This window comes from Sinohyriopsis cumingii, unplaced genomic scaffold (genome assembly GCF_028554795.1).
Source record: "Sinohyriopsis cumingii isolate HCF-2022 unplaced genomic scaffold, ASM2855479v2 utg000913l, whole genome shotgun sequence".
Lineage (NCBI taxonomy): Eukaryota > Metazoa > Mollusca > Bivalvia > Unionida > Unionidae > Sinohyriopsis > Sinohyriopsis cumingii.
The window spans coordinates 4,210,164-4,332,059 of record NW_028315943.1 but is presented as its reverse complement, the minus strand read 5'-3'; the positions used below and the strand labels follow the sequence as shown (position 1 = coordinate 4,332,059).

The following is a 121,896-nucleotide window of genomic DNA, read 5'->3' as shown; positions in this document are numbered from 1 at the left end:
ACTTTAATATTCCCCTGTGTTTTCGAATGTTTTCATGTATATATGATCCGAACAAGCTCATTAAACTAAAATAGTTGTCTTGAAATATAAATAATTTTATCGCTATTATTTGGTGAAGAGAACCAAACAAATTTAGAAGTAAATATATGAAAGTTTGAGTGAAACAGTGAATCAGCTCCATTAGGTGTTTATGTTTTGTGTCCCCATGGTTACGCTTTGTACATGATGACAGTGTACCCTTTCAAAATTGTATAGTGATGTCTAGCACTGGAGCATTGTGCGCAGACATTTAGCATGGTATCCCACCCATACTAACATATATACTGTATCACTTGTTTTTCTGCGCACTCAGAAAGGTTGTTTTCATCCAGTATACTGTATAAATTAATACTGATAAAACTTATTTGAATAAACATAATTACCCTATTTTATATTATTTTGAAACCTTTTCTGCATTCTATCTTTTTTCATACTTATAAGTAAAAATAATAATTCACATTCAATGTAATATCCAAATCTGCATTAATTAGTGCACACTCTTTTGGGTCGTAGTTTTATTGGACAACATCATACTAGCAGGAACAGAACCTCAAGAGAGGGAGTTAATAATAATAACAACAAAGAGAACTGACACCTCTAGTATGTGCATAGATGTGTTAATAACATATCTGCCATAACGTGTCACACCACACTAAAAACATGAATATTTACTTCCAAACCAACCGCTCAGGTGACCTAGTGGTTAGAGCGTCCTCCTTGGATGCATGAGATCGCGGGTTCGAACCAAGGCCGAGTCATACCAAAAAATCATAAAAATGGCGCTAGCAGCTACCTTGCTTGGCGCGCAGCATTAAGAGATTAGTGTTAGGACTGGTCGGCCTGGTGTCATGATAATGTGACTGGATGGGACGTGATGCTACATGTCTGCGGCATGATGCCCCAGTGCTAGACATCAGTATAAACTTGCCACACTGAAGACATCGTAGCGATATGACTGGAAAATTGTTAAAGCTACATTAAAAATCCAAATCACACACACACACACACACACCGTATTTTAAAAATAAAAGGATTTTCAGTAATCGTCAGGAAAAAAACCCACAATATATGCCTATAACATGTAGCATGTAGTCATGTAAAACTATCTCTGGTGTATTTTATACAGCTGGTTATTACATAGGTAATTAAAAGGGAAGGTGGTCAGGTACATGAATAAACAACAACCATTTAACATCTTACTTAATTGGCTATCAGTAGCTAGGGTGATGTGTTATATCATTTGAAGACTGTTGTAAGGGAGTTCATTATGTTAATTTGCACAGGTAAAGTTCAGCAAGTGGAACAACCCAATTCGTTTTAGGTTATAGGTAAATCAAAGATGTGTGTTGAGGAATAAAAGTCAGTACGCATCAATGCTATGAATGAGAATGTGCAAGCATTTTGTAATTTATTGGTTACTGCATTTGTATGGGAAAAAATGAACGAGTTTTTTGGATGGAATACTGCACGACCTTGGGAGTGCAGTGTATCCATCCAACAAAACGAGTTCTTATTTTCCCATACAAATGCAGTAACCTTTTTATGATATGCTCATTTTTTTAATTCTACCTAAGGCTTAATTATATAAACAATATACACTACAAGAAACAACGTAAATTAATGTATGCCGTATACCAAACTAAATACACAAGCGCAGTTTCGTCATTACACAACAACAACATTATTACTGCGCACATAACTACGCCCACATAAATTTGAACTTAGTCGCGCGCTCGACACAGCTTTCAAAAGAAAATGGCGTGTTTTGTTAAAATTGAAATTTGGAGTCATATTGTGAATAAATGTTCATTGCAACAACTTTTCCATTTGATCTGGAATGAATAGATTCTGGTATTTTTTCGATTCTACGAAATTTCGTGATTATGGAATGGATTTGTATGTGACAATTCCACATGAAATGCATGGGATTGAAGAAGCTAGGGAGAAGCGTGTTGACATCTGCAAATGTGTTTCTGTTTCTGACATTGAATGTTTGAAATCATAATGTGGGAACAATATGAAGTCTTTCAATTGCAATTATCAAAAAGACGCTATGGAATTTAATGCTTATTTCATTTTGAGTGCAGTAAGGAGGATGTAATTGCACTTATTATCGAAATTACAGTACAATTTCGAAATGTGTAATCAAGATTGAGAACTTATGACATGGCTCATGTAATTCGGATTTGCAGAACTAAGAAAGTATATTTTGAGGAAATTCGGGATGTAAAACCGTAAGTATATTTTTTTTCGCCATTCTTATCACCAGCTAAAGAAGAGAGTATATGGCTTGTCACTTGTATGTTATTCGTAAGGACCTGTTCTTGCGTCTGTTGTTTACTGTAGCTAGCCTAAATCCGAAACATTGTATCAACGCGGAATGTGCCAAAGCAGCTGGTATGTGGCAGTCCACGAAACATCTGTTTTAGTTCATTCAGAAACAAATTTAAACAACCACAACGTAAAACGCCTCTTACGCAAGTGTACATGATTTGTATACAAATCAAAAGTGCTGGCGTCTGCGTCCATTGTTTACCACAGAAAGTAGTTCCTTTATACACGTGAATGCTATATGTGTATTGACACGCGGGTTCAGTATAGGGTAATACTGCATGATTCTGACAATGTAAAGTTAACAGGGGAAAAATGAGCATATAATAATAAAGAATGTTGTGAACAGTGGCGTCATTTCTTTGAAGTCCGATTTTATTCCATATACAAAATGCAAAATATTTTTCTGCAATCACCTGAATAGCGTTTAAGTGTGATTAATTTTGAAGACAAAGTGTCCAAAGTCATTTCCATTGATACAGGAAGAAACAAGCTAACCGTGAAGTAAGAAATGCCCAGCAAATCAATATTTCAAAACCCCAGTTTGATCGAGTTTGACTTTGCGAAGCACAGCAGCAAGGGGAGTGTTTCATATTTTGCACATATTGCAAAATAACATATCAACCCAAGAGATTCTGGAATGTATGACGTCTGTTGAAATAGCAGCACCACCTGCATGTAACATGCGGATAAACCAGAACATATCGAAACACTGAACATTCAGACAAGTTCTCTTTATTATTATTTATGATCTTACTCTGTTTAAAATACCAACATTATTTGACCCATGTCTCTTTATGCTGCATAAAGACAGAGTTGACTGTATTCAACTGTAAATGTAATGATGCTATATTGACTGTATTCAACTCAACTGTAAATGTAATGATTCTAAATTGACTGTATTCAACTGTTGTTGTTGTTGTTGTGGGGTTTAACGCCATTTTTCAGCACGATAGGCTATACATGGCGGCCAGTATTAATGGTGGAGGATGAACCCGGAAAACCCTGGAAAGAACCACCGACCCACGAGAAGCTACTGACAAGCTTTCTCACATGCCCACATTGGCTGAATCTTAGACTCGAACCGCCGCAGACAGAGGTGAGATGGCAGTGATCCGTAACGAAGAGCGCTTTAGACCACTCGGCCACTCGGGGCCCCCAACTGTAATTGTAATGATGCTAAATTGACCGTATTCAACTGTAAAAAATGTAATGGTGTTAAATTGACTGCATTCAACTGCTGTTGTTGTTGTAGGGTTTAACATCATTTTTCAGCACAAGATAGGCTATACATGGCGGCAAGTATAACTGGTGGAGGAAGAACCCTGGACAACCCCAGGAAGAACCACTGACCCACGAGAAACTACTGGCAAGCTTTCTCAAGTACCAACGTTTGCTGAGCCTAAGACTCGAACCCAAGATGACAGCAGTGAGATGGCAGTGATCCGGAACGGTGATCACTTTAGACCACTCAGGGCCCCATATTCAACTGTAAATGTAATGATGCTATATTGACCGTATTCAACTATAAATGTAATGATGCTATATGCTAAACTGACCGTATTCAACTCTAAATGTAATGATGCTATATTGACTGTATTCAACTCTAAATGTAATGATGCTATATTGACTGCATTCAACTGTAAATGTAATGATGCTAAACTGACCGTATTCAACTATAAATGTAATGATGCTATATTGGCTGTATTCAACTAAATCAACTATAAATGTAATGATGCTATATTGACTGTATTCAACTCTAAATGTAATGATGCTATATTGACTGTATTCAACTGTAAATATAATGATGCTAAACTCTGATTCACACGACACAGTAAATTACCAAACAAGTGAATATTATGCATTCATTAAATAATTATTTATATAAACAAAATCATAAAGAAAAAGAAGTCAGTGTAACAATAAAAAACTTTATTTACATCACATTTCTTCTCAGTTATTTAGCAGACTTACAATGAAAGAAAATGAACACAAACTTGTATTGCACCTTGTCTACATTGAATACAACAAATGAATAACATTTTTATTATGTGTAAAATATGCATACAACTGTGAACAGCAGAGACCCATATCTGTCATTGTATCTAGTCTACCCAAATGAACAGTACAGACCCATGTATGTCATTGTATCTGGTCTACCCAAATGAACAGTACAGACCCATGTATGTCATTGTATCTGGTCTACCCAAATGAACAGTACAGACCCATGTATGTCATTGTATCTGTCTACCCAAATGAACAGTACAGACCTAGATCTGTCATTGTATCTAGTCTACCCAAATGAACAGTACAGACCTTGATCTGTCATTGTATCTGGTCTACCCAAATGAACAGTACAGACCTAGATCTGTCATTGTATCTGGTCTATCTAAGTGAACAGTATAGACCTTGATCTGTCATTGTATCTGGTCTACCCAAATGAACAGTACAGACCTAGATCTGTCATTGTATCTGGTCTAAGTGAACAGTATAGACCTAGATCTGTCATTGTATCTGGCCTACCCAAATGAACAGTACAGATCTTGATCTGCCATCACATCCTGTATCAGTAGATAAGGGTCTGTCCAAGTGAACAGCACAGACCTCAATATACCAAATTACATATCAGCCAGTGGACAAGTGTCTACCAAAGAGAACAGCATAGAACATAATCAGTCATCACACACTGTACCAGCAGATCATGATCTACCCAAGTGGACACCATAAACCTTGGTCTACCACTGCATACTGTGCTATAGGAGTAGTGTCTAACAAAGTGAATAACACAGACCTTGTTTGACCACTGTAACCTGTGCCACTGGATTAATATTCACCTAAATGAAAATCACAGATCTTGATCTGCCATTATATAATAAACCAGTGAATCACCTTCTATTCAAGTAAACAGCACTGACCTTGGTCTGCCAATGCATACTGTTCCAGTGAATTGGAGTATATGCAAGTGAAAAGCACACACATTCATCTGGCATTGTATACTAAACCAGTGGATCAGTGTCTAAACCTTGATCTGTGATCACACACTGTGCGAGTGGATCAGTTTCTACCCTGATCACTCTCAAAGATTTCTAGTGAACAGCACAGATCTTTGTTCTACTGCCACGTCTAAGTCTATACTGTTTAGCAAATTATATTGAAAGTAAATACAGTATTATTCCTGAAGGAGACATTAATTATAACTCTGTAAATAACACAGATGCCCACTACCAACAGGTCTAATAGGGGCCACAACTCAATTCAAACTTAATTGGGAAACCATCAAAACTGAACCCTTCCTTATGTAAAGCCTCATGTCAAATTTGGGTTCAATCAATCAAGTCCTTCAAAAGTTATTAACTAGAAATGAAAACTGCAACAGATAAGATGGAGGGAGATTAGTAATGCAAACCCTCCCCTCCATCCATGGCTAGGGCATAACAGTAATTGCAACAAATTGGATATCTTATTTTCAAAAAGTCCCCTGTAACAGGTTTGCTTTTATAATCATTCTATAACTGACAATGTAACATCTTTGAGTTCTGATCAAAATAAATATAGAAAAAAACTTGCTTGATCATAAAATGTTGCAGACAAGCTTAATAACCATATTTCAAATGAAAGTTTGACAATTATTAGATTGACAAGATCTAGGCCAAGTCTGATTTTCTTCTTTTTCATCCAAATCTTACCAAGCTGTAGCCTCTCTTTGACTCAAGTGTTTGTAAATACAAATTCATTTTCTGCTCAATTACTTTTGAAGAATGATATAAAATTCAACTACATTTGATAATCAGGTGCATATGCATTACCTGGACACATTACTAGCATTTCTTTGCAAACAAAGGCTGAAAAAATTGGGTAATAATAGTTTAAAGGAACACATCTATGCTCATATATAATTTGGATCAAACTGCAAACTGTATAGACCCAGATCTGCCATCAGATAATGCATAGACCCAGATCTGCCATCAGATAATGCATAGACAGATCTGGTTCTGGGGCTATTCAGTTAGTTGGGCCTAATCAGTAGAATCAACAAACCTTGACCTGCCATTGCACACTATGCATGCATATAATGGTGTATGTTGTTAGCAGTTAGACCGGACTTATATGCACGTTTAAATGGCTGATTCAAGGGCTAGACAACAAGCTTTCCTACTATAATACAGTATTATGCAAAATCGATGCTGTACACTAATAACAGCTGAATAATTTTGGAGGAAGAATTATTTACTCTTAATCAAGATACAATCTTGGTATGTCTATTTGGACATGTCTTTTTCAGATCTGTTCTTTAAAAGCATGCACCATAACCAGATAAAATTAAACATGTTGCATGCTTCTTTTCTTTTTAATGTACCAAAAGACTAATGATACATGTATTTTGTAATTGCTATCAAATCATATATTTCAAGCACCAATGATAGTGTTCTGCATCCAAGGACAAATTGAAAAAAGCTCTACTCATAAAAAAAAAATAATTGACAGTATTTCTCTAAGCCTCTATCTTCATACTTTAAAACATGACTGTCATGATTATAAACCATGTCTATTTTCTTACATATTCTGCCAAGTAAAAAAAACAAATGATACAAAAATGTACAACTACTATATATGCTCATGTACAAATAGAGTCCAACTGCAAACTACACAGACCCTGATCTGACCTTGCTTGATGCACTGGTAGATCTGATTGATGCAGTCTGTGTTAAGAAAATTCAGTGAACCAAAGAAAGACCATGATAGGGTTGTGCATAATGTGGTATTTGCAGCTTGTCTCCACTTACATACAAGTAAACACAGTAACTGCCCCAAACACTTAAAGCCACTATACTTGCCCTAGTCTTGAAAGAAGGTATGATACAGTATATGCATTTTGGCAACAACATAATTTATTATATTTAATTAATGTAGGCTGCACTTCTAACAATCATAACAGCTATAAAGCAGTATACATCTGTGGTGACAAATTTTGGCAGTTTTTCCCAAATGAACACATTGACAAGTGTTTATTTAGACACTATGGTGTCCAAAAGTCTACTAAATTCTATAAACATACTTTTAACTATAAATATTCAATGTATTTAATTTTGGTGCTTTTCAAATAATTTTGGTGCTGTTCATTAATATTTTATGAACTGTAAAATAGAATGCAATTTGATAATAATTCAACAACAATTCTTTTCATATTCAATTTTTAAAAAGAAAGAATGCAATATATATGAACACAGATACTGAAAATTTTGGTTTGAAATCTCCATTCCCCCTTTGAAATAAGGTAAATTTTCTAACTAAGCATGGCTTCAACAAAGAAAAATAGTAGGGGTAGAAAATTTGATTTGCGATTTTCATGCATTTTAGTAGATTTTTCAGCACAATTTTTGAGAATCGGCATGAATTGCGCACTAAATCATCATAAAACAGATACTGCAAACATTTCCATTTATGATGCTATAATGATGATACATTATAACAATAGTATAATGATACATAACCTGATACATAAACATACGATACACTGCAATGTCAGTAAGATGATAAATTATAACAATATGATGATGATACATAACAAAGATACAATGATATTACATTATAACAATGATGGGTTGGCTTGGTTTTGTAGGTTCAATGCCATTTTTCAGCATATGAGAAGGTACACATGGTTGCCAATATAAATGATGGAGGAAAAACTTGGGTTTTAAAAAAACAGAAAAAAGTATTCAACCCAAGGGAAGCTAATGGCAAACATTTTCAAATGTCCAAACTGGCCAGGTCAAGACTCAAATCCATCTGGTCAGAGCTGTGATGTTAGTGATCTATACACGTGAGTGTCTTAGCGTATTTAGCCACCCCACAGTATGAAGAAGATGATAGATGGTAAAGACAATAATGATGAAGTATAACAATGATATTATCATCATGCATGAGAACAACGATATTATTTCAATACACAACAACAAACTATGATGCTTGATAAATGATAAGAACAATATAATTAAAAATGATAAACAGCTATTGGAGAGATGGAGAAATTTCATTAAATTTTTAAGTAGGAGGTGTTTACAGAAAGTAGATGGTGGGTTGGAAGAATCAGGGTAGAAGTGGGGTTGGAAGAATCAGGGTAGAAGGGGGGGTTGGAAGAATCAGATCACCATTCTTTTGTCATTAAAATAGCTAGCATTAGAAGCTAAACTAATGGAGGGGGAGTGTATGAGTATTGACATAATACCCATGTCAGATAACAGCAAACAAGTCGTTCAAAAAGACTAATGCTCAACTGTCAGAACAGAATTTCCACAGAATACACAATAAGACTTCTTTTGAACTGCGGAGTATCAAAACCATCTGTGATGTTCTAGGGTGATAAGAGCATCAAAGCAGTCAGCCATAATGTATGTAAGATCAGATATTTAGGGCAAAGTAGACACCATTAAAGTCTTCTTGTTAAAAACACCATATCAATATGACCATTAATTCTGGAGAATTAGTGACAAAATTTCCAATATTTGGCAGGCATATTTGTGGCCAGATCAGCACCATTTTGTATTCAAGACTGGCTAGACATCATAATCAGAATCCCCATGCAATATGACTTAACATTTCTGAATACCAATAACAGGATTTTCAAGATGACTGCCAACTAACTACACATCATGAAAAGTCTTTAAGTGAAAATTCCATGTTGATAAAAGAATCCATTCATGAGAAGTAAAGATTAAACAAAATTCAAGCTGAGATGTGGTAACTGCAATGGATGTCAAAATAATTTAAAAAATTCATTGATGATCAACTTGACATCAAAAGTCTTCATGTACAACCACGTTTTGTTAAAAAAGAGAAGCAACAAGATTTCAAGGTGACAGTTATGACCTTACCAGATAAGAGATCAGCACCATTTTCACTGAGGATCATCTAGACATCGTAAGAAGTCTTTTTATTTAAAACTCCATGTAGATATGACCACCCATTTTGGAAAAGCATTAACAAGTTTTTCAAAATGACACTGTAGCAGCCTTACTAGATGTCCAAGAGAAACCAATGTCATTTAGCACCAACATGAGAAGTCTTTTAGTGAAACCCCATGTTGATATGACCATTCATCCAGGAAGAATAGTGATAATAAGATTTTAACATGGCTGCTGTGGTGACCATACTGCATGTCTAAGCAACATGATTGCCATTTAGGACAAACCAGATGTTAGGATGAATGTGTACAGTTTCATGTCATCCTTAAAGAAGTTAAGAAGGAGTAACAACAGCAGCAACAACAAGGAGCAGCAGCAACAACTTGTTCTAACAGATGGATAGACAACAGACCATTTCATAAGCTGTTTCAATCTATGAACAGTTGAGCTACAAATGTGGTTATATTATCTACAGTGATATAATAAATGATGAGATATTCAACAATTATTGGTGAGATAAAAAGAAAATCAAAATACAAAACCAAAATACAACATAAGGACAATGTAGCTTTATGTATTTTGGATAATGAAATAATGCCGATACAACTTTTGCTTATGTACTTTAAACCAATTCCCATTCTTTGGCATTACTGAAACTATTTACCATTTTCTTGTTATGAACACAACTGAAATCTGTGTGTAGTGTTACCAATCATCTAATGTAAGACTACATTTGTTTACAAAATCATTGTCAGTGGAGTCTGTGATGGTAGGGTAATAACAATAGCAAAATTGTTAGATTTCAGAACAACTGTTCAATGCAATGGCAATCCTGGTGGTCATCTCAGGTGTTCTAGTGGTCAATGAAAATAAAAAAGATAGGCCAGTGGCTGTTAACTGAAAGCTATCTTGGTTTCACTTTCATTAAATAAAATATGAAATTCCAAAATCTGTAATAATGCCATCTGAAAGGCAGATACATATGTTTGAACACTCTAGATTAGCTTCTGTACCAAGAAACTAAAAATTCTCTCAAGCAGTGTCTTTACAAAAAAAATTCCTGTTCCAAGACTTCTGTAATTTTGTGAACATATAATGAAATGTGGAATTACCACCAAATATTTGAAACAATTTTGTGAAAGCCTGGATGGTTGACATCTCTGCATTATGCATATTTGGGTTTTGCTGATTGCAGCTTGGCATGTGTTGCATATTTGGGTTTTGCTGATTGTAGCTGGGCATGTGTTATGTATGTATAAATATGCTTCTTACACATCCTACGGATTTGTTTGGTGATGGCATCTTAGTAGATGTATGTTAGCATATACAAAATGCAAGTTTAGATAATGGACAATTACAATAAAACAAATAATACAGCTCAAAATCTTTCTTAACCAGCTAATAAATAACTATGCACTGATAAGCTGGCAATATGTAACATAAGCAAGACAAACAATAATAAAAACAATATTGAAATTCAAGAACTAAAGCTGCCATAAGTTGTGCATGTCTCTTCTGCACATGCAGAATGTGTATATAAAAATCTATGTACTAAATCCTCATGACTCATTCTGATACGACAGTGCAAAACTTTCATACTGGTAACAACTGCATCACAATTCTAGTACTCATACAACAGCAGCTATCAACCTTCACCTTTCATGAAAGTATGAAATTGAAGTACTTTGTATGTATAATGCACAGTGACAATATGAAACTACCAACATATAAACTGCAGTTCAAAAGCAGTTTTCAATCTAGCCATCAAGGAAATGACAGCGACATCACTGGCTATATGATCAGGAGAGATCGATATTCCTAGGTACTGGTCTAGGATATTGGCTTGCCAATTTTGGCTGCTACCAGCAAAAGATCTGATCTACTCTTATCACTATGGTGCCAAAGTGAAATGGTATTTGTTTTTGAGATTCACAGGAACTTGTACAAACTCAAAATATCACTCATTTCAACACAAACAGCAAAATAAATGATAAAAATAAACAATGTCTTTAACATTACAAGAGAACACACCATGGAACAATATAAAATATCTGTAATTATTATATTCATATGGCAGGTTGAAAAAGTAAGGATTTGAAACTGTCTGGTCAGGGTATTGTAAACAATCCAAAAATGGACATAAATTTTTATCAGCTGACAGCCACCCTGAAAATGGTAGCAACTGAACCATCTCATGTAACAAAATGTTCCAATGCCCCAGAAATCATAATAATGTTCTACATTTTGAGATGACTAATGCACATGCATAGCACGATAAAGTGCATACGTTTGTTGGTGAGTCCTAATAGTTTTTTTGGTCCTTAGAGGCCATAAACTCCACATCTCAATGTCATCAGGCCTCAATTCCAATGTTAAATATTACAAAATCATCAAGAATTCCCAATTTAAGCAATTTACTATTGAATATGCCTATTCCTATTTATTACATTTTTTTCCCCAGTAATAATGTTTGGGGTCAATCCCAATTAACCAACAAAAAGATGGTACTAACAAGTGAAGTTATTGCCAGGAGTTACAATTCCAACACGGTTATCTAGTCGTGTGGTAAGCTGCAGTAGGTAATATTATTAACAGGAATTACAACTCCAACATGGGTTTCTAGTCATGTGGTAAGCTAAAATAGGTAATATTATTACTATGAATCACAACTCCATCATGGTTATCTATTTGTGTGGTAAGCTGCAGTAGGCAATATTATTACTAGGAATCACAAATCCATCAGAGTTATCTATTTGTGTGGTAAGCTGCATGATATGGTAAATAATATATTAAAATTGCCACTAAAATCAAATTTTAAAAAAAAATCTAGGTATGACGATTAATCAAAATATCTTAAAATAAATGATTATAGTTTTCTTATTTTTACTTTTTGAATTTTGAGAAGAAATTTTCAGCAAAGTAAAACATGTGCATAACAACTTCCAGTTGTTGTTGTTGTGGGGTTTAACGCCATTTTTTAGCACACGATAGGCTATACATGGTGACCAGTATTAATGGTGGAGGAAGAACGCAGGAAAACCCCAGAAAGAACCACCGACCCACGAGAAGCTACTGGCAAGCTTTCTCACATACCAACATTGGCTGAATCCACAACTTCCACTTAATATAGCTTTTCATTTTTTAGTACATCCTAAGCACTAACAACAAGGCAGATGCCAAATTTGCCAGTCCACCTTTTTATTTTATAGGTTATGAGAACTTAACCCAAACATAAGAAAATGCCCATGAAAAAACCCCACCTCCAACTAATCAAAATCAAAGGCTGATCAGTCATGATAAACAAATTAATGATCTTTAAAAATTTTAATAAATTCTGCAAAAATTATCAAGCTGCAAGTCACAGCATATAGCACAAGCTTCTAAAGCCAAACTTACAGTAAGTTCTGTGAAAAGTTTCAAAAACTTGCACAAAGTTTTGTATCAAGAAATAATATTAGATTATATAAAGCAAAAGCTTGTCCAGTTTGTAAGCACACAATTCAGAACGTTAATGAAACCTGTACAATGCACATGGAAAGTTCACATAAATATTTAACAGAGTAAACCTGCTACCATATATAATCACTTATAAGTCAAGTCCAACTGCAAACTGCACAAACCCAGACATGCTGTCGCATTAAGCAATTGCAGATTTGGGTCTGCGCAGTTTGTTAGAAGCAATCAGTAGAACAAATAATGAAGATCATGATTTGCTGGCATATAATGCAACAGAAGATCATGGTCAATTTTGTTTGCAGTTGGAGTCCACTTATAAGGAGTATATACAGTAGTTGATAGGCAAAAGTTTCTGTGACTTCATTAAATATGAAATTAATAAAATGCATTGAATAATATAACAAATCATTCACTGAAAGAAATTAATTAAATATATAACAATTATTCAGCTTGTGTGATTAAGTTAATATATTATGAAAAATGAATATCTTCTATGTGTACCCTGAAGTTCTGAAAATAATATAAAGTTTTACTGATTTATGCCCTGTCGTATCAAATGAAGATATTCTCACACGGTATTCATAAAACCTGATTTCTTATGAAATATAACTCTTATAATATATAATTTTTCACAACCTTCTGAATTGTGCGCCTACAAACTGGACAAGCTTTACCTTTTCTTTTTAGTCTTATTGCACAAGAAAAACAGCAAACTTGATGCCCTGAGCTGCCATGTATAATACTGGCGGCTTTAGGTTTTGTCAAGCAAATCATGCAGGGGTCGGCTAGACAAGCACTCTGATTAGCTACTCTTGCCAAAAAGCTATCTTGATAGGATGATTTTGAAACCTCTTCTTTTCTGGGCTTCTTTGGTGGAGAGCTGACTGATGAATTCAATGAGGAATCTGTAGATGGTGTGGAGTCCTTTTTAGCAGGGACACAACGAAAGTTCAAGAGGCTATGTCGGACTTCTAGTGATTCTGACTTAATGGGTGTCTTGTCTTCATATGATGTAATAGATTTAGTAGTCGATTCAGTCACCACTTCCTGACTAGATGGCTGTGTTGAGCCAACACCAGAATCTGTCAGATCCACCCCTGGAGAGCGTTTAGTAACTATTGGCATAGATCCCTCACAAGTCTCTTTCTGAGCTTCTCTATACATGCCCTTGTCGACTCGAGTAGATTTTTTCGGTGACAGTCTTTTTTGGGGCTTAGCACAATGTCTGTCTCCTGATGGATAAACATCACTATCAGATGATGAAGGAATTCTGGTTTTAGGTACTGGCTTAAGATTATCTTGTTCAGATTTATCTGGCAGCCATCCAGGACGCAGCTTCCAGCAAAGATTACAGTAACGCTGAACTGCAGGGTTTCTCGTTTCACATTCAGCACATTTCCACTTGTCCTAAAAATTAAGAATGATACTGATTACAGAAATGACATTTTGAGACTTGTTTTTGCCTGGAAAAAACAGTATGCCTGATATCACTCACCTGGATTACATAACTTGACGGGTCATAATTTCACTATGCAATCTTCTCTTGTACAGCAAGAAACTCATGCCAACTATCTCCCAACCTTTAAATTGTGTGTCAATTTTACCTATATTTTCCAACTGGACACAAATTATTTCCAAAGATAAGTGCATAATTAATAGGCATAGATCTCACTCACATCCACACTTGTTCAACCTATTTACTAAGTTATAGCAACACTGGTTGAAATATAGTTTTTTAATCTATACCCAGCAATAACAAAATATATATTACTATATAACCCAAAATATACAAATCCAACTAGAGCAATATTATATATATATATATATATATATATATATATATATATATATATATATATATATATATATACATACATACATACACATATACATACACACACACACACACACAGTGTGACCCCACTATAGCATGCTCTGTTATAACACAAATTCGGATATAACAATATAACATGGTGTGGCTCCCGAAATTTCATGTACACGCATTTTACTTGTACAAGAAAAAAAATTCTTTCTTAAAAGTAAGAAAAAAAACATAAAAAGTTTATTATCATTTTGGGGGAGAGATTGCGTATGAATAATACAAGATGATTGTGGTGTGGCTCCTGAAATTTTATATGTATTTTTCTCGTACACAAAGAAAGTAGTTTTTTCTTCTTAAAAGTACGAAAAATAACTTGTAAAAAGTTTATTCTGGGATCTGGTAGGGCTTTGCCAATGGTACAAACTTGAATTTTTTTCCTTTTTGGTGGCAAGATATACCATCTTATTGGTTTATTCAATAGGCAGAGAGGAACAGCAACTAGAATAGACCAAACAATGGCCAATTCCTGTTTAAAAATGTACCCGGATAAAATAGTTTGCTGAAATTTCAAAGGAAACAGATTACCTTTGAAGCACTGATTGTTATGAAAAAGTACTCAGCAAATGGGAACAAATTCAGTCTCAATCATAAAAGACAGTTATATGATGTTGGCACCACAATAAGACATGGACATTTGTTTAGTTCTCCAAAGCTGTCTTTAGCAGTGACTTCAATAACGCATGTACCCTTCATCAAAGAAAGCAGACTACAATCTTCAATAAAAACAAAGAACTTTTCTTCAAAGGAAGTCAGTACCAAACTTAAAATAAAAGTAACGGAATCTGATGGATTTTTGCATTTTTCAACATGACTGGAACACTTTGCTGTGAAAGTTTCCTTTTTGCAGGGAAAAAGTTTATGCTTATGAATGCTACCAGTGGTGGCTTAAAACGTAAACTTTTACCCACTTGGGACGTACTGAAAAGTAATTGTGTTTTGTCATTTGTTATGTGATTGTGCTATGTTTTTCCACTGAATTCAGACCAATATGGCCTGTGACAAAATTAGTGAATATTTTAAATGTGTGTGTGTTTTCATTTTCTCATGCACAGAACTTGTGTACTTAGAGTTGACAGGTCACCCTACTGCCCTTCTTAACATATTCACCTTAAAGTGCAGTATAAACAAAAGCACATGGCTCAAGAACCTCATTGCACAATGCTTCCAACACATAACAATAATAACTTTTTCTTGATATTTTTTTCTTTTCTAAGAGTAGCAAATATAGCTAGATTCCACTGAGATTATTATTCAGATTTCCATAAATGGTACGTTAATGTAATGTGATTTGGATTTTTAACATAGCTTTAACAACTGTGCAGTCATATATTTCTAAGACGTCTGCAATATGGCAATTTATAGTGATGTCTAGCAATTGGGTATCATGCCACAGACATGTAACATGATGTCCAACCCAGTCACATTATTCTGACACCAGGCCGACCAGTCCTAACACTAAACTCTTAATGCTGAGTGCCAAGTGAGGCAGCTGTTAGTACCATTTTTATAAGTTTCTGGTATGACTCGACTGGTATTGAATCCATGACCTCCCGCATCCGAGGCGGAGCTCTAACCACTAGGCCACCAGAGCAGTCCATATAAGAGTGCAAAACCTGAGAACCTTTGTAAAGACCGAGAAGCAATAATAGTACCTAATGAATACTGTGTTTTGACTCTGACAACTAAATTGCAAAGTTGGAATAAGTTGGGAGAGAAGAAAAAAAATTATGTTTGTACCATTCCAGGGAAATCCCTGTTGCAGGGTTGCATTATTTGTCTCATGGGGAGACAAATAATATAACCCCTTGACTGGGATTTCCTTGTCTCAGTAAAAAGCAACATAGATTCTATTATTATCACTTGGCCTCCTTACTTATGTATACTGCTCTTTCCTTATCACCTGGCTACCTTACCAATGTATATAGCTTATAGCAATCATGACTGGAATATGCTTTCCATGCAAAACACATCAACAAAGTACATTACTGGCCTTTCTACGTAGGCCATAACAGCCGAGTCAATACATCATCCAATCATTCACAAATCATGTTGTGGTTACAATTTGAGTAATAGTAAGCGTATAAAGCAAGCCATCTTGAGTCTTTGTTAATGCACAAGTCACCCATCATTAACTATAATTCCAGGAAAATAAGAGCTGTTATTTTTTAAATCTGTCTCTTTACTTAGTTTTTTATATAATTATAGCAGTAAATTCATGTATTCCAATGAAATGAATTTGTTTCAAAATGCAATCATTTTTCAATGAGTACTTATCATTTACAAACATGTTATAGTAGGTTTTGGAATACGTCCAAAGTTCAAGCAGTTGTCAATGTAACCATCGTAATTAGAGCCCCTTTCAATATAACCATCATAATTCAAGCATTTTCCAACATAACCATCATAATTCAAGTACTTTTCAACATAACCATCATAATTCAAGCACTTTTCAACATGGCCATCATAATTCAAGCATTTTTCAACATAACCATCATAATTCAAGTATTTTTCAACATAACCATCATAATTCAAGTATTTTTCAACGCAACTATCATCATTCAAGCACTTTTCAATATAACCATCATCATTCAAGCACTTTTCAACATAACCATCAAAATTCAAGCATTTTTCAACATAACCATCATAATTCAACTATTTTTCAACATAACCATCAAAATTCAAGTACTTTTCAACATAACCATCATAATTCAAGTACTTTTCAACATAACCATCATAATTCAAGCATTTTTCAACATAACCATCAAAATTCAACTATTTTTCAACATAACCATCATAATTCAACTATTTTTCAACATAACCATCATAATTCAAGCACTTTTCAACATAACCATCATAATTCAACTATTTTTCAACATAACCATCAAAATTCAAGTATTTTTCAACATAACCATCATAATTCAACTATTTTTCAACATAACCATCAAAATTCAAGTACTTTTCAACATAACCATCATAATTCAAGCATTTTTCAACATAACCATCATAATTCAAGCACTTTTCAACATAACCATCATAATTCAAGCACTTTTCAACATAACCATCAAAATTCAAGTACTTTTCAACATAACCATCACAATTCAAGTACTTTTCAACATAACCATCATAATTCAAGTATTTTTCAACATAACCATCATAATTCAAGCACTTTTCAACATAACCATCATAATTCAAGTACTTTTCAACATAACCATCATAAATCAAGTACTTTTCAACATAACCATCACAATTCAAGTACTTTTCAACATAACCATCATAATTCAAGTATTTTTCAACATAACCATCATAATTCAAGCATTTTTCAACATAACCATCATAATTCAAGCACTTTTCAACATAACCATCATAATTCAAGCACTTTTCAACATAACCATCTTAATTCAACTATTTTTCAACATAACCATCATAATTCAACTATTTTTTAACATAACCATCAAAATTCAAGTATTTTTCAACATAACCATCATAATTCAACTATTTTTCAACATAACCATCATAATTCAAGTACTTTTCAACATAACCATCATAATTCAAGCACTTTTCAACATAACCATCAAAATTCAAGCACTTTTCAACATAACCATCATAATTCAAGCATTTTTCAACATAACCATCATAATTCAAGTATTTTTCAACATAACCATCATAATTCAAGCACTTTTCAACATAACCATCATAATTCAACTATTTTTCAACATAACCATCATAATTCAAATATTTTTCAACATAACCATCATAATTCAAGCATTTTTCAACATAACCATCATAATTCAAGTACTTTTCAACATAACCATCATAATTCAAGTATTTTTCAACATAACCATCATAATTCAAGTACTTTTCAACATAACCATCATAATTCAAGCACTTTTCAACATAACCATCATAATTCAACTATTTTTCAACATAACCATCAAAATTCAAGTATTTTTCAACATAACCATCAAAATTCAAGTATATTTCAACATAACCATCAAAATTCAAGTATTTTTCAACATAACCATCATAATTCAAGTACTTTTCAACATAACCATCATAATTCAAACACTTTTCAATATAACCATCATAATTCAAGCACTTTTCAACATAACCATCATAATTCAAGTATTTTTCAACATAACCATCATAATTCAAGTATTTTTCAACATAACCATCATAATTCAAGCATTTTTCAACATAACCATCATAATTCAACTATTTTTCAACATAACCATCATAATTCAAGTATTTTTCAACATAACCATCATAATTCAAGCATTTTTCAACATAACCATCATAATTCAAGTACTTTCCAACATAACCATCATAATTCAAGTACTTTCCAACATAACCATCATAATTCAAGTATTTTCAACATAACCATCATAATTCAAGTATTTTTCAACATAACCATCATAATTCAAGTACTTTTCTACATAACCATCATAATTCAAGCACTTTTCAACATAACCATCATAATTCAAGCATTTTTCAACATAACCATCATAATTCAAGTTTTTTCAACATAACCATCATAATTCAAGCATTTTTCAACATAACCATCAAAATTCAAGCACTTTTCAACATAACCATCATAATTCAAGTATTTTTCAACATAACCATCATAATTCAAGCACTTTTCAACATGGCCATCAGAATTCAAGCATTTTTCAACATAACCATCAAAATTCAAGCACTTTTCAACATAACCATCATAATTCAACTATTTTTCAACATAACCATCATAATTCCAGCACTTTTCAACATGGCCATCATAATTCAAGCATTTTTCAACATAACCATCATAATTCAAGCACTTTTCAACATAACCATCATAATTCAACTATTTTTCAACATAACCATCATAATTCAAGCACTTTTCAACATAACCATCATAATTCAAGGATTTTTCAACATAACCATCATAATTCAAGCATTTTTCAACATAACCATCATAATTCAAGCATTTTTCAACATAACCATCATAATTCAAGCATTTTTCAACATAACCATCATAATTCAACTATTTTTCAACATAACCATCATAATTCAAGTATTTTTTAACATAACCATCAAAATTCAAGTATTTTTCAACATAACCATCATAAATCAACTATTTTTCAACATAACCATCATAATTCAAGTACTTTTCAACATAACCATCATAATTCAAGCACTTTTCAACATAACCATCTTAATTCAACTATTTTTCAACATAACCATCATAATTCAAGTATTTTTTAACATAACCATCAAAATTCAAGCACTTTTCAACATAACCATCTTAATTCAACTATTTTTCAACATAGCCATCATAATTCAACTATTTTTCAACATATCCATCATAATTCAAGCACTTTTCAACATAACCATCATAATTCAAGCACTTTTCAACATAACCATCATAATTCAAGTACTTTTCAACATAACCATCATAATTCAACTATTTTTCAACATAACCATCATAATTCAAGTATTTTTTAACATAACCATCAAAATTCAAGCATTTTTCAACATAACCAACATAACTCAAGTATTTTTCAACATAACCATCATAATTCAAGTACTTTTCAACATAACCATCATAATTCAAGTACTTTTCAACATAACCATCATAATTCAACTATTTTTCAACATAACCATCATAATTCAAGCACTTTTCAACATAACCATCATAATTCAAGCATTTTTCAACATAACCATCATAATTCAAGCATTTTTCAACATAACCATCATAATTCAAGCACTTTTCAACATAACCATCATAATTCAAGCATTTTTCAACATAACCATCATAATTCAAGTATTTTTCAACATAACCATCATAATTCAAGTACTTTTCGACATAACCATCATAATTCAAGCACTTTTCAACATAACCATCATAATTCAACTATTTTTCAACATAACCATCATAATTCAAGCACTTTTCAACATAACCATCATAATTCAAGCATTTTTCAACATAACCATCATAATTCAAGCATTTTTCAACATAACCATCATAATTCAAGCATTTTTCAACATAACCATCATAATTCAAGCATTTTTCAACATAACCATCATAATTCAAGTACTTTTCAACATAACCATCATAATTCAAGTATTTTTCAACATAACCATCATAATTCAAGTACTTTTCAACATAATCATCATAATTCAAGCACTTTTCAACATAACCATCATAATCCAACTATTTTTCAACATAACCATCAAAATTCAAGTATTTTTCAACATAACCATCAAAATTCAAGTATTTTTCAACATAACCATCATAATTCAAGCACTTTTCAACATAACCATCATAATTCAAGCACTTTTCAATATAACCATCATAATTCAAGCACTTTTCAACATAACCATCATAATTCAAGCACTTTTCAACATAACCATCATAATTCAAGCATTTTTCAACATAACCATCATAATTCAACTATTTTTCAACATAACCATCATAATTCAAGCATTTTTCAACATAACCATCATAATTCAAGCATTTTTCAACATAACCATCATAATTCAAGTACTTTTCAACATAACCATCATAATTCAAGTATTTTTCAACATAACCATCATAATTCAAGCACTTTTCAACATAACCATCATAATTCAAGCATTTTTCAACATAACCATCATAATTCAAGCATTTTTCAACATAACCATCATAATTCAAGCATTTTTCAACATAACCATCATAATTCAAGTATTTTTCAACATAACCATCATAATTCAAGCATTTTTCAACATAACCATCATAATTCAAGCACTTTTCAACATAACCATCATAATTCAAGCATTTTTCAACATAACCATCATAATTCAAGTATTTTTCAACATAACCATCAAAATTCAAGTACTTTTCAACATAACCATCATAATTCAAGCACTTTTCAACATAACCATCATAATTCAACTATTTTTCAAGATAACCATCATAATTCAACTATTTTTCAACATAACCATCATAATTCAAGCACTTTTCAACATAACCATCATAATTCAAGCATTTTTCAACATAACCATCATAATTCAAGCATTTTTCAACATAACCATCATAATTCAAGCATTTTTCAACATAACCATCATAATTCAAGTACTTTTCAACATAACCATCATAATTCAAGTATTTTTCAACATAACCATCATAATTCAAGTACTTTTCAACATAACCATCATAATTCAAGCACTTTTCAACATAACCATCATAATCCAACTATTTTTCAACATAACCATCAAAATTCAAGTATTTTTCAACATAACCATCAAAATTCAAGTATTTTTCAACATAACCATCATAATTCAAGCACTTTTCAACATAACCATCATAATTCAAGCACTTTTCAATATAACCATCATAATTCAAGCACTTTTCAACATAACCATCATAATTCAAGTATTTTTCAACATAACCATCATAATTCAACTATTTTTCAACATAACCATCATAATTCAAGCATTTTTCAACATAACCATCATAATTCAAGTATTTTGCAACATAACCATCATAATTCAACTATTTTTCAACATAACCATCATAATTCAAGCATTTTTCAACATAACCATCATAATTCAGGTATTTTTCAACATAACCATCATAATTCAAGCATTTTTCAACATAACCATCATAATTCAAGTACTTTTCAACATAACCATCATAATTCAAGTACTTTCCAACATAACCATCATAATTCAGGTATTTTCAACATAAGCATCATAATTCAAGTATTTTTCAACATAACCATCATAATTCAAGCACTTTTCAACATAACCATCATAATTCAAGCATTTTTCAACATAACCATCATAATTCAAGCATTTTTTAAATAACCATCATAATTCAAGCATTTTTCAACATAACCATCATAATTCAAGTACTTTTCAACATAACCATCATAATTCAAGTATTTTTCAACATAACCATCATAATTCAAGTACTTTTCAACATAACCATCATAATTCAACTATTTTTCAACATAACCATCATAATTCAACTATTTTTCAACATAACCATCATAATTCAAGCACTTTTCAACACAACCATCATAATTCAAGCATTTTTCAACATAACCATCATAATTCAAGCATTTTTCAACATAACCATCATAATTCAAGCATTTTTCAACATAACCATCATAATTCAAGTTCTTTTCAACATAACCATCATAATTCAAGTATTTTTCAACATAACCATCATAATTCAAGTACTTTTCAACATAACCATCATAATTCAAGCACTTTTCAACATAACCATCATAATTCAACTATTTTTCAACATAACCATCAAAATTCAAGTATTTTTCAACATAACCATCAAAATTCAAGTATATTTCAACATAACCATCAAAATTCAAGTATTTTTCAACATAACCATCATAATTCAAGCACTTTTCAACATAACCATCATAATTCAAACACTTTTCAATATAACCATCATAATTCAAGCACTTTTCAACATAACCATCATAATTCAAGTATTTTTCAACATAACCATCATAATTCAAGTATTTTTCAACATAACCATCATAATTCAAGCATTTTTCAACATAACCATCATAATTCAAGTATTTTTCAACATAACCATCATAATTCAACTATTTTTCAACATAACCATCATAATTCAAGCATTTTTCAACATAACCATCATAATTCAAGTATTTTTCAACATAACCATCATAATTCAAGCATTTTCCAACATAACCATCATAATTCAAGTACTTTCCAACATAACCATCATAATTCAAGTACTTTCCAACATAACCATCATAATTCAAGTATTTTCAACATAACCATCATAATTCAAGTATTTTTCAACATAACCATCATAATTCAAGTACTTTTCAACATAACCATCATAATTCAAGCACTTTTCAACATAACCATCATAATTCAAGCATTTTTCAACATAACCATCAAAATTCAAGCACTTTTCAACATAACCATCATAATTCAACTATTTTTCAACATAACCATCATAATTCAAGCACTTTTCAACATGGCCATCATAATTCAAGCATTTTTCAACATAACCATCATAATTCAAGCACTTTTCAACATAACCATCATAATTCAACTATTTTTCAACATAACCATCATAATTCAAGCATTTTTCAACATAACCATCATAATTCAAGGATTTTTCAACATAACCATCATAATTCAAGGATTTTTCAACATAACCATCATAATTCAAGCATTTTTCAACATAACCATCATAATTCAAGTATTTTTCAACATAACCATCATAATTCAAGCATTTTTCAACATAACCATCATAATTCAACTATTTTTCAACATAACCATCATAATTCAAGTATTTTTTAACATAACCATCAAAATTCAAGTATTTTTCAACATAACCATCATAAATCAACTATTTTTCAACATAACCATCATAATTCAAGTACTTTTCAACATAACCATCATAATTCAAGCACTTTTCAACATAACCATCTTAATTCAACTATTTTTCAACATAACCATCATAATTCAAGTATTTTTTAACATAACCATCAAAATTCAAGCATTTTTGAACATAACCATCTTAATTCAACTATTTTTCAACATAGCCATCATAATTCAACTATTTTTCAACATAACCATCATAATTCAAGCACTTTTCAACATAACCATCATAATTCAAGCACTTTTCAACATAACCATCATAATTCAAGTACTTTTCAACATAACCATCATAATTCAACTATTTTTCAACATAACCATCATAATTCAAGTATTTTTTAACATAACCATCAAAATTCAAGCATTTTTCAACATAACCAACATAATTCAAGTATTTTTCAACATAACCATCATAATTCAAGTACTTTTCAACATAACCATCATAATTCAAGTACTTTTCAACATAACCATCATAATTCAACTATTTTTCAACATAACCATCACAATTCAAGCACTTTTCAACATAACCATCATAATTCAAGCATTTTTCAACATAACCATCATAATTCAAGCATTTTTCAACATAACCATCATAATTCAAGCACTTTTCAACATAACCATCATAATTCAAGCACTTTTCAACATAACCATCATAATTCAAGCATTTTTCAACATAACCATCATAATTCAAGCATTTTTCAACATAACCATCATAATTCAAGTACTTTTCAACATAACCATCATAATTCAAGCACTTTTCAACATAACCATCATAATTCAACTATTTTTCAACATAACCATCATAATTCAACTATTTTTCAACATAACCATCATAATTCAAGCACTTTTCAACATAACCATCATAATTCAACTATTTTTCAACATAACCATCATAATTCCAGCACTTTTCAACATGGCCATCATAATTCAAGCATTTTTCAACATAACCATTTTCAACATAACCATCATAATTCAACTATTTTTCAACATAACCATCATAATTCAAGTATTTTTTAACATAACCATCAAAATTCAAGTATTTTTCAACATAACCATCATAATTCAAGTATTTTTCAACATAACCATCATAATTCAAGTACTTTTCAACATAACCATCATAATTCAAGCACTTTTCAACATAACCATCATAATTCAACTATTTTTCAACATAACCATCAAAATTCAAGTATTTTTCAACATAACCATCAAAATTCAAGTATATTTCAACATAACCATCAAAATTCAAGTATTTTTCAACATAACCATCATAATTCAAGTACTTTTCAACATAACCATCATAATTCAAACACTTTTCAATATAACCATCATAATTCAAGCACTTTTCAACATAACCATCATAATTCAAGTATTTTTCAACATAACCATCATAATTCAAGTATTTTTCAACATAACCATCATAATTCAAGCATTTTTCAACATAACCATCATAATTCAACTATTTTTCAACATAACCATCATAATTCAAGTATTTTTCAACATAACCATCATAATTCAAGCATTTTTCAACATAACCATCATAATTCAAGTACTTTCCAACATAACCATCATAATTCAAGTACTTTCCAACATAACCATCATAATTCAAGTATTTTCAACATAACCATCATAATTCAAGTATTTTTCAACATAACCATCATAATTCAAGTACTTTTCTACATAACCATCATAATTCAAGCACTTTTCAACATAACCATCATAATTCAAGCATTTTTCAACATAACCATCATAATTCAAGTTTTTTCAACATAACCATCATAATTCAAGCATTTTTCAACATAACCATCAAAATTCAAGCACTTTTCAACATAACCATCATAATTCAAGTATTTTTCAACATAACCATCATAATTCAAGCACTTTTCAACATGGCCATCAGAATTCAAGCATTTTTCAACATAACCATCAAAATTCAAGCACTTTTCAACATAACCATCGTAATTCAACTATTTTTCAACATAACCATCATAATTCCAGCACTTTTCAACATGGCCATCATAATTCAAGCATTTTTCAACATAACCATCATAATTCAAGCACTTTTCAACATAACCATCATAATTCAACTATTTTTCAACATAACCATCATAATTCAAGCATTTTTCAACATAACCATCATAATTCAAGGATTTTTCAACATAACCATCATAATTCAAGCATTTTTCAACATAACCATCATAATTCAAGCATTTTTCAACATAACCATCATAATTCAAGCATTTTTCAACATAACCATCATAATTCAACTATTTTTCAACATAACCATCATAATTCAAGTATTTTTTAACATAACCATCAAAATTCAAGTATTTTTCAACATAACCATCATAAATCAACTATTTTTCAACATAACCATCATAATTCAAGTACTTTTCAACATAACCATCATAATTCAAGCACTTTTCAACATAACCATCTTAATTCAACTATTTTTCAACATAACCATCATAATTCAAGTATTTTTTAACATAACCATCAAAATTCAAGCACTTTTCAACATAACCATCTTAATTCAACTATTTTTCAACATAGCCATCATAATTCAACTATTTTTCAACATAACCATCATAATTCAAGCACTTTTCAACATAACCATCATAATTGAAGCACTTTTCAACATAACCATCATAATTCAAGTACTTTTCAACATAACCATCATAATTCAACTATTTTTCAACATAACCATCATAATTCAAGTATTTTTTAACATAACCATCAAAATTCAAGCATTTTTCAACATAACCAACATAACTCAAGTATTTTTCAACATAACCATCATAATTCAAGTACTTTTCAACATAACCATCATAATTCAAGTACTTTTCAACATAACCATCATAATTCAACTATTTTTCAACATAACCATCATAATTCAAGCACTTTTCAACATAACCATCATAATTCAAGCATTTTTCAACATAACCATCATAATTCAAGCATTTTTCAACATAACCATCATAATTCAAGCACTTTTCAACATAACCATCATAATTCAAGCATTTTTCAACATAACCATCATAATTCAAGTATTTTTCAACATAACCATCATAATTCAAGTACTTTTCGACATAACCATCATAATTCAAGCACTTTTCAACATAACCTTCATAATTCAACTATTTTTCAACATAACCATCATAATTCAAGCACTTTTCAACATAACCATCATAATTCAAGCATTTTTCAACATAACCATCATAATTCAAGCATTTTTCAACATAACCATCATAATTCAAGCATTTTTCAACATAACCATCATAATTCAAGCATTTTTCAACATAACCATCATAATTCAAGTACTTTTCAACATAACCATCATAATTCAAGTATTTTTCAACATAACCATCATAATTCAAGTACTTTTCAACATAATCATCATAATTCAAGCACTTTTCAACATAACCATCATAATCCAACTATTTTTCAACATAACCATCAAAATTCAAGTATTTTTCAACATAACCATCAAAATTCAAGTATTTTTCAACATAACCATCATAATTCAAGCACTTTTCAACATAACCATCATAATTCAAGCACTTTTCAATATAACCATCATAATTCAAGCACTTTTCAACATAACCATCATAATTCAAGCACTTTTCAACATAACCATCATAATTCAAGCATTTTTCAACATAACCATCATAATTCAACTATTTTTCAACATAACCATCATAATTCAAGCATTTTTCAACATAACCATCATAATTCAAGCATTTTTCAACATAACCATCATAATTCAAGTACTTTTCAACATAACCATCATAATTCAAGTATTTTTCAACATAACCATCATAATTCAAGCACTTTTCAACATAACCATCATAATTCAAGCATTTTTCAACATAACCATCATAATTCAAGCATTTTTCAACATAACCATCATAATTCAAGCATTTTTCAACATAACCATCATAATTCAAGTATTTTTCAACATAACCATCATAATTCAAGCATTTTTCAACATAACCATCATAATTCAAGCATTTTTCAACATAACCATCATAATTAAAGCACTTTTCAACATAACCATCATAATTCAAGCATTTTTCAACATAACCATCATAATTCAAGTATTTTTCAACATAACCATCAAAATTCAAGCACTTTTCAACATAACCATCATAATTCAAGTACTTTTCAACATAACCATCATAATTCAACTATTTTTCAAGATAACCATCATAATTCAACTATTTTTCAACATAACCATCATAATTCAAGCACTTTTCAACATAACCATCATAATTCAAGCATTTTTCAACATAACCATCATAATTCAAGCATTTTTCAACATAACCATCATAATTCAAGCATTTTTCAACATAACCATCATAATTCAAGTACTTTTCAACATAACCATCATAATTCAAGTATTTTTCAACATAACCATCATAATTCAAGTACTTTTCAACATAACCATCATAATTCAAGCACTTTTCAACATAACCATCATAATCCAACTATTTTTCAACATAACCATCAAAATTCAAGTATTTTTCAACATAACCATCAAAATTCAAGTATTTTTCAACATAACCATCATAATTCAAGCACTTTTCAACATAACCATCATAATTCAAGCACTTTTCAATATAACCATCATAATTCAAGCACTTTTCAACATAACCATCATAATTCAAGTATTTTTCAACATAACCATCATAATTCAACTATTTTTCAACATAACCATCATAATTCAAGCATTTTTCAACATAACCATCATAATTCAAGTATTTTTCAACATAACCATCATAATTCAACTATTTTTCAACATAACCATCATAATTCAAGCATTTTTCAACATAACCATCATAATTCAGGTATTTTTCAACATAACCATCATAATTCAAGCATTTTTCAACATAACCATCATAATTCAAGTACTTTTCAACATAACCATCATAATTCAAGTACTTTCCAACATAACCATCATAATTCAGGTATTTTCAACATAACCATCATAATTCAAGTATTTTTCAACATAACCATCATAATTCAAGTACTTTTCAACATAACCATCATAATTCAAGCACTTTTCAACATAACCATCATAATTCAAGCATTTTTCAACATAACCATCATAATTCAAGCATTTTTCAACATAACCATCATAATTCAAGCATTTTTCAACATAACCATCATAATTCAAGTACTTTTCAACATAACCATCATAATTCAAGTATTTTTCAACATAACCATCATAATTCAAGTACTTTTCAACATAACCATCATAATTCAACTATTTTTCAACATAACCATCATAATTCAACTATTTTTCAACATAACCATCATAATTCAAGCACTTTTCAACATAACCATCATAATTCAAGCATTTTTCAACATAACCATCATAATTCAAGCATTTTTCAACATAACCATCATAATTCAAGCATTTTTCAACATAACCATCATAATTCAAGTTCTTTTCAACATAACCATCATAATTCAAGTATTTTTCAACATAACCATCATAATTCAAGTACTTTTCAACATAACCATCATAATTCAAGCACTTTTCAACATAACCATCATAATTCAACTATTTTTCAACATAACCATCAAAATTCAAGTATTTTTCAACATAACCATCAAAATTCAAGTATATTTCAACATAACCATCAAAATTCAAGTATTTTTCAACATAACCATCATAATTCAAGCACTTTTCAACATAACCATCATAATTCAAACACTTTTCAATATAACCATCATAATTCAAGCACTTTTCAACATAACCATCATAATTCAAGTATTTTTCAACATAACCATCATAATTCAAGTATTTTTCAACATAACCATCATAATTCAAGCATTTTTCAACATAACCATCATAATTCAAGTATTTTTCAACATAACCATCATAATTCAACTATTTTTCAACATAACCATCATAATTCAAGCACTTTTCAACATAACCATCATAATTCAAGTATTTTTCAACATAACCATCATAATTCAAGCATTTTCCAACATAACCATCATAATTCAAGTACTTTCCAACATAACCATCATAATTCAAGTACTTTCCAACATAACCATCATAATTCAAGTATTTTCAACATAACCATCATAATTCAAGTATTTTTCAACATAACCATCATAATTCAAGTACTTTTCAACATAACCATCATAATTCAAGCACTTTTCAACATAACCATCATAATTCAAGCATTTTTCAACATAACCATCAAAATTCAAGCACTTTTCAACATAACCATCATAATTCAACTATTTTTCAACATAACCATCATAATTCAAGCACTTTTCAACATGGCCATCATAATTCAAGCATTTTTCAACATAACCATCATAATTCAAGCACTTTTCAACATAACCATCATAATTCAACTATTTTTCAACATGACCATCATAATTCAAGCATTTTTCAACATAACCATCATAATTCAAGGATTTTTCAACATAACCATCATAATTCAAGGATTTTTCAACATAACCATCATAATTCAAGCATTTTTCAACATAACCATCATAATTCAAGTATTTTTCAACATAACCATCATAATTCAAGCATTTTTCAACATAACCATCATAATTCAACTATTTTTCAACATAACCATCATAATTCAAGTATTTTTTAACATAACCATCAAAATTCAAGTATTTTTCAACATAACCATCATAAATCAACTATTTTTCAACATAACCATCATAATTCAAGTACTTTTCAACATAACCATCATAATTCAAGCACTTTTCAACATAACCATCTTAATTCAACTATTTTTCAACATAACCATCATAATTCAAGTATTTTTTAACATAACCATCAAAATTCAAGCACTTTTCAACATAACCATCTTAATTCAACTATTTTTCAACATAGCCATCATAATTCAACTATTTTTCAACATAACCATCATAATTCAAGCACTTTTCAACATAACCATCATAATTCAAGCACTTTTCAACATAACCATCATAATTCAAGTACTTTTCAACATAACCATCATAATTCAACTATTTTTCAACATAACCATCATAATTCAAGTATTTTTTAACATAACCATCAAAATTCAAGCATTTTTCAACATAACCAACATAATTCAAGTATTTTTCAACATAACCATCATAATTCAAGTACTTTTCAACATAACCATCATAATTCAAGTACTTTTCAACATAACCATCATAATTCAACTATTTTTCAACATAACCATCACAATTCAAGCACTTTTCAACATAACCATCATAATTCAAGCATTTTTCAACATAACCATCATAATTCAAGCATTTTTCAACATAACCATCATAATTCAAGCACTTTTCAACATAACCATCATAATTCAAGCACTTTTCAACATAACCATCATAATTCAAGCATTTTTCAACATAACCATCATAATTCAAGCATTTTTCAACATAACCATCATAATTCAAGTACTTTTCAACATAACCATCATAATTCAAGCACTTTTCAACATAACCATCATAATTCAACTATTTTTCAACATAACCATCATAATTCAACTATTTTTCAACATAACCATCATAATTCAAGCACTTTTCAACATAACCATCATAATTCAACTATTTTTCAACATAACCATCATAATTCCAGCACTTTTCAACATGGCCATCATAATTCAAGCATTTTTCAACATAACCATCATAATTCAAGCATTTTTCAACATAACCATCATAATTCAACTATTTTTCAACATAACCATCATAATTCAAGTATTTTTTAACATAACCATCAAAATTCAAGTATTTTTCAACATAACCATCATAAATCAACTATTTTTCAACATAACCATCATAATTCAAGTACTTTTCAACATAACCATCATAATTCAAGCACTTTTCAACATAACCATCTTAATTCAACTATTTTTCAACATAACCATCATAATTCAAGTATTTTTTAACATAACCATCAAAATTCAAGCACTTTTCAACATAACCATCTTAATTCAACTATTTTTCAACATAACCATCATAATTCAAGTATTTTTTAACATAACCATCAAAATTCAAGCACTTTTCAACATAACCATCATAATTCAACTATTTTTCAACATAGCCATCATAATTCAACTATTTTTCAACATAACCATCATAATTCAAGCACTTTTCAACATAACCATCATAATTCAAGCACTTTTCAACATAACCATCATAATTCAAGTACTTTTCAACATAACCATCATAATTCAACTATTTTTCAACATAACCATCATAATTCAAGTATTTTTTAACATAACCATCAAAATTCAAGCATTTTTCAACATAACCAACATAATTCAAGTATTTTTCAACATAACCATCATAATTCAAGTACTTTTCAACATAACCATCATAATTCAAGTACTTTTCAACATAACCATCATAATTCAACTATTTTTCAACATAACCATCATAATTCAAGCACTTTTCAACATAACCATCATAATTCAAGCATTTTTCAACATAACCATCATAATTCAAGCATTTTTCAACATAACCATCATAATTCAAGCACTTTTCAACATAACCATCATAATTCAAGCACTTTTCAACATAACCATCATAATTCAAGCATTTTTCAACATAACCATCATAATTCAAGCATTTTTCAACATAACCATCATAATTCAAGTACTTTTCAACATAACCATCATAATTCAAGCACTTTTCAACATAACCATCATAATTCAACTATTTTTCAACATAACCATCATAATTCAACTATTTTTCAACATAACCATCATAATTCAAGCACTTTTCAACATAACCATCATAATTCAAGCATTTTTCAACATAACCATCATAATTCAAGCATTTTTCAACATAACCATCATAATTGAAGCATTTTTCAACATAACCATCATAATTCAAGCATTTTTCAACATAACCATCATAATTCAAGTACTTTTCAACATAACCATCATAATTCAAGTATTTTTCAACATAACCATCATAATTCAAGTACTTTTCAACATAACCATCATAATTCAAGCACTTTTCAACATAACCATCATAATCCAACTATTTTTCAACATAACCATCAAAATTCAAGTATTTTTCAACATAACCATCAAAATTCAAGTATTTTTCAACATAACCATCATAATTCAAGCACTTTTCAACATAACCATCATAATTCAAGCACTTTTCAATATAACCATCATAATTCAAGCACTTTTCAACATAACCATCATAATTCAAGCATTTTTCAACATAACCATCATAATTCAAGTACTTTTCAACATAACCATCATAATTCAAGTATTTTTCAACATAACCATCATAATTCAAGTATTTTTCAACATAACCATCATAATTCAAGCAGTTTTCAACATAACCATCATAATTCAAGCATTTTTCAACATAACCATCATAATTCAAGCATTTTTCAACATAACCATCATAATTCAAGCATTTTTCAACATAACCATCATAATTCAAGCACTTTTCAACATAACCATCATAATTCAAGTATTTTTCAACATAACCATCATAATTCAAGCATTTTTCAACATAACCATCATAATTCAAGCACTTTTCAACATAACCATCATAATTCAAGCATTTTTCAACATAACCATCATAATTCAAGTATTTTTCGACATAACCATCATAATTCAAGTACTTTTCAACATAACCATCATAATTCAAGCACTTTTCAACATAACCATCATAATTCAACTATTTTTCAACATAACCATCATAATTCAAGCACTTTTCAACATGGCCATCATAATTCAAGCATTTTTCGACATAACCATCAAAATTCAAGCACTTTTCAACATAACCATCATAATTCAACTATTTTTCAACATAACCATCATAATTCAAGCACTTTTCAACATGGGCATCATAATTCAAGCATTTTTCAACATAACCATCATAATTCAAGCACTTTTCAACATAACCATCATAATTCAACTATTTTTCAACATAACCATCATAATTCAAGCACTTTTCAACATGGCCATCATAATTCAAGCATTTTTCAACATAACCATCATAATTCAAGCATTTTTCAACATAACCATCATAATTCAAGTTTTTTCAACATAACCATCATAATTCAAGCATTTTTCAACATAACCATCATAATTCAAGCATTTTTCAATATAACCATCAAAATTCAAGCATTTTTCAACATAACCATCATAATTCAAGCACTTTTCAACATAACCATCATAATTCAAGCACTTTTCAACATGGCCATCATAATTCAAGCATTTTTCAACATAACCATCATAATTCAAGCACTTTTCAACATAACCATCATAATTCAACTATTTTTCAACATAACCATCATAATTCAAGCACTTTTCAACATGGCCATCATAATTCAAGCATTTTTCGACATAACCATCAAAATTCAAGCACTTTTCAACATAGCCATCATAATTCAAGCATTTTTCAACATAACCATCATAATCCAAGCATTTTTCAACATAACCATCATAATTCAAGTATTTTTCAACATAACCATCATAATTCAAGTATTTTTCAACATAACCATCATAATTCAAGCATTTTTCAACATAACCATCATAATTCAAGCACTTTTCAACATAACCATCATAATTCAAGCATTTTTCAACATAACCATCATAATTCAAGCATTTTTCAACATAACCATCATAATTCAAGCACTTTTCAACATAACCATCATAATTCAAGCATTTTTCAACATAACCATCATAATTCAAGCATTTTTCAACATAACCATCATAATTCAAGCATTTTTCAACATAACCATCATAATTCAAGTACTTTTCAACATAACCATCATAATTCAAGCACTTTTCAACATGGCCATCATAATTCAAGCATTTTCCAACATAACCATCATAATTCAAGCATTTTTCAACATAACCATCATAATTCAAGCATTTTTCAACATAACCAACATAATTCTTTTTGTCATTGTCATACTTTTGCAACAATGGGTCTTTTATTTATATCAACCATGAAATCAAAGAAAATATGTGTCACAAATAATTGTGAATTTATATTAAGTAAAATGTCTCTTGAAAGGAATGATAAGTGCAGCAGTAATGTGTTCACTTTGTGATCCCGATTTACATTCCGTGAACCAGGTGTGATAGTATGTGGCTTTTTGTTCAAATTCAGTGATCTCTAGAGGACTTTTTGGTTTCCTCCAAATTACTTCCCACCCACACTTGGTCATTTAAAATGGGAAGCTGAAACTTTAACTTTTTGCAACTGGCACAAATAATAAACAATTCACAGCTTGAACAATGGTTACTTGTTCTGCTGGGCAAGTGACAAAGAATCAGAAAAGCATCTTGTAAAACCTGCCTGCCCTTTCTCAGCCACCAATTATAAATACATGCAGAGAAGTGGAACTTTAATGCCCTGAAGTTCTGCAGAACTCAATGTTTCATCTGCATTCCTATGATTGTCAGCATAAACATGGTTTCTTACTTTGAATGCCAAACCTTAACATTGCTGAAGATGGTGATGGTAGCAGAAAATTTACTCATATATTTTTGACCATGGTTATGTCGATGATACAAAAAAAGAGCTTAAAATTCAAGTTCCTTTACCCCTTCTGTAAGTTCTCTGTCTGTGTCTGCTTCTTCATCACTACAATCAGCAAAGAACTCAATATCACTGTCCTTACACACAACCAACAGGCCAGCCTAAAATCAAAGAAAAAATAAAGAGATTTATTTACAAAGAAAGATCTTTTCCAGCTGGAAATAATATGTTGAACTTAAACAATGACTATTCAGTTTCTTTCTGAACTACAGTAAATATTTGTTCTGCCAGAGTTTATTGTGTACATTATTACCATTATCCTACGGACTGATTAACCTACCATTCTGGGTTTTTAACAGATGCAGACCCTTGGGTGTTGATGCTTGGAATATAAACGTGACCCATTTCTGACGCATAAAAATTCCAGCCTGTGGATTTTTATGAGACATATTGATTGGGATGGGACCTGGGTTGTAATTACCCATGATTCCCTTCCAGCATAATTTCCTGCTAACCACGCGCTGTCCATAACATCTATACTCAATGCACCAGTGATGGGCATTGGCCAGACTACTGTTTACACCTTACTGGCCAATAATATTGCATCTATGTCAATTCAGTATGAACTGGGTGGAGTTAACAGGTCACTAATGTCACACTTTGGTGTTCACAAATGAATAAAGGTAAGACTGTGTTGAGATTATTTTTGATGTTCATGATAGACGAAGAGTGAATTTATTTTGATCTGACTGTATTAACTTTTGATCAAATATTGACATTTGTTTGATTGCTTGTCAAATTATAATCAATCAGACTACACTGTGGAAAATAAGGTAACTCATAAAGTCATCTGTCAAAAGTGGACAAACTTTAACTGTATTTTATAGCTGATTAATCGGCTTCAAAACGTTAAAAAATTCAAGTGTTTTATTTACTGTATCATTTAGTAAAAATTAACTGGTCAATTTACAAATACATATGAAACAAAATTATTCTGTCTCATTATTTCAAGTAATTCCAAAGCACAAAAAAATCATTCAACAAAATTCTTGAGTTTTTTAATTACTTGATATTAAATAATGAGATGCAATAACCAAAGAAAAAGAAAGTAACAATTCGGAGAAGAAGGATAATAAATTCCAAAAGGTTGCAAGAAGACTCAGCAAAGAATGGGAAAGTAAATTTCTATTGGTTAAAATTGCTAAGAAAGATGGAAATATGGTGATGATATATAACTGGAGTAAGGACAAAGGCAGGTTCAATCTTCAAAAATAAAATATAAAATAATCCTTTTTCTTTTTAATATGCCAAACAAAATTAGGAAGATAAACACTTATATAAAAATCATTAATGGCCATGCCTGTCTCACTTTGCTTGTCTGTTTCTTACAAAGTAATGTACAGGTGTTTCTCTTTATTTGACATTAACAAAAAATCTAAAACATCTCTCTGATCCACTAATAATGAATAATCTCAGCTATGAGCTCGTGTCAAAAAAAAAAAAAAATGCAGAGATTTAAGTTTTGAGTCTAGTGACTTTCATTCTTACTCCTGGGATAATGTAGTCACGGCTCAAAAGACTCTTTAGTACTTAAATCTGTGGATTATACAGAATGGTCTGTTAATTATCATTCTTACATGTAATTCATGCATAACAAACAAAATAAAGAATACAAGTGCATATCATATTCTAAAAATAACAGTGGACAAGATTTGTATATTAAGTTTGTGACATACCTCTCCTGAATGGACAGAACTATCATCAGACATTTTGTCTGTGGATCTATCAGATGCTACATCGTACTCCAAGGCAAATTCTCTGTCTGAAGTTATCTCCACCGAAACCGACTCCTCCTCCTCCACAAACCAAAGGTCATCTGTGGAATCCTGTATTGGGATAGTGTCCTTGTCCTGTACAGAGAGTAGGAATGTTAATAAAGAAAACCTAAATAGGAGTTTTTATTTCATAATTTCACATAAAATGAGGGCAAGATCCAAATGATAGTAACACTTCCCAACTTAGAAGTACAGTCGTAAGCACAGTACGATTCAACAGGACAGGAACATTCCACTTGTCTATATATATTTCTGAGTGGTAGCAGAGGAAGATTGTCCCTTTTTCAAGATGCTCATTCAAATGGACGAGTGGCATTATATGCAGATTTAGTATCATGTACAGAACAGTATGTGTAAAACTGATGCAGGACAAATAAAAGTTCCAATTCACTTACCATGTACAACAAAAAGTCAACCAAAATTTATTTACTAGTACGATGATACAGTCTGCAAGTCCATCTGAACTTTATTTCTATCAGCTGTTGTCAATAACTTGTACATGAAGCTGGTTGACACCAGAACATTTGGTAAATATTTAAATTAAAATGTACACAACTAGATCTGTCAATTTGCATGACTGTGCTATTTGATTACATCCTGCTCAACATGCAATAATCTGACAAAGCCCATTCCTACACGAGACCTTTCATGATACCATTGCATACCAAGTTTCAGGAAGTTACCTCAAGTGGAAGATACTTACTGCATATACTTGCAGGCCAACTGCAAACTGCACTGACCCAGATCTGCCATCGAATAATGTGCCAGCAGATCTGGATCTTTGCAGTTTGTTAGGGAGTAATCAGTCAACCAAACAATATATACCTGGTCAACAGATGCAATGGTAGATCAGGATTTTTGTTGTATGTAATTAGACTTTACTTACAAGCTAGTATATACAGTAATAATGAAAGTGCTGGAGAGAGGTGGACAAACAATTTCTTTAAAATTGGAATAATTCTTACATTGCTGATTGGACTCATTCCATTCTTTTACAAGACAATGTATTGCCACATGACAAGAGCAAACAAAGTTTCATGATGAGACTTCAAACTGACAAAAAGATATGAAATGAAAATACTAGATACTGATTTTGCATTTGCAAAAACATGCTTATTCAGAACTTAATAAAACTTGTTAATAGTTATTTAATGTGTTTGAGATTATGTTGTGCATGGAACCCTTGCAAGAGATATCACAATATCTTATAATATCTCCTAAAAATCTCCCATATGTTCTGTCAAGATACTAAGGATCTGAACCAGATGTACATCTGAAAGGGAAGGTAAAAAGTCCAGCCCGTGGCAAAGTTTATTGAAGGCACAAAAATTGCCTGCATACAAACCTGGACACTTAGAACTTCACTCCCCTCCTCATTATCTCCCTCATTCTCCATCTTCACCTGGAAGTACCATGGATAGCCAGAGCTTTCTGGGTCGGCATATGTTATGCTTACTGAAGCATGTCTCTTTCTGCTTGAATGACTTCCACTGGAATCACTGGACACTTTTTCTGAAAAAGAAATCCAAACTCTGACAAAATAATAGGAAGGAGGGTAAGAGAGAATTTTAAAAAAAATCTACTGGAATGATTCAGGTGATAGATGAAGTGATAAAATCTGTGAGGCCGTTGTCGCATCAATGATGATGTTGCTGCAGCTGTAGCAATAAATGACTAAACAACCTCAATGATCCTTATATATATTTTGGCCACCCTATGTGTGATCTTTAAATATAAAAGTAATTAATGTCAAAGGATAGATGTATATCGTTCTTGCTACAAAATTTTGTTTTCAGATGAATGCACGCAATATTTTAAGAAATAACAATAAAGAATTGAATATATGTACAGTGATTGTGGGCGTTTTTCCTTCTTAAACAGTACTGAAAAATTCGACAACAAAATGAGAGACCACCTATCTTGAGAGACCATATTTTGTTGGCAGAAGGGGCAGTCTTTTAAGACAGGTTTTACTGTAACTGCACTGTCAGATCAGAAGAAACTTCAACCACTGCTCCCTTCCCCTCTTCATTTTAAACAAGTGCTTCCAGTATGACCTTCAAACTATCTAAGACTATTTCTTTCCTTCATCCCCCACCCTGATACATTTGAGGTCAAAAAGATGATGAGACCCTGCTGAAAACGAGATATTGCCACTAATACTCTTAACACCAGACAGATGGATGTGCCATTAACTAATACTCTTACCACCAGTCTTGCTAGAAAAGACTAAGCAAATGAGTTAAATTGGACAAGTACACTAGCATGTATCTACTCTATGCCTCAAAGACTATGCAACTGATTTAAAATAAAAAGAAAACTGCACTAGCATGTATTAAGTCTATGCATGAAAGATGATGCAACTGAGTCAAATGAGACAAGTGAACATGAAAAGACTATGCAACTGAGCGAAATGGGACAAGTATACTAAAATCTATCTACTCTATGCCTGCAAGACTATGCAGATGAGTTAAATGGGATAAGTACTGTTTTGCTGTATGTGAGAAAATCACCAAGAGAAACACTTGTGTAGGTATCATGATCAAAACATTCTGCTTTCAAGATAATGAAAAAGGGTAACAACTATTCCATAAAACAAAGCATGTTGAGCCTAACCGTTAAATTTAAAACCAAATGTTCAAACTTGATCTGAAGTCATTTTCTATCAAGCAGTCCTTGCAAGCCAGTAAGTGCAGTAAAGAACCATTTGCAGGAAACATCAGCAATGAACCTTGAAAGTCAGTGAAACCATCAAACTACCTTTTGCATTAAGTAAAATTTATCACCTAGGGAAAGTCACTCGTATCTTGGACATTTTCAGTCAAACAAATGTAATATTTATGCTGGAATTGACAAACATATTTGTTTGAACCCAATGTAGGTTACCATGGTAACCCTGACCTACCTTTACAAATCTAGCCCTCTACAACAACAGTTCCATGAAATGTGTCTCAGTTGCCAACTGTACTAAACAGATCTACAAAACATGTCTCACTTGCCAACTGTGTTAAACAGTTGTATGAAATAGGTCTCACTTACCAACTGTGCTTAAAGATGTCAGAAGGGAAAATGTTTAGTGGCAGAGAATTTTCAGCAATGTAATTGTCTCAGAGTCAAGATCATGAAAAAATATCCAACCAAACTTAATGTTACAACCTGTACACATCAGTTCTGGATACAAATATCCAATCAAACTTAATGTTACAACCTGTACACATCAGTACTGGATACAAATATCCAATCAAACTTAATGTTGCAACCTGTATACATCAGTACTGGATACAAATATCCAATAAAACTTAATGTTGCAACCTGTACACATCAGCAATTGACAGAAAATATCCAAACTTAATGTTACAACCTGTACACATCAGCAATCAATAGAAAATATTCAAAAAACTTAATGTTACAGCATGTACACATCCGTATTGGATTAAAATATCCAATCAAACTTAATGTTACAACCTGTACACATCAGCAATTGATAGAAAATATCCAAACTTAATGCAACAACCTGTACACATCAGCAATCGACAGAAAATATCCAATCAAACTTAATATTATAACCTCTACACAACAGCAATGAATAAAAATGTCCAATCAAAATTAAAATTACAACATGAACAGCAATGAATACAAAATTCCAGTCTATCTTAGTACTACATCTTGTATACATCAGCAATGGATAAAATGAAACAATCCTTATTTGTAACTACCATATATACACAATTACAAGTAGAGTCCCAACAACAGCATCCAAGACCCTGATCTGGTGTTCCATAACAAAATGGCGGAACAGTTGGTGCTGTTTTCTTCTACTGATAATCACTATAAAAACCTGCAAAGACCCTGACCTGCCAGTGCATAATGCAACAGGCAATCGGTGTCTATGCAGCTTGCAGCTGAATCTGACTTACAAGTGAGTATTTATAGTAGATTGTCAAGTTTTAGATCTATGAAAAATATCTGCTCTATGTTAAGTCCATATTATTTGACCTTCAAAATCTTAAATGCATGCCAATAGCTTCCTGTGGGTTGGTGGATTTTCCCAGGTTCTTCCTCCACCAGTTATTCTAGCTGCCATGTATAGCCTATCTTATGCTGAAAAATGGCATTAAACTCCATAACAACGACAATTTAAATGCAAGCTCTTATGACTGCTGAATCTTTTGATATCATTGCTAGACGACATATCTCCATATAGCTAACTGCTACTATAGTTGAGTCAAAATACAATGCAGATAATACCTGCAGATTTGAACAATTGGTTCAGTTTATTACCATGAGATCTCTTCTTCCTCTTTTCTTCATTCTGAGAAGATTTATCAAGTGAAATGTCCCCATCCACTTCATCAAATCCCTTAGGTGATACCTTGATCTTTGGTGACCTTCGCAAATGCGTGCTGGAATGTGTACTGCTGCTAATGATTGGGGATGAGTGGCACACAGCAATAGTCAGGGAGCCAGCTTGTGACAGTGATGCCATCTGGAAGGCATGAAATGTCATTGAAATCAGTCTGTATGTCCAATATTACAACTATTATGTTCTTATTCATTACAATATATGACCCTCTCAAGGGATTTTCTATGCATATGTCTTTTTTCTTTCATGTGAAACTTCTGCTTTTTCAAATTTTAAAGAGATTTTATTGCATAATGACTGGAAATATTTCTTTATTAATCATTTCCTTTTTCTTAAAATGCATTACAACATAATTAGAGACTTTCCATGTTTTCCATCATATTTTATCAGCAAAGAAGACAGACAGACATAGGACATGAATGTCCATGCCAAACAACAGTCAGACAGACTCTTCTAATAACTACTGAAATCCATGCATTTTAATGAGGTGATATTTGAGAATAAGAATGTTTCTATAAATTTGTGGCTAAGAATTAACTCTCAAACAACCAATGCATTGCCAAAAGGATTACTCTACTGTTTTAGCCTTTAATCTTTCTATAAATATGACACAAAAATATACGTATATCTTACAGAATTCTGCTGGTTCATTGATTGCTGTGGCATGGGTTTTGACACCAGATGACGCTTTCTCTTTATACATGTGTCTGGAACACTGAAGCAGTTCTTACTAAGCAAATCTCTGAAATACGAATAATAATAATAATAAACTTCTATAAAAGTCCCCAAAAATCTATGTGAATTCAATTTTACTTTATGGTTTGGCAAAAAACAACACTTTCATTAATACATATATTGATAAATAGGAAACAGTTCAAGTTGTTTCCAAAGAAGGATCATTGTTTGTAAGGTTTTTTAATTCATGGTTAACAGAAACAACAAAATAAACAAAATATGTATACCTTGGAAAAAAGTTCTTCAAAAAGACTTAAGAGCCACTGGATGAAAAGAAATTCCAGGAATTCAAAGTAAGACCATTTCTCCCTTTTAACTTCCGAGTGTTGAACCCATCTTTGATAATAATATTCATCGTTTGCTATGGGGGTCATAATGGATGTCATATTTACACCATTTTCATTTAGGAGCATGCAGACATCATTAGAAGTCATTATATCCATTTAGGGGAGAGGCTACAGCAAGATTCGAGAGGAAGTCATCATGGCAGTTACACTGGCTGTACAATTTGACACCATTTTGATTGAGGACCAACTATGGATCATAAACCTAGTTGTGAAAACCCATGCTGATACAGCTATCCATTCAGATGAAGCAGAGATAATGATAATTTCAAGATAGCCACCATGGCAACCATAGTCAGGGTCAATCTGCATCATTTTCATTTAGGACTTACTAGATACCATAAGATATCAAAATAACTTTCCATTTAGGACTTACTAAATACCATAAGATGTCAAAATAACTTTCCATTTTTGACTTACTAGATACCATAAGATATCAAAATAACTTTCCATTTAGGACTTACTAGATACCATAAGATGTCAAAATAACTTTCCATTTTTTACTTACTAGATACCATAAGATATCAAAATAACTTCCCATTTAGGACTTACTAGATACCATAAGATGTCAAAATAACTTTCCATTTTTGATTTACTTGATACCATAAGATGTCAAAATAACTTTCCATTTTTGATTTACTTGATACCATAAGATGTCAAAATAACTTTCCATTTAGGAGGATTAGCAATAAAAAGATTTTTGAAATGGCAGCCATGTTAAATATCAGTTCAGCACCATTGAAACTCAAGACCATGATGGCAGCCTTGCTGAATATGAGATGCCCACCATTTCCATTTAAATCAACTAGACAGTGTCAATATGACCAGCCATCTAAAAGAAACAGCAACGTTTTCCAGTTAGCTACAGTGGTGGCCATACTGGATGTCAGACTATCATTATTGTCATTTACAACCAACATTACACCATAAGAAGTCTTTCAAGGAAACCCAGGCTGATATGATCATTCATTCATTCAGAAGTAGGGAAAAGATTTTAAAGATGATAACACTTAAACAGCTATGGGGCATTGGAGTGGCACCATTTTCACTTAGGGATAACAAGATTTAAAAAATAACCACTATGAAAATCCCATTATGAAATTACCATCCATTCAGAAGTAGGGATAACAAGATTTTCAAAATAACCACTGTGAAAATCCCATTATGATATTACCATCCATTCAGAAGTAGGGATAACAAGATTATAAAAATAACCACTGTGAAAATCCCATTATGAAATTACCATCCATTCAGAAGTTGGGATAACAAGATTTTAAAAATAACCATTGTGAAAATGCCATCCATTCAGAAGTAGGTATAACAAAATTCTGAACCCGATAGCTGTGGTGGCCATATTGGATGTCTGAATGATACCAATTTCATTTAAGACCAAGTAGACCTGGGGTCTCAAACTCAAACCATTCTGAGGGCTGCATGAGGACATTTTCGATGGCCCAAGGGCTGCACCACCTATGTTATCTCTCATGACACATGGTGATGCCAATCATTTTGTGGGCCAGAGTATACGTCTTGGTGGGCCATGTGCAGCCTGCGTGTTTGAGAACCCTGAACTAGACAATGGGATTAACATGTAACTTTTTAAGGCAGTTCTCCGCATAGTTGAGTAGTAGTGATAACAAACTTGTGCTAAAAGATGGACAAAGACAGACATCAGACAGTTCCACAAGTTCTTCTATGACCAGTACAGCTAAAAAGGTGAGTGAATTTCACAATTAATCTACTAAGAATGCTCATGTACAAAGTTCAGTGAAAATAGACATGGGCAGATAAGAGGCTCCACTATGTAGAGAATTACAAAAGCCAGGAAGCTAATACAAGACTGAAATTACCCTGTGTGGCATTATATACAAATCTCTTCAAAAAATGAAATTAACCCTAATCTCATCTGTTTCCTCCATTTTTAAATTTAATAAAATTTGAGAGGAAACTATTCATTTTGGGTTCGAGATCTTCATTTATGGAGCAAAACTTTTGAACCTACTTACAGAACTTCGTCAATGGTAAATTTAGCCACATTGAAGACTTTTCCAAGTGGGTCATTCTCACAATAAACAACTCGAGGGTCATTCACATCATAGAGTTTCCTAGTTCCTATGTAAGTCTTCAAAAACTGGAGGATCTGAAATCAGAAACATTGAAACCATTATCAATATTGCCCAACTCAACAGCATACAATTTTGAATATTGTCTATAACGTATGGTTTGGGAAATAAATCATGAGAAAATTTAGTGAACATAGACTACTGCAAAATGAGACGTACAACTGTGTAGGTGTCTCAATATGGCCAGATACATCTGCTGTATTTGATTTTGGAAGCTTAGTGTCTTGATGCATTCATGGGGATGCTATAATTAAATGACTTTGTATAATGCCGCCATTTGCATACCCAGGCTTGGAATCTGCCCAATTTATTATCAGGTTCTGTGACACCATTCACTTAACTAATTACTTTATTTATAACTTATGAATGGATTTGGATCAGTTGTAACCAGGAAAGTTATACTTCATGACAGTAATCCATTCCATTGTCTCTTTTATTAAAATTGTTTCCATCACTGCATATATAAAAGTGTGCAATAACGATCAGAAACAACCTATCATATACTCACTTATAAGTCGAGTCCAACTGCAAACTGCACAGACCCAGATCAGCCAAAACATAATGCACTAGCAGATCTGGGTCTGTGCAGTTTGTAAGGAAGAATCAATTGAACAAACAACATTGACCCTGATCTGTGGGAGGATTATGCTATGACAGATCAGGATCTTTGCTGTCTGTAGTTTGATTCAACTTACAAGCAAGTATATATGGTAATTTTAGTGGAACAAGTCTTAGTAATCTTTTTGTACTAATTTCTTCTCATATCTTTGGCTCATACTTAGTGTATGTTATAGTACCTCTTTCTTTGTAAAAACTTCTCCTGTAGCTCCAGCTTTGTGAAGGATCTCTAGGAAATCTGGCTTTGGGCGGACCTGGGGAAAAAAACAAGTGGACCCTGGTAAAGACGTAACTTGTAGAATAACCTATAGCAGGATTAAAACTTTCTATAAAGGACAGCCTGTCCAGCAAGCAATTTAACTTGTCCTTGGGAAATCTTAGCTTGCCCCCAAAAGTGGATAGGTAGAAAAGAGTTTGGAAACAGCTAGATTTTGAAGAAAGTGAGATACATTTAGGTAAAAGGCACTGAACTGAAAATTAAACAACCAATAACCATGATAAAAGAACTGTGTTAATTTAATTTGAAAACATGTTTTAATATATAACAATTGTATTTATTTACCTTTGATTATAAAATTTTATTGGAGCTAAATGAAGACATTTTATCAAATTTCTTTTTCCCCCTAGATAAGTTAGCATACTTGTCTAGTCAATAACATGAACAATAATGAAAGCTGTACTGTCTGTAATGATCTATTTACATTCACAAATGATGGACACTTATTTTATCCAATTACTTCACAATCATCATCTAGACACCAGGAAATCATGATCAAAATGTAACTGATCAGATAAAATAAATATTTATTCCTTATATGTCAAAACTTGCTTTAAACAGTAAACATTCACATTATCACAGAGTATAAAACTTACAGGACATTAAGCATGTAATAGATTATGCTGATATATGTACCGTGGCAAGATCGGAAAGCATACAACTTGCAGAACATAAAACATTCCAAATGAAACATGACCCCTTTCTTTCTCTTTTTACTGACTTGCCCATGGACAAGTGCGCTATAAATTTGAGCTTGTCCCTGGAGTCAGGGCAAGTAGATTTGTAAATCCCTGTATAGCCTTTTCTTAGACCATTTAAGACTTTCACCCTCTATTTAAATCAAACTCAATAAAAGCACAGTATTGCCAAAAACTGGATGTAAAATATTCACTGTTTTAGATTTACAGGCTTTCCTAATATTAATCCCAAGTCATAATGTAGGGTTGAAACCAAGCACACCTCTTAGTTATGACTACTAGCTTGTTCAAAAACTTGTGCACAATGGGGTCCAAAAACATGGACTGCACTGTAAGCGAGAGAACGAGTTACAGAGAGACCTCCAAAATGTAAGAAATGGTATTCCTGCTGAACGTTGAGAAAACTTCAGGTACAGGGTGTGGGGCAACTGGACTGCGAAATGGTTAAATACTTGTTTTGTAATCACGTTGGGAGTAATTGTCAATAAAGCACTTTTTATAACACAGTTCTTCATTTTTCTGCATCAACTACACCACTTCCTCAATAACTCATGCCCTGAAAACTCGCGAACCTGCTCATAATGGGGAGTCAGGTGTGGATCCCATTTTTGAAACCAGAAAATACCCTAAAATTGATCCCTATTTGTTGAACTTGAAGAAAATTGCGATCAAGATTAGCAACAGAAACTTTTATATATCACTCGTTTTATCATCAAAAACAGTAGATAGGAGCTGGAAATTTTAATTAACATTATGAAATATCAACTTGTAATAAAAAGTCATATAATTTGTTACATTTTCTTTTCAAACGACATTCTTAGTACACCGCAATTAACGATATTCAAGGACATTTTGATCAATGAAAATGTCACTTACACCAAGTGGAAGTAGTGCTTTAATAAATAAATACCAATTAAATCATTTTTTTTATCAATTGTTGTTTTAGTTCTTTTTAAGTGTAGTCATCATAAATGCAATGTGTCCGCTTGTAATTAAATGTAAAATGTGTCAATCTACTGTAACAGCTATGTCAGCGAGCATTTCTCTGAGAGTTCAACCTAATTAAGTGCCCACCGTGTTTTGATATCGGACTAATGGAAGCAACTGTTGCATTGTTTAACTAAACAAAAAGCGTGCCTCCTTTACTATTATCATGTTAATTCATCTTTTGAATCAAATAAAGGAGGTAGAATAAAAAAAGTTAAAAGGCATACAAATCCTACATGCTTAAGAACCAGCGGCCCCGGTTGTATGTCGGGTAACTCATTTCAGCCACTCAATCGAACACCGTTATAAATTTCATTGTGTAAGTAATCTAATTAAACTACTTAAATTAACCTTCTCAATCATAACTGTGATTAAAGATAACAAGGCAACCAAGCGAAATGAGTACTTTGTTTTTAAAAAAGACCTTCGTTTCACAGACAATTGTGGGAAAAATGAGTTTCAGAGAATTCCTGAATTCGCACATGGAGATATCCTTAAGGACTTTTACTTGCATTGAAATCACTGCATCAATATTTTACTAATTGAAAAATACAAAAATTGAGTTTTGCCGTAGACAATTGTCTCATGAAATAAATTTTGCATGTTTCTGATAACAAGGATTCTTGTTTGGTAGTGTATCAACAGTCAGTTTGGAGGTCCCTCAGTAACTCACACATTTGCTTATGGTGGGGTCTTAGTTTTTGGATCCCAATGTGCACGAGTTATTTTCAAGATGCCCAACCTTTCAAAGATCATTAACATTATTCCACCTGGTTTCAACAACCTTCATGTGTATGCAAAAACAACTCATATTATGTCACTGTATTTTGCTGTTGATAAGTTTGGTTCCCTGCTTCAAAAGGTCCCTGAATTGCAACAAAAGGAGCAAACAAAAACAGTGAACAAGACTAGTTGTTGATTCAAACCAAACAAGATTCCTTTTCTTAAAAAAAACAGGGACATTTATTTCGTGCAACAACTGTCAATGATGAATCTCATTCTTTAAAATTGTTTTACTAGTTCTATATAGATGACAGGATTTTATTTCAAGCAACACTGAAACTTTTCTCATCCTTGTGAAAATCTCTGAATGAAATTCAGGAATTTTAAGTTAATTACAAACTCTGAAACTTGCTTTTCCACAAATAACCATACCTGTTAAACAAAGCCTTTTAGTTTTTAACTTCACCAAGTACATGTATTCATTTTGCTTGCTATTACTGCTATGTTTGATAACATTTGTGAATGTATAGGCTAATTTAAGGTAGTTTAATAATATTATGTACACAATAATATTTATAACAGTATTCAATTGATCATTTGAAATTACTTGACCTGACCCATGATTGGGGCCGCTACCTCTTACACAAGTAGTATTTTACACACCTTTTAAGTTTTCTTTTATTTCACCCCTCTATTTGATACAAAAGACACAATTAATGTGATAATATAAAAGCAGGTCTGTGCAACAATGCAACAAATACTTCTGGCAATCAAATATCAAAACACAGCTGGCACTTTATTAGGTTCTTGTGGAAATTCTCATGGTTATAGCTATTACAGTAGATTTCATGTCCCAATACATGAGGGCACATTGCATTTATGATGATTACACTTAAACTAAACTAAAAGACAGAACTAAAACACAAATTTCACTCAATAAAAGTTATTTAATTGGTGTTTATTTATTAAAGTGCCACCTACAGCAGGCATTACTGACATTTTCAATGTTTGAAATTTCACTGAATATTGTTATTTATGGTGTACTAAGAATGTTGTTTGGAAAGAAAATTTAACAAAATATGACTTCCTATTAAAAGTTAGGAATTTCATAATGTTGATTCATTTTCCAGGTCCTATCTACTGTTTTCAATGACAAAACGAGCAATATATTAAGATTTCAGTACCTAATTTTAATTGCAATATTTTCTTCACACTCAACAAATGGAAATCAATTCTTTCGTATTTTCTAGTTTTTCCATCCCTGGCCTTGCATTATAAGCAGGTTCATAAGTTACCAGGGCATGAGTTATCGAGGGAGTGGTGTAGTCAATGAAAGTCTTATTTTGTAAAACAACCACTAAATGACCTGTTCTACCGCAATCAGACTGAAACAGCTCTCTCATCTTCATCCCATTTTCTGATAATAGAGTGATTTTAGTTAGTCCGATCTAGACAGGTGTACTAGTTTCAAAGCATTCTGGAGAAAACAATAGTATGCAATATTTGCACAGATTTGCATTCAGATGCTAAGTAAAGAGCAGGGGAAAATGTCTAATATCATCAGGCTGTTGCAGTTTATTTTTAGATGCCGAGTAAAATTGGGAGACAAGACCATGACAGCCAGCAATAACCTTATGAATGGTGGCATAAAAAGAATTTCAAAATGGTTGACTACACACAGACATATTTAAGGCAAATCTGTTAGACTTTAATTTATTTATCATCCACTGTCACCAAATGATAAGTTTTAGCAAAAATTCCAGGTGAAAACAAAATTATTTTCTAGGAAGACATTATTCTATTTATAAAACGTTTAAAAGACTATGCTGTAATATAAATTCGTCTAATGTTCATGTTGGAAGCAGGTATTATCAATGGTGATAAATGAGGGGTCTATGAAATATGGCATTTTGCTTTCATATTCTTGTATGACAAAATATTAGTACATTTAACCTGAGAAAAATCAAGTCAAAACTTTAACAGTGAACCTAAAGATAGAAAATGACACCATTGCTTCCAATGGTGGAAAAGTCAATGTCATTTGCTTATGCAGGCAAGATGGAATGAGTCAATGTTTTTGTGACTTTAAGTTTTTTTTAAAACAAACATAATATGTGAAATAACGACAATCCTACCAAAGGCACCCCAACTATGTATTCTTCTTCCACCACATAGTGGTCTGGAGGAACATTGATGAAGTCCATGTTATTTGCATGATCTGGTTGGGGTTGACTAGTTGCTGGGACTATTGGCTGAAAAGAAACAAATATACATTGTATCACAATGCCAATTACCAGGACTGCAAAAATACACTGTATCACTATGAAGGACCAGGGCTGTAATAATACATTGTATCACTATGACACACCAGGGTTGTAATAATACACTGTATCACAATGACACACCAAGGCTGTAATAATACACTGTACCACAATGACACACCAGGGCTGTAATAATACACTATACCACAATGATACACCAGGGCTGTAATAATACAGTGTATTACAATCACACACCAGGGTTGTAATAATACACTGTATCACAATGACACATCAGGGCTGTAATAAGATACTGTATCACAATGACACACCAAGGCTGTAATAATACACTGTATTACATGACACAATAGGGCTGTAATAATACACTTGATCACAATGACACACCAGGGCTGTAATAATACACTGTATCACAATGACACATTAGGGTTGTAATAAGACACTGTATCCCAATGACACACCAGGGTTATAATAATACACTGTATCCCAATGACACATCAGGGCTGTAATAAGACACTGTATCACAATGACACACCAGGGCTGTAATAATACGCTGTATTACATGGCACACACACTAGGGCTGTAGTAATACACTTGATCACAATGACACACCAGGGCTGTAATAATACACTGTATCACAATGACACATCAGGGCTGTAATAAGACACTGTATCACAATGACACACCAAGGCTGTAATAATACACTGTATTACATGGCACAATAGGGCTGTAATAATACACTTGATCACAATGACACGTCAGGGCTGTAATAATACACTGTATCACAATGACACATCAGGGTTGTAATAAGACACTGTATCCCAATGATACACCAGGGTTGTAATAATATATGTATCACAATGACACATCAGGGCTGTAATAAGACACTGTATCACAATGACACACCAGGGCTGTAATAAAAAAAATTCCTTTCAGCTGCTTGTCCAAGACAAGTAGCTTCCAAAATGTAACTTTCCTAAACCATTTGTTTTACTTGTCCCAATGTATGTCTTCATTAATTTTTTTCAGTGCCTTAATATCTAAATAACATACAATTCATGCTGGTTGAATAGGTGTGATTATTTCAGCCATCAGTGTCACATGTAAAAATTTTATTACACATACATTTAAATGGCAGTTGTTTGGTTTATTCTGCTCCTCATCTATCAATATTCCTTCCATGATCATTATGTAACTGTCACAGAAATACATGTACATCAGACAAAATCAGTGCTTTTGTATGTCAGCAGTTTTAGACAAGACCAAACAAGTAATGTGATCAAGTGTAAACAGGACTGAATGACACATGCTATAGCATCACAATGAAAGCGTACTGGAAAATTGTGGACTACCCCTGCACTGATTACAGACCTGCCAACCCTGACAAGTCTGTCTCAGTAAGGCACTTGATTTTTTTCCATAAGATGGATCAGTTTTCAGCAAGGTACAACAAAATATCATAAGCACCATTGTAAAGCTGGAAAACATAATTAAAAGTTTGACGCAGTGATGATAAACATTATGTTCAACTGAAAAGGTATAAAGTATGCATAGACTTTATTTATCACTAGTACAGTTGCACTAACTTTAGTTCCAAACCTTATGCAACTCAATGGCTTGTTGCTATCTCTCAATTGGAAAATTCTTTTTCTTATTTCACATGACGATGACAGTCATATCTCCTGCCACAAGACATACCCAAACTGACATGTGATGTCCAATTAACGTAAGTGTGTCCTTTCCAGATTTTATTTACAAGAATGTGAATACTCTTTTCTATTCTTCTGTGTTGATTATTAACACTTTTCTAGAAGCTTATTTTCCCTTTCGTATTTAACATGCTTCACTTTCTGGATGCCATTTTTTAAAAAATTATATCAACAGTTTGATCATGTGGACCTTTGCATTAACAAATAGGTGCAGTTTAAAGCGTCTGGGGTGCTGATGTAAAGTTAGTCTGGTTCCCTGACTAATTTAACTAATTCTAATATGAAACCTGGATCCAAATAAAACATGGATGAACCAATTATCCGGATTTTTTGGCAATGATCATTTTTCTGTGTTTTTGCTTGAATGCCATAAGTCCATATTTTAAGGGTAATTTTCATAAGACTTATGGCAAAATCTTAAGAGTAGGCAGGTATGTGATTAGACAATATTATCTGCTTTTCCTGTCCCAGTTTAGTACCCAGCTGAAAATGTAAAAAGTTTAAGCTGTCATCAAATATTTGTAATTTTCAATTTTTTGATGACAATCATGGTGCAGATTGCTCTGCAAATACGAGCGAGAGCCTTTGTTATATCTAAACCAGTATCAGAATTTACAAAACTAATGGATATTTTATTTGATATCAATAACAGCACTTACAAGACCATGCTGAAATGTACTTTAAAATCTGAAAGGGATATCATTTGCATATGTGGGTGTAATTGTACTGTTATCTTAGATATTCACTGATGAGAGTATAAACAATACAAAAGCAATGAAAGTAGGCAGTGGGTGTGCAGGCTTCCAAGGCCAATTATGATTCTTGCAATTACCAAGCCAATCCAAGTACATGTACCTGTGATTCAAAAGTCATTCCTGATTCCTGCAAGTTTTAGACTTTATAAACCTAAAAAAATGCCTTTTTCCCAATCAATTTTAACATAATTTTTTTCCCACAATTTACAAAATAATAGGAATTAAAAAAAACACATAGCTAAAATACAGATCTAATACCCACTTTAGAAAAATTACAGTATATACTGCAACAAGGGAATGTAAGTCTAAAAAGCATATGTATCCGCAGTGGTATTTATTTTTACAGCACCACATAACAATCATGGCTATTTAGTGAGAACAAAAGGTTACATCCCAAATATGTAAAAATGAACTGCAGAAAGATTTTGCAGTTTAAACCTTTCAACAATGGTAAATTCAAAACATGATCAAATAAACAAGTTTAAAGATGTTTAATTCTGAATTTAAAAAAATAAATAAATGCAAAACATGTAAAATCCATGAAACATGATTCAAATTTGTTGCATAAACAAAATGCCTTTAAAAAGTCATGAGTGGTATATCACCATAGTTTATTCACGCAGTATTATGTCTAAATACTTCTGTCTCACAAGGTGGAAATTGACACAGTCAATAAGAATGAGCTCCCCTGTCACTCTATACATTCCCATGTTGGGCAAAATGTATTAACAATGTTACAATCCTATACTCCAAATGCTAACCGCCTCCCCACCAAATGACCCTCACAAAGATTCAATTACATGTATATGCAAATTCCATTTTATAGCATATTTAACTGTAGTCTTTGCCAGATCTATGTTGTCAATTTGTTAAAAACAATTTATAAATCCACCCTTGTAACTAGTACTAATATCAGTACCCCTGTCTCCTGTGTTAGCATAGTCCTTGACATATCTAAAATATCAGTCTAGGCTACAGTATCATAGATATCAATTTGCTTCTTAAGCCATACCAAGGATTCCTGATTCTGGCATGTATTTTCACAACATAATTAGATTTCTTATCACCCACATTCTTCCTCACTCTTGCAGCAGTCTTGCTACAGGATCATTAACAAACTTCAAACACAGCCACAGCAAAATATAAAAACAAATACTGTATTGTGCTGCAAATCATGTAACATGACCCCAGGTGATAATTATATAAAAAGATCAGAACCAGTCTCAAACCATTCTTGCAATCATATGGTTTTGGGGAGGCCATGACTGGTTGATAATGAGAAGTAAACGCATCATTTCAAAGCTGATACTATACAATCATTAACTGAAATGAGATTGAGAAAAGGTTTCCACTCTTCACTGTCAACTTGTTTACTAGTTTGGTGTTGAATAACCAATAATGAAGGATGGGGGTTTATACCTCAGGTGCAAAATAGGTAACGCAAGTTTCAAGCACACGACATACATGCATTTTTTTTTTTAATGCAATGAGTATGGTTTTCATAACAATAAAGTATACATCAAGGATGATTCTAATAATTTTCATCCGGATCACTTAGAAACTGAAAGATCAGTTTTCAATATTATATTGTTTCATTGGTGTTTAAACATGATGGTTACAAAAAAAAGTTGTGTCCCCCTAAATATTCTTTTAAAAAGTTCTCTTGTTATGATTTGTAGAAATGTAGACCATAGTCCATTGATCATTTTAGCTGAAATTAAAATTATCTTTTGATAAAAGAAAACAAAAATTCTGGTTGGAAACCAAATCCCAACCCCATGATCTATCCCACAGATTATATTAGGTCCCTTTGGGATTGAACTCTAGATTTGTGCATTGTCTCCATGAACCAATGATGATGGATATCATACACTCCATAATGAATAGTCAATATGGTGTCTGCAGCATGTGAAACAAAACAAAATGCTCCCTCTTGTTCCTTGATTTCATAATGTCCATCAACCAGAGTTAAAAATTTTAGTTGTGCTCGGTTTTGTTTACATTTAATGACTCAACCATTCATGAATTACAGCTGCATTGTGCCTTCAAACACACTTCTAAACTAATCCATCTAAACTAATCCAAATACTGGAATCATCTTGTTTTTCTTGTTGTGTGCCAGCTTAAAATGTCACAGGACCTATACACGATCAATGCAAGTAAAAAATTCCCGACTTTTTTCCTTTATTGTATCAGGTAAAATCTTCAAATTTTGCACTAAAGTCATTGTAGAGAAAAGATTATGAAAATCCAATATAAATATCAAGGCATATGGTTTTTATTCAAGTGGTACTTTATCACTAAATTTACAGTATTATGACAGTGGCATAATCATTCCCAAGGGGTGTAATCCATGAAATGGCGTGTTAAATGTGCCAGATCCATGACTGGAACAGATAGTTTCCGATTTACAAAATCAGCTGCCATATTTGTGGTCAGCGGGCAGATTTACCGTTGACATTATATGGTGTTTGGAAGTTAAAATAAATTCATTGAATCTCAAGATACTTTTATGAAAATTACATACATAAACAGAACGCAAATCAAGCTTTCAGTTAGTATCTACATTTATTTATAAGTTGACTTTGCTTCAGCATGCCTTGATAAATTTTGGTGATTGCATATAAGAGAAACTGCCAGTTTGCCTACAGAACAGGTACAATGGTCAGAATATCGTCTGCTAGTAACCTTATTGGGAAGCATCTATATGCAGGTCAATCAATTATGAAAATCTAGAATGCAGAATTCGCACATCACTAATTATTAGATGTGTCAATCTTTTTCTTTGTGATTATTATGCATGTTCATTGTACTATTTTAGTTGACCATTTAAAAAAAATATTTTACTGTTCACATTTCGCAACATAAATGAAGTTTTTTATGTTTCATTTTTCATTTCAGTCCTCCAAAAACAGCCAAAGGGCACCTGAAAAGTGACAAGCACACTTAATTTTGCCACAAAAAATTGAAAATGTAATTATCAATTGTACATTTTATGACATGGCAGCTTTCATCTTTATCGTATTTGAAATTTTTTTTAAGCCACCTTGTTAGGCAACGGTCTACATATCACATGGATTATGAAGTCTTTGAAAAAATTTAAAACTTGTTCTGACAAAACTGGCTGAATATCTTTATAATTACGCAGTAGTAAAACAAAATTTTTAATAAAGACGGGTGATATCTATGATTCAATTTCCCTGTTTTTTTTAATGAACCAACCAATTACCCATCTTGTTAACCATTTCAGTTTTCAAAAAAAATTTGGTTGATAACTTATTTGATCTTGGATCAAAGAAAAAAATTAGTTTCAATAAATAAATAAATTCTTTGGGATAGCACATATTTTTGTCTTTGGGATATCATATTTTTGTCAATGTTAAAAAAAAGTCACATTTTAGCTTTCCATACTGGCACATCCCAACCAATTATAAATGCCATAGTAGAATCATTTTTAAATTCTAATCTGTAAGACTGTTCAAAGAAAAATGTCACTTTGTCTATTTTGCAATCACACAATTGTCCAAGAGACACTGATTGGTCCCCCCTGGTCAAGGACTATGTTATTTGTACAGCTCTCCACATAACACAATAATTTGAGCCTCTGAATCTAATGACTATAGAAAATTTCCTTTATGTCATCCCTCAGAAACCTGTCCAATTCAACCCTTCCAGCATTGTACATAATTTATATTCCATTTGCACCCTAGTGTTAAAACAGGTTACCTCCCTTGTTAGTGGCCTTGGGGACATGTACACTCTGTGGGTGACTATATATCCAGAGCCACAGCAGACAAGACCATGCCTATGCATAAGTACAGGATATACTTGTGTACAAGAACCAACTGGATACTGAATAATTACAAATCTTATATTGCATAATGGACTTTTAGGTCTGGGTCTATCCAGTCTGCTAAGATATGTATGTAGAACAAACAACATAGACCCTGATCTTCCAACACATAATGTGCTCAAACTCAGGGTCTGTGTTGTTTGCTTTTGGACCAGATTTTTAGATTAGTATATACTGTATGAAGTTTTCTGTAAAATCAAACTAATCTGAAAAATATTTTAATACCTGAACAAAATAATTTTTATTACACAGAAAGCAGGATGAAAGATATTATAATGATTAGAACTAATAAAAGTAAATTTACCTAAGTGTCAGATCATTTGTGAATCACAAACAGGGGATGCAAAATAATACGTATCTGCTTACAATTTGGATCCATTTGAAAAATGCATGGATATCGAACATGCTGTGAAAGATCTGGGTACCTGCTGTTTGTCAGTCTAATCAGTAGAAATAAAGACACTGAAGTTTATCTACTGACAAAGTCAGAGGCAACCTACAAGAGAGTACTGTCTATACCTGCTTGTAAGTCGAGTAAAACTGAAAACAATAATGCGCCAACAGATTAGGGTTTATGATGTTTGTTCTACTGATTACTCCTAACAAACTGCATAGACAGAACACAATACACCGGAAGATCCAAGTCTGAGCACTTTGCAGTTGGACTCATCTTATAAGCAATTATTTAACTCATATACAGTCAATTTTCAACCACAATAATGTTTAAAATTCCAAAATTTGGACAAGGCAGGTTTTGTGCAAGTTATTAAAGACAGCAGGCAATCTGAACAATATGTCTCCTACCACCACCATGAAAGACATTAAAAAGATGCAAGATAATTAAAACAAATGGTAAATTGCGCTGTCAATTATGCATACAAACTAAATGTTCAATCAGCAGTTTATATGATTTTGTCTAAAGTACATTAAATTCATTCAATGATGAAAATTTCATAATTGGTATAATAAAAGGATTGTTAATTACATTTGTAAACAAATATCTAAAAAGCCTCTCTCTCTCTCTCTCTCTCTCTATATATATATACACACACACATGTATGTATATATATATATATATATATATACACACACATGTATATATATATATATATATATATATATATATATATATATATATATATATATATATATATATATATATATATATATATATATATATAGACATATGGTGATAAATGCATTAAATTTAAGCATGTTAATTTTAGTACACATTGAAGACACCACAGATACTTGCTTAAATGTTTGGTCCAACTGCAAACAACATGGACCCTGATCTGCAATTACACAATGTGCTGGCAGATCAGGGTCCATACTGCTTGTTCTCTGGATTATTCCTAATCAAAATGCACAGACCCAGATCTGCCAATGCATTACATGATGAAAAATCTGGGTCAATTTAATTTTCAGTTGGAAAAGACTTATAAGAACGTATGTACATGTCAAAGTTCAAAAAGACAACATTAGTATAATGGAGTCTGGTAAAACACTGACATTTAAAACTTTAGGCCTGTATAACAGGTAAGCTTCTTCCATATTCAAGAAATCAATAGAAAAGATCATGATAATGTGGGGCAAGCCATTCTAAATTGAAATGGCTGTCTAGATCAAGTTGTAACATGTATGCTGCATGGGTCTTTACATGCAGATTACTCTATTTGTCTCTTGCTAAATCACATAGCATCCAGTCTAATCTCACCTGTATGTAATTAATCTCAACAATTTCATCCCAGCTTTATTTATTATTCATATCTTGGGAGGAAATGAATGACCAGACAGGGACCTGATGTGTAATTAATACATAGCATGAACTCAGTAGAGGATTCATCACCAGTCTGAACTGCTTCTTAAAATCTGTAAATGATTCTTTTAGCTGGATGCATTTAATGTATGCCTATCAATGAAATAGACAGAATTATTGAATGGAACAATAAGAAAATATTTCGCAATTTTTTATTTACAAAAGTTTTTCTATATACACAGCTCTTAATACAAATTTTATAAATTTGGTATTTTACTATCGGTGTTGCAACTAATGTTTATTTTGAAAGTCTATCATGTATATTGTAAACAAGACAAGACAAAACTCTAATGCCACGAGACTGTCTTCATCAACAATTCATTAATCATGCCTTTTAATTCGCCAAGTGGCTTAGTGACCAAGACTAATTCAGGGTTTGATTATATGGATCTTTCTGAATGAGTATTCTCACAGTGATGAAGTGCTATTACAGCATTTCAAACAGGCATTGAATATCTGAAATCTGAACCAATGGCATAATTTATATCGATCAAATGCACAGTCATACAAAATGCACTATTCTTACAGTAGGAGCAATACACTGGCAACTTTGGACTAGGTGCTTAAAATGATAGTTTTGTGTAATTTGAGAGCATTAAAAATTTCATTATGCATTCTTAGTCCAACTGCTTACTTAGAATTTACAAATACCTTGTTCAGCTAATACTCTGCATTCAGTACTCCCTCCTTATTGCACCCTCCATTAGAATTATATAGTACACCACCTTATAATAAAACTGCCTTATAATAAAATACAAGATACAGTACCCCCACTGTAATGCTATCAATAGAAGTCAGAGTACCGGTATACTGTCTTTAGTGGGACTGCCTTATAATGAAGTACATGATACAGTACTCCCTCATTATGTTACCAATAGGAGCCACTTTGTGGACCATCTTATAATGAAGTACATGATACAGTACTCCCTCATTATGTTACCAATAGAAGCCACTTTGTAGACCATCTTATAATGAAGTACATGATACAGTACTCCCTCATTATGTTACCAATAGGAGCCACTTTGTAGACCATATTATAATGAAATAATACACAGTACTCCCTCATCATATTACCAATAGCAGCCACTTTGTAGACCATCTTATAATGAAGTACATGATACAGTACTCCATCATTATGTTACCAATAGGAGCCACTTTGTAGATCATCTTATAATGAAGTACATGATACAATACTCCCTCATTATGTTACCAATAGGAGCCACTTTGTAGACCATCTTATAATGAAGTACATGATACAGTACTCCCTCATTATGTTACCAATAGGAGCCACTTTGTAGACCATATTATAATGAAGTACATGATACAGTACTCCCTCATTATGTTACCAATAGGAGCCACTTTGTAGACCATATTATAATGAAATAATACACAGTACTCCCTCATCATATTACCAATAGCAGCCACTTTGTAGACCATCTTATAATGAAGTACATGATACAGTACTCCATCATTATGTTACCAATAGGAGCCACTTTGTAGACCATCTTATAATGAAGTACATGATACAGTATTCCCTCATTATGTTACCAATAGGAGCCACTTTGTAGACCATCTTATAATGAAGTACACGATACAGTATTCCCTCATTATAATGCTTCCCTTGGAAGCCATGCATCAAACTGTCATATAATGAAGTGCCTGATACAGTCCTTCCTTAGAGAATGCTGTCAACTGAAGTCATTGAGTATAACCAACTTTAGTGAGACTGCCTTATAATAAGGTGCATATATAGTACTCCCTTATTTTAATTTTGTCAATAAGAGTCACATAGTAGACCACCATACAGAGACTGCTTTATAATGAAATACATTATGCACATAATTTTACTACTACATAATGAAATGCCTCATAGTGAGGGGGTGTTGCATGAATACTATACAAGAATCAAGCCTGTATGAATAGGATGGGATGTAAATCATTCTTTTTATTCAGTACTTTTTTCACTACTGCATCTAGGTTTGCCTCTGTGTGAGTGAAGCGGGAAAGATACAAAGATTTCTTTAAAAAAATGTAAATTATCTCTCCTTTATTAGGAGATCTTCAAAATCAAGACCAGAAAAGAAACCCAACTTCCAGGCAGTACTGAATGTAGGTGGCGCTCTACAGTTTCGTATTTTGCATAGGGTTAGAATTTTAAGGAAAAAAATTTCCCAGGATTTCTTCACTGGTTATACTGGCTATATAATAAAGACTTTGTATATCTTAGGTGTAGTTAAAAGAACTTTTAATTCCCTTTATTTTGATATATGAGTGATGGGTGCAATTTAGGTTCTAGAGTATACAGCTTGGGCTCACTTAAGATGTGCTCGTATAAAAAAACTGCTAGCTCTGCATGGTCATTTTCACTTCCTGGACTTCAGAGGTAAATTGTAGAAGAAAGAGCCGATAACGTTTTTTACTTTTCAGATATTTTGTAATTGGTTCATTGCACTTTCAGTAGCTGCTATTGTCTACTTCAGCAAAATTCATTTTCCCTATTTTAATAACTGCTAAAGTTAGTGTACTTTTGATTAATTCTGGTTAATTTGTCAAGCACATGGGAGCATCCATTTTGTTGTACCGTGTGCTTAGATCAAGTACAATTTCCACAAGTACAGTATCCAAAGAAATGTCAGCCATATTACATAAAAGTAGCATAGAGGTATGCCAACATTATCTCTATTGTGCATGTTACAAATGCAAACAACTTCACCTTACCTATGTCACTCTCTCAAAAGTACAAAATAACTGGTGAGCGCCCCCACAGCATAATAAATTAATTACAACATCATGATTTATGCAGGGTTTTTTTCCCCATGCTTTTGCCATGGCATCAAATCAGCAATACTGTTGTTTCCTTATTCAGTATATTGATTCCAATTTTTTAACATATGGTTACATATGCATGCTATCAGATTTTAACAAAAAATAAAAAAATGTTGACAAATTGTCAGAATGGCCAATTGCAACAAAAGACAAGAAAATTTAAAAGCTTAATTGTGAATTCATTGCTTAAAAATTAAGTTTGGTCACTTTTCTAAATGTTTGCCATAAATTACAAAACACAGTACCTTATTAAACACATCCAATTAGTCATTTGGTTAGCAAGCATAATCTGGCATGTCATTTTGTCATTACTGTTCACTCCAGATCACTTTGTTGCAATTTTTTTCTGATAAACAAGTTTCAAAAATGCTGATCTACATCTTGTTCATAAAATTAACATGAAACGTGGCTGTGGTCATTCTAAGCGATTTTCTGGCAAGTATATATCTCTGAGAGATAGAGTAGTTGTGGTAGCAGTGGCAGCAGTTGTTATTAGTAAGCAGAAGCTTGTCTGAATTAAATCAAAGTGTTTAATTCTAGCTGGTTTAATATTATCAATAAACTTCCAATAATTCCATCATAGCGACACTGTTTTATATTTTTATATTGCAATGTGTCAAATAGCGATACATTTACAAGAATAAATAAACAGGAGTAGCCATGTAAATAAAAATCAAATGTTGCAGATTAAGTAATATAAAGACTTGTTTTATTGTCTCTAAGTCCTCTAAATGGGATAGATAGTGGCTTGTCACTCTAATTAGGTTAGATTAGGGGTAATTCGCAATGTTTTACAATTTACAATGTAAAGGATAGGGTAATGTGCTTTATTGATCCATCTAATGAATGCACCACAACATTCACTGTTCTTGTAATTTACAGGTAACAATGGTAGTGTACATCCTACTGTTTAATGTCTGTGCATTCATACATTTTAACACATTAACCCCTAGCGACGACTTTACGGGGCAGGAGGTAGTCGCCTACTGCCGAGCTCTGTAGTGTCATGGTCATGCATGATACACTAAAGTGGGTGGTATTATAGAAAGATAGACAGATGTAGCTCTACAATGATACCAAATAATCTGGAATATCTAGTTGCACTACAAAATACAGATAAAAAAGCCTCATTTTTTGGACCCGACTTTCTTTACACAAAATTCGCCTGTGGTCGGGATCTGATTTTGTGTCCAATTTTGTGTCCAGAATTTAGACTTTTTTTTCTCAGATCTAAGGCAAACCAGTATAAACTGCAAACAGACAGATGAGCCTTTGCAAAAAGTAGGATAAGATGGGCATTTGGAATAAAGAGTGGTCTCCATACAAAAATAATGGCTCCGTTTAGCTACAAAAAAAACCCAATTTTTACCCTTCTACTCATGCGCGACTCAAATAGCCAACAAAAAACGATGTTTCTAACACAACTAAGCAGTATGTTATTGAAAGATGACCAGGGATTTGGTGTTTTCAGGTGAAAATGACAAAAAGCTCCAGGGGTTAATGTGTTAAAGTTCTCCTATTTGTCTTTTTTTTAAAATACATTAGATCACTAATATCAATGTAAGTTAAAATAATTCAGAAAAAAACTCCAAAACAAATGGCAACAAGTTAAAATATTTCATAATAGAACATACACATTTAGTGATGATTCGTTTGATACTTCCTACTCTCTCCACACTAGGGGCCCCGAGTGGCCGAGTGGTCTAAGGCGCTCTCCATTACGGATCACTGCCATCTCACCTCTGTTTGCGTGGGTTCGAGTCCAGGATTCGGCCAATGTGGGTATGTGAGAAAGCTTGCCAGTAGCTTCTCGTGGGTCGGTGGTTCTTCTCGGGGTTTTCCCGGGTTCTTCCTCCACCATTAATACTGGCCGCCATGCATAGCCTATCGTGTGCTGAAAAATGGCGTTAAACCCCACAACAACAACAACAACAACTCTCCACACTAAACAATGTTTATTCTTGTTTGCCATTGTGAAAAATTTGCTTCATATATATGTCAACCACTGTGTTTTTGATAGAATTCATCAAGATACAGCTTTTACCTAGAGTCAGATACAAAATTTACATTTTTCATTTCAGTTTTATTTTATTATTATTATGAAACCATATCTTATATTATTACGAAACTCCTACATCATCAAATTTGGCAACAAATCAGCATTTACCTTAAACAGCAATTTACTGTCAGGATGCCATCATTTCAATCCATGATGCTTTAGAAGCAGGTGATATGCTATGCACCAGTGCTAAAATGTTATGCTGCCACTCTGTCATTTTTAAAATTATTCATTTAAATAAGCATTCCAAGCCCTATCATTTGAATGATACATTTTCCTACAGTTGGTGGGTCATGTAATTAAGATTATCGGAGATAATTAATCATCCCACTCATGGGATCCCCAGGCACTTGCAGGAGAAATGAAATTAATCACATCACAGTCCTAATGTATGATGCTTTCCTTGATCCAACTACCTGATAATATTGTCGCTTGATCTATCAGTGATGACATAGTCTGCTGTTAGTAATTTACAAACAGTATCTGTCATTTTCAGCATTGTTTTGAAAAGGTTAACACATTACTTTTCAAGTCTGTTAAATCCTTGCATATTAATGATGTATACAACAATTTAAAAAACCAAAATTACCCAGCACCTGGCAAGATCCATGTTGATCTGGTTAAGATCAGTTCAAACAATGGAGTTACTCTGATGAAGGAAAAGGTTCCAAAAGAAATGAAACTATGTTTTTAGCACTGAATGGAAGATTTCCTATCCTTGCATGGAAATCACTTGATTGGTTGTGAAGTTCTCCATACTGCTAACATTTTGTTCTCTTAGCAATTAGTGAGTTGTTTGAAACACTTAAATTTGATGCTACATAATGATTTGAAACTTGTCTATTATTCATTTTTATTGTTGTGTTTTTCTGAAATGTAGAGCTGTCAAGAAAAAACAAACAAACCACGAATGAAGACTGCGGTTCCTGCATGACTTCCTCTTACTTTTACAAAATAGATTCAGAGCAAAAGAAAGAAACTTGAGTTAATAAATAAATCTTAACTTCAAGTGTAACTTCATTGTCTATTCAAGTAATAAAGGATGATTTTTACCTCTCTGAAAAATATTCAAAGAAAACACTGTGTATTTAATTCTTCCTGTGATGACATTCAAACATTTTTCTGACACCACGTAACTAGTTTATTATTCTAACAAATATTATCTTCACTAACTAAATTCAATTAGAAATACAAAAACCTCACAAATTCTAAAGTCACTGCATTGACCAATCCTGTATGTATGAATGCGTACAAGAATACAACAGAATTAGCGAGGGATGCCATAAAACCCGCTACAATAAATTCTGTGATAAGACTTGGACTACATTGAGTGGATTTCCACAAATAATAGATGGCACTTAATCCCCAGTGCCACTGTCCAAGTTCTCAGGATTGAGTGGGCAATCTGTAAAGCATGATGCATGTAAAATTAGTTTAATGGCTTTGATGCATGCCAAAAGTTAGTTCTTATTTAACAATCAGAACAATTATATTTGTTTCAAGCTATATCCCATCTCTCTTACTCCCCCCTACTATGTAATGTAATAAGCAAAACGAGCAGAAGTATTAAATGATTTAAATATGGGCAATTCCAAGCAGCTAATGGTCAATGTTGTGACAGGGGGTATGAAAAAAAATTTGCACCATTTCTCACTATATTTTATTAATGGAATGAAACCTACTAATATTTACTTGTGATTTTTTGTGCTCTTGTTTCTTTAAAAGCAGAATCTCTATCATTAAAACCACTGTTAAATAAACTAGTTATACATGATGTAATGAATGTCCACTGTTACATGAACTTGTTATATGTGATGTAATGGATGTCCACTATTACATAATTATGTTGCTGCAACTTTCTAATTGGGACAATAAAACTTAACCCAACAACTACCTGCCAAACAGTGGACAATCCACAATGATTTATATCTGGTCCACTACAGAAACAGCATGAAAAAATTAGGTTAACCATGGATTTTCCATAAAACATGATGCATGTACCAGTACCTTATCTGGCTATGATAACCAGACATTCCAACATGTTAATATTTTCAAAAATTACTTTAACATAAAACATCTGTTGCAAAAAATTTAAACTTAGATGAAAATATAGTTTTGGTTGCCACCTTAAGAGCTCCAAAATACTGAACACAAGACCTTAAGAAACTGACATAATACAACACTGCATTTTAATAGGAATTTGGAACAGTTCCTTGAAGTAAGTAATAGGCAGCAACACTAAGTTAAGGTGGCATAACGCTTGAGAAAAAACATGATCCTTTTTTCTTGGCACTGCTAGTGCATTGTCTACAAGTTTCCTTTGACCCTTTTAAATGCTGCACATCTCCCAAATTTGGAGGGTAAGGAACACAAAGCCCTGAGCCCTTAACATCCTAGGTGCAACACTTCAAAGGCTTTTGAAAATATAAAGTATGCAAAAGTCACTGTTGTGGCTCACACACTGATGGATGTTCACCACCACCAAAAAGAAAGAAACCTTGGCAGCTTACAGGTGGTATAAAATGGAAATAAATTATTATGATTGAAAAATTAACATCAAATCAGGTAATATTTCGGCATGAAAATTATTATAGTTCCATATCAAGTATTCAAAATCTGATTATTTTCAAACTTTTTTCACATTTATGAAAATAGGAAAATACTGAAAAAATAAACCCAGTCCTTATTATTGAAAAACAAAACCTTAACTATTCCTCCGAAACAATTTCATGTTTTAATTTCTTTCTAGGTGGCATAAGGGATTTATATGTTTTGCTTTTGAATGTTCATTTCACTGGACATTATAATCAATGACAAGGCTGAGGACCCTTGCTTTACATCTAAAAATAACAGTAGTACAATGAACAAGTACAGCAGTTTCAAAACAATGATATCCAATATCCAAGTTTTCCATTATGTATAAAACTATAAGATAGATCAATATCATCTGGAAGGAATGTACAGAGAGAGAAAAAGAGAGAGAGAAAGAGGAGAAGAAAGAGATGCTTTGAGATTCAATAGCTTGTGCATTGACTGTATTTACGCACAGATCCAAACATTACTTAAAACTGCGACATGGAATGCTAAAACTAAATTATGAAAATGACAGTAAAGAGGGTAGTATCCTCTAATACATTATTCCTTTGTCCCATTCATTTTACTTAGATATTATTATTTCAAATATATTTCTCAGGGTCAAAATAAAATTAGAATCATTAATTTTGATCAGTAAATATTTTTTTATAAATAAAATATTAGGTAATAATCCTTAGCACTTCATATCAAAAAAGTAATAAACAATGCACTCTGGATAATATTCTTTAATTTATTTCAACTTTTAAGTTAAAATTAATCTGAAGCCAACTACATAGCTCATTACAAGAGGTATTCACCCTACGACACAAAAATATTAGATGAATTATGGAGTCCTTTGCATGCCTACAATAACTAGGCCTATCTGAACTGTTTTACATGCTTTGTAAGAAATTGCTTGCACCTCAAATACACTAAAAATCTGAACTGTTTTACATATTTTCTAAGAAATTACTTGCACCACAAATACACTGTAAAAATCTGACCTGTTTTACATGCTTTGTAAGAAATTGCTTGCACCTCAAATACACTGTAAAAATCTGACCTGTTTTACATGCTTTGTAAGAAATTACTTGCAACTCAAATACACTGTAAAAATCTGACCTGTTTTACATGCTTTGTAAGAAATTGCTTGCAACTCAAATACACTAAAAATCTGACCTGTTTTACATGCTTTGTACGAAATTGCTTGCAACTCAAATACACTAAAAATCTGACCTGTTTTACATGCTTGGTACGAAATTGCTTGCAACTCAAATACACTAAAAATATGACCTGTTTTACATGCTTTGTAAGAAATTGCTTGCAACTCAAATACACTATACAAATCTGAACTGATAGCCAAGAGTTTTATAACCTTTAGCTTTTTCTAAGAATGACTAATCCCATCTCTGACCTTCTGATGCTGCACTTATAAAATTTAGTAAAAATGTTTACCTCCTTTTTTTATTTACAATTAAAGCTGACATGTTTTGATACCATTGTTATATTTACACTGCATAGCACTATATTTATTTAAGTTGATTACTTGTTTCCAATCTTCCTGAATTTCCCATAAATGAGAAAAGTAATCAAGTTCTGTTCACATAAAAAGTACTGTACAGACTATCATGGGAAAAAAAATTTGCCATCATTATTAAACAAATCTAAAATGTGACAAACATTAGTTTTAACAAAACAATATTGTCTCTATGCAGGTATTCTGCACAAATTGAAATCTCAAATTAACAATTTTAACATTATCTAAAAAAGCTATTTTTCCCTGTATGACTAACACTAGGAAATAAATTTCATTCCTAATTTTTTCCCCTGTAAACATCCAAAATTTGTAAGACTGATATATTTCAAATCTTCTTTAAATAACTCCACTCAGTCAAGTCTAAATTTGTACAAGATTTGAATGTGTCTAGGTTTAAATTAAGTTAAAGCTAGGAATCAACGTTGATAAAAAGGTATATATAAAAAAATCTCCATAATTTGTATGCTCATTATATGCTCAGAATTTCATAAAGAAGTCATCCTGGTTAATGACTCAACCATAATTTTCATGCCATTTAAATGAATTATCATAACAATGTTAATAATTTACAATACAAATTTAATTCAGTGTCAAACTAACTAAAGGTACTAAAAAGTACAGCAGAAGCATTGAGCATTTATTTCAATAGCACCTATAAAATGTGAACATTAAAATGCAATTTATATTTCATGAATAAACAATTCCATCTGTTTGTTGCAGATACTCAGGTTTCATACTAAAAGCTTGTTCTGAGCAAAAGAACACAAACAAAAATACAATATAAGTTCCAAAAATAAGTTTGAAAACATTAATTTGAAAAAAATCCGACATAATGTAAAAAATGTTGAGAAGAAAAACATACCTTCCATTGCACATTCTTATTACTTGACAGTGGGGAGAATAATTTACTCTTTCCTTTAGCCATTTTAAACTTTGTCTTAAAGAACCAAAAAATGTGTTAGTCTTGGTTAAAGTCGCACCCAGAAGGGCCAATCCCACAAATTTGCACACTTTAACAAATGCATGGCATGCAAATACCAAGGCATTCAGTATTTCATCATGAGTAAAAATAGAAACAAGCAGAAAAACTGCTAACAAGTTCTTCCTGTCTCTCTCTCTCTCTCTCCCCCCCCTAAGGTTATAGGTACATAATAATCAATGGCTGTAGTAATGCTGAAAAACTAACAAAACAAAAAATAACTATTGTTCTGTTATTATTATGAACTGATTCAGTCAGAATTGGAAAAATCAGAAATATACCCATTATTAGTAATAATTATCAAAACTTCAAGAACATAATTTAGATTTTAGGCATTTTACATGATTTTGCAACAAATGAAATAAAGTTTGACCCTTACACCAATCAAAGAACTGAAAACTATAATTAAAAAATTGCATAAATATATTACTTATTACAGAAATTTTATAATGATATTGTAAAAATGCTAAAAGTACATTAGACAACATTTTGGCCTTTTTTACTCTCTAGTAAAAATTCTTATTATCTGTTGAATTTGAAATTGCATATAAGACAGTTCCATTAAAAGCCATAGTACATGTCCCAGAACAAAATCCCTTAATTTCCTTCTTGCTCATCCACTGTCAAGGTATGTTTTAAATTTTTTTAGGAATTGGATTTTCCGTTTATCAACATGAAGCAGCACCTCTGCCAACTACTTACTCCATGCCCATGCAGCTCCAGGTTCAATCCCTTCTATCATTTCCAAATTGGAGGGGGAGGGGGTGCAAATTATAACATGAGACACTGCTTCACACTGGTATGTATGATGAAAGGTTGCAATGACTTAACTGGTTATCATAATAAATTCACATCCTTCCAAAATTATGCCATCAACTGTTGAGACACCACCAAACAAGCTTCCTTTTTTTTTAAAAATAAACATTATTGACATTTCATTCGCGAGACAGTTTTCTACGTCAAAGCTCAATTTTTGTATTGTTCAATTAGTACAATACTGATGTCATGATTTCAGTGAAAGTAATAGTGAAACTTCTTATCATCCTTGAGGATATCTCTAAATGCTAGTTCAGGAATCCTCCAAAAATCGCTTGCCCACAATGGTCTATATCGATAAAACCAAGTTCTTTATTTTACGAAGCATTTGTTTTCCTTGGCTACCCTGCTATCTTTGATCACAGTCATGAATGAGTTGGTTAATTTAAGGTAGTTTATGTTGCATACACAATAACATTTATAACTGTTTGACTCATCAACTGAAGTGAGTTAACCCGACATATGACCAGAGCCATTAGATTTTACGTGTGTAGGATTTGCATGCCTTTTAACTTTTTTAAAAATACATTCCACCTCCTTGATTTGATTCAAAAGACATAATTAACATGATAATACTAAGAAGACCATCTTTTAATTCAGTGTAACAATAAAACAAATACTTCCGCAAGTCAGTTATCAAAACACAGTCGACACTTAATTAGGTTCTCAAAGAAATGCTTGTGGGCACGTTACGGTAGATTGACAAATTTTACATTTAAATACACATTGCATTTATGATGATTATACTTAAGAGGAACTAAAAGATAGAATTAAAATACAAATTTCACTTAATCAAAATGATTTAATTGGCATTTAAATATTACTGTCCTGCCTACACTGGGCTTAAGTGACATTTTTATTGACTGAAATTTCCTTGAATATCATTGATTATGGTGTACTAAGAATGTCATTTGGAAAGAAAATGTAACCAATCATATGACTTCTTATTAAAGTTTATAATTTTAAAACACTGATTAAAATTTCCATGTCATATCTACTATTTTCAACTGTAAAACGAGTGCTATATCAACAATTTTGTTACCAATTTTGATCGCGATGTTTTTTTTAAAGTTTAAGGAATAGGGATCAATTTTTGGGGGTATATTTTCTGCTTTTAAACAAAATGGGATCCATGCCTGACTCTGCATTATAAGTGGGTTCGAGAGTTATCAGGGCGCGAGCTATAGAAGTAGTGGTGTATAAGCAAATCTTGTGTCACTTAGATAACATGTTGCAGTATGTCAGACATGAACATTTGCTTATCCCCACGGACTGCCAATCAATATTGGCAAATGTATTACCCACTTAAAAGACTATCAACAGCCAACTGAACATTCAGGTTTCAAATTATGCTTGATAATTTGCTGTCACTATATATCATATACACATTCAAATGGTCTGAATTTACAATTTTCTTCAACCATTTTAATGAAATATTCTGAATTTCTTCAAAACGAACACTTATTGATAATGGCAGTTAATGTTAAGATACGAAAAATAAAACCTCTGATTTTATAGAACACATTTTGGTTTATATTTTTAAGCTTTGTGGAATTGTGACCAAAAGTGTGCAGGTTCAAATCTTAACACAGGATTAGCCAGACCATGGTGTGTTTTTGGACAAGGGAGTTTACTCCAATTGCCTCAGCACTAACCATCCTACTCGTTGTGCTGTGCCATATAGAACCAAACGAAACCAAACCAAACTGTCTCGGCAATGGCAATCATCAGCTGTATTTGTGTAAATAAATTACAGGATACAGGCAAGCATACAGAATGCTTACAGTCTTGCAATATCAAAGTGGAAAAAAAAAACTACAAGACATCTTACCTGGAATAATGATTCTATTGCAGTGTTCTGGCTCCCCTGACCTTCTGATGACATTACAGGGATCCTGAACAGGCCAATCCCTATTAAAAGAAACAAGATATCAGTATCTAAAATGACAATATATCACTGACTGCTTTTAAGACTACATGGTATTTGCCATTGTAATTTTTTGTCTTTGGAAAAATATTTATGCCATAATCAATCATCTCTTTACAAAAGATTGTCACCTTAGCCCAGGTCTAAAACTGGAGTCAGAGAAACTGGAGAAAAGTCTTCTCCCTGCATATAAAAAGGGGAGAAATTATTGAATGTGAGAAAAAAGTGAGGAAGACATTTTTAAAGATGAACATAACTTTCACTCACAAATATTTATTAACTGAATTGAAATATCAAGTATAGTACTCTTTACTGCGGAGAACAAATTAAAATATTTTTGCATGAATGATATAAACATGTTTTAAAATCAAAGACTGGAGGACAGCAAAATTATTTTTTTAATGTATTACGAAAATAATGATATTGAAAAGTATATTTTTAATATTTGTGACCAACTGAGGAAATCCAAGAAATATCTACACATATTCAAGAAATTTATATAGCCAGTTTTTTCAAAAGAGTAAATTTATTCACATCTGATCATGATGTATGTTAGCAAACCCTTACTGAATCTCATTTTATCTTAAAGAAACAAGGTTACACGTTAACAAAACCACAGTAGTATCTTATTCATTGTAGTTTCCACAAAAGCACCCACTGCGCATGACTCGTCTGTATGGCTGGTTGCAATTTTGGAATCATGTAGATAATGTTGTCTGTACAAAACAATATCATCATTATCCCAAAGATGTTTTACCTAAATTGTTAGATACATTCAACAAAAAAATGTCTTGAGTAATGAATCATGTTGAAATAAAATATAAAAGATGTACGGTACCTAGACAACTGCAAGTTGAGTTCGGTATGAAATGTATGTTGTCAATGGCTTACACATCAGCTGCTATCAGCATATTAGAGGAAAGGTTGAATATCTAATCATTTCAATCAAACGGCATCATTTCATTTATTTTATTACATACCTATTTAATCTTACTTGCATGATATGGCAGCTGTTCAATCTGAATTTCTGTATCACAGTTACATTGGAACTACGTTAAGGCATCTGCTTCTATGCAACTAATAAAACTTCAATTAATCCCAATTTGTTTTGAATTTCATTCATACATTAAAGCTACAAATATTTATAAAGTTTAAATATGGGGGGTGTAATATATACAAAATGTCATTCAAGTTGTTTTGCTCCCAGTCAGGGAAAGCACTTGTTGTCTGGTATTGCTTCTAAAATGTCTCAGCTTGAAAGTCTGCCGTGGCATTTTCCAATACCACATCAAACTCTTTTCTTCTGACAACTCAGAACAAAACATACATATAGTACTGTGTGTGTGTGTGTGTGTGTGTGTGTGTGTGTGTGTGTGTGTATATATATATATATATATATATATATATATATATATATATATATATATATATATATATATATATATGTATATATATATATATGTTTGTATCACATACATATAATTTTTGATACTTGTTCTGGCCTTATCAAATACCTGCCAAGATCAAACAGTTACAACAAGTGCTGACGATCAAATGGAACAACTGCTCTGGTGGCCTAAGTGGTTAGAGAGTCTGCCTCGGATGTGGAATGTTGTGGGTTCGAACCCCACCTGAGTCAAACCAAGACTTATAAAAAAAATGGTACTAGCAGCTGCCTTCATTGGCACTAAGCATTAATGTTAGAATTGATTGGCCTGGTGGCAGGATAATGTGACTGGGTGGGACACCATGCTACATGCAGGATAATGTGACTGGGTGGGACACCATGCTACATGTCTGCGGCATGATGTCCCAGTGCTCGACATCACTATAAACTGCCATACTGCATCCTAGTGATGTGACTGAAAAACTGTTAAAGCGTCAAAAATTTAAATCACATACAAATCAAATGGAACAGATGCAGCCATCAACACCAAATGAAGCACATTTGGATGATTATTTACTTAAATCACTGCCCATAGTCAGCTGTATTATGGGTTTATTGCAACAACTGTGGCATTAACACTGTGAATCACACACGTGACCAGCATCAACTTGCACAGTGCATTCAGCATGCTTTGTCATTTGTTTTAATGTTTACAGGTCCATCAAAGTGCAATAATACTTGATAAACTAAAAGACAATGGAACCACTCCTTTATCTGTGTCTTCCTCAAATGCAAACTCCAACCATCAGCCTCGACAATATAAAAATACCCATAATACATAAATCACACCTCCATTTATTTCTTAAATAGGTCATATGGACAATGAAGGGAAAAGAAAGATGTCACTAATGCTGATCAATACATTAGAAGAGTAGGAGGGCCCAAACTGAATAATGGGGAGAGGGTAAATATTAACAGATTTAATATTTCATTGTGATCGTTAAATTCATTATCTAGCTCACCCATGAAAATTACTGGTACCCAAGGAATTTAAAGTTATTCATGTGAACTTGTAATGCAAAACATAGCTTCTTAAATTGTCTGCATATTCTTTCCAAAATGCATGAATCACACACCCCCATCATCAAAATTTAGCCATCGGAACGTCATCTTTTCATTTTGAGTTCCTTTATACCGATTCCTTTCATATTCTCCAAATATTTCTTTTTAACTGGATCCATATGTTCCCTTTCTTTCAATGACAAAAACCCCCACAAACACAACACGATCCACAACAAAAAAAACACAATCCACACAAACAAAACACAATTTAACAGTCCTCTTGTGTGTTCATGCAACACCTGTCAAAAATGTTACATGCATGTTTGCTGATCAAAATATCCTAAAATAAGGAATAAATAAACTACTTGCAGAAAAAAAATTATCTGATATTTTTATAACAAATTTTATTGGAAAATCTCTAGCTTAAATAGCTAATTGTTCTAAGTATCATGGACACTTATAACACTTAAGTTTTACATGCACACATCTCTCAGATTAGAAAAATCATGGAAGCAGACATCTGGCAAGATGGATTCGATTGGACATAAAGCAGCCTTCTGTTGAGTGGCCTTTATTTGAATAAGAAATGTCAGAAAGCACCTTGGACTTATTATGAATTGTACAAAAAGGGCAAAATGGTGAGGAATCAAAATTTACCTACTAGACTGTATCATCTGACATTCTTTTCTCCAACATTTTAAACAGAGAGAGAGAGAGAGAGAGAGAGAGACAGACAGACAGAGAGAGAATTCCCCCGTTATGTTTCTAAGAGATTTTCAATTTTTTAATGGGTTAAGCAGCTTTTATTTGAGAATAGTATCTACATATTTCAATGACTACTGCAGTGATAAATACCATTTAATGGAATTAAATCAAACTTACAGTTGTTTTCTTCATTATCACCACAATGGCGCCATCCTACAAAAACTGCCATCCTATACAGAACACTACATTGCCACTCTACACAAACATTGCCATTCTATACAGAACACTACACTGCCACTCTACACAAACATTGCCATCATATACAAAACACTACATTGCCCTTCTACATAAACATTGCCATCATGTACAAAACACTGCATTGCCACTCTACATAAACATTTCCATCATATACAAAACATTGCAATGCCACTCTATACAAACAATAGCATCATATACAAAACACTGCATTGCCACTCTACCTAAACATTTTCATCATATACAAAACACTGCATTGCCACTTTACATAAACATTTCCATCATATACAAAACATTGCAATGCCACCCTATACAAACAATGGCATCATATACAAAACACTGCACGGCCACTCTACACACTGCCATCATATACAAAACACTGCACTGCCATTCTACACCAACACTGCCATCATATACGAAACACTGCATTGCCATTCTACACTAACATGGCCATCATATACAAAAGGCTGCACTGCCATTCTACACTAACATGGCCATCATTTACAAAAGGCTGCACTGCCATTCTACACTAACATGGCCATCATATACGAAAGGCTGCATTGCCATTCTACACTAACATGGCCATCATATACAAAAGGCTGCAGTTTGCCATTTTATATCCTCTGCAAGAGCAGATGTAAAGTTTATTTAAAGGAAAAAGCTTATGATCAATAAATACTCAAGGTACAATATGTACTCAGAGTCATTAGACTGAATACAGTTCATCTTGCAAGGACTTTGTGTTAACTCATTCATCCCCAAACCCGCCTATGAGGCCATACCCTACTTCTGAGCTCTGCAGCATCAAGGTCATTTAAGATATAACAAAGTGGTTGGTATTACAAAAAAACAGGTAGTTGTAGCTCTACAATGATACCAATTAATCTGGACTCTTGCATTACAAAATGCAGAGTGTCACGTTTGCCTGCCCGCGATTACGTAAGTCAGGAACAAAGGAATGGGTTAGCGCAATGAGTATGTCGACCCTGCACTGTTACGGCGATTTTGTTTGTACAAGAACCCTTCGTTAGGTGTTAACACTAGCATATGGATGTTAAAAGCTTTGTTCTAAGAACAAAGGACCCTCGATGCTATTGTAAATCTCTCCGCTTGACAGATGGCCTAAGGCTCGTCTGTTAAGCTGGACAGACTGGGGCTAGAATTGATATCCAATCATAACTGAGGAAAGGTGGGGCAATCAATTCGAACCAGAACTTATCAGTCCTTTGAACTGATAACGAATTAGTGATTTGTAAGCCGTCGTACTGGTAAAGCAGAATATACTCACTCCGAGGAAGCCACTCGTGATTTGGCTGGAAAACTCTTAGTACATTCTAAGGACAGAAAGCTTCGTAAAGGTCAGTGAGTTATTTGCTCGATTGTTGCAGAATGTTACCTCATTGTAATTGTAATTAAGTGCAGTATGTATATTTACTTACTAGAATCATTAGCACGTAGAATTACGCTTGTATTGTTTAATTTACATGCGTACTTGAGAAAGGAGCTATGATTATGTAGATTGCTTGCTCGTCAGAATTAATATTGTATTTTGCTATTTAGTTACTTCGTAGTAAACTAGTGTATTTATTCATGTGATATTCTAGATTTTGCCATTGTGAATTAAATGGTAGCTTGTAAAATGGCTGCAGTATGTAAATTTAAATAATATGAATATTTGAATATTTGTGTACACTTGTGGGAGTGTAATGTACAGAAATGCGTTGGATTATTGTGATATTGTTGAGAATAATGAGATTAAGGAAATATATATATTGATGTGACGCAATTTAGTGATTTCTGCATGAGAAGTAGGATACCGCTCTTATTGCAATGTTGTTTTATAAGAATATGTGTGTTTTTCGATGTGCTCGAATGTGTGAGCAAAGATGTAGATAACCTTGATCTGATGATTGATTGACTGTTGATTTAGTGTGAGCGAGATGGCTAACACAAATGCTAATGTCCTTGTGTTTTTCGTAGGAAGCTTTTGGGGACAGAGTAGTGAAGTCCCGAGTCTCAGAGAGACAGGATAGAAATAGGTGGAAAACGCCAGAAGGAGAAATAAGAAATAAAGAATAGAATTAGGTGGGGAACAAGCCTCGTTGAAGGAAAGAGAAAAAGAAAAGGAGGAGGAGAAAGGAAGACAAAAGGGGAGGAGGACAGGAAGAATCGGAGAATGCCAGAAGGAGGAAAGCAATTGTCGTAGTAAACTCAGATGAGTAGAAACCATGTACAGGGGAAAGCCATCTCACACTAAAATCACGTGATGAAATAGGTTGTCACAACGTCGAAAGGAAACAGATTGGTTGAGAACTTAATATCGTTTAATTTGTATTATGTATTAAATTGTTATTCTTTTGGATTTCACCCTTGTGTTCTTAATAATTTAATTGTCGGTATTGCTGACTGGGGGCTCAGAGCTTTACCTCTCTCTATCACTAATTTCACTTCCTACAAAAACGAGCCAGGGTGGGAATTCCACAGTAATTCAAATAAATATTGGGAGCACCCCACCCCAACGCATAACAGGGAGTCACATAGAACTTCACAATAGGCGCTTCGTCCGGGATTTGAATTAGACATAAATATTATTTTACGACCTGAAGTTTATTTGTTAGGAAGTATTAGTGAACAGTGTGAGATATTTTCCATCCTGTGTAGTTTGAATTTTATGATTTTTCATCTTGTGTATGTTATATTTTGATATTTGCATGCTTGGTAGATTTTTAATTATTTGCAGCAATTTTGAAGCGAATATCGAGCAAATTATCTTACCTGAGCGAAGTTAATGGTGTTAACAGGTAAGTATTTGGTTAGAAACGTGTAACATCTGTCAATTGTTAGCGAGTCGAGACAAGGTATCACTTGTAGTTATCACAATAAAATGGCTACAGAAAGACAGATGATTAAGGAGTACCGTGCCATGGGTGCGGAAGATCTCGGCTACGAGAGAGATCGCCTGGCAGCATTCGTTGAAGAACGCATGAAAGAATGGAAGGCAGAAAGAGCACCGGACAGAGAGCTGGCCAAGATAGCAGCAGAAAGAGAAACACAGAAAGAGCTGGAGCTGGCCAGGATATCAGCGGCCACAAAAGAACGAGAGCTCGCTCACACTCTCAAAATGGAGAAGGTCAGGTTAGCGGCTAGGGACACCGAAAAGGGACGACACCAGTACAAGTTCTGGAGGGACCAGACGATCTTTCATCGACCACCGAATGGTCCAGATAAGTATGCTGCGGTTCAACGATAAGGAGGAATCTATTGACAATTTTCTCGTGCAGTTTGAGAAACTCGCTCACGCTCATAAAATTCCTGAACAACATTGGGTGATTAATGTCTCAGCTTTTTTGCAAGGTGCAGTTCGTAAAGTCTACCACGGCTTAGCTGCAGACGATGCTGACGACTATAATGCACTCAAGAAGGCCCTTCTTTGCCACTATCGGCTGACTGCCAAAACGTACTGTAAACTTTTTCAGGACTCGACGAAAAAGGCAACGGAGGCCCACTCTCAATTCCACACCCGTGTTCGAGGGTTATTTGAGAAGTGGATGAAGATGGCCAAAGTCGAACAATCGTACGATGGGCTACTTACTTACCGTACTTACCGTCGCGAGAGAGAGAGCACCGGACGCTTGAAGAGATCGCCAGCATGGCAGAGCAATACGAGCAGGCACACTCAAAGAGTGGAGGTTCCGGGGGTGTGGACCGACCCCGACCCACTGAGTCACGCCGTGTGGTTGAGGTAGAGCTGGCTGTCCGTAACCGTCAGGGCGACGGGAGGGTCGGAGGGGGATCTGCAGGCAAGGATGCTAACCATAGACCTGGACAGGCCTCACCCATGAAAGTGGGACTTGCAGGTCAGCGAGGGCCGCTGATGTGTTACAACTGCAAGCGCCCGGGGCATATTGCCAGGGACTGTCCCAAGGGCAGGCAGACCCAGGTGAATGCCGTCGCTAGGAAGGAGCGTGAGCCGGAGGCAAGCTGTAACCCAGATAACCTCGCGTCTGCTACTGTCAATGGAGAAGGTGCCACCATCTTGTATGACACTGGGTGTAGCGTTCCAGCCCTTGTCGACAAGAAATATGTGAGGCCCGAAGATTACACAGGGGAGGTAATCAAAGTTCAGTACGCGAACAGCGCGCGTGACTCATTGCCAGTGGCTGTCACTGACCTCAATTCACTGTACGTGAAGGGGAAAATTGAAGCTGTGTGCTTGGATGGTTTATCACATGACGTCATACTGGGATGTCGTTATGTGTTGCCACAACCGAACCCCGAAACCTGCACACCGATGCCGGTGAGTGCTGTGGAAACCAGGTCCAAGTATCGTCAGATGAAAGCGATGCCGATAGAAGTTACGTCGACACTGGTCAGTAACATTCTTCCAGCCGAATTGAGGAAGCTGCAGCAGGAGGACGCAACTCTGGCGTGGTTGCACAAATACACTGCAGAAGGAATGGAGAAAAAAACTCCGAATGGCGTGGTGAAGTTTGAGTACAAGAAGGGGATCTTTTATTGCCACGCCGTCGTCGTGCTGAAAGAGAAGCGAGGCTAAGTGTTAAAACTCGCGCACGAAAGTCTCCTGGGAGGACAAATGGGAATTGCTAAGACGCGTTACCGTCTTATCAAAGAATTCTACAGGCCAGGGGTCCAGGGAGATGTCTCTCCATCTCACACTAAAATCATGTGATGAAATAGGTTGTCACATGCTCGAAAGGAAACAGATTGGTTGAGAACTTAATATCGTTTAGTTTGTATTTTGTATTAAATTGTTATTCTTTTGAATTTCACCCTTGTGTTCTTAATAATTTAATTGTCGGTACTGCTGACTGGGGGCTCAGAGCTTTACCTCTCTCTATCACTAATTTCACTTCCTACAAAAACGAGCCAGGGTGGGAATTCCACAGTAATTCAAATAAATATTGGAAGCACCCCACCCCAACGCATAAAAGGGAGTCACATAGAACTTCACACAGAGGAAAAACTTTGAGACCTGATTTTTTTAAAACCCAAAATTTGCCTGTTGTCAGAATCAGATATGTGTCTGAATTTTAGACTTTTTGGCATGTGATCTAAGGCAGACTGATCTGAACTGCACACATAAAGATGACTTTGTGTTAATGTACAATATATACTCAGTTGATTTAGTACAGTTTATCTTGTATGGACTTTGTGTTAAGGAACATTGTGTACTCAGTTGATAAAGTACAGTTTATCTCATATAGACTTTGTGTTCAGGTACAATATGCACTCAGTTGATTTAGTACAGTTTATCCTGGATGAACTCTGTGTTAAAGTACTATGTACTTAGCTGATTTAGTACAGCTGATATTGTATGGACTTTGTATTAAGGTACTCGGTTGATTTATTACAGTTTATCTTGTATGGACTTTGTATTAATCTACAATTTGTGCTCAACTGATTTAGTAGTTTATGGACTTTGTATTAAGGTAAAATATGTACTCGATTTAGAACAGTTGATCTTCTATGGGCTTTGTGTTAAGGCACATTATGTACTCATTTGATTCAGCACAGTTTATCCTTTATGGATTCATTTAAAGAATTGATTTACTACTTATAAAAAAATGTTGACTCTGTGTGCATACATATTTGTTATATTTAATATCCACATTAATTAAAAAAAAATGTACACAAATTTAGTAAATACACTGTACAAAAATACCAAATACTGTGTAATGAAGGTACACTCCTATACAATTTGTAATCCTGACTGTTATCACCAGTAAAAGGTGATGGTGTGACATCATCAAATAAAAACAAGAGTTACATAATTCAGCTGATCTTGGAGAACATGGATGGAATTAACATGGCATAGCCCTGGGATATTTAACTTTTAGCCTCTATATCAATTACTGGGTAAGCCAAAAGTCTTCAATTTAATGTAACTGCTTACAGTTGAATAGGGGTTAATATAATAAGAGGTTTTAAGGGTGACTTTATGCTTTAGTAACCCAGTCCATGAGAGCAAATCACAGCTCAATGGAGAGTAACTTAGTGAGGGATTAATTATGGCAGTCTAGACATACCATGCTTGGATGACCAGACTAAGCCATGTCAATATTAATTAACATTACAACTTTTGTTAAGCTTATGTCAAATCACCTACAGAATTTTCATGTGCTCATAAATTATTCAGGTCAGAAAGTCATTAAAATTATGGGGGAATTTCATGTAATTGCATATCTTTAAGAAACCTGAGTTTTAGTTAAAATGCTACATGCATTTTCCTATCACTGTACCAATTACTAACACCTGTAAAAAATAATGTACCCAATTGCGAAAGCTATTATAGCTGTCATTTGGCTTTGTCCTGATTTCAGCAACCAGTAAATGATGAATTTTCCATATATTTCATAAAAAAATATGTGTGTGTGTGTGTTTGTGTGTGATTTGGATTTTTAACATAGCTTTAAACAAATTTAAGTCATATTGCAACGATGTCTGCAGTGTGGCAGTTAAAAGTAATGTTCAGCACTGGGTCGTTACACCATAGACATGTCGCATCATGTCCCACCCAGTCATATTATCCTGACAACAGGCCAACCAGACCTAACGCTAACCTCTTAACACTGAGTGCCAAGAGAGGCAGCTGCCAGTACCATTTTTATAAGTCTTTGGTGTGACTTTGCTGGGGTTCGAACCAACAACATCCACATTCAAGGTGGATTCCTAACCAATATTTCTAATGTTTAAAGAGTTGGTATGTAATATACACAAAACTGCATTCACGACACTCTAACCACACAGGCCATTGGATCAATGGCAGGGGCATGAGGTCTGTGAGGATAATCAAACATACTCATTAATATTTATTTGTTTCCTTGGTCAAAGATCTGGATTTGAACTATTCCTGGTCATACAGTTTAATTATGAACAAATGTGTCATGATAGAACACTGTAATTATGCCAAGAAAAATACACTAAACACTTTGGACTAATGTTGTCAAACTGATTGATTTGCAATGCAAAAGTCAGTCTGACCCAAAAGATCTAACCTTGCAAGCAATGTCGGTAATCAGTAGAAAATTTGGGGCAACAATCCCAGTTTTGACCTATTGATCAACTGGCCTGGCAAGGATGGTATGGGGAAAACTGCCAGATTTTTAAAAATAAATTGTTTTCCTATTTAAAAATTGGCCCAGATACATTAAATTTCACCTGCCCAACAATGATTATTGGCTGTCTGGGCTAGAAAATTGTTATCCCCTAGTATCTGAAAGACTTTCAGTTCATCAAAATCAATCAACCATGTACTTGAACATGTTGGAGATTATTTTCTACATTTTTCATGGACAATGTCACTTTAACTGTTTTTCTATGTCCCTGAATTGACAGAATCATTGATATCATGAGAGGTTCCTACAAAAGCTCTTGGTGTATTATGCTGGTGATCAATTAAGAGAACAAATTTCAAATGGTCCATCATTAATCAATAGTTTTCTCTGCAGCTATGATGTACATCCTGACTACACCAAAATACAATTATACAGTATTGCTAAAATTTGCATGAAACTGATTCAATTCTTTCCAATATTTTTGAATTTTAAACCCAACTTTCCGTGCCTCCATCCAAACATTCATATCCTTTTCTACTCCAAAATGGTTTCAATGCAGTGAAATCTTAACATTAAAAATGTAAAACAAAATAATTCAAAGAATTAAACTTGAACCATAATCAAATGTTTGATTATTTAGTTTTCTGACCAACCTTTGATAAGATTGATTACTTCAAAATAAAACTCGATTTGAGTAAACCTGTACATGAAATAAGACTCATTTACTAATTAATATAACTCATTTTACTAATTAATATAACTCATTTACTAATTAATATAACTCATTTACTAATTAATATAACTCATTTTACTAATTAATATAACTCATTTTACTAATTAATATAACTCATTTTACTAATTAATATAACTCATTTACTAATTAATGTCAGCATATTTCAAACGAAATTCCTGGTTCTCCAGGATGCCAAAATCTATAAAAGCATGCATACCATTTATTTTTTAAATTTCCAACAACCGAATCCAATTTTTGGGGGGGGTCGGCCAAATTCTTTTTTTATTTCATCTGTCTGAGCTAAGTTCATAATATAGCTGCTTACCAGTTACTGTTGGGTACAGCAAACTTACATGACCTGACTTATCTTCTCAGAAATTGCAAGAATAACATTTGTCCACTGACAGATTAGATGGAGCTGACAAGGTCGGACCAGGTTCTCTGGATTCACACTGTTAGTCACATGACTACCCAAATCTTTGAGCCTGTATATCCATATCATCAGCAGTCCAATAAAAAAATCATCATTCCATTGATGTTGTACAAAAATGAGAAAATATTAAATGAAAGTCACACAGTATCTTTTTAAGAAATGAAACAGCACATAATTTTCAACATATTTATTCCAGGGTTCTCAACAGACACATATGGCTTGCAACCAGGCCAACTGTACCAATCAGTTATAGTTCCACTAATATCATGACCAGCAGTACCAGACCATTTCAGCAACTGCCGATATCACGACTAGCGCTTAATGGGAAATTGGGGCCCCGAGTGGCCGAGTGGTCTAAAGTGCTCTCCGTTACGGATCACTGGCATCTCACCTCCGTCTGCGTGGGTTTGAGTCTCGGATTCGGCTAATGTGGGTATGTGAGAAAGCTTGCCAGTAGCTTCTCGTGGGTCGGTGGTTCTTTCTGGGGTTTTCCAGGGTTCTTCCTCCACCATTAATACTGGCCGCCATGTACAGCCTATCGTGTGCTGAAAAATGGCGTTAAACCCTACAACAACAACAACAACAACATAATGGGAAATTGGTTATTTTATTAAAGATTTAAAATAATTGAGAACTGGGGACTTTGTGATTTTTTTCGCATGCGGTGTGAATTCATGAATCACTGAGAAAGTCTTAAATTCACGCCAAAATCATGAGGGTTGGCAGCTATACATACCCACAGGTGTTGATGCTCAGAATTTAAATCTGAACCATTTCAGATACATGGAAATTTCAACTGTTTTTTTATGACGATTGATTTAGGCATTAGTTTTTATTACCCCTGATGTCTCCGGCATGATTTCCAACTGAATGTGCACTGTCCATAACAAATTGACCATATGCACCAGTGACCAACATTTGGTAGACTGTTCACACCTTTTGAACAGGACAGAGCTAACAGGTCACTGGTGTCACCAGAGGTGGACACGACTAAATCAAGGCTAGGCCTAGATTGTTTGGAGATTATCTTCCAAATGTATGATAGAGGAAGAGGTAAACAGTTATGACTGTAATAAATCTACCCTAAATCTTTTGAAAAATAACAGATTAGTAGTAGTTTAAGATCTCACAAAATTGGTATATTTCTGCATTCGAACCCAATTACAAAAACCACTGGAACCAGTCTAATGTGGACAAAAAACGTGTACTGGTGCAGTGATGTGTGGCTGAGTAATCATGTTATAAGGCTAACGAGTATACAACAAGCTGTTAATTGACTGACATACTGTTTTTGTAATCTGGAGAGTTTATGGTTAAATGCAGTATGTTTTACAAGGGTATTACAAGTAATAAAAGGATGAAAGGTGGTAATAGTTTCAAGCCTTCTGATAAAACTCTGCTGAATTTTAATGGAGATAGGATAATAAGGAGACTGATCAAATAATAATTTTGAGTAGGTATTTTGATTATTTTTTTTATTGTTCAACTGTTGTTGCACTGTTCATGACGTTTTCAGAGGAATATTTAAGGGCAGGTGATATGATTTTTTCTCATTTCATGTCAAAATGCCAAAACATAAGCCTTCTACTAATGTTGAAAAAAAGACTGGTAATTAATATGAAATCTGGGATTACATTTCATGTCTAACTCAGGATTTTTCTACTCAGGATGAACTTCTGAAGTATTTGAGTGTAGCCAGCAACCTTAAAAATGCAACCATAAGAAAATTGGAGATTGAACCTCTTGCAGGATGAGCATGATTGTTTTGTCATTGCCGCGTTCTAATCTGAGGAGACGAAAAATGTCTGTGGATTTGGAAAAATAACTTTGCAGTGAAATTCCCTTTTCACTGAACAGTCATGCCAACCAGTGACAAGTTTTCCAATCCTCATTAACAATTCTGTTAGGGAGAGAACAAATCTCCCAATACTGTAAGACACCTTTATCATTAGTCTGCATGTGTGTGATTTGGAGTTTTAACATAACTTTTAAAAAAATTCAGTTATATCGCTACGATGTCTGCAGTGCAACAGTTTATAGTGATATCCAGCACTGGGGCATCATGCTGCATGATGTCCCACCTAGTCACATTATCCTGACATTAGGCCGACCAGTCCTAACACTAACCTCTTAACACTGAGCACCAAGCGAGGCAGCTGTTAGTATAATTTTTATAAGTCTTTGGGATCACTCGGCCAGGGATTGAACCCATGATCTTCTGCAATGAGATGGATGTTCTTACCACTAGGCCACCGGAGCGGTACATTGTTTGCTGAAGAAATAAGGAACAATCCCAGTAGTAAGCTCATGAGATTCTGGTGTTATGGGTCAAAAAACTCCTCAGTTTTTAAATCTATTAAGGGCATTGTATTCTGAAAACACCTACCAGAAACCTGTTGCTGTTGTGGCAAGTCAGATTCGTTAAAGTAGACAGCACGTCAATGTGGATAGTTACATGATACCAACATAAACAGCATTGACACGTGCTCTCTGCCAGATGAATCTTTCGATGAATTGAAGATATGTGTGTATGTGATTTGGATTTTTAATGTAGCTTTAACAATTTTTCAGTCATATCGCTACGATGTCTGCAGTGTGGCAGTTTATAGTATGTCTAGCACTGGGGCATCATGCTGCAGACATGTAGTATTATGTCCCACCCAGTCATATTATCCTGACACCAGGCAGACCAGTCCTAATACTAACCTCTTAATGCTGAGCGCAAAGCGAGGCAGCTTTATACCATTTTTGTAAGTCTTTGGTATGACTCAGCCGGGGATCGAACCCACGACTTCCCGCATCCGAGGCGGACGCTCTAACTACTAGGCCACAGGAGCGGTTTAATTGAAGACATAATGAATATTATATTCTGAGATAATGAATCATCTTCCTACTGATTTCATGTGGGCAGGGCTCAATGTTCATTTAAGTTTGCTAAACCCAGTAGTAAGCAGCTACCCTGTGCTGCCACCACAAAGTTTTGGCAAATACCATCTTTTCAAAAGGCAATTCTCCCTGACCACACACAACCCCAACATAAATGTCAAAATATTTCCAACAGGATGGGCAAGATCCGTGGAAATTTGAACTAAAAGACTGTAAATCAGATTTGTCAACTTTGTCAAAATGGCATCGTAGTGCATTGGTCATCGGAATCCGTATTATGATTAACCATTTCATCTTGAAAGTATCATCATTAGGTGTGAAATGATTATTCAATATACTGAAGTATCAATATTGTTTGTACCAAACCCTAGTGGCCAAGTCATACCAAAGACTTACAAAAATGATACTAACAGCTGCCTTGTTTGGCGCTCAGCATTAAGAGGTTAGTGCTAGGACTGGTCGGCCTGGTGTCAGGATAATGTGACTGGGTGGTACATCATGCTACATGTCTGCGACATGATGCCCCAGTGCTAGACATCACTATAAACTGCCACACTGCAGACATCATAGCGATATAACTGAAAAATTGTTCAAGCTAAGTTAAAAATCCAAATCACACACACACACACTAAATAATCTTCCCTATTAATACAGGGAGTGAAGACTCTATACAAATCAATACTTACCCATTTACAAGTTAATCTTCAGCAGTCATAATTTTTGTTTTCCTTTCCAGACAACATGACTCTAAAAATGTTACACTCATTTCTATACAGTTAATTTATGGAAACTTATTTTCAAGTAACCTTGGTGAATGATTTGTGTTTCTGAATATGACGCAGGAGGTTGTGGGTTCAATCCCTGGCCGAGTCATATAAAAAACTTACAAAATGGTACTAACAGCTGCCTCGCTTGGTGCTCAGTATTAAGATGTTAGTGTTAGGACTGGTTGGCCTGGTGTCAGGATAATGTGACTGGGTGGGACATGATGCTACATGTCTGCGGCATGATGCCCCAGTGCTAGACATCACTATAAACTGCCACACTGCTGACATAATAGTGATATGACTGAAAAATTGTTAAAGCTACGTTAAAAATCCAAATCACATACACACACACACAGAATCACACTCGGAATATGAATGATTGTGGGTTTTTTAAGAAATAAAAATGCAGTTAATTTAGATGAACGCTCGACATTGTTTTGTGGGGAAGACTAGTAAAGATTCTGCAGGATTTGATGATTTCTCAATCTGCTATTCATTCTTGGCTAATTTTATGCAGCATATATATCATATCTAATAATGTGTGTAAAATATTTTATTTTGTTTATTTCGATATCTCATACAATATTATTATATATGTGGAGTATTTTATAAGACATTTTAAGATATCTTATCAATCTAATCAATTATCATATATTTGTAATTGGATATTTTATACATTTTTTGCATTCAAACATTATCAGATATCGTATAAAATATCTTATTTCAGGTATATCATACATGTTAAGTTCCAAAATCCAAGTTCCATTTCTGAGTTTCTATAATGAACAAAAATGTCCTAAGCTTGCATATTAAAGATTTAAACAGTGAAAACTCACAAAACTAACTATCTCTCTCTCTCTCTCTCTCTCTCTCTCTATATATATATATATATATATATATATATATATATAAGATAGGCATACAAATATTGAATTTGCAAACTTTATTCCTACTTACCTTTTCCAATCATATCTCAATCAATGAAATGGAGGTACTTGATGGATAATGTGGTGCTAATAACAAAACAGAAAAAGGGCTAATATGTTACAGAATTTAGCCCTTTCACATCACTCTGCAATCAGTGTTTCTGCACAAACTTGTCTGTTTATGTTCCTTTTCTGCAACAGGTTTTGGCAAATGTGTGATCCAATTCACCTCCAGCTGCTGACTACACAATGCTCACAATCAATAAATGTTGTAAGTTTAAATAGACAGCTTAACAGGTCTGAACTTGAGCTGTTATTTAAAGTCTCTTGTATCATATGCAATCTCAGTCATTTTATACACACTCAAGTATACATGTATTATATATTAGTAATGACGTAAACACGACTATTTCCCATACTTTTACATCAGCTTCCTGAAATAAAGTCCTAATACAGTGATCCTCGCATTAGTCATTATTACTCTTCTATGCTATCGTTAAATGTATTTCATTGTTACCCTACTGCGCACATCTGTTAAAGAACTAAGTACCAGGGGCATGTTTGGACATGTTGCGGTTATTAATAGTATGGACGATTAGCCATGTGGGCATTGTTTACACCGGAAACTACCTACCCATCTTTTCACTACGTCATCAACATGCGGTCTCCAACTCGTATACATTGTATCAACAAGTAAAACCGATTTCAGTGCTTTGTCTGCATTAATTCGTGTGATTAATTCGTGTGTAAGCTGTTATCAGAAACTACAAGCTCACCTTGATTTGCATTGAAATAATATAGGACCAGAGAAAATGTTAAACTGGTCAAGACCCACTTCCCAGAAACGTCTTTCAGGCCCTCTTTTTCCGCGGGAAGTAAACGTCATCAAAATTTAGGTCTCGACTGGTCCTTCGTTATATTTTTTTTAAAAACTATAATAAACACAACAAACATAGTAAATCTAGTCCATTTTAAAACACGTGGACCGTGATACTTCTCTCGCCCCTTTCCAAACGTGAGAATTTTAAGGGTCTACGCCTTGCATTGTAGGAGTAGTGCCAATCCATCGTTTCGTTCGAGTATTGGTCAATATTAACGGAATCGATTCCGATTAATAAAAATGATTTGAATATGAGTAGAAATTTGTACAATGGCGCTTTTTTTTTTGTTTAAATCCTGTACTAGCTTTGCATGTAAGATACATGAATAAAACTACATTTATGAACTCCAGGTATTCTGTACAATCGCAGTGCTGCTCATTTTGAAGAATAATCTCTAAATAAATAATTATACACTTTTATCTGACGACGACGACGATGATGATAATATTATTATTATTGTTGTTGTTGACGTTGTTGTTATTATTATTTGTAGTAGTAGTAGTTAGTGAATTAAGCCGATTCAATTTTTTATGTGTTGCATTCATCGCTACATTTATATCACATTCGACACGCATTTGAGAGAGAGAGAGAGAGAGAGAGAGAGAGAGAGAGAGTGTGTGTGTGTGTGTGTGAATGTTTGTGCTCAACAAAGCTTTATAACTCCTGATAAACATATGGCAAGACGAACTTATAAAATATACAACATACATAATAAACTATATTGTGTAAGATATCTTACAAAATTTATGAGATATCTAAATAAACAAAATAAACTATTTTACACATTATTAGATATGATATATATGTTGCATAACAAATTAGATATATGAGATATGATATATATGTTGCATAACAAATTAGATATATGATTACTTTTTTAAGATATCAAAAAATAAGCTATGTTGGAAGAGACATCGTACACAATTTAGAAGATATCTTATAAATATAAAGTGTAAGCAGGGACATGTAAAGCTATTTTTGTAATCCCTGATTTATTCGACATTTTCTAAAATAATGCCGTATCTTATCAAACGCACGAGATGTCTTATAAACTAGCAAAATTAAGTTCGTTATGTATGATATCTTACATATTTTACAAACTATCTTTAAATTTGATTAGATATCTTATATATTTATACGATATCTAAAAAACTGATAAGATATCTAAGATCATAGATAAGATAACTGTTAATTTTATAACATATCTTATAAACAGAAAAAATCGTACAAAGTTTTCAAGATATTTTAGATAATTTAGAGGATATGTTATTTAAGATAAGTCTCGTGAAATATATGAGATACTCGAGTACGATATTTTATTATTTTATACGATATCTGATAATATTAAGTGCAAAAAGTTTGTCATTATTTAAACTCTCCTAAATTGTTTATATGCTGTTTTATAAACGTTGTCAGGTACATTAGAAATAATATATTACCTGACATAATACCGTATAAACTTCACGAATTATCTCGATTTATAATTGTACGAGATATCTTACAAAACATGTATGTTGTTTTATAAAATGAGATATTTTTTACAAGCTTGAAGTTGTCTTGTAACCTTTGTTTTCTTGATTATTCAGGATATCGTATTAACCAAACGAAACTTAGATTTTTTAACAAGAAGAAAAATAAACAACTTATTAATATATCTACTAAACTTAAGACCTCTGGTTGCATCTCCTGAGGACAAACTGAATAGGAAACGCACAGGCTAGTCGAGTTAAGTCTTTCTTTTAAGTATGCTGTCTGCCTACATATCATGTATTCACCTTTTTAATTAATAAAAAAAAATTGATTCGATTTTTGTATAATAAATCGCTCCAACACATCTATACAAACTCTTCTCTATACTGCACTTTAATTAATGCAAATATCCTACAGTCAGTACACTTATATTCACTTATGCCAACATCAATATAGTTTTGCAAGGTGATCCATGCATGGTTCTGAATTTGTACAGGAACGACCCAGTGCACTGACCACAGGCAAGCAGAAAAATTTATAGACGAATCCAAATGAGATTCCAAAGTGTAAATTTGCCTGAAGCAATACAGTATGGGTCACCCTGGTTGTTACTTTACGTTGATAGCTACAAGAGGTTTAACTAAATTTTAACCATGGGTGGTATCGCGAATGCAAGGGGCCAGATAAGTTGTACCTGGCACAACTGACCACTAGTACAAGTCTGTCAGAGACTTGAGGATATTAAGTTAATACCTGTAGAGTAAACACGGGGGTCATCTCAACGGAAAAATAAAAGATAAAATACGGTTAGAAAATTAAAACCTAAATATTTTTCCTGGAAAAGAAATTGAATTGATGACATTGTTTATTATAGTTAATATATAATAAGCAAAAAAATAAAAAATAAACATTATTATTTTGAGGTCATCTAAGCATATTTTTTCCTTAATATTGAAATGTAGAATAAATATATAAATGCAACATGTCACAAAGAACATTATTGTTCTTTATTTCTTCCTTTCATTAATTCTTTATATGATTATTTTTTAAATTTATTATTCATGGTTTTTTCTTTATTCTTAAAGCTTTCCTACGTCTTCTGTATGAGAGAGCAAGACAAGCCAATATGTGTAGTAATCACTCTTTCAGATGTTAAAATATGATAGAAATACGAAGATCCAAAACATTCAGGGATATTAACAATATGCTGGACGTTTCTAGTTCTTAGTTGCATATTATTCTTGTTTGATCAATGCTTCTATGATTTTCATTGTTCAAAGCTATGTGTTCCCTACAGCTGCATTAATTTATATATATATATATATATATATATATATATATATATATATATATATATATATATATATATATATATATATATATATATATGTCGCACATGCCCTACTGGGCGCACGCGACGTAAATCCAATCAATCAATCAATCAGTATGTGTGTGCTATGCTTTTTATCAGATAATCTGTCGTGTCCTGAAGATATTATGGTAATTTGTGGACATGTGGTCTCATGAAATGATCCAAATATTTTGATATCCTTTATGTGGTATGTCCGTTACCGCAGATTATAGGTCCGCCCGGGTTCCCTTGTTTGTGGGTTTTAGGCAGAAGATACAATCTACCTGCCCTCAGGTTTTCTGGGCTTAAGTATTAAGTACTCTCTCTCTCTCTCTCTCTCTCTCTCTCTCTCTCTCTATATATATATATATATATATATATATATATATATATATATATATATATATATATATATATATATGACATTAATCTAATGTGATATATGTTTTAACGCCATTTTTCAGCGCATGACAGACTATACGAAGTGGGAAGAACCAACAGGTCTACCGGAATCTATTTGTAAGCTTTCTTATATGCCCAAGTTAGTGGATTTGAGACTCCAAGACACCAACACACGCATATATATATATATATATATATATATATATATATATATATATATATATATATATATATATATATTTATATGCGTGTGTGTGGCTTTGATGCTTGAATAATATTGTATCTATGCGTGCATATATGTACTTTGTTTGGTATTGAGCAGTTATATGCATTATATTGGATACACACGTGTTTGTAAGTTATCTTTGTACGTACCCCGTAAAGTCCGGCACAATTCGTTGTTTCTGCATGCACTACTGTATTGATTGCACGTGCGTTCATAATTTGTCAATGTGTGTGGTCTGTTAAATCATGTACAATTATGTGTTAATATATTGACCGCTAACAATATATATTGTAATTTGTCTTGTGTATTAATACTCTTGAATATTATTTAGATTAATGTTTTTAATATTGGGTCGTAAAAGCTCAGTAGAGTTTGTGTTTCGTATGTTGTAAATTCATGCACCGACTAAAGATTGCTTAAATTTGGTTCCATAAGGTCAGAAAGAAATAAAGAGAGTGTTTCCAGGCTTTATTATTCTTGTTAGTATTATTTAAAATTTATTTATTTATCAACAAATAAATAAATAAATAAATAAATAAATAAATAAATAAATAAATAAATATTTCAAAGACAGAGGAGAGTCGTTCTAGACAGACATATATACTGAAATTTAAAGCGGTTTAAATCACTTCCGGCTCATACAGTTCAATTTTGACCCCTTAGTGCATTTTTTTCTTCAAACAATGCCTTCACATTGTTTTTTCATTTAGGGCTTTATTACTGTTTCTCTGCGTTTGTTTTCTTCCATTTATGTATGCACGTTTTAAGCATGAACATTGGAGCCCCCACCCTTTTCAACTTTAAAACTGTCTTGACCTACATGCGTAAAATGTAACAGCTGACCACTACATGTTCGCCCCCCCCCCCCCCCGCCCCAACAGAAAATAATTCTGTGTGTGCCCCTGAGTATTAAGGAAGTCATTAAGATAAGGTAAAAATGAAAGTATTTCTGTCTCGAATTTTTAAATGTTCAAGCAATAGAAGTTTTATCAAGGCACGAGAAGCATGGACTGTTGTGATCAGTTTATCATTTTTACAAAAAATGTATGAAGGATGACCACGAAAACAACAGCATCAGCAACGCCAATAAAGTTATTATTATTATTATTATTATTATTGCTTTGGATTTTTAAAGTTTTGTTACACAGGCATTGTCTATTTAATATACAGCTCACCTAATTATTTCCCACCCTCCCGAAATTTCTAGAGTTATTTCATATATCTCATACCTTTAAAATTTCTGTCAATCATATCCATACCTGGCAAATAAACTTTAAGGCAAGGGAGCAAACAATAACAAAGCAGCAGACAAGAATGCTTGAGTTACTTCCCTGGTATCACTAAACTTTATTTCTATCCCCGCCACAGTCGTAAAAACATGTGCTAAAAGATTAGTAGAAAAATGATAGTGAGACATGCGCGTAACAACAGTAACGACGATGGCGACGATATTCTAAGTGAAAGGACATTTATTCGATCTTCGAAATCATAGATAGGTCTTCTATTCAATATGTATTTTCAAATGATTTTGACAAAAGTCCTTGCTTGGAAGAAAGTAGCAACACAACGGGTGTTTTATTAATCACCTCCACAACTGATAAATCTTCAACTTCCCATGTGTCACAACTCATTGGTTGTCAAATTGCGCTAGTGCACAAGCCTCCGAGGACATTCAACTTCTTCTTCTTATTATTATTGGTAGTAGTAGTAGTAATAGTAGTAGTAGTAGAGTTCATACAAATGTAGTCGTGGCACGAAAGAGAGCCGCAGCAATTATGACTGCAAACAAGAAAATCTAGTATAGTTATATAGTTATGTGGACTGACTTATTTCCACATAATTGTGCACAGGCCAGCTGGACCCAGGCCTAGAGCGGCAGATTTTAGGGGCGGCAAATTTTAGGGGCGGCATATTTTAGGGGCGGCAAATTTGAGGCAGCATAACACGGTGCTAAAATTATTTAGCGAACACAATACTTAGAAACAGTTGTCGAAAATAATAAGCCCATTCGGAAGTGCCACCAGCATGCTCCGTGGACCTAACGGAGCGCGGGGACGGCACTTCCGAATTGGCGTAAGGGTGTCAAAAACCTAAATACATCGCTGTGTTTGCATTATAAAAAACTTTCATATTAAATTCCTGCTCCTAAATCAAGCGGTATTTTGCTTAATACTGAGTCAAACATGTTTAAATTAAACGAGTGCAAATACGATGGGTTTTGATATATATAAAAAAGTTCTGAACATTTTCTTATAGCTCATTTATTTCTTTGAACCTCTCAATAAACTTAATCCTGATCGACAAAAAAATAACGTTGGATAATATAATCTGTAATTGCACGTACAGTGTTCGGGATACATACATATGTATGCATGTGATTAACATAGGTAAATGACAGTGACATAAAAACGTTAGAGAAGGAGAACGATTCTGCTACTATGCAATGAGAATGCTGTGAAATATACGGAATGACTCTGTAGGGGCAGTCTCAGGAGCAAATAATAAAGACTGGATTGGAGAAAATCAGCAGAGACCATAAATTGCTAAGTACAGTCAAACTGTCTAGAGAGCTTTATACTGATTATATTTTTTATCCAAAAGTCTCGGTTGTCCAGGTACCTGAGTCTGACTCTGCTCGTGTTACTGGGCATTGTGTATGCCTCCAAAGTCTTCCCAAAATTTGTAGAACTTTACCGATCATCCGTCGGCCCACTGGTATCAATCTTCGCTATCAGTGTTCCGATATGATAATCCTATCTACACCTTGGCGTATCGAGCAGATATTTCTGTGCTTCGGGTCTGTGAATTTCATTGAATGTGGTGGTAAGCCAATCAAAATTTAGTTGGTAAAATTTGAAAACTTTTCCTACATGATCGAGACAAGGGGAGCACACAATTTGAATGGACTCATAAGGAAGCAATTTTCTGCTGCCGGTCCGTGTTTGTGCAAATACCTTTCACTCAAATAAACACATAATAGCTTCCCTCTGGTACGTGGTCATACTTTCGATATTAAACTTACAAAGTATACTTTCATGGTCAATTGCCTCCACCATTTTCGGCCGATGTACCATGCAGGCAACTCATGAAATCCAATAGATGTCGCTAGGACAAAGCACTAAAATATATGTTAGATTCGCCAAGGTATTGATAGATTTATCATATCGGAACCTTGGCTAGCGAAGATGACCGGTATCCGATATATCCAATTATTCCATGTCAACGCATCGGAACATAAAACCGTTTTTGCGACAGAATCCTTGAAGGAGCGCAACATCCAAAACTATGACACATCCTCCATACAACCCCGATTTAGCTGCAAGTGATTTTTGCCTGAATCCCATTATCAGCAAGTCACTGGGGGGCAGACGATTTAAAAGCCGCAATGCTGTTGAAGGTGCAGTTTTCCAGTGTACTCAGGGCCGACGCTACCATATAGGCAAACTAGGCAGCCGCCTATGGCGCTGATTTCAAGGGGCGCATTTTTAAAAAAAACTTTTGTTTATAAATTTTGAAATTGATATATTGGGGGGGGGGGGCGCCAAAATCTAACTTTGCCTAGGGCGCCAGATAGTCTGGCAGGGTCTGGCGCCGGCCCTGAGTGTACTAGCAATATGGAATCAGTTCACAATTAATACTTCCAGTTCAGTACCCACGAATGTAGTTCTAGTCTATTTTTAGAACATTTTTTCCTCTCTCATTTTGGTGGTGATAGAAGAGTTTTATTTATGCATTTTTGGTAGGGATTTAAAGGTAACTGTTTATTCTTCATAATATGAGCTCAGGGTGTTGTTGTATGTGTGTATTTCGGCGACAGTGCACAGTGAGTAATAAGGCCTTGGTGATGCTCCGGAAGTGAAATCTGTGTTCTGTTTACATGGTGATGTGTTGACAGTTCAGCATCTAAAAAAAGAGCAGGTCAACCTTTGACGAGAACTTCACCGTGAAGTCATCTTTGAAGGTAGTTTAGATTAGCATATGATTTGTATTGATTGTCACACAGTGGAAAGGTCAGTACTGAGAAACCAATGTAGATAACATATAGTAAAATTAATTGTGTCCTATGTCCATATACCAGAAGTGGATACAAAATGGTATTTACTGACTGGATAAACATGGTGTAGAAGGACGCACGCGGCGTATTTTGAGCGAATACATTGACGTACTGTCAACTAATAAAGAACTTTTTTGCATGGCGCACTAATATTCAAAACTTTTTAAATGCCCCTCTTACGCTCCCTTCAACTACAGCAAACGGGGCATAACAATCTTAGAAAAATTCATTGTTTGCAAAGTAAGATTTACGAGCAAAATTTTATCCTTTTTTATTCTAATCATTTCCTCCAAAACTAATTTTCAATCATAAATATTTTTTGTACACATGGGGCAAAAATCCACAGCGTTAAAATAAATAAAACTGCTCAAACCCGCCTCATGTTGTCCTTCTTACCTTAGAGATTCGTCCCTTACTCCACGTTGGACACCCTTCATGGATTTATGTTTAAAATTCAGTATATCATTTTCATTGCAGATATCAATTAGGCTATTTCTTAATAGACCTTGCTCATATATTACTTCTTGTATGGTTCTCTGAGGCATTTCCTGAAAATGTTTGGCGTGTATAAATATGTTCTTGTAATCTTTGTATATTTTCATCCTTGCAGCTACAATCTCTACAGATCATCGACATTTCACCTCTTCCAGCGTTGGTATGTGAGAAAGCTTGCCAATAACTTCACGTGGGTAGGTGGTTTTTCCAGGAATTTTTTGTCTGGGTTCTTCCTCCATCACATACACTGACAGTTATATATTGTTTATCATGTGCTGAAAAATAATGTCAAATACATAACAACAACAGCAACAATAGTGTGATGTTAATTTCACCGTTTTAATACTATGCGAAGCGGAAATAATGTCGACAGGATCCAGATAAGATCTTTTGCATGCTTCTGTATCATTACCAGGGTCTTCAAAGCTTTATGAGATCGGCATATCAGCTCGACCGTCCGGTTGTTTATCCGTCACTCCTTCTTTCTTATCATAAAGCGTTGTTTCTTTTTTTTTTTTGGTTTCAAATACTCTTTAGCTCACCTGGCCTATGGCATTGCATTACGTCCTTCGTGTATATCGTACCGTCTGTCAACAAATGACTTCTCATACAAAACCACTTGACTAGTTATGTCTAATCGTGGCACAGAGCATTCTTTCATGAAGGGCTTTCAAATCTGAACAAACAACACCGATTCGCCGTCAAATATCGCCAATGCTAAAAAAAAACTAAGAAAAAGAAACAGCCACTATGAACTACGTCTTCTGACAAACCATTCAACAGAATTCGAAAAAAATGACAGAAAGCATCCTGCCATGATGACCTTTCAACTTGTTGTGTAAATTATACCTATCCGCTTTCAGATATGACCGCTGTTACTAACAACAGAAAGCCATTGTTACAAAAAAATAGCGAAAAACTTGTAAAGATTTGTTTTTATTTTTCAAAACCATTCAGTAGAATTTGATTAAATTTGACAGACACATTTCTGGCAAATTGGGATTTCAAGTCTGTATAACTGATGCCACGTCGCTCTCAGATCTGGCCATTGCTGAAAATAGAAAAGCTTTGAAATAAATTCTTGGTTAAACCGTTGAATACAATTTGATCAAACTTGCCAGAACGTAACCTGGCATAAAGACCATTACAATCTATACAAATAATGACGACGTAATACTATTATTTAAACCCCTAAATGATTTTCTTCTAACAAACTGCTGGAAATAATCTGATCAAATTCGACAGAAAGCTGTCTGGCATATAGCTCTTTCAACATTATATTAATAATGCTGTTTAGTCTGCAAATATGGCTTTTGTAACTGAAAATGAAAGAAAACTTTAAATGATTTTTCCACCGAAGCCTCTTAACAGAATTCTATATTATGTCATGTATTGAGTGATTGATATCTTCATTTTCTCCGTACTTTACGAAGAACACAATCACCAGTATAAAGAAAATGGCAGAGTGATTAAAGTGAGAAATAACATACATGTACAATTAATCATACATAAATAAGTGCTTGTATCGTGCACATTCACCATGAGAACTAAGGAAAAATAAATTGACATACTGTATCATTATGGTGCACATTCACCATGAGTACTAAGGAAAAATAAATTGACATACTGTATCATCAGGTCATAGTTCATTTTCCAACTCTTATTCTTTGCATTATAACAGCGGGATTACCGTTTAAGCGAACACAACTGTCATTGTTGCAAGATAGTTTTCGAGGTAAAGAAAATATATTTATTATGAAATTCTTTATCAAACGCAGTCTTTGCTTTATTCATATAATAGTAGTGAATGGTTATCCAATGCGATGATATAAATACTACCAATAATAAAACATGCATATTATATTGTGTTAAAAACTAACAGTTACTGACAAAGACTCAACAAGGATAACCTTCATTTTCAGCATCGATAGAGTCAAAATGTGATGCTTATTTCCTCCACATAGAATAAGCAGTTAGAATATATGAGAGTGATATAAATCAGTTGCTTGTCGCTTAACAGAGATAACGAATCAAGTGTCGCCATTCCTAGAAAGTACTTTACAAATCAGTATGGGACATTAATCTAAATGTGTGTAAATATCTACTCAAAATGTATCAATAAAATGACACCAAAACTGTTCATGGTCTTCTGAAAGAAAACTACATATGGATGGAGAATGATCAACGACTATTGTGCAGACTGTTTGACAACGATCAGACCTAGATTGTTCCGGAGATTTAAAAAAAGCTTTGTCACAATAGTGGCAACAAGCCGACGTGACCCAAGAGATCCTGAGTTTTAACCTATTTCCCCCGTTAGACAGAATCGAACTGCCACTAAGCAGTAACTTATGAAATCGAATAAGAAAAATATCTTCATAAAGTCAATATTTGAAATATTTTAATATAAACATGGACTTGGAATATTTACAAAGCTTTTACATTTCGGATTTATTAACCGGAAATCGATCTTGAAGAATGTATGAATTTAAAACGTTAAGATTACATTTATCTCGCAGTTTACATACTTCTGTAACAAAGCCACTCTGTTTTACTTGGACCCTGATAGATATAAAGACGGATAAAACTGGAGACAGTCTGCAAATATGCCCCATAAATAGTTGATTTTATATATCAATGTAAGCTTCAATAGGCAAAATACTGTTTAGGTTAACCCAGTTCGTGTGTTTCTAGAGATGCATTGTGCATGCTTAGCGCATAATCAATAACCTATCTCAAGTACATATATAGCCTGAGGGCTAGGGTTAAACCAAGTTTGAGAACCGTACAATGTTCAGGATGTTTAATAGTTTCATAAGAAATCTTACATGTGAGCAGATTAAATCCACTCTTGTTTATTCCGATAGCAAGAAAACTGAATAACGCACGTACAAGTTTATCTCTATCCGCTTTAAGTTTACTCTCAGTTCTGCTTTACTTAGACTCATTAACACCTAAATGTCTACATGACTTTGTTTCTTGAGCACTCTTAAAACCCAGGAACCATCGTAAATTGTTTCCTTTGTAGTCAATGTTATAATGTTATTTTGTTGGGAACTATATCCAAATCCCCACCTAATGGAGTAATCGCTTCATTTAATCATTGATTGACCCAAGCCTGACATCGAAATACTTTAAAGAAGCATGTCATCTTTTACAGTAGCACATGGGCAAGGATTATCAAAAATATTGAAGAAAAAGGGCCATGCTTATACGTTGATAATACTCAGGAAGTTCATTATAAACACAGAGTAATGCCACTGAGATAAGATCCCACCTTCCCACCTTTGGTGTGTTCACTTTAAAAGAGGAAATCTTTCAAAATATTTTTTAGACAAAATAATCCTGCTATGTATATTAAAGTATAAGCTAAAATAACTTTCCATATTCTGGAATTGATACAGTTATATGCTAGGGGTCTTTACTTGACCGAGCGGTGTCAAACCCTGGCGCGATTCCCTCTAGAAGTCATAAGTTTGCCCAAAATTTCCAAAGACTTCTATACAACTTCAGTTGAAAAATAGAAAGCCCGAAATGTGCGTTCTATACATAAATTTTACTCTAATCAATGCAAGACCACAGATCTCACAACCTGCCAAATATTTATCAACCGCTCGTCTGCATTGTTTCGCTTCGTAAGGTTTCCGTACCGCCGGCAGTTCACGCAGTAGAAACTATACAACTATCCTTTAACACAGGGAACTGTTTTAACGACGGCACTTTAGGCCAGTAAAACTATGGTTTCCAGTCACATTTCGCAAGTACGACTGCATCACATTTGCCACCATGGCAATATAAACGGTATCTGCCGAATCCCTTCTTATTGATTCCATTGTGTAATTTACCAATTTCCTACCGTAAATACTGCCACTGCAGTCACACCATCAATGTACACGACTAGATTTTAATAGGGACATTGCTATTCCAGGGGCACTCATTCGGTTTGGACCTGAATTCACTACTAGTGAACCATGGCATCACGGAAACTCACTAACACTATACTCCTTGACGTTTGCTCCTAGTAATTGGCTAATTATTACGGGCAAAAGAATATTTCCATTGCACCGAATTCCAATAATCAGACAAGTAATCACACAAATCTAAGAATTCCTTAAAACGGGGCGCTATAACCAAATGCGCATACTCCAAATTTATTACAATACCAATATCATTATTTAAAACAAAGATCATAATGTCATACATTGTCAAAAGCTTTCTCTGTTTCAACTTGCTTTGATTTTCATTAGCGTAACAAACTAGATCATGGACTCAGAGGAGGTCAAATTACAATCCAAACCCTCATGATACCCCTTCTCTTCAATATATGAAGGATTAACTGAAACCGCAGAATCATTATGTATCCTAACTGTTAAAATCTGCACAACAACCTTACAAATAACTGGAAGAAGCGTTATTGACTGGTACCTACTAGGACCACTTTTTGTGTTATGTTAGCATTACTACCATACCTTCTTTTAGTTGATCGGGAGCATGCAGAAATATCAACGTAGAGTTGAAAAAGAGTAACCAAAGCTGATCTACGCGTAGTTCCACCGTACTTAAGATGTTCATCATTGATATTATCTACTCTACCTACCACACCCGATTTATTGTAAGAAAGTACAGATGAAAACTCATCAGGTGTGACGTAATCTAAATGAAAACTCATCAGGTGTGATATAATCTGACTCAACACTGCAGGAGGAATCCGTCCGGGTTCCCACAATTTCATTGACTTCCTTGTGGAAATCCGTATACTTATTGTCTAACTTCGGAAGCGAAAACAAAGTTCAAAGTGTAATTCCTACTGATTTACAATATTTACAGGGTGACGATAAACAGTATCGAAAAATTGCATTTCAAACTATCTTTGAGAGTTCTGTTTCGTAAATTAATACCTCTCCAAAGCTGGTTTTGATCTATCTCTGCAAACTTATCAAAGTCATAGTTTTCTTGCTTCAAATAATCTGACAGAAATTTTCCGTGGACTTTTGAAATATTGTGGCCGTTTTAACTTAAAATAGACAGAAAAATTTTAAATGACTTTTCTTCGAAAAAGCATAACATAATTTGATAGTATGTCTTATATGGAGAGGACAAGTGTCAGCCCACGAGTCAAGTTAAACTGAATAATGCCAAGGAATGTTTTCTAAATAATGAAATGATTGTTGGAAGACACATAAAAGCATAAAAGGAACATTATATATATATATATATATATATATATATATATATATATATATATATATATATTCGCTGGGGATAACGGAACATGTACTCGTGGGCATTGGTTGTTCTTGAATTCAGAGAGTCGTTTTCGATGCATTGATGTTTACTTTAAATATTGTGTTGGTGTTGACCTGAAGTTAATTTTGTGAGATATTATTTTTGTCTAAATATTTACGGATACGTTTTTTTTTACTGGCGCATGTGAATAGAGAAATTTTCTTAGTAATTTAGCTATTTTTATCGATCGTGTTTAGAAACTTGCGGTCTAGGTATATGGGGCCACTTACTAACGAGCCTAGCTGATCTGGAGCGTTTATTCCAGTGGTATGTGCGCCAGACTGCGAGACAGACAAACCGGCTCGATTCCCGACAGCGACTGTTAGAATCCCTCCACCTGCATATTGTAACTTTCAGGTACACTTAATGCTGGAGAACATTTTGGGCAGCTCTTGCATGACTCTTCATTTTTTGGGGTCAACGCTATAAAGTGAACGAATACTATTCCCCATCATTTCTTTTTGCTTAATGACGTGTTAAATGAAGTGAACAAGAAGTTCATAATAGCGGGTAATTTGAAATATTTTTATTTGCTGTAGATATGTATGGGTTTCTCATCTGTTATGTATAGCTTCTTGGTATTATGTAAATATCCAGAATGACTATCATTTGTCATCTGTGAAAGAGACCATGAAAAAGATTAGCGCCAGGTGAGAACTGAACGACGTTTTCTGCTGTATTTGATCAATAGCACCCTTAGATCGGTTACTTTTGTCACGTCAAACTTCCGTACGAAGGAGAGCACACGCAGATTGGTTACTTTTGTCTCGTCATGCTTCCGTAGTTACGATCAGGCACACTGTGCGTTGAAATTCGACATGAAAGAGCAATTTTTTTTTCATGGCGGTAAAATGTGTTCCTAAAATATCGATTTAAATCACTTTTACATCAATAATCACTCGCTGGATTAACTAAATATTCAATTGATCACGACTACTCTAATATGCAAGTAGGTAGATAGGTATTTACTTTGGCCTGTATGCAGGTCTGTCTGTCTGTCATATTCTAAATTTTTATTAAGGTAATTCTATCTCGACCACACCCACTATAGTCTATGCAAACAAACACACATGAACACATAGTGTAACTCATTTTAATATGTTTTGACATTCTTTATCGTTTTTCGGACACATATTTGCTTATAATGATTGGTGATCAGATGCTTCAGATTTGTAAATTGAACTGTGTATATATCCTTCCAGTCCTTCCGTACATTCACATACCAATATTCTTTAAAATTTCGTTTGATGACGAACCCTTGTTGTCTTAGAAAGAGATAAGTAGCTTTTCGTCGGCTGTATTTACTTTATCTATAGTTGCATATGCGGAAGGTCTAAGAAAACTCTTGGCTTACTCTGATTTGAACTGATAAATACTATAGAAAGATTTAAATCGATGCGAAAAAAGCAGTTATTATAAATTTCCAACTGATCCAGTTTTCCTTTCGGTGAATAAACGTTATAGACTGGCCACCGGCTTCTTGTTCCTTTTGTTGGTGTTTTATTGAATATTTTGTTTAAAATGTGTACTTTCCCATTTCCTCTGTTATTTAAATTTATTTGAAATATAGCTTCGGTTTTAGAAAAATATGGCAGCATATAAGGAATAATCACACAAGCATGAAAGGGTCCATATAACAGCATACAATGAATAATCACACAAACATGAAAGGGTCCATAAGATATAACAGCATACAAGGAATAATCACACACACATGAAAGAGTCCATAATATATGAGATCATACAAGGTGTAGAGAGGTGCATTTCTGATGTGAAATCATGGATGACTTGTAACAAGCTGCAGATAAATGATGATAAATCTGAGGCCATTCTGATCACAACACAGACTTTCTCATTCACATCCTTTACCTCAAACAATAAATATCAGCAACGCCAACATTAAATTCACACAATCAGTACGAAACTTAGGTGTTACTCTGGACAGCACTCTCACATTGCACCAACATGTCATGAACATATGCAAGGCTGCATATCTTGAGCTGAGATGAATCAGCTCAATTCGCAAATATCTTTCAGTTGATGCCACTAAAACACTTGTGTGTTCATTAGTACTTTCAAGACTGGACTATTGTAACTCGATTTTGTCTGGTTCATCTCAATATATACTCCAGAAACTTCAAAAAGTTCAAAACACAGCTGCTCGGATCATACTTAGAGTACCACGATCAGAGCACACCTCCCCGCTGCTCTGTACCCTACACTGGCTATCCATTCGATCCAGAATCAAACACAAAATTTGTTCTCTGTGCTACATTTCGCTGTCGGACTCCAGTCCAACATGCCTATCTGACCTCACCCATGTGTAGACACCAACAAGATACTTACGCTCCTCTTCTGACAATCGTATGCTCATTATTCCCACTATGAAAACAAAGTCATATGGACAGCGTTCTTTTGCATACCAAGGCCATGCAACGTGGAATGAATTGCCCACTGAACTTAGACACAAAGACACAGGATCACATTCAAGAGGACTCTCAAAACTCGTTTATTTCGACTGCAAGAACAAACTTAAAGACCCAATAATGTTTCCTACCTGAAATATTCTCAGCATGTTTTTTATTTTTTAATGTTTTTCTAATTTCATGTTGCTTGTTTTTGTAATAATATTATTATGTTTCTTATCTTATAGATGTTGTCTAATATTGTAAAGCGCTTAGAGCTTCTAAAGACTAGGCGCTATACAAAGTCCTCATTATTATTATTATTATTATTATTATCACACAAATGTGAAAGGGTCCATAAGATATGACAGCATACAAGGAAGAATCACACAAACATGAAAGGGTCCATAAGAAAAGGCATCATACAAAATAAAATCACACAATCATGAAATGGTCGATACGATATGGAAGCATATAAGGAAAAATCACAGAAACAGGGAAAGGTCCATAAGATATGGTACATTCTAGGAATAATCACACAAACATGAAAGGGTCCATAAGATATGGCATCATTCAAGGACTAATCACACAAACATGAAATGGTCCATATGACAGCATACACGGAATAATCACACAAACATGAAATGGTCCATATGACAGCATACACGGAATAATCACACAAACATGAAATAGTCCATATGACAGCATACACGGAATAATCACACAAACATGAAAGGGTCCATAAGATATGATAGCATACAAAGGAATAATCACACATACATGTAAGGGTCTATAAGATATGATAGCATACAAGGAATAATCACACGAACATGAAAGGGTCCATAAGATATGATAGCATACAAAGGAATAATCAAACACACATGTAAGGGTCCATAAGATATGATAGCATACAAGGAATAATCACACAAACATGAAAAGGTCCATATGATAGCATACAAGGAATAATCACACAAAACTGAAAGGGTCCGTATGACAACATAAAAGGTATAATCACACAAACATGAAAGGATCCATAACATATGGTAGCATACAAGGAATAATCACACAAACATGAAATGGTCCATATGATAACATACAAAGTATAATCACACAAAAATGAAAGCGTCCACATGATAACATACAAGGTATAATCACACAAATATAAAAGGGTCCATAAGATATGTCAGCATACAGGGAATAATCACACAAACATAAAAGTGTCCATAGGAAATGGTAGCATACAAGGAATAATAACACAAACATAAAAGGGTCCATAAGATATGGCATCATACAAGGAATAATCACACAAACATGAAATGGTCCATATGACAGCATACACGGAATAATCACACAAACATGAAAGGGTCCATATGATAGCATACAAGTAATAATCATACAAACATGAAAGGGTCCATAAGATATGGCATCATACAAGGACTAATCACACAAACATGAAATAGTCCATATGACAGCATACACGGAATAATCACACAAACATGAAAGGGTCCATATGATAGCATACAAGTAATAATCATACAAACATGAAAGGGTCCATAAGATATGGCATCATACAAGGACTAATCACACAAACATGAAATAGTCCATATGACAGCATACACGGAATAATCACACAAACATGAAAGGGTCCATATGATAGCATACAAGGAATAATCACACAAACATAAAAGGGTCTATAGGAAATGGTAGCATAACGGAATAAACACACAAACATAAAAGGGTCCACAAGATATGGCAGCATACAAGGAATAATCACACAAACATGAAAGGGTCCATAAGATATGATAGCATACAAAGGAATAATCACACACACATGTAAGGGTCCACATGACAACATACAAGGAATAATCATACAAACCTGAAAGGGTCCATAAGATATGGTAGCATACAAGGAATAATCACACGTAAATAAAATGGTCCATATGACAGCATACAAGGAATAATCACACAAACATAAAAGGGTCCATATGATAACATACAAGGTATAATCACACAAAAATGAAAGGGTCCGTATGATAACATAAAAGGTATAATCACATAAACATGAAAGGATCCATAACATATGGTAGCATACAAGAAATAATCACACAAAAATGAAAGGGTCCACATGATAACATACAAGGTATAATCACACAAATATAAAAGGGTACATAAGATATGTCAGTATACAAGGAATAATCACACAAACATAAAAGGGTCCATAGGAAATAGTAGCATACACGGAATAAACACACAAAAATAAAAGGGTCCATAAGATATGGCAGCATTCTAGGAATAATCACACAAATATGATGGGGTAAATATGACAGCAAACAAGGAATAATCATACAAACATGAAAGGGTCCATAGGAAATGGTAGCATACAAGGAATAAACACACAAACATAAAAGGGTCCATAAGATATGGTATCATACAAGGAATAATCACACAGTCATGAAAGAGTACATATGATAACAAAAAATGCATAATCACACAAACATAAAAGGGTCCATAAGATATGGCATCATACAAAGGAATAATCACAAAAATATGAAAGAGTCCTTAAGATATGGCAGCAAACAAAGAATAGTCACACAAACATGAACGGCTCCATAAGATATGGCATCATGCAATGCATAATCACACACAAACATGAAAGGGTCCATTAGATATGGTAACATACAAGGAATAATCACACAATCATGAAAGGGTCCATAAGATATGGTAACATACAAGGAATAATCACACAATCATGAAAGGGTCCATAAGATATGGTAACATACAAGGAATAATCACACAAATATGAAAGGGTCCATAAGATATGGTAACATACAAGGAATAATCACACAAACATGAAAGGGTCCATAAGATATGGTAACATACAAGGAATAATCACACAATCATGAAAGGGTCCATAAGATATGGTAACATACAAGGAATAATCACACAATCATGAAAGGGTCCATAAGATATGGTAACATACAAGGAATAATCACACAATCATGAAAGGGTCCATAATATATGGCAGCATACAAGGAATAATCACACAAACATGAACTGGTCCATATGACAGCATACACGGAATAATCACACAAACATGAAAGGGTCCATATGATAGCATACAAGTAATAATCATACAAACATGAAAGGGTCCATAAGATATGGCATCATACAAGGACTAATCACACAAACATGAAATAGTCCATATGACAGCATACACGGAATAATCACACAAACATGAAAGGGTCCATATGATAGCATACAAGGAATAATCACACAAACATAAAAGGGTCCATAGGAAATGGTAGCATAACGGAATAAACACACAAACATAAAAGGGTCCACAAGATATGGCAGCATACAAGGAATAATAACACAAATATGAAAGGGTCCATAAGATATGGCATCATACAAGGACTAATCACACAAACATGAAATAGTCCATATGATAGTATACAAGGAATAATCACACAAACATGAAAGGGTCCATAAGATATGATAGCATACAAAGGAATAATCACACACACATGTAAGGGTCCACATGACAACATACAAGGAATAATCATACAAACTTGAAAGGGTCCATAGGATATGGTAGCATACAAGGAATAATCACACGTAAATAAAATGGTCCATATGACAGCATACAAGGAATAATCACACAAACATAAAAGGGTCCATATGATAACATACAAGGTATAATCACACAAAAATGAAAGGGTCCGTATGATAACATAAAAGGTATAATCACACAAACATGAAAGGATCCATAACATATGGTAGCATACAAGAAATAATCACACAAACATGAAATGGTCCATATGATAACATACAAGGTATAATCACACAAAAATGAAAGGGTCCACATGATAACATACAAGGTATAATCACACAAATATAAAAGGGTCCATAAGATATGTCAGTATACAAGGAATAATCACACAAATATAAAAGGGTCCATAGGAAATGGTAGCATACACGGAATAAACACACAAACATAAAAGGGTCCATAAAATATGGCAGCATTCTAGGAATAATCACACAAATATGATGGGGTAAATATGACAGCAAACAAGGAATAATCATACAAACATGAAAGGGTCCATAGGAAATGGTAGCATACAAGGAATAAACACACAAACATAAAAGGGTCCATAAGATATGGCATCATACAAAGGAATAATCACAAAAATATGAAAGAGTCCTTAAGATATGGCAGCAAACAAAGAATAGTCACACAAACATGAACGGCTCCATAAGATATGGCATCATGCAATGCATAATCACACAAACATGAAAGGGTCCATTAGATATGGTAACATACAAGGAATAATCACACAATCATGAAAGGGTCCATAAGATATGGTAACATACAAGGAATAATCACACAATCATGAAAGGGTCCATAAGATATGGTAACATACAAGGAATAATCACACAATCATGAAAGGGTCCATAAGATATGGTAACATACAAGGAATAATCACACAATCATGAAAGGGTCCATAAGATATGGTAACATACAAGGAATAATCACACAATCATGAAAGGGTCCATAAGACGTGACATTATACAAGGAATATTCACACAAACATGAAAGGGCCCGTAAGATATGGTTTCATACAAGGAATAATCACACAAACATGAAGGCGTCCATAAGACATGACATTATACAAGGAATAATCACACAAACATGAAAGGGTCCACGATATATGGTAGCATACAAGGAATAATCACACAAACATGAAAGGGTCCATAAGACATGACATTATACAAGGAATAATCACACAAACATGAAAGGGTCCATGATATATGGTAGCATACAAGGAATAATCACACAAACATGAAAGGGTCCATAAGACATGACATTATACAAGGAATAATCACACAAACATGAAAGGGTCCATAAGACATGACATTATACAAGGAATAATCACACAAACATGAAAGGGTCCATAAGACATGACATTATACAAGGAATAATCACACAAACATGAAAGGGTCCATAAGACATGACATTATACAAGGAATAATCACACAAACATGAAATAGTCCATAAGATATGGTATCATACAAGGAATATTCACACAAACATGAAATAGTCCATAAGATATGGTATCATACAAGGAATAATCATTCAAATATGAAAGGGTCCGTAAGATATGGTAGCATTCAAGGAATAATCACACAAACATGAAAGGGTCCATAAAATGTACACAATGATATTACTGACTCATAATGTTTTGCTGAAGATAGATGATTGAAGTGGTCTAAGGTTGACATTGCCCGGGGTGGGAGTGGGAGACAAGCGCCCCAATCCTCCAAAATGCCCCATACGGCCTGCGTCTCTTACTGCCTCTGTCAACTAAAATCCAGCTCCTGGCCTTCGCGAGTGGCTTAGATTTGAAGCCCGGCAGACCATGTTTTCTACTAACAGGAGAAGGGGTGAAGGCGGCCCACTGGCGCCTTAAAACCAGTTGCTTCGGGTAGATGGGACTCGTAAACCTTGGATGGTAGCTCATCTAGGAGAAGGAAAACTCCGATTCCAAACCTATGCTGCCTTGTGGCTATACCCACTCATGGGAAAGGCTAAGGGAGTAAACCCCGACAGAAAATCCGGAGATGGAGTCCCTAAGGCGGTATGACATTGACTTCAACGTCATTCCGGCAGCTATACTTACTATTAAATTTCAAAACAGGTTGTGAAGGATTACGACAACGAAATCAACAGTAAAATTATTATTATTATTATTATTATTATTATTCTCTCATTATTATTATTATTATTCTCTCATTATTATTATTATTATTATTATTATTATTATTATTATTATTATTATTATTATTCTCTCATTATTATTATTATCAACATCGTCATAATTATTATGATCATCATCATTGTCATGACCATCATCATTTTTATTATTATTATTATTATTAGTAGTAGTAGTAGTAGTAGTATCATATATTTTGAGTTCTGCATCATGGAATATGAATCTTGATCTAATTTACGTGTAGACGTGGGAATAAAGTGTCAGCAAATGCTACTGCAAACACACACACACACACACACACACACACACACACACACACACACAGAGTAAGCCCCGCTAAATTGTGCTCTTCATAGAGTAGAAGTACAATACGTTGTTTTTGTAAAACAGGTATGCCCCGCAGGTCCAAATGTTCAAAACTGATATAAAAAAATTCCAAAACCTGTAATGATAACATGACAAACATGAATAGTAAATTTACTTTGTACATCCCAAGGGTTTTGTCAAAACTGTAACACAAAAATGGTAAAATGAAACATTGCTGTGTGTGCAGAATTTCAAGGCTCAAAGTTTAATAATATTTGTGCTATCGCACTAAAACGGATTCAAAACGGATGTGTAGAAATACGGAAACACGAACACACAATGCAGCAAAACAATAAGCGTTTCTTGCTTTCGGGGTGTATATATAAAAGGCTGATAAATCTAATACATGCAATGTATTATGTTTATGTGCAAATTTTCTATCTTTAGTGATAAGTATGTGTATGTATGTGTGTGCGTACGTATATATATATATATGACTTTATAACTATTCGATATATATATATATATATATATATATATATATATATATATATATATATATATATATATATATATATATATATATATATCGAATAAGTTATAAAGTCATTTATTAGAAGGGTCTTAGCTCCGTTGTCTTCACTGTTGATTTAACATTTTTTTTAAAATGACTTTGACACATTTCTGTACCAAGCTGGCATTCAATACCCATGTTGCATCTGATATAAGCGTATAGAATATTTACCTTATCAGCTACAGAGTTCCATTTATTGTGTAGCAATGGACAAGCGATAAATAAGAACACACTATTTATCAAGTTTTCTATTACGTAGCGAGAAGGAAATATGAAAGTGAAAGGAGATAACCATAACGTGAAACACAGTCATCACATAGGTAAAAACATACATATTAGTTAATTTGATGCTTTTTTATAGCTTCTCCTGCGTGTTCTTCTCAGTTACAAAAGGAGTGGATTTTGTATTTGATGTACATCATGCATTCAGTTAAATATCAATTTCTATACTATAAATGTATTTGAGGCAAATAATGTTACCGTTGTTCGACCCTTTGTCGGGTTGAGTCTTACATTTAGACCACCGCAGTGAAGCAACCGTGTTACATCAGCATGTTTCTAGAGTTAGGTAGCAAATTTAAAATGAACATAAGGTGTGTATTTTCAAAAACTGCAGTGCGATTAAGAAAAATTGTGATTGTCAAATGGACACAGCTCAGAAATACAAGCATATATTTTTGGTTTTGATGAGAAGTAAGAATTATGTACAGCGAGAAATTTCGGCTTCATTTTGGAGAATGACACTTTAAAGCATGATATTACATCACACATACAATTTGTACAACTGATTTAAATTAAAGCAAATATTTTAATATTTTAGTCTACAATGGAAAACCAATTTTAGTAGTTTAAAATAAAACATTTACGTAAAGTTTTCTTTAACAAAATGTAAAACACCAGAAGAGATTATTTTCATCACCCTTTAAGCATGTGCCATAATCATACAAATGATCATGATTTGCTTTTTAAATACAGTCTTTGATGGTAATGTTTACAATTATTTTGTGACCCCCCTCCGTCCCTCTCTCTCTCTCTCTCTCTCTCTCTCTCTCTCTCTCTCTCTCTCTCTCATATTTCACGTCTAAACATGTTTTGGCCTACATCAGTAAAACTTATATCTCCCCACTATCTGTTTGTCCCCCCTCCCGTGTCTCTCTTTCTCCCCATGTCTGTCTGCATGAGTAATAATGAATCATGTAGGTAGGTAGCGACGCACATTCACATGTATGTATGTATGTATGTATGTATGTATGTATGTATGTATGTAAAGGGTAGTAAAATCACCAAGCAATAGTTGAGTAAGTATACATTTACATTAAGATGAGCAAGACAATTCAAAGGAAAGGAAACTATAAAAGGAACAGCGATCATAAATAACATTCTAAAGAAAATGCAAATATCTTGGAAGAACTGGAATCATTTTAATTTGACTAGCACATTTCACTTCAAAGATAATTTGTCTCTGGTCTTTATTATGCGGTCTTGCTATTCTACAGAGCTTCTCTTCATCCCATTCTGTAGATGCTTCTAACTCTCGACTTTGTTCCCGTTCTTGCTGTTCATTAGCCTGTTTAACTGGTTTCTAAACGTTCTCTTGGCACTCTTGTATTCTGCATATGGCTTATATTTTATACCATGGGGCGTTCACCAAGGGCGTATTGTATGTTTGCAACGTCGGGTATACTGACAGTGACTTTCGATAGAGAATCGTAGTTCCTCAATAGATAGAGGGACGGTTTCTTTTTCACTGCCACTTCTAAATTCTGTTATCTGGTCGCGACAAAGCAGTAAATTCTCTGTTTATCGAAGAAATGGTAGTTGTTATGGAGATAGCCAATGCTCTTGTAGGCACACAATATCCTGATATTGTCCTACGTAAACATGCTTAGAACTGTTATTCAAATTATAAGTAAACACCCTATACTGGATACTTTGCGTATATGGGGTCACTCATCTATCATACCATTCTATGGCTAATCATACATTGCTTGGGATATTTGCTATCGGAGGTTGCGACGCTGCTGAACATCGATTATCGACTGTGGGATGCCTGACGTTAATTAAGCCGGGATTTCTATAAGCTACTTGGTCTTACCAAATTCTTTTACGAAACTCGATGTTGATGCTGGTTATCGATTACGGTTTTATTAAGTTTTAGCAGGATTATAACCGTCCAGGTGCCAGTTTTTATTTATTAGGTGATGTATTGTGGTCGTGTAACTGGTTCCTTAATTGCCCATGTAAATCTGTGTAAATGGGGCCTAATAGCAGTACTGACGTTCCAGTTGACGTCTCACATGAAAGCTTTATAACTAGCTTTGCGACTATGTTTGCCGCCAGATACATCATTAGGTGCGAGGTGGGGGTGGGGGTGGGGGTGGTGAGTACAAGAAATGGACAAGAAACAGCAAATCGTTGAGCGTGATGATGACAAACGCATACAGACCTGGCTATTTACAAAGTACTGCTGCTAAGAGAGCCGATCTATTCTTTTCGATCGCTTGCATCATGCTAGCAATTAGCAGTAACAGGCTGGAGGTGTACATTCACCTGGGTGCTAACTCCCTCTCCCTCCAGAAAAAATTAAACTTTCTCATAACGCTGCTCATAGAGGACGTGTGATGGAGATATACTCCAAATTTTCGCATGAAAAGAGTCAGTAAGGCAGAAACCTTGTAGCTAGCAGTGTCTGAACAGCAACGCAGTCTGTACAAAAAATACAGGCATGCTGCCAACGCGATAGATGACGTAGACATCCCACTTACAGCTTTGTCTGTGGATACCGGCGTACCCACAGTGAACGTTTTAGCCAATGTGTATACTAACAATATCTTCAAATTGTCATTACAAGCCAACCAACTATCTATTGCAGACACAGTTGATTGATATTCATAAATACTGTTCCTTATTAGTGTTAATAGACTTTGCTGTAATTAAAATATTAATGCTAATTAAGATTAATGTAGTAATTATTTAAAATATTTGCAAAAGTTCATCTATCCACACTTTGCTTCTCAGTCCAGATGTTAATTAACTTCAATATTTGTGTGTAGTGACAGTCCTCTGGATAAAATCAGCCCTGGTATGAAGTTTAAATTGACTGAAATACTGTAGCGATTGCCAGTTAAGTTTTAGGTGTACGTGAAACTTGTAATAAGCTTGTATTTCATGAATTTAAACTGACATCATTGCTAAATTGTCTGCAGGTTAGTTTCTGCGGTCGGCAAGAGTGGATAGGTAAGCCCAATTAATAAAAAGAAAATATGTGCCAGGAAGGGGATTCGAACACTAGATGTCTCTGTGTGCACGGAAATACATCGATTCTACATCAAGGCCATGCAGAGCTTGAAGAACTCAATAATATAAGCTATATAAAGGTCAAAACTGAACATTCATATTATTCCTACAATACCGAGCTTCTGAATTTGATATGGTCTCAATCAAAAAAGTATCAATCTGGCGTGATGGAATTAATGACAATAGAAGAAATTTAATTATTTTAATAATTTGATCTCGTTTATATTATCAAAGCTTAGGTGAATAAATTTCCTGCTGATGTATATGCATTAATATTTTAAGTTCGTATTGTTGTAGAATTCCTAGTTGTGCTTGGATGAGTAAACATCCAGCTGATCGTATATTATATGTAGTGCTATAATCATTCGACATGCTATTTACTACGATACAGTTCATTTAATAGTGGGTGAGTGACAGGGCCTTATTGTAGAACACCCATTTGAGCTGGACTCGTGTGTGTGTGTGTGTGTGATTGTCTCAGTCAGCCTGGCAAAGAGCGATCTAGATGGGGTTTGGAGATTGAGGCAAACAAACAGCCAATTTGAGCAAAATATCTGCTTGCAGCCCACAATAGTCCGACTAAAAACGGTACTCTGTTCTCCCTTCCAGATGCTATATTGTATTATTGATGTCAATGACTTCTAATTTGTAGGGTGTTTATCACAGCAAGCATGACAGTATGGTGACCGCGTTAGATACACAGATTGTAACCCGGTACATGTAAACTACGACTATCAATCTACGCGACACAAATAACAGATATAGGTAACGGTGCACTGGTTTTGCTGCCGAGCTGTTTTAGCGCTTATTATTCATTGAATAGGCTACTGGACCACTGGGTAAATTAGTCACTTCATCTTACAAATTGATGGAGCCTACACACGAGTACTTGTTTGATTATTGTTTATACAGTGTTAAATACCATAAGAAAATAAAACGTACAAAACATATTACAGCATCAAATACAGTTGGTACCAGAAGTGTTTTGTGCAGCTTCTCAGCATCTCTTCACGAGACAAGAAAGTTTACATAATTCTGTACATCTAAATAGTTACAATGAAATACAAGAGTAAATTGCATTTTTCTTTTAAAAACAATACATATAACATTACACTATTCATATATTTCAGCTCTCAGAAGAATCGCAATAACATAATTTGAAACAAGGGAAGCAAAACACTTGTTAGTCCCCGTAGAATTCATCATATTTCAGGAGAGTTTGTACAAACACCCCGTATACACTATTTTGTAGTTTAATCGATCTCCGATGGTGAATGTGCAATGTTGGAATGAAAAACGTATATTTTTGAATCCTAAGCGAAAAGACTTCTTTTCGGATCCCCAATTACGTAGATATGTCCGTATTTTTTTAAAGAAACATTAATCTCAGTGAAATTGAGGTTTTAACAGCAAAACTGGAGTATGTTGCAGACTAATAATACAAATAATTGCGGAGTTGCTTATATGATATGGGTGTTGTAGTAGCAAAAAAAAAGTATTATTTTTAATCACTTGAATAGCCGGTAAGGTCTCAGTCATCATTTGTTTCGTAACATGACAGCCAAATTACACTGGTGGACGTAGTTTTGCTGTGTCATTATTATTATTATTATTATTATTATTATTATTATATTTTGATTTATGTATCTTGTGATAAGCATATTGACCCTATACACGTGCTTGTAGACGTGGAAATAAGTTGTGAGCAAGTGCGATTGCAATCAAATCCCCCAAGCACACAATGCTTCCTCGCTAAACTTGGTCCAACATAAAGGACAAATAAATAAAACACAATGAGTGTTTGTTAAACATGTCTGCCGCAAGACCGAGATAAAATTTAAAGTCAAAAACTTAAGAAGTTAGAAAAATTTGAATAAATGCAATGATGATATGAAAATCCAATACGGTCATTAATTCATGCATACACCCATGTATATTAAGTTTCATGTATCTACCTCAGGCTGTGTTTGCTTGATCTTGCCAGGACGTTTATGTCAAAATGTTTTTTAAAACAATGTAAAATACTGAAAAATTGTTGTAGTGGTTCCAAAATAAAATTAGGTCATTAACATAAATACAATAGTTCTAACCAATTTTGATTTGTGTCAGAGGCGTAGCTATGATATTTTGCGCCCGGGACGAACTATAAAATTGGCGCCCCAGCCCCCTCCCCGTTTAATCACATTTTTGAATATTACCCTTGTTTACTTATTATAATGTAACGTTGTAAGCCTCATTTTGGCGCCCCTGTACCTTGGCGCCCGGGGACATATGTACCCCCTCCCCCCCCCAGGTACGCCTCTGATTTGTGTACATCTCGTTTTTATATTAAACGTTCTAGCAAGGCTTTGAAACAAAAATGTAAAGCCTAAGTTCACAAAGTTGTTTATACAGTTAGAAAAATCTTGAAAGAAATATTGTAACTGTATGAAAATCTAATCAGATCACCACCTGCTTATGGCCATTATAATACGTATAAACTTGTACTGCTGTAAGATTAAAAGTTTGTATGCTATCGCGCCAAAACGATTCAAATTGGACATGTGGACGTACAATGTACAAACGGTCTGTAGTGAAACAATATGCATATGGTTTTATTGCAATATAGATATCAAATGTAGATAATGTATGCAATGTAATATGTTTATTCAGCGAACTCGTTGTCTATTCACACTGTCAGATATACATGTAACATTCCGTTCTCGCCCTGCAGTGGCGACTCCATAGTGCACGCTTACTAAAAAATAAATATATCATGTTTTCCACATTATTTTACATAACGAGAAGGAAATAAGAAAGTGAAAGGAGAAAATTAGAACTCGTAACCTAGTCAAGCTTTAGGCAAGTATATTCAATATAAGTGATTAGATTGCTTAAAAAAAATTGGGAATCATAATTTACAATATTCTCATTTACTGTCTTCTCTACCACTAAAGTAGTCAATTTTCTTTTATGGACACCCTGCAGGCAATTAAATTAGCAATTTTTGTACTATGAATGTGGTTGAGGGGAAAATATTACCAACGTCCGTCCGTTTATCGTGATAAATTTCACATTTAGGCCACTGTAGCGAAGCAACGAATTTATAGTTTTAACCAAATTATAGCAAATTTAAAATAACAATGCGGTATCTAATTTTAAAGATTGCCGTGCGAGTCAGAAAATCATTGCTGTCAAAGGACAAGCAGGGAAACTATTTAATGAGAAGGAGGAACTTAATACAGCGATAAATTTCATCGTTATTTTAGATAGTGGTAATTCAGAAGAAAATGAATCACGTATTGAATCTGCACAATTTATTTAAATCAACGTAAATATTTTTAAGTCCATAGCGCGATTGAAATTTTAGTAGCTTGAAATAAACCTTACATTTAGGATTATTTTTGAATTTCATGAACATAAGAATTTATTTGCATCGTCCTACAAGTATTGCCTTAATGTCATAATTAATGAAGACATGCCTTTTGCACAAAACCTACTTGATAATAATACTAAAAAATAGTACTTGACCATTTCTATACCTATCTATTATCTATCATCTTTCTCTGTCTGTTTGTCTGTCTGTCTCTTTCCAAGCCTGTCTATATGAGCAAACATTAACTACGTATACAAGTAGGGACATACATTAATGCGTATGTATGTATGTATGTATGCATGCATGTACGTATGAACGCATGTATGTACGAATGTAAGTCCATCTCTCTCTCTCTCTCTCTCTATATATATATATATATACACACACATATTCTACATGTATCCATATGCATGTATGTGTATATGTGCATCTATATGTCTTGTCTGTCTGTCTCATATTGTATCTGTATGTCTGTCTATACAATATGAGTATTATATTTGTATGTCTGTTTATCTCATATTTTAGTTTAAGGGTAAGTCGCAGAGTGATGGCTTTAAATAAACTATTGTCGGTCGCGTTGGACTTTGGAACATCATCCTCCGGATATTCTTTCTCATTTCTACACGACAAAGAGGCATAAGCCATTCAAGGTTTCTGTCTGTCTGTCTGTCTGTCTCTCTCTCTCACACACAACCTTATTTTTCGATAAATTTGAGATCTTTATCATTCGCCGGATACCTGTTTCCTATATATCATTGTTAATTGTGTATCAAATGTATTATTTTTGTAATCATTTCATTTCTTGGGAGTATTAATTTGTAAATGAATGTTGCATAGATCCTCACAGAAAACATATTGTAAATAAACACACCCGACAAGCCCTGTTTTGAACAAAAATAAACAGCACACATCGTTCACGTTAGCATAATCATCATCTTTTCCACATATAACTTCTGAACGTTATATCCATTGCATCTACCTGAAGGTAAGTCTGGTCTATTTACAGTAAGATCTACTATTTAGGATCCTTCAGTTATCTTGCTAACACTATTATCCAGGCACAGACATAATAACGACGGAGTATAAGTACTTGTACAAGCGAAGGAACAGATTCAACTATGCAGGTATAAAGACTTGAAGAAAGGAATGGCAAATGTCAAAATCTGTTGTAGCTTTAATACTATATTCTGGCTTTCACGCGCTTTAAAATATCTATTGACAATATAGACCAACAAAATAAGCTTCATTTACCAATACATATCTCCATATAGGTATTTAGAATGCACTAAAGAACGCAAGAAGTATATACATGTATGCACGCAAAGAAGCATGCAAATGTGCTGGTTTTTAGAATGATGCAGTTTCTACATATTAGTTCTATATGGCGTAAAAAATGTTGTACACAACGGAAAAGATAGTGCTTCATTGCACTGGGCACTGCAGTCATTTTTTCAGTCATTTTTTCAAGGAAACAATAGTAATGCATATTGGTAACCTATACGACCCAATATCTTAAACCAACTTTCAAGGATAAAATCCGCACTCAGACCTAAGCTACGAATAAGTGTTTTAATGTGTTATGCTGATGGCTGTTATAAATTATATTTTCAATCGCTATAAAGTAAACTATTATCAGCCATTTTGTATACATGTCTAACACGACAGGAAATGACTACACTTCCATCAAGGCACCCACAAGCGTCCTTGTCACACAATAAATGAAATTTGGCTCTTTTGGCTTTGCAGCTGAGGACAGTAGTGAATAGGGTCACCCTAGCCTCAATGGAAATTAGCATTACAGGACCCCTTGGGTCACTCTAGCCTCAATGGAAATTTAACATGGGGAAAAATCATGGGTCACTCTAGCCTCAAGGGGAATTTAACATGTGAAAAAGTCTTGGGTCACTCTAGTCTCAAGGGAATTGAATATGGGGAAAAAGTCTTGGGTCACTCTAGCCTCAAGGGGAATTGAAAATGGAACAGGGCCGGGACCTTATTTTAATATGGTCCCGACCTGATGGTTGTATTGAAAAGGGAACAGGCGAAAATTGAAACAGGGAGGGGTCTCTATTTTTTGTTTAAATTAAAAAAAAAATAAAAAAGGGTAGGCAGTTGAAAGTCAATCTCTTTTCGAGACCTATGAGTGGCCCTGAAAAGGGCCTTTGGGTTTCTTCTAACTCCTCCACTTCTTCCACCAAGTCCTCACTTTTTCCATTATTCCTTTCTTCTTCTTTTTCTCCTCTGGCATCCAGTCTGGATGGCCCAAGGCTCTAAACTTTTCCTGGACTTTGATCCAATTCTGATTGAGCCTCTCAAAATCTGCCTGTTTCTTTTTGTTTTCATGATCTTTTCTTTCTTTATTCCATCTCTCTTTAATCTTCTTTACCTCTACCTCCATCACTTTTCTCATCAACTCCTCTCCTTTCTTCAGTCTGTCCTGACCTGTCTCCACAAAAGAGCACTCTGTCCCATGTGACATATTTTCAAGAAAGCACCTGACTTTGCTTGCATTGTCAAGTGCTTCCTTTAGGCTTCCCACTCTGACATAGGTGGGATTTATCATACCTCTCAATCTCTTTTCCTCCTCTTCTATCATTTCTGCTATCACTTCTTTTGCTACGTTTAGGCATTTAGCGTAGTCCAGATACTCTGCTATCTTCCATTCTTTTTCTAGTCTCTCCACTACATAGGTACCATCCATTATCCAATTGTATATATGTACCAAGTTGTTGAACAACTCACTTGCAACCACCATCTTCGTTTTTATTATTCCGTAGAATGGTTCGAACATCAAACCTTGTGGGTTCTTATAGTTAAAGCGCGTACGTGAAGGAAAACATCCCCTAAAACAACATTGATATTACCTCGATTATCACTTAAAACGCGCGGACGTGAAGGAAAACATCCCCTACTTTTCTCATTTCATATAATATACTATCCACATAAGTGAAGCAGCAATTAACAAACCCCAAATCTACTATCCACACACGCAAAGCATTATAATGAAACCCAATAATCTACTATCCACACAAACGTCCGTGAGCGCTTACAAACACACACACACACACACACACACACACACACACACGGAAAAAAGAGTAAGTGTTTATATTCACACTACTCTACATACACACATTGGCAAATCGATTGTTATTTCTTTTCTAAAGGTTTGGGTAGCCCTGAAAAGGGCTGTTTGTTTTTGAACTCCATGACACCTGGTTAATGATGGCACCTTCCAGGCCTGGCACCACACACACATCTTCTTCCCCACTCTCTTTTCACTCTTTTTGGGGGGAGAGCAGAGGCAGGATAAGTGGCTTCAGAATCGCAATTTTCTGTCTCTGGGATTCTGAAATTTCCTCTCTCCTTTTCCTCCTTTTCTTTTTTTCTTCTTTCCTCCTCCTCTTTCATCCTTCCCTCTTCGACAATGGCCTCCGCGGCCAGTTCATTTAGTATGCGCCTGACATATTCCAGGTGCATCTGGAGTTCTAGAAGCTTTACAGTTCTGGTATTCATTGTCTTGTTAACGAATGAACAGGGTAGCTAGACTGCCAATCGATTTTCAATTTATAGTTAAAGCGCGGACGTGAAGGAAAACATCCCCTAAAACAAAATTGATATTACCTAGATCATGACCAAACAACGCGCCGACCTAAAAGAAACACTCACTCACTTTTTTATACTGCCCATTACTAATTTAAAAATTTTCATTAATCACTTCAATATACTATCCACATGCGCTGATCAGCAGTAAACAAACCCCAAATCTACTCTCCCCACACGTCAAACAGCAAAAAACATGATCATAATCTACTATCCACACAAACGTACGTGAGCACTTACAAACACACAATCATATACATAAACACATACACTCACACTATAAAAAATGAGTCAGTGTTTATATTCACACTACTCTACCTACACACATTGGCAAATGGATTGTTATTTCTTTTCTAGAGTATTGGGTAGCCCTGAAAAGGGCTGTTTTTTTGTTTGCTATGGTAATCATTTAGTTTCTAAGAATGCGACGTCCTCTGAGGATAGACTTTCTGACGATAGGTCTGCTTCTTCGGAAAGAGAAGAAGAACTCTTTGGTGTCGATACGACAATCGACAAAGCCTCTGTCAGGTTCAGTTTGCTGCTGCTGTTGTTGTTGCTGTTGCTGCTCTCTCTGCTGTTTCTGAAGTCTGTACTTCTCTGTCCATTCTTCTTTCTCCCTGTTCACTTCTTCTCTGAAGAGCTCTTCTATCAGGTCTTCAGTGACTTTCAACATTCTCACATTCTCTATCTCTTCTGACTTCGGTATCAGACTGTGTCTGACTCTATGCAAATTCACATAGGCTTCGTTTAGCTTAGCTAGTTTGTAGCACATCTTCGTAGGAGGATGAGTCGACAATGGATGGTTAAACTGTAGGCTAACCCCGGCTTTAAAGTCAAAGCGCGGACGTGAAGGAAAACATCCCT

At 33.7% G+C, this 121,896-nt stretch overlaps 1 protein-coding gene and 1 long non-coding RNA gene across 4 annotated transcripts; one reads left to right on the top strand and one right to left on the bottom strand.

Moving 5' to 3' along the window:
- Positions 1–4,287: 4,287 nt before the first annotated feature.
- On the bottom strand, positions 4,288–88,971 carry LOC149773072 (protein Mdm4-like). Of its 3 annotated transcripts, XR_016417496.1 has the most exons (12): positions 87,588–88,167; positions 71,231–71,310; positions 50,332–50,448; positions 45,691–45,765; positions 44,777–44,910; positions 42,325–42,433; positions 41,610–41,814; positions 38,674–38,840; positions 37,230–37,403; positions 35,559–35,654; positions 4,867–14,135; positions 4,288–4,824 (listed from the first exon to the last, which is right to left on the bottom strand). XR_016417496.1 is itself a non-coding variant. In XM_089946907.1 (11 exons), exons 2-11 carry the CDS (start codon positions 71,282–71,284, stop codon positions 13,341–13,343), a joined length of 1,926 nt encoding a protein of 641 aa, XP_089803033.1. In that variant the 5' UTR covers positions 71,285–71,310; positions 88,333–88,971; the 3' UTR covers positions 4,288–13,340. The 3 variants fall into 3 exon arrangements, 2 of the variants coding, with proteins under 2 accessions (XP_089803033.1, XP_089803032.1); XM_089946907.1 differs by lacking the exon at positions 87,588–88,167 and adding an exon at positions 88,333–88,971 and having other exon boundaries at positions 4,288–14,135; XM_089946906.1 differs by having other exon boundaries at positions 4,288–14,135.
- LOC149773071 (uncharacterized) lies at positions 60,915–97,363 on the top strand. Its single transcript, XR_016417497.1, has 4 exons — positions 60,915–60,991; positions 69,233–69,382; positions 91,723–91,777; positions 96,551–97,363. It is a non-coding gene; the product is annotated as an uncharacterized LOC149773071 (long non-coding RNA).
- Positions 97,364–121,896: the final 24,533 nt, after the last annotated feature.

Excerpts from the sequence above, each read along its gene's own strand:
- LOC149773072 (XM_089946906.1), bottom strand. Across the intron at positions 37,404-38,673 it reads GTGAAGTTCTAAGTGTCCAG|GACAAGGACACTATCCCAAT; the intron begins GTTTGTATGCAG and ends CTCTCTGTACAG. Across the intron at positions 35,655-37,229 it reads GTTCTGTCCATTCAGGAGAG|GCTGGCCTGTTGGTTGTGTG; the intron begins GTATGTCACAAA and ends CTTTGATTTTAG.